This window comes from Rhea pennata, chromosome 1 (genome assembly GCF_028389875.1).
Source record: "Rhea pennata isolate bPtePen1 chromosome 1, bPtePen1.pri, whole genome shotgun sequence".
Classification (NCBI taxonomy): domain Eukaryota; kingdom Metazoa; phylum Chordata; class Aves; order Rheiformes; family Rheidae; genus Rhea; species Rhea pennata.
Window position 1 is genome coordinate 119072405 of NC_084663.1, and position 129287 is coordinate 119201691.

Here is a 129287-nt window from a genome sequence, read left to right on the forward strand (position 1 = left end):
AGTAGAGGATTACTAAGCAAGTGCACAAATGCATGAGAATTCAGTAATCTGTTTTAGTCAAAAAAAAGTGTAACTTGCTACCTGCTATATAACATACCCTAATATAGTAAATGCCACAATACATGTGCGCAAGCTTTGTAGTTACATTGGACAACAGAGCTAATTTTCCATTATTCCACTGCTGCATGTCACCATCCAGACAGAGCAGCAAGGAGATTTTTGCAAGGTTTACCAAATCCTGATGGGGACAGATCTCACTGCTGCCAAGGTATGATCTATCCTTCCTTACAGGTCAGTTAGACTGAGCATATACAAAACAGCTAGTTTTTTTCTAGATATTTTTCATTTCTTGTGCAACATACCATGCACGCAGATGTCTTAGAGCAAAATACGACAATATTAACTTGGGAATCTTTTGAGTAGAAGCAGGTCATTCTGTATGCCTATGTAACACTGCAGAATGTGCATGTTGGCTTTCCTCATCTTGGGGGAAGAATTGCATTCTGATCATACTCTTAAGGCAAAGAGAAGCGTTAAAAGCAGTTTAAAGTGGACTTTCCATCTTTACAAAGGTGAGAGGAATGAGAAATGACTGCTTAAACCCACCTGAACCATGCTCTTCCTGGAAAACACCTACCATGGCTTTAAGGTGCCATTTCATGGATGACTTAACCTAACCTAGCACCATGCTGTTACTCAATGGGGTGGTCCCATGCTTCCCTCTGCCATATGTTCCTGCTGTCCCCTTTGCATCAGCACTTATCCTTGCCGTACAAGATTTTTTTTTTTTTTTGGGGGGGGGGGGAGAGGGGCAGGCACAGAGTGTCAGTTACTCTGTGCTAGCACTCCTATTGCTGTAGAGAACAGACAGAGGGACTAAATACACTGCTGAAGATAGAGTGGGTGAGAACTGCTTTTTTTCAACAGCAACAAAATCTTAGCTCAGTTGCACTGCTTGTAAAACAACATTTGTACGGCCATGGTTAGGTAACAGGGGGACATACTACTTTGGCTGTTATTGCACCTACCTTTAATTGTTTATTTCCAGCTCTGAAATTCAGAGAGAAGTAAGGGAATAGAGAAAGAAAAAGTCATAGCACAAGTTATTAGTAATATGTCCCAATTTCTTCAAGGAGCAAGGCTGACTGTGAACTAAAACAACTAGGTTAAAAAAAATAAGGTATCAGAATTAAAATATTAGATGAAGGCCACATTCTACTCTTGGGATCTTTGTGAATATTCCTAGGGAAAAAATATATATACACACATATATTTACATCAGTGGCATGGGCTTCTAAACTGTGGTCCATAATAGAAAGGGGAATTAAGCTGCCACTCAGGAACCCAAGGCTCCCTTCCCCACCACATCGCCACAAGTGTGAGTGCCACATGAGGCAACACCTTAGCGTTTGTATTTAAAATTTATTAAAAAATAAAAACATGTATTTTTAAATACATCTTCTAGCACGGGATGGGAAGAAACCCTGTGCCCACCAAGCCCCAAGGACTCCCCACCCCTCTTCCAGCTCTGGCGAAGGACACTCGCGGCAACAACGGTGCGGGCTGCCGGAGCAGCGCCCGTTCCTAGCGGCCCTGCTCCCTCCAGAGGCCCCCGCCGCCGCCTCAGGGCTCGGCCCCTTCGCACCTGGGCGGGCGTCGCCGTCCCCTTCAGGCCGGGGAAGGCCCCCGCGTTCCCCGCGTCCGCCGAGGCGGCTCGGGCGGGGGAAGCACGGCCCAGCGTGAGGCAGCAACAGCAGCTGCGTATCGCTCCCTCTTCACCCCCCCCCCCCCCGAGGACCGTTACCGGCCTCGCGCCGCGGCGGGAAGGGAGCGGCCCCTCCCCCCCGCCTCCGAGGACTCAGAGCGCCGGGGCCATCCCGGCCCGCAGCGCCGCAGATATCGTCACACGGCGGCGAGGCGGGGGAGCCGCAGTTGCCCCGGCAACCAAGCCCCGCCCTCCACCCTTCGCTCTCTGCCCCACCCTCCCCACGTCAGCGGCCGTCTCCCGCCCGGCCGGGGTGGGGCGCTTGGGCGGTGTGATTGACAGTTGCCATAGTAACAGGCTCGCCCCGCCGCCATTTTGTCAGTTAGCTTTTTTTTTTTTTTTTTTTTTTTTTTTCAAAAAAAACCCCGTTCCCGCCCGAATTGTGGCAGTTTTTTTTTTTCTCCCTTTCCCACCTCCACTCTGTAAAAAAAATATCACGCAAGAAAACGGGTGGGGAGGGGGAAAATACCACCCTCAAAAAACTGTCTCGGCGGGTCCGGCGGCGGCACGCGAGAAGTTCGCCGCGCGCGAGCGGGCGGGTACGAGCGAGGACAGGCTCGGGGCGGCGGCGGCAACAGCAGCGGTGCGGTGAGCGGGGCCGGCGCAAAGCCCTGGCGAAGCCGGTTCTGGAGGGAGGGGGGAGAAGGAGGAGCGGGCCGGGAGGGAGGGAGGGCGGCAGGGGGAGGAGGTAGAGGCTGGCAGGCGGGGGAGGGAGGGAGGGGAGTGAGGAGTTCCCGGGGGCTCGGTACGGCGCTGCGCTTCCCCCCCCACCCCCACCCCCTCCTCCTCCACCTCCTCCTCCTCCTCCTCCTCCTCCCCCCGCCCGTCCGCGCCCGCCCGCCCGCCGCTGTCCCCGCGCTGCCTGGCCGGGGCTCAGGCCGCCGCCGCTGTGCCCAGCCGAGCCGAGCCGAGGCCGGGCCCTGCCGTTGCCGCCGCCGGGCGCTGCGCAGGTTTGGAACGCGCGCCATTTTGTGAGCGATAGAAAATCCAGCCCGGCCAGGAAGCGCCGCGGATCCGCCCGCCGGGCCGGGCCGGGCCGGGCCAGGCCGGGCCCCCGCTCCGCTCCGCTCCCCACCGCCCGGAGAGGAAGGCGCGCTGCGGGCAGCCCTCCGCGGCCGCTGCGCCCTGCACTCCGAGCGGCAGCGGCACCGCCGGCGGTCGCGCGGGCCCGAGCGCGGCGGGGCGGCCGGACTGCGGAGCGCGCAAGAGGGAGGCGCTGCCGCGCCGGGGCCCCTGGCCGAGGCCGGGAGAAGCGCCCGCTCCTCGCTCTGCGTGCGCCCGCCGCCTGAGAGAGGAGGAGGCCGCGGCCGGGCCGGAGCGCGGGGCCCGCCGCCCCCCACACGGGTAAGTGAGACGCCTCAGCCGGTGGCGGGGAGCTGCGCAGCGGGACGAGCTGGTGCCACCTCCCGGCCCGGCGCGGTCGAGGGGGGCGCAGCGCAGGGGCAGCCCCGCTGCCATCTTAGGGAGAGGAGGTGGGGAAAGCGCAGGGACCCGCCGAGCCGCTGGCCGGGGCCGGCAGGGCCCGGAGCCGCACCGGGCTTTGGACCCGGCCTTTCTCGCCGCCCTCCATACCGCCGCCCCCTTCTGGGGCTGGCCCGGCATGGCCGAGGGCAGCGGCAGCCGCCGCTCCGCAGCCTGGCGGCGGCGGCCTCTGCGGCCCCTTTTCCCCTCGGTGTCCGGGAGAGGCTGTCGCTGCCGGGTTGGGAAGCAGAGCGGCGAGGAGGGCTGCGGGACCGGAGATGGAGGAAGGGAGTTTGCCTGGATCCTCTCGCTCTTATGCGCAACGCCCTGCGGTGGGCGGGTGCGAGGTCTCGCCCCGGTCTGGGAGCAGGGAGAGGAGACGAGGAGGGTGTCAGGAGTTGAACAGTCAGCTGAGCAGGCACCTGTTGTGGTGGAGGCTTTAGGTGGCCCTGCCTGCACCCCTGCAAGAGACTCGCGATAGGTGGGGAACTTGGAGGCCGATGAAGAAGGAGTACCTGTGTAAGATTACTGTCATCTGGTCTGGAGGTGGGGTGAGGAAGAGGGGACAGAAGCATTTGGGCATATGTGCGCAGACATACAGGCGCTTCTATATTTTAGTGGTTAGCTGCAGTCTTTTAGGAATTTGGCTTTGTGTTGCTGAAGAAATTAGAGACAGCATCTGATATGCTGGGTGTGCTTTCTGTGGAGTGGCATTTCCTCTAGCCCCCACAAAATCAGAAAACACAATTAAAAGTACTGCAGTTTGAAATTTTGAGATGGGTGCATTTTTGAATCTCAGTCAGCTTTGAAGTTTTCAGTTTAGCCTATCCAAAGATTTTGTAGGGGTTCTTTGGTTATGTGTCTAGATTGCTGCTGTTACTTAGTTCTTCTATTACTCCACAGTCACTGGGGGAAATAAACATACATTGTTCTTTAAAATTATCAGAAAAAAAGTATCTGTCTATAAAATAAATCAACAAGCATGTTTTTGACAATGTGCCATTTTAATCCCAATGAGAGTTTTGCCAGTAGGTATATACAGTCACTTTTATGTGGATATAATATCCCAGGGATCTAGATAAGCAGAAGTTAACTTTTTGATATTATATTAATATTTCAGCTTCCTTTCCTTAAGAAAAGGAGTGTAAAGCTGAAGAACATTGACAATATCTCACGATAAATAAAGAAACATTTTGTTTATAGTAGTATTTAATTATCTGCCTGTAACTGTGTAATTTGACTTATGTCAATGGAATAGTCTGTAGCCTTAAGAAGTTTTGGAAAAAACTGATTCTCCTTTTCTTTCCCTTCTTCCTAACATCTGTAGGTTGTATATTTTTGAAAAATTATACTTAATAAATTTAGAATAATAACACCGAAGTTAATTTTGAGTATGAGCTGATACTTGTTTAATAATTAACCAGATATATTTAGTGAAATTTGGGGGGTGGGTGTATGGTTACATATATGTATATATATATAGAGAGAGAGAGAGAGAGAGAAACTACTTTTGTAGGATATGCTTAATGTTTTTGGCTCATATGAAATATTTAGAATTAGAACTTTTATTGGCTGTCTGAAGTAGACTATTGTATTAAATTTACATTTTCTCCTCTGAATTAAAAGTTTGGCAAAGTCTCTGAAACTTTTTGAGTTTAATTCATAGATTTTGAATATTTGAATAAAGTAAGTATCTTGTTCAAAATCGAATACAGAGCATAGTCTTAAATGAAGAGGACAACTCACAGTCTTAAATTATTGTGTACCTATTAGAATTGTTTTGAGGCTAATAAATAAGAAAGACGATTTGTTACATCAGTAGCAATGTTATAGTTACTGAATCAATTCAGAGGAAGATTTTGGACTTGTCATTGGAATCCCTCTCCTCCCATGTTGGACAGTTACCGAGAAGCAGCATGGATAATTTTACCAAATAGAAGCCAAGAGTTCTCTATTTCAGCTTCAAATTATGAGTAGTATTCTATTACTTGTGCAAAATAATGATGTAGTAGTAGTCAGGAATTTTATCATTTTTTAAAGTATGTGATTTTTGTTGAGACTGAATTTACACAATGCTCATAAATGACTTCTAACACTCACATTAATAGTTTACATAGAATAACATCACCACTGTCTAGTAAAAACTGTACCTTGTGTAAGCTTTTAAAGTTAAATTTAACTTAGGCATAGTTGCTGACATGTATGTCACGTTTTGGAATCTTAATTCTGATAAGGCCTTACAAAGAAACTTGTCTGGATTAACTTTATTATTACGCTTTGCCTTAATGGACTTATGATGAGATTGCTGAGTTTTTTCATCTTAGTTCAAATGAGTTAATCAACCACTTAACATGTAAAGTGAAAACCCCTCTTTTAGGTTTTGCTGTCGTGTTTGAAACTGGTCATATGCTGCAGGATAACCAATTAATATAACTTATAAGAATCAGAATTGAAATAGATGGCATTTTAAAATGTACTCTCACCAGAGAAGCAATTGTGTTGCTATAATTACATCTTCTCTTCAGTGTTCCTCTGACTACCTCTCTTTCAGGTCTTTTTAACCCTGATTACAGGATTGTAGGCAGAAAGTTTGTGTTACAGTTAACATTCTTAAGTAAGAACTGAAAACTGGTATATGTTTTGTTTTTCTGTAGTCATTTTTAATTCTGTTTGGAAAACTGTTCTGTAAAAGATATCAAAATCTTTCTGATATCTTTGTTTTATGAAAGCATGGGAGACTTGTGTAACTTCTGAAATCCTTTTTGTAAGTGGTTCATGTTGTAGAATAGGATTATTTTGAGAGAACTGCCATTTTTCTCTTTATGACTGACTACAATGGATTATTTGTTAAGTTACTTTACAATTTAATTTCTTTTTTAGTAAGAGTTCATTAACTTTTTTTTTATTTTTAATATGTCAAAATCTCCTTGTTAACCAGACATTTAGATGTCTAAAGGAGGACTTGATATGTGTAAGTAGTGAGATTTTTATTTTTTTTTTTTACTAAGACTATTTGAAATAGTAGAAGAGCCTTTTCCAAGGTAACATGTCTTTCTGGTAAACTTATTAGTGTTGGGGGGGAGTAAGCAAGACATTCTGAGAAGGGGAGTACTGTCTTCCTTCTCCACTCTGTATGGGTCCTTCAAGAAGAGAATTCTGGGAACTATAGTAGTCTCCTGATGATTTAAAAACACTGAAAAATTCTGATAATTAGAAACAACTGTTCCTTCCAGAAAGACATATTCAACATGTACAGTTATCTTATATTCTCTCTTGGAGGTGACACAACATACTCATAAAATTTCAGTGACCTAATCAACAGTTGCATGTAACAATTAATGTAACCATTTGTAATTGATCTCCATAAGTTATCTCCTTCCCTTTTTGGAAGGAAGATAAAATTCTGTTTTCAATTCTATTTTGTCCAAGAACAACTGAGGAAAAATTAACTGCTTTTGCTAGTTCAGATGAATTTAATTTCTTTAGGAAGGTCTTTGGTGTGTCCTTAGCCCTGACTTTATTTAGATTTTAGCTCCGTTTCTCCTCATACTCATACATACAAACTTTGTCCCATATCCACAGGTGCTTAAACATGGCTTACTTGACTGAGAATACAGATCAGAAAAGGAGCTTTGCTTTAACTTTGCCTGGAAAGCAGATAGTGGTGAGGCAGGTTAAGTCATTCAGCAGAGTGTCACTTTGGCTCCATAAGGTTCCCTTCCCCTCTCTTCCTTCCTTTTTTTCTCCTCCCCAAGAGAAAGGCTTTTTTTTGCCACAGTTGGTAAGGAAAGACATGGGATGATTCACTACAAAAGATACTGACATTATCATATCCTCAGTAATTCCAGACTGGTGTCCATATGATTTACAGGGAGAATACACACTGAAGGGCTGTGTAGATGAAGGAGATGGTCCCCAGTTACTCTTCTGAAGTCCATAATGTGTGAATACTTTGGAACCTCTATTTGAAGTCTAGATGGTAGCTATTTTAGTTATATTGTATGACAGATATAATTTGTTTAATTTCAGCTATGAATATAGCATTTCTTAAAATCAAGAGCAGCAAAAGTTTCTCTACAGTTAAAATAACATAAGCCAGCAGCTGTTTGTAAACATTCCTTTGCGAAGTTTCCAGGATCCAAATATTGTAGCATTAAATACTGAAAGTGAAACTGACAGAATGACAATGAAATTAACTCCATTAAATGTCACTGTTTTGCTCTAGCTGTGAGAAACCAAGCTTTCAGTTTGTGTGTTATATAAGTTCCAAAGCTTTTTATTTTATTTCTTTTCTCCCCAAAGCAAATTAAAAATAGTCTGACTTTTGGATCAGTTAAAGGAAAGATTAATAATGTATTAATACTTTAACATGTTGAAAAGTTTCCTCTTTCTTTTTAGTAACTGTTTGGGTGGTGAAATAAGAAAGGAATGGAAATGTATAAATTGATATCTGATGGTAGAATTACTCATGCAAAATGTATTTGAAAAGATTCGGGGTGAATTTTGATGAGCTTCTGAAAAAAATCAAACTAGTAGAATGCTAGTTGCCACAACTATAATTAACTAAATACATTTTAGTGATTAAAAGCAGCCTGCCAATTAAACTTCTAAGTCCTGTTGACTTAAAAACCTATTGTTGTTCATCCTGTTTTTGACTTCTTGGCTTCAAACATAGGTAGCTAACATTTTTGTTCATTAGAAATCCTGTTTACTTCTATATGCACAAATCTTCGCTTGTGTTACTGTGAACTGTGTAAATCACTAATAACTTCTCATTTACTTTGCTAGTGGGTATGTTGCTCAGGAGCCAATCAGAGTGCAGCATATTCACTCCCTTTGTAAGGGAAATAGTTTTGTGTCTCTGCTATGAGTTTACTATTTAAACTGAAGGAAGGAGTAAAAAGAAGAAAGATATTGTCAGGTAGGGAAGTGCAAGTATTAGTACTTTCCCAGTTCTTTATTTTTCTGAACACAATAAATTTCCTTGACCTCTGTTTGGTCCCTGCACTAATCACTATAGCTTTTGTTGCTACAAATGAATATGTAACCATATATATTCTTGTTTTTTTCATATGAGTTTTACAGAAATTAAAAATAAGATACACAAGGTGAATGTTTGATTCTAGCCAAAGTAGTTTTTAGTACATTTCTTTGAAAATCCAATTGATATTGAAAGCTCAGTGACTCTTTTGAATCATTTCTGATCCTAGTCTTTTTGTTGCTATTCTTTCTAATGGGTAAGCAGGCATTAATTTAAAGATATGCAAAAAATCGTAAGTTCATGTTTGAGATACATTGATGTCTGTCTTAATGCTGTAAGAAATGACTGATGCGTGTAAATCTTGGGAGTTTCCCTTTCTGTAGAAGTTACTCATTACAAATACTGGATTACAGTTCAGAGTAACATAGGCTAATGTACATTTTTCACTACAATCTGATGTTCATAAGCTTAGAATCCTGTGTTTTTGTACTTAGGGTGACTTTGCTGTCAAAGTCATTGTGTATCTTCAGAAGTTCAGATTTTTATGGTAGACCCTATGCAGTGAAATAAGTATTGCTGCAAGCAGTAGATATGTGCCTGATTGCACGTATCTTTGTCTTTCCACTGAAATCTGTGAGATTTTTGTTGAAGTAAAGTTTTGTATATGCAAACTGGAGCCCTTAGGCTACAAAGTTATACTTTCTTCCCTCCTCCCCCCCCCCCCCAACAGAATCACTAATAGATCCAGTTTGGGGAAGAGATCAGATGACTGTGCAGTTACTGCAGCTTCATGTTGAACAGCCCTTACACCTCCTCAAACTTGACTTGGAAGTTTATTATTTTTAATATACAGTGTGTTTTTCAGGCTTCGATTCCAAGTGAATTAATGTCTTCTGTGAACCATTGTCTACTAGAGACAGCATCATAAATGATGCAGCTATGTTGAGGGCTGAGTGGAAAATATATAGGATTCTGTATCAAAAACTGTAGTTGAAAGCTGTATTATAAAAGCATGCTTAAAAACTGTTTAGTTTTGCATTGTTATACTACTTAGAAACCTTAGCTGGAATCTGATTTCAATTTTATGTTATGCTGAACAACAAAAAATAAATATTATTTTTTCTCCATTTAATCAGTATTTCATGATTTTGAGATGCTTTTCCATTTATCTGTAGTGTTCTCCTGTGTAGAATTTTTGTTATGGCATTGTGTAAATGCATATGTGTTTATGGTTTGATTGGTTTTTGGTCAGGTAAATAAAAAGTGTTGTGAGTTATTGTAAGTTGATAGTCTCCTGTAGTACAAAAGTTTAATGATAAAAGGTCACAAATTTAATAATCTAAAGGTATGAGTAGAAATCATAAATGGTATCTCATGATCCTTAGAAGAGGATCTCTCTCCTGTCTTTGTAGGATTTGTACATTTTTTTATACAGTGAACAGTCATGATTTGCAGTTCACAGTGTTGATGAGAGTCTACCTTCAATCTTTTTACCCATCAAAACATTAATTTATGCATCTCTATGGAGTTAAATTAGCAACAATCATGCTTACTGCATGGGCATTTTTAAACTTTATGAGCTTGGTTTTAAAACCTCAAGAAAAACAGTTGCATGTGTGGAAACAGACTTGTTGGAGTAGGAGTTGCCTTAGTTTAGTGGTTAGTGATAATGTTGACAACTTTTGTTTTCACTTTTAAATTGATACTGGTTTTACTTTCTATGATGAAGGTTAGAAACTTTTCTAATGCTTCCATTAAATATAAGCAACCATTAAAATTGGAAACAATTCTTAAATGTGGATGTGAATACCTGGTACTCCATTGCGTAATTTGCATAGTACCAGACAGTAGCAACAAACTAAAATACTGTTTTTTGCAAATTTTTTTGTTAAAAAGAAAGTTAAGAAAACAAGGAGAGCGCTGCTTTCTGGGTATAGACCCATATTATGTGTGTTATCACTAGTCTTCTGCTTCTGTCCACAGAAGAAGCATTATTTAAAAAATCAAACAAACAAAATACCACTAAGTAGTTTAGCTGCATCTGGTGCAAGAAAAGAAGTACTAGACTGGAATATTCCCTGTCACGAAACTTTTTCCTAGCACTGAGAAGTTAATGATAGATTTACATTCTGCAGTTCAGGAGATATTTTCTTTTTTCATTCTGTCCAATGTAATATAATGTTCGCTTAATTGAAAGAAAAAAAAAAGGAGCATGTTCTAATTGAGTTCAGAAAATAAATGTTGTGTGAAAATTATTTCCCTGGCCCTAGTTTACATTTATTACCTTTTAGAATGTGTTTCCAAGCCCTGTTACGAAACAGGAGGACTGGATATTTTTAGTTGACCTTCCTTTTGTCATTCATCATTTAATATATCTTTATCACATCTCTCTATTCATTTTTTTCATCAAAAGGATCGTCTTAGGCCTGTATACTCGGATCAGTATTTTGCTGTACTATTGGTCCTCACTCTTTTTCCTTAAGATTTTGGAAGTCTTGTGGTTCCTACTTGACTTTATTGAGATGTGAAAATAAGCAGTTACTTATGTTCAAGAGAATATGCAGTTATTTCTGTACAATGTGATGAAAAGTTTGATTTTTAGATTTACAAATTTGAAAATTTTGCTCTTGATATTTCATGATAAAGAATTCTTTATACTATTTGTATCTTTTTCTGGGCTACTACTTTTGTTTTGCCTTTTTCTTTCTTTCTTTCTTTTTTTCAAAGTCTTTATATGTTAAAGCAAATTTCATTCTCATAAAAATAATTTTGGGATCTGTGGATTCAGGTGAGATGGAAGTTCACAATATATTCGTAGGAAGCATACAGTGGGCCCAGAATACTCTGTGTGTGTGTGTGTGTGTTTTTTTTAACATATAACCTCCCACCTTGACAATGCCAATTTATTTATGTATTTGAGGAAACAGGTATGCCTTACATATTGTATGTTGTAAGTGTGGGCTTTCTTATATTCTAGTCATGTGTATATCTGCGGAATTGCCTTTGATTCAGTTATTTCCATTAAATTTCCCACATTAAGTCAAGCACTCAAAGTATGGCAAAAATGGGAAAATTATATTTTGCTTTTACTGTCTGTTATTCTGTGCAGGTCTGAACTATCTTTAATCATACATTAAAAAGCAGTTTTATTTTCAACAAGAACTTTACTTCACTCACTGTATGGAATGGATAGTAGATAGGAAAGAAACAGATATAGACAATGTGTGTGTGAGAGAGAGAGAGAGAGAGTGTGTACATGTATCTTATGTATCTATATAAAAAAAGGTATAAGCTGTTAGTAGTTGCACACCATTCAGACCTTGCACTTTGTCTGAGGTTTGTGACTCTCCCTGGGCTTGGACATGGACATAATGTTGTAGTATCTGAATCTGGCAAATGTTAACAGATTCTTTTAGCATCTTGTTGAAGGGAAATATTTTTTTTGTGATTAGATTCTAATGCACAATAAAATTAAGGCCAAAAGTAATACCAAAAAATCTACTAATTTTGTGTGTCTTGCTTACTCATTGGCAGCACAAGCTGAAGCACTGAGTATCTCTTCCTCCCCCCTCCCCGTGAGTTCAGTTGTTTCATATAATGCTTTTTTTTTTTTTTTTTTTATTGTTTTCTGTACACAAAAACAGTTTTTGGCTTGCTAACAACAGATAAATACATTTTACTACCCTACTTTTTAGTAGGGGAAATGAAAACAAAAAAGGGAAAGTGACTTGTCCAAAGTTACTGAGGTACAAGGTGATTCAAAGGGCTGAAGGTAGAAGTTTAGGTCTTTTTTGTCTTAATAGCAGGATGCTGAGCATTTACAGTTACATTTGATTTGAGTTTATATTCCAAGAGTAGTAGTCTGTCTCTCTTAAGGTTGGAGAGTGACTCAGCATATCCAGATAGTAGTCTGCTCACAAAATTTAGGATTTGTTTGAAATTTTGGTGGAATTAGAGCTACAACTCACTTTTCCCAAAGGGAATTCACTTACCTTAGAAATGTGTTTGCTTGCAATCTTTTGTCCTGTTTGATACGCCTCCCTCAATTTCTGAAAGAACTGATGGGGTAATCCAGCAAATAGTGTAATTTACTGCGTAGTTCTGATTTTGTTTCTGTGTGTCATCCTGATGTACTTGATATGCACCTGTTCAATGAATAAAATAGCATTGGACTATGCGAGTAAAAAATGTGTTGCAAAAAGCATAGAAGAGGGAGAATTGATTATCAGGCCTACCTTAATTTAAACATTTCTTAATTTCTTGGTCTTTGATTTTTTATGACAGTTATAAAACTTCTTTTCCTGTGGAAGGAGAAAGAAGCATATATTCTATTCTCCCAGTTTCAACAAAACCTCACACCTCTTCTGCTTGATCTAACAGGTTAACTACAACATCTGTCAGAGTACTGATTTCTCAAATTTTTGTGTCAACCACTTGAGAGTGAACAGTTTAGAGAATGACGGGCTCCATACACAAGAGTATACCAGTTGCATAAACCACACTTTAGTATACCTTGGCTTGATTGGCTTTCGTGAGGTGACAGCGGCAAAGTGTCTTAACTTTGACTCTTGTACAGTAATAATCTGTGTTCTGGTTTCAGCTGATCAAACCTGTCACTGAGTTGTGAGACACTGCTCAGCAGTATGGCCAGTGAAGGGAAGCAAATTGACAAAACTGACCAGTAAAGACCGAATCTGTTGGTCTTCTATGGCTCGGCCTTTGCAATGGCCAAAATATTTTGAATGTGGGGAAATTTGGAAAGACTTTGTTATCTCTTATTCATTCAAGGCAATTCTGTCTTGCAGCATGAGATAAGATGGTAGGATGATATGTATATTCAGTGCTGAGTGAATGCTGAGGGTTTTTGGCACTGCAGCAAAGAACAGTGATATGGAGGAAAACACAAGCAACATTGATTCTCTCCCCCCGTTCCTCCTACGCCAACCCATTCTCTCCTTCCGCCCACCCAAATCTGTGTAGGTTTTCCTGGGCTAGTGAAAGTTTGTGTGTTCTCCCCCAAACTATATCTGTGCCAAATTTGAAATAGTAGATAACGAAGAAGCAAAACATTGTAAAGCGCGATTCTTTGTTTTCACGCATCATTTACAAAGGGACACTGGACATGAGCAGTGATTAATTTGGTGATGTTATGTGTGTGTATTTTACAACATTAGTTATCTAATTTGAAGTTCTTGCTGCAAGATATAGAGGCCCTGAAGTACTTTGAGGGAAATTGTTGAAAAAGTAGTTCTAAGGCGAAGTATTCAGCAAGGAGTTCTCTGAAGGCAATTAAGCGATTTCTCTTCCCTCCAGATTCTGGCTGCTTGTTCCCACCTGCTTTGTGTTGGCACAGCTGTTTGTAAGACCAACCAGTGAATCAGACTCTGAAACTTAGTTGACTGAAATACATAATTTTATATATATAACATTTGGGTGTATGGGGGTGGAGAATCAGGTTACTTTTCAGTCAGATCAGTTCCCAGACGTGGTACACTCTGCTGCTGCTCAGACATTTGACAAGATAATGGAATGGGTTGTGTGGGTGGACAGGAACAGGGTGCTTAGAAGAGGTAGGGGTTGGTTAACTGGCTCTGGTAGCACTGTTACTTAATGGAGCACATCACTCTGAGGAACTTTTGCCACCTCTCCTATAGTAAGTCGCTCCCGGGAGACATACGAACACTTGTTCCTTCCTCTCTTGACTCTCTCTCTAGCTGTGTTGGACTCTTGCTCGCTCTCTCTAACTTCCATGCTCTCGCCCTAAAGCTGTCTTGCTTGTGTGCACTCTAACATGGGCTAAGTCTCTCTCAACAGACTCTTCACTTGATGTAGCATCTTCTCTAACATCTTCTCTTTCTCCAGCTCCTAAATCTTGCTCGCACTTTGTCTCTAACTCTTCTGGTTGCTTCTCTTCATCTGTCTCTATTTTTGTCTTGAGCTCTTTTGATAGTGTTCTCCCTCTTGTCTTTCTTGTGTGTGCTGTCTCATGCTTGCTCTTTTTTGCTTGTTCTGGTGTTTTCTCCCCTCTTATAAGAACTACAGTTCTGAGAGGAAAAATGCTTCATATTTCAAAGAAAAAAAAACTTCTAAGAAACTAAAAGTTTTAGTTTTTTGTTTTTGTGAACGTTTTGACTAAATGGTACGTTATATAGATTTCACAGAGTAAGAAAATTCTTTTTTCTTATTTTTACTCTACAAACATGAAAAAATGTTTCTCTTTATGGTATCAACCTGATTATTCAAAAAACAAAATCACCCCCTCTGTCCCTCCCACCCCAAACCAACACCCTTTTGGAAAGTCCATGTTTGCTTGTCCTCTTAAATAAGTGGCCAGAGCTATTGGGACTATGCTATTGTTTCATTTCCAGGTATTCAGATACAAAATATTTTTCTTAAAGTTACTTAGATTTTATTGATAACTGTTTACCTGTTTGGGAAAGTAGCTTTCTTTAACTGAGAAGATAGGAATCAGCATTCCCATCTCAGCTGTGACTTTATCTATGTTTTAATTATCTAAAATTACCTCAAATAAAAACATGGAGGATTGGGCAATATACTTGCTCTTTGTAACAGGAAAAAACATCAGAATTTTTTCTCCTATCTCCTTTGCTTCTTTAAGTCTTCGGAGTGTAGAGGAGGGAAGAGTACCTGAAGTCTGCTGTGTGGAAGGCACGCTTTGCATACACAAAATCTGACAAATGACACCTTAACTTTTGTATTCTTGTGTGACAATGCACATAAAGATAGCACTCTGCAATCTTGCATGTTTTTGTTTCCTTAGGCCTGCTGCATTAGGTCAAGCTATGAAGCAGTGTGCCATCAGAAAGTACATGTTGATTGGCAGACACTGTTCTGAATTACAATAATTGCTTTTGGAAATGTTCAGTTACTCCCTTTTTGTTTAGTAAATAAAAGCATTACTTTAAAATGCTGTATCTTTTTAGTGACTTGTCTACTTTTTTTATTAGTCATTTCGATCTTCTCTTCTGCTTTGGGTCTTGTTGCAGTCTGCTTTTCATTAAATTTAATTCCTTGCACTTGTTTATGCTTTTTTTTATTGTTAATGACTTTTGACTTGTGCTAAACAACGTGGCATTGCTCAATTACTGGTGGTAGTTGAGGTTCCTTAGTCAAATAATGTTTTATGTATTCTGATGTTTAATGCCTGTCCTCTCCCTCCCCTTGTTTTCAGCAATCCATTGCACTTTTTGTAAAGCCTTGTTTCTCTTTTTCCCCAACTTCCTGTGGGTTCACTACTCCTTATTTCAAAACTTCCCGCTTTGGCTCTCTTTGCCTTTCAGGATGTCATCCATTTCCTTGACCCTTTCAGGAGAGGGAGAACTGTTCAGTGTTTTCAAGCAATGTATGTGTGGCAGACATAATCTCTACAGGTTAGGATGTCTCTTGCTTCTTCCTGAGCACAGAGGCACCCTGAAGAAGGTCTCTAAGCTAGTAATTCCTGTAAGGCCAATATGAAGCTAACATAAAACATTTTAAATAAAAATCTCTCTGAGCAAAAAAGGGAGAGCAGGCCTTGACTGCTCTGTGGGGACTCCCATGTGGGAGTCTGTCTTCCCTCAGACAGGTTCAGTGTAGCATCACCAAAATTCACCAAGGTGTCTTTTTCCTTAGGCTGTGAAGTTTTATGTTCCCTTATGCTCCTTTAAGTTCAATTCAAGTACTGAATTCTGGCTTATTTCCAGAGTTGGCACCTTCTTCTTCTTCTTCTTTTTTTTTTTTTTTTTTTTTTTTTTTAAGGGGAAAAAAAAAGTTGGGAAGTTCCGGTTCTGAAGCCGTCACCATCAGGTGGCTTTCTATCTCCTTACTTAGGTTGGAAAGGAAGATGTTAGTGGTGTATGTAGTGTTACAAATTGGGACAGAGCTCTGTTACGACCAGCTTAACAGCTGTACTGTTTAGTTTTTTGCTCTACACTGGAAACTGGTGGTACTGAAGGGCTGTAGAGATAGGCTGCAATCAGTCCTGTTGATGCACCTTGTGTGAGATTTGAACCTGCTGTTTTTTCTCATTGCTTTTGCTGTGCTCCTACAGTTTCATTTATTGCTCTGCTGCTAGGAAAATTGTATTCTTCGTAAGGACACTTTTGATGGCATCATCCACTGAGCATGTGAAATCAGTCATGATCCTTTTGTTGAGGTCTTCCACGGAGTGGAAGAAAACAGATCTGTGTCAAAAGTTACCTTTTTACAACAATACTTAAAAAACAAACAAAACAAACAAAACAAAAAAAAAAAAAAAAAAAAAAAAACAGCACATAGTTGCAGGAAGTTACTCCAGTAATATTAGTGGACAATTAACAAAAAAAAAAAAATCCTCTCCTTGAAAAGTGGCTTTGTTTTGGAGTCTTTCCATCTAGCAAGCTGTTCTTCATAGCCTGCAAGGACTTAAGTGGGAGAATAAAGGCTTTCTAGCCTTTATTTTTCTCGGGTACCTCAGGCATGTTGATGAGTATTGTTTGGAGGTCTGTAAGGTCAGGATTTCAAAGCCTTTCTGTTTTATTGTTATTATTGTGATAATTAGGTCCTTGTTTCCTTCCTGGAATATACCTTATTAAAGTGATATTAACAATTTTTTTATCTGGGGGAAAAAAATATTGCAGAAAACCAAACTCTTCTGGACAGAACCCTATCAGCTTATGAAGCTAGTAGAGCTATTGTTAAGTAATCAGAAAGGTGTATAATATTAGTATGTTTTTTAGAATTATAAATTGATAATTTTATTAAAATTTAGTGCTTTGCTTCTTGAACATAATACTTCTTGACTAATACGGACTAATAACTTGGAGGGCATTAGATCATTTTATAATGATCTAATCATAAGCATAAGGTGCTGGAAGTGGCGTTCAGATACTGTCCCAAAGTTTCAACTTTCTCCATTTGCCTTTGGGTTTCTTATTAGGCAAAGTTCACCTGAAAGGCCTCTGTTGGAGAGAATTTTCCTGGACCTTGAAATCTTAATAAAAGCTTCCACCTTGAAGAGAGATTTTTAGACTTTTGTCTTACTGTCAGAGAATATTTAAAAAGAAATTCTATATATGTTGCTTCATAGTGACTATACCCCAAAGGAGATACAAAGCACCATAAGCCCGAGTTGATAGACTAAACTTGGAATACATGTTCAGGAACATAATTTAACACAATTATTTTAGAAAAGAAGAATAGGTGGAATTCTTTGAGTACTCTTTAAAAACTAAAGGTTTTAAAATACCTCAAAAAGTGATACATTTATTCAGATAATTTGGCAGCATCCTTAGAATTTGGATATAGCATTTAAATCTTCTGCATTAAAGAAGTCTGAGAAACTTAGAGCTGGGATGATCCCATTCTTCAAGAGGGCCTTTAGTTGTTGCCATGTGCCAAGTAGATGGGTATTCAGTGTCACCTAAGGATCAGTCCATTTCAGCTTGTTATCTTCCTTCCCAGTCTGTGTTTGAACCGCAGTAAGCAAACCTGAAGAAAGATGTTTTTCTTTTGGGTCGGTGAGTGCTAGAGCCAAAGCAAGGCAGCGAATAGACTCTCACCATTCAAGAGTGAGGAATGGGAAAGGGAGAAATGCTGGCAGAAGAGACTTTCTTTTTTTTTTTTTTTTTTTTTTTTAAGTAGCAGCAGTCTATTAAGATTGACTTGGCAATCATGTGCAACTTCATCCCTGGTTTTAACCTTCCTTTACTGTTGTCTAAGTGAAAGCAAATTTCTCACATTTGCTGCGGGCTGAAGGCATCTGCATATGTGTGTAGTTGGTTACTGAGGATCAACTGACAAGGGATAACTTTTTATAAACTTGACTGTGAATTTGAAGCGTTAGCTGTCAGATTCAAATGGAGTTACCTTATAGATTGGTTTCTGCAACCTTTTGTTAGATTCATGAAACTTCCATGTTAAAACGTCCTTGTTTTGTATACTGATGGGCAGGAAATATAGTACACACATTTTAATGGTTATGGCAGTTGATTTGACTTGATGAAAGGATGTCATGGTGTCTTTGTCTTGAAGATTTCTAAATGATTAACTCTTTTCATGGGATATTTTGTACCTTGACTGGAAGATGAAGGCTTGGTGATGAATTACTGGATGAAATTTTGAGATACTTCTGTGGAAGGTCATATTAAATCATGATAAGTACTCTCTGGGTTTAATTTGTCCAGTTTCATTTTTATTTGTAACAGAGGTGGCACTAATTTTATTTGGTAGAAGAAGTGTTCTGGAGTATGTGATGAGTTACCTGTAACCATAATTTTTAGGGTCACCTGGCTACTGCATACATCAAGTGAAATTTCTGTTCTGTGTGATGAAAACTATACTAGGAAAGCTTTTTTTGGTTGCTGTGTATTTCTGCTGTACCATTGTCTGTACTGACTTTTGTGAGTGCATGCATGTGCCTATATGAGTTGAATAATTGTCTGAATTCTTCTTAATAGATTACAATATCATTTAAAATTCATCCAAACTTTGCAACCTGCGCAGTATGGGATGCAGCATCTTGGGATATTTACTTTAAGATTACTTCGTGGCATGGATACGAGCTAACAAAATAATAAAGAAGAAAAAATCTCAACATTTTAAATCTGAAAAAGAAGGTGTTTTGACTTCACTAAATTATGTGAAAAATGACTAAGTTGGTTAATTTATATGCTTCCTCTGTGAGGGTTTTCTGGGTCAGTGGTTCCCAAAGTGGTGAACAAGGCCATCATAAATTAACTACAGATGGAACTTTAAACCATATTGAATTATGGTAAGTTAAAATTGCGATAAGGATGATTGGTAGTTTCTTTAAAAATTTTGAAGTTGACAGTGGTCTATTCTGAAAAAAAAAATCAGTATTATAGATCTGGAGTGAATAATACAAGGTAAATGTAGAATCTTCATTTGTTTATTTAGTTATAACATAGGATCAAAGAAAGGGGAAAATCTTGCGAGTTTTTTGTTGATCTACTTTGGAGTTTACTATAGTTTTCCTTGTGAAATTATATGTGTTGGAGATTACCTCTGGAACATGATACAGGAGTTACAGTAATTTCGAACTTTAAAGATGGCTTATGGGACAGAGAGGAATTAAGCCAGATCTGCAGATGGACTTGTAGTCCTCATCATTGTAACACCTCTTTGGTGCCTGGGTGTTGCAGTGGAACCCACGATTGTACTTTAGGATAGGTTTTGTGATACAGCTGATTTGAAAGCAGCCTAAGTCAGATCAGAAGGGGATATCTTTGCTGTCTCCCCTGGTTGCGCATACTTCCAAGTTGTCTTTGTTGTCACTTTTCCTTGTCTTTTACGCATTGAGCCAGCTTAAGAAGCTAAGCACAAAAAGCCAACAGTGTAAGCGGGCGTAAAAACTCTACTGCCAATTTAACTACCTGAACTGTTTCATCTCAAGGCAGAGAAGGCCCAGGAAGAAGAGCCTAGCCTGTGTTTAGGATGTTTCTTCTAACTGTTAGTCCCGAGTTGGATCAGTTTGTGAAACCATATACTTAGACTGAAGTTGAGTAATGTGGTATTAAACTGAGCTGGCATCTTTAGGTACTGAAAGATGTGTTCCCTGTTCCTTTTTTATTCAAGCTGTAGGTTTTCTTAACTTGTAGTGAGCCTGTTCAGTTTGTTAAATTAGGAGAGGAACCTGACGAAGATGCGAAAGGTTTTCAGTTGAGTTAGTAAGTCGGTTTGTTTTGCTGTTTGTTCTGTTTGAATGCTGAAGCCTTTACAAGAAGGGGCGCAATTGTGTACCTGGGAAGGAGAGGGCCTGCCCTTCTTGGCAGTGGCAGCCTGATAGATTATGCCTTACAACTAAGAAAATTTCACTTTTAGATACGAAATTGCTCCATAAGCCCTCTGTTCTGAAAATCTGGAACGGTTTTCAGAATGGGGTTCCAACAGGTATTGTACTCTTAGGGAAAACTGTCCAGCTAATTCCTGGAGGACTTCTGAATTGAGAGTTATTTTGTAAATTCTGCTTTTGCATAAGGTGCCTATGACAGATTTAGAGTTCTGGATAATAACCTTATTCTGGAATTAGGCCTCTGAACTATTTTTAGAAATCTATGGCAATCATTTAAAACATAGGTAGAGAAGGAGTCAGTAGTTCCATCATTTATGACTTACCAGTCATTACAGTGTATGCATGGGCTATAAATGGACCTCAGTTTAGTGTGTTTTTCGGCCTGAGAGAATCCAAAATTGCATTTTTCACTTCTAGTGAGAACACTTGGCTTTTGAGATGTTTTTGGTGACTGTCCTTGAGGCCCATTTGATCTGTGGTATTGTACAAAAAAGGAAAGACTCATGGGACAGAGAGGGAGAAGATGGGACACGAGTCTCCAGTCCAGTGCCTAGTGTGCTTGCCTTAAAGGAAGAAGAAAAGGAAATTTCTAGGATTTAATCACTGCTTACGCATTTTGGAGGAACTGGCTCCTAGGAAATGCTTTTATTTTCTCAACACAAAGATATTACGTAAATTGTGTAAATGCAGCACAGCCACCAAGTTAGAATTGGTGAATGATATGCAAATAAGGTATAGAAAGTGTGGGAGAGTATAGATGGAACATAGAATACTTTGTGTCAGTACAATTATTTTCACCTTATTCTTCAGTTATTTGTAAAGGACCTCTAACACAAAGTAATTTATATGGTGAGATTAAGGGTTTTGAAGGACATAATCTGGTAAATTGTATATCCTTGCATTTGTGAATTCATATGATGAAATACAAGTGCTCTACAATAATTTCAGAAATGTATTTGACTATAGCATATGTATTAAGCGCAATCCATGAGAAATAGATTATATTGGGTTTATGTTAAGAAGTGTTTTGCTGAGAACAGTGCTTTTCCTTAGCTCCTCCTAAGATGATAGAAATGTTCCCTAGGTGATTGGCGCAGTACATCTGGAGCAGAGGAATTTTTACTTTAGAATTCAGCTTTCTCTCTTACAATTGCATTGGTCAAACTGAGCCTGAATTAGGACTTAAGGCATATTCTGAAAGCCTAAATATACCTAGACTGGGAGAATGAGAGGTAAATGGTAAAGATGCTGGATTTTACTGTGGTGAAAAGGCGTCTTATGTTTATTTTGAAATTCAGTTGTCAGAGAAGTTTGAGTTGCCATGCCTGATTAAATTTATTTCTTCAAATTCATTTATGTAGCCTATTACAATAGACACATACCACACATAGAAAAGACTGTAAAAATTTTGCTAGTGTACTTGAAGTAGAGGTAGTGTCTATTATGACTGATACCAAGCCAGCTGTTTAAGGAACTTTCTTAAGGACCTGGGAATTTTTGCTTTCAAAGGTCCAGAACATCACAGACTGCACAAAAATGCAAATAGAGTTCTCAGTGATCAAGTGGTATTATAGTGAATATAAATATACTAGCTGTTTTCACATGCTAAAGAACAGTTGGATTCTTATTTACTGTGTGGAGTTTTAAGCTGAAAGTTACACTCGGGCTCTGGCGCTCTGCAGAGTCAGCAGAAAACTGATCAAAAAAGGTGAATATTTTGCATCATGCTGAACTACAGAAGTGACTCAACAAAGACTGGGGCAGGTGCCAGGGGTGGTGCCGGAGAGGGGCTTGCACTGAATAACTGAGGGCAGGGCGGGGTGTGGGTGGGAACACAGCAGCCACATGGAGATCAGCGTTGGCTTTTGTGGAACTGCAGCCTGAGAATTCTTATTTTAATGAAATAACTCTGTTCATGAGCATATTTAAATACATCTCGTTGTCATGGAACCTGGACTTGACCACTGCTAGTTAATTTATTTTCAAAGCTGTTAAACTTTATATGAACTGCTGTTTGAAAGCATGTAGAACAAGATTTTTAAACATGATGTTTCTGTACTGACATGTCTCAGAATGCAAGAGCTTGATTTCTGGTTTCTAAGTTGCAAGGAGCTGGAAGAGTGGTTGTGGTATATGTAGTATCAGAAGTAAAGAGTTCTTTTTCTTTAAACAACTCTGACTTTTCCCTCTCTGAGCTTTGGATCCCAATTACTTTGTTTATATCCTAAAATCCTAAGAGTAATTGTAAAATGCCATTCAAGTTTCTTTTAATGTCAGCAGATCTAATTAAAAGGCAATGTGAGTTCTGTAAGCAAACTTAAGTTGTAGTCCTGTTGAAGTTTACTACACTTATAAGTTTACTACACTTATATCTTTTCATGAGTTAATTGGAGGGAGCAGCAAAATGGTTATTCCTTATTCTGTTATGGTAGTATACTTGGGATATGTAAAAAGAAACATAACACTCTGAGGTGTTGAGTTGTGCAAATAGAAGAAAGGAAATCCTTCTAATTTGAAGAACGTGTTTAGAATTCCTAAACTTAGAAATAGTTATTTGTGAGCCAAAACTGCTTTGGTTGCTGGAGTGACAGTTTATTAAATCAGTTCCCCTCCCCCATCCTTGCAGAAGGGGCAATGTCTGCTCTAGCTCTGAGGTACTGATTTTGACCATTTTGTATGAATGTGAAGCTCGTGAGCCTGCATTGCCTAAAAATCATCACTTGATGACGGGAGACTGTGTCCTGGTCCTCCCCCTGGCATGGAGGAGAAAAGAGGAGAGAGCTGGGACCATCCTCTTACGGCAGGCTTCTGAAGTGGTTGCTCTCTAGATATAGTCATTTTAATCTTTTTCTTTAGTCACTGATGAATTTACTATCAGAATGAAGCTATGGTTCAAGCCATGTTGGGAGGACTTAAGATTTGGCTTACTCAGTGATTTTAAGGTTAAGACTATTTATTTATTTATTTAGAAGCTGTATGTTGAGTTCTGTATGGTTTTTAGGATGAGAAAAATATGTAACTGTAACTAAAGAAATCTCTTCCTTATTCTGCTGCTTTTAGATTCAGTGGCTTAGAAATGTCTCTGTGCAGGCATCCCTAGCAAAACCTTTGAAGTGGGTGAAGTCTGTCAAATGCATTAAGGAAAACTTTGGTGCTTGGGAGCAAATATTTTCATTTAATTTCCTTGGATACAGATAGAAATAAGCAAGCTTCAGTTTTCCAGGGAAAATGGGGTTAAATCTGATTTATCATGGTAATTATCATTATTACCGTTATAATGTGGAAAGCTCAGGAGCACTTCTATATTATCACTTTTAATATCAGAAATATACATACTCTGGCAGAAGATTTAGGGATTCATGGGGTAAAACCTGGTGTAACTTGCAGGCATATGGTTAACATACGGCCAGAGACTATGTAGGTACAGCCTGAATCCTCCAGACAGTGAAAGGGAAAGGTAGATTGTGGTACTGCAGCTATCTATGGGACTTACCTTGTGTGGCTGAATTCAAACACACCATGGAATAATTGTTGCTTAAGAGATTAGAAAATATTAAAGAAAAAAGGGAGATAAGCCTTATCCCAGTTCTTACAAATGGTCACCATATATCTGTAGAGCTGAATAGCAGTTTGTGTTATTTTATACAAAAGGCTCTATAGGTGTGTGCATCTCCATAGAGTAAAATATTTTGGAAGCCTTCAAGGTGAGAGATACAACTCTGTCAGGGCAACTAACATCTAGGTGGTTGTAAATGCTCTTGAAGTAAGTAACTGTAGATTGTCTCCTGAAGCTAAGGTCACAAATTACCTGCTGCCAAAACTGAAATAAAAAAATAATCTTACTTCTTGTAGACATAGAGTAGCAGCTATACAGATTACTTTCTGGAGATCTATGGAAGTATATAAAATATTTTTATAACAGTTAGTTGTGGTCTGGGTAGGATTTTACATTAGTTATTCTAAAAGTTATTCTGTCTCTTTTTTTGATCAATTCTTTTAGAGTAATGTTTATTAAAACAAAATAATCATCTATGACTATTAATTTCCAGTTCCTGATACAAGTACCTCGCATCATGATCTGGAATTTGTCATGTTCCAAAAGCAGAATTAAAAAGGGGTTGGGGGGAGGGAAGGGATAAAAAATGAACAGTTAACCAGTGATTGTGTCAAGATCCAGTAACACCTGATTTTTGATAATGATGGGTCACTTAGAAAGCTGGAGTCTCTTGAATGTATCATGTTTCTTTGTTTTAAACCTTGGCAACTATCAAAATACTATACCATTCGGATATCTGTTTTGTTTTCTTCCATTTGTTGATACTCTCTTTTGCTTTTTTATAGCTGTTTAGGCAAACGTTTGGATAGAAACTGTTGTCTATACCTGTGGAGAAATAGAATTTTATCCACAACGTAAAGATGTTTCACGTAAAATATGCAGTCTGTGTTCACAGGGAAGAACACCTGCTGTTCCCTTGCATATATATGCACATGTATAGTGTGTGTGTGTGTATGTATATGTATAAAGTAGATCTCTTGCAGTTTTTGAGAGGTGGAAGCATTTCAGTAGATATTACTTGCCTGAAAAGCTTTACAAGTTCTTTCCCAACTCTGGTCTCAGATAGTAAGTTGAAGTAGCTGCGTTTGAGTACTCTTGCCAGCTCTCTGAAGGGTTGATAGTCTTGCTTCGTAAATAAAAGAACAAAAAAATAGATTTAGTAGTTAATGACCACTACATAGGAAGAATAGTAAGATATATATAAAATTATGAGAATTTAGTAAAGGCCTGTGAATTAGGTGATGTTTGGCCACTTTCTGTGGAAATTTAAGTTTTCTCTTAACTGTTTGTTGCTTTATGGCTATAAAGGTAAGGGAAAAGTAGGAAGTTCAGACTCTGCAGACTTTTTAGGTCTAAAGTTTTAAACTGATGGATGCAAATATATATAGGCATATGTTTTGTTTTGTGTTTTTAAAGTTCTTTTCTCAGTCAGAAAGATGAGAGAAAATTTCTGGAAAAAATGATTTTTTTGGGAGGGGGGAGGGGGCATCTATAGAAAAACCTCTGCTCTGAAAAGCATTTCACAGCTGTGGGACTGAATTGCACTAGATAAATTAGTTCACGGCCCTTCTAGATGCTGTGCTTTTTAACATGACTTTACTTGTACACTGCTTTGCTTTTTATTTAATGTTTAACATATAGACTAAAATGGCTCTATTTCATAAAAATAATTAAATCCTTGCATATCAGATGTCACCTGTTAAGGAAATCATAGTTAGGAAGCACATGTTAAACATGGAAGGGAATTAGATTGTTACACATGTCTGTTTTTGTAAGATGACATAAAACCCAGCTCCTAAAGCAAACTATCTGGATTTCAAAAATACCATTCTTTTTCCTGGGATTGTGTTCAGTGTAGGCATATCTTGATGCCTGTGTGAATATGAGTTGAAATTATTGTCAAGGATCGTGTAAAAGTGACTCCTTAGTAACCCATTTAAATTCAAGGTGACAATTAAATGTTACAAAAGGAAGTATTTGGTTATGTGTTCAGTCACCACAAACAGTTGTAATTGCTCTAGCTGATACTGCAGGGGATGGGCAGCTCCTGCTGTAGCATCTCTTTGCTTCTCTTGGATGAGGGAGGAGAATGTAAACAGAGTAGCATGACTTTGCTGTTCTAAAACAGTTTAACTCCACACTTTAAAACTTAACCACATCCGTTTTGCTGGACAGCATTAAATGACTGGAAAAAATAACAACTAATCCCTCCTATTTATGGTTCATCATATGGTCAGTGTACTGAAAAATACTGTAAGTTTATGTTTCTGAAAGTAACGTATTTTTAGTAAGTGTAGAGATATGCACAAATTATCTAAAACTTTATAAATATTTCAGCTTTCATAAGCACATGAGCTTTAGTGTGTTTTTTTTAGTTATATCAATTTAGTGCCCACTGAAAGTCTTTCACATGAACAAGTATTTTAAAAAATAAATCCTAGCATGACTGGCTGTACAGATCAAGTGCAAGTTTACTCTGTTTAATTTCTTGTTCTTTCCACTTGAAATACAAGAAAAATAGTGCTTTTAATAGAAGAATTAATTACATGTTCCTTTTTCATTGATAATCAAAGGGCAGAGTAGGTATAAAAATTGATTATTATAAATCAGACATTTGAGAGATTGAAATTGCACTCTCTGAAGTCTATGTGAATTAATACTGGTATGACACCATTCTAGGTCCTTCTATGATAAAATAAGATGCACTTTGATATTTAGTATTTTGATAGCAATGTTGGCTTAAGAAACACCTTTTCTCCCAGCTGTTTACCCTTGCTGCCAGGGTGGTGCTGTGCATCTGTAGTGAAACAGATCAGCAAACTGGTATGGGTTAAAAAATGATGGTCTTTTTTCTCCTGTTCTCTGTGTTTCCACCTGGATCAATTTCCCAGTCCAGTTCACCGGGTGACCCTGTAATTAAGTAGTGTTGCCTTGGCCAAGCAGCTCCTTGCAAAAAGGATACAGGCAGTTTAAGCAGCACTGCTTGAAAAGAAATCCTGGCTGAACTGCAGCTGTAGTTCTGTCTTAGCCAGGTTTGAAGTGGGGTGAGAAAGTTAGTGAGGTGAGAAAGTTACTTTGTGATTTCAGTAGAGCTGTTTGTGCATGCTTTCAGGCTTAAAGGATTGATGCTTGCATCATATGGTATAAACTTAGTGAAGCTAAGCATTCACATGTTTTTCTTTTTAAAGGAACTAGTGCTTTTTGAAGTGCTGAAAATAATGACTTTCCAGTATACAGGAATAATAATGGTAGGGTGTGTTTTATTTTGGATGCAACTGTTTCATAAGCTTCTCGCAAACTTTGGTTTAGAAGCTGTTTCACAAACAAAGTATTTTAGTTTAGTAGTGTGCATATACAACTCTTCAGGAGGAATATAATGCAAGCTCTCAGGCTTTTTTCTGGATGAATGATGTGTCAGTGACGTTTAGTATGAACTCAGAGAATTTTGATTGTTTTCTCCTTTTCACCCTAACTTGAAAGCTAGTTATATGCAGAGATGTCCTTCTTCCATAATTTTAAGACTCCTTTTCTTAACTATGGGGTAAACAGATACATGAAGGTAACTGTGTTCACAGTTCTGTTGAATACACAAAGTAAACTGAGGAGAGGTGTATTATTTTATCTTCATGGATTATTAACTTTGAAACCCAAAGATAGCCTTCAGATAGTTGCTGATTATTTCAGTGGAAACATTCAGCTAATAGGTTTTCCATAATGCCAAAGCACTTAAGTCAAAAGATGCTTGTCTTTAGGCCTATTTGAGAACATACTAAATGTGAGTCAGATCATCCGTTACTGCCTTTTGCTTACCACTCAGTATACTGGCATCAGGTTAGAAGCATTCATGTCATTATAAAAGTGGAGGGGTGCATTGAGTTTTCATTCTAAAACTATCAGCTTTTATGTATATGACTTTTCTGTGAACCTGAGATACTGTACTGTGTTCTGCTTTGTCCATTAGATAAATGAAGTAGTCTATTTTTTTTTCCCTTCCTTCAATTATATCTTACATCTAACGTTACATCTTTTGGTCCTAAGCAGAACAGAAGCAATAAATACTACCTTTTTTTTCCCCTCTTTCTTTTTAAAGCATTTTAAAGGTAATAGAAGTTAGTCTCTTAACAGAGGACCTTTCTTATCCATTTGTTCAATTTATATATATTTTAAAAACATAGGCCTGTATTGCTGTCTGGAGCACTAGCAAAAGCATTTAGACTATACTATACTTTAAAAATGCACAACTAAATTCTGTTACTGTAGCTTTCCTCCAAAAACTATAATTTGACTAGGCTTCATTTTTTGACTTGATGCATTTTAACTTGTGTATCTAAACACATAGGATTTTACACAGTAACAAAATACAATGTATATGCTAAGTATCGTAACAGTGATTTTGGAATTCCTCAGTTGTTTGTCTCTGGGAACAAGTCCTAGAAGCTGAGAACAACAGCTACCGCCCTATGGAATTTTTATTTTATTTTATTTTTAAATTCCAGTAGTATTGATTGTAATTCAAATTTTATTATGCCTTATTTTTTAAAAAAAATCCAGTATCTTATGTCAAGCAACATCATTTGTTGTCTGTGTGTAGTTTCAAGAGTAGTCTGTTGTGATGCAGAATATCAAGAGTATGAGAAATTGTTATTGTATAGTCTTATATGTATCTTGCTCCATTTAATCCAGTATGTTAAACATCTCAATTTAGTGTTATATAGTTCCGGATAATTTTCCTAATAGATAAATACGTATTTTTTTGCTTCTAAGTAAACATTTATATGTTATGTTACTAGCAACAGGCCTGCATTTACCAAAGGCCAGTGACCTGAATTATGTTCCTCTCTGACAGCAGTGTGTGTAGTCATGATATTGGCAGAGATTTTTCTGCTGTTTCCTGAGTATTGCTTTAGAAGTTGCAAAATAACTTTTCTGCAAAGGAAAAAGGATCTTCCAGAAGCTACGTGCTGTTAGTTTGCACAGTCTTTCTTTCTTTCTTTCTTTCTTCTTTTTTTTTTTTTTTTTTTTAACTAAAAGTGCCATATTGAATCTTGGAACATGATGATACTGAATAAAGAAAATTAGTCTATAACAAAGTGCTTTAATTAGTAAAAAGTAAAAAAAAAAATCAAAAAACGCTCCCCGGTAGATTTTTTTTTCCCAAACTTGAGTGTGCTACAGTTGATACTCTGAAAACTCTCCCTTAAATTTATCATGGATAGAGTGTTTGATACATAGAACAAAAACAAAATTGTGAAAGTGTGTTGTTTCTTCAAAGTTGTTAGTGATGCTTGTCCACACTTCGCACAGTTGCATTGGATTGAATGAGGAGCATCAGAAACAATCTTTTAACTCTAGATGCTTTAAATTAATATTTATTATATTATTATAATATTCAACATATTATTTGGCTTACCAACTTTTTTTAGTTTATGAAATAAAAAAAGTTTTACAAATTACTGTTTTACTGTCTCGAGATCCAGATGAACTGGCTTCCTGTTGTGTTCATATATAGTAAAATTGTCCCTATTTGCCAAAACTCATGATCTAATTTGATACCTAGACGTACACAAAAAAGAGAACAGAGGAAGATAATGAAACCTCTCCAGAGAGATCTCAGTGATCATTTTTTGCACTTCAATTTTTAAGTTTTAATAAATACGACTGCTCTGAAACCAACTCTGTTGATTTACAGCAAACCCTGTTGACAAATAGATATAAGTTGAGTATTGAGCCTTTTGAAGGAAGGCTTCTCTTCCTCCCTCAGCTTCCTTATTTCCAATTCCCTTCTGTTCTGTTCCAGTAAGTAGATCAAACTGGGTTCTTGAAGCGTGATAAACGTAACTACTAAGGGGATTCATTTGTCCTAATAATGATCTTGCAAATTGTGTGGTGTGAGAGATTTATTCTTGACTGCTGTGGTCATCAGTTTATTATCTAAAGCAGGAAGCCCTTGCGTGGGCTGTGGAGAAGGACTTTTGGCTATAAGAACTTGGCAATGCAGAGGCACAGTAGAAGAAACTCAGCTATCAAGTTTCATGTGCTGCCCTTGCAGCTATCACATGTGATTTGGTGGGGTCTATTTTAAAATGAAGAAAATAGTTCAAACCGTTAACATCTTTTCTAATCTATCATTGTATTTTTATGTTGAATGTCTGTGATACTGATGTCCTCACAGGAACTTGTTAACTTTGTTCCCTATTCACGTTTTAGATAACGTTTTATGTTGTGAATTGCTTAGAATACAGTCCTGCAGTAGACACCAGCCTCCCGACTCCTGACCTTAATTCCATGCTTTTATAGTAGTACTCTGGTTTTTCAGAATGTGAAAGTTGTTGGACAGTTTTAAGGAGCCTGGAGAAACGCATTGGTTTGTGATGGGTATTGGATAGCTATGAAGCTGGTGGATGTAATTGATTCCCTGTCTTTAGAGTTATATCAGGAACTCTTCCTTGGCTTCATGTAGCTCTAATTTAATCTTTTAAATTCTAAAATAATTCAGGTCTGTGTGTGATACCCTCTGGTTTGCTTTCTCCCTTGTATTTTTTTTTTCTTTGTGAATCCTTTGCAGAGTTAGTGTTGTAAATAATCTTTAAAAATGTTCTAGACTCGTTTTATGATCAGTAGAAAGCATAGGTGCACATATATAGAAAGTTGCTTTACTGCTATGACAAAATCAGCTGTGGGTGACTTGAAACTATTCTATAGCTATAGCCCAGAATTCTCTGTGTTTATTGGATAGTGCACTTTTGTCCAGAGATTTTCTTTCTCTTATAAATGAGAATAAAGAGATTTTGCACTCTGTTGCCTTGAAGACTATATTTTGCTAGAGTTGCACTCAGTTTGACAAAGCACTAGACTGTTGTAAAGCACCTGAGATGTGTTAATGTGCATCTTTTGGAGGTTACTCTTCCCATAGTGGAACTAGCAGAAGACAATATATAAAAATACTATAGTTCTGTTCTGGGTGAAAATCAGCCAGGTTTGCTCACACTGTATTGTTGATGGTTTGGACCAAGCTCACATAGTAATTGCAGCCCATGAAGCAAGTGAGGGGTGATCACATGATTCCTTGCTGTAGTTGACCTATTGTTGCAAAGTTGCAAAGACAGTGCAGTAATGTCTTCAGTCCCTGCAGCTACTGCTGGAAAAGACTTTGTATAATGTTATTGTCCATAGATGCTGCAGTTAAAAAGATCTAAGCCAGAGAGAGCTTTTAAGAGTGAGACTATAGTTCTGTAGCCTTAGGACTTAGGTTGGACACCCCTGGTGCTCCAGAACTTTTTAAAATTTATTTTAATCCAGTGACTATTTAGTACATCTCTTTTTTCTTTATTTTCCTTCTTCTCCACTTCTTGAATGAAAGTGCTTGTCCCTTCTGAGTTTAGCAGGATTAAGCCAGGCACAAGACACTGTATCTGTTTGTGTAGTATACACTTAGCATAAGTACTAGACTGAATCTTTTATCCAGATTCAAGTGATTTAGGCATGAAAACGCCTAGTTTGTAGATCCTGTATAGCTTTAGGCATTGCTCATCAGCCTTGCCAAGATCATTGCTATTGTGGTTATGGCAGTGAAATTCTAGGTCTACTGAACTTCACTAATGAAAACCAAGGCTTTTAATTCATGGTAGGGAACAGCCAGGTTTTGTTTGCCCCCCTCCCTCTCCTGGAGGCAAGAATTCACCTGATTGTAAAATAACAATTGAAGCACTGCAAAGTGTACTGATACATGTGTTGGAAAAGTAATTTCTTCTTCCTTGTTTTGCCTTTGAGTGTGTCATGTATCTATGGCACAAAGAAGAAGTCAGTATGGTGAGAGAAAAGGTAGCTGGGCTTAGGGTGTATGTAGTGCTCAAACAGTCATAGTTGATGAAGAAATGAATGTGAACTACAGTGTTTTCCATTCAGATTACAATGTCTAAGTGTTTTAGCCTAAAAACTTTCTTGGAGATGCTTCTATCTGGACGTGTTTAAATAGTAATTATCTAGACTCTACAATTTCAGTGAGCTGTTAGGCATTTGTGAAAGTTCTCTAAAATTCTCTAGTCATAATTGTTTTTGAACATTTTTGATATTTTGTCAAGTACCAATAGTATTTCTTTAGAGAGCACGTGAAAAGCAAATCATTGAAAAATACTTTGTCCAGTGGGGTTTTTTTTTTTTTTTAATATTGCAGATCTTTTTTTTTTTTTTTACCTTCTGTTAAAGATTTCTGTGTCTAAAAAAAAATCCTTCACCTCTTTCAATCTATTCCTCTTGTAGGAAGTTATAAATTTATTGTTCTGAGCATATTGTAATTTAGTGTATGCTGAACCTAAATTCAGTTTCATATGCGATACAGGAAAAATGGACGTTGTGGACTTATGTACATTTATGTTTCTGTACTTTGTTTGCTGATTCAGTATAATCCTACAGAAGTTTAGTCTTGTTTTATAAATATTGCTTTGAATTTCTGCAAAAATCCAGAGTTATTTAAGGGTTTTGCAAAGATGGTAAATATTAATAATTTCAAATTTGCAGGATTGAAAAAAACTTTTTCAGATGACCTAAATTTTCAGAAATGTTGAATGACAGGTAGAAAGTTAAATTAATCCCTGAATTTTTGACACTTAAATTATTTCTCCTAACAATAAATGAGAGTGCAAGGTAGTCTTTCTAATTTCTGTCCCTACTTTTACTGCTGGAAAACTTTATTTTTTGTTGGAACATCCTTATTCTTTTCCTAGGGATTTAGCTTTGTGGTCTTGCCTACTGAAAAGGTTGTGCTAAGCACTACATGAACCTTGTAGAACGGAGGTTTACAACCTTATTAATTTATATTTATACTAATACTTTTCTTTCTTCATTTTGCAGTGTGGTTTGCTGTTGGACTCCCCCCGCCCCCCACACCCCCACAGGATGATATGAGACTTGAAAGAAGACGATGCATACAGGTGATCCCGTTTTCAAATGTTTTTAGAAAGGAAGATCTCTAATGGAAAAAGTAAAGTGGGAAAAAGTAGATCAAAAACATTACTCTTTCTGTACCCCCAATATTGTATCATTCCAACCTTAGTTGAATATTTAAGAACCTGCAGAATTATGAAGTATTTCTTTGTCCTTGAAAGTGTTTTGCAGTTTACCAGGAAGAAAATGGCTTTTCTAAATGGAAATGTATTCTTTCCAAAGTTTTATGCAAAAAGTATTTTCTTTTATAGATGCTAAGTGCACTGTTTTTATGTTTTTCTTGTTTGTTATTACCCCTTTTTAACCTCAGCCTAATTAATAAGACATGTATGCCCCCTGTTTCATGGTACACTATTTCAGTCTTTCATTAACTTTCTTTGGAAAGAACTGTTAAAGTTCTGTAAAAGTGTATAACAAGAAATAGCTAGTAGTTCATTATATCTACTGACATCCTTGTGTCTAGCTATTGCACGGATTTCACAAGACCTGACGAGATCTGTGAGCTTCTTGAACTCACTGGTCATTCTTAAAATTGATGCTTTGGGAAGTTCTGCCATTTTTGCTAAAGAAAAATGCTGTAAGTAATATGTGTACTTGCCGATCAAGTAGTTTATTTTGAGTGATACTGTTGTGTTGAGAGTACGTTTATTAAATTATTAAATTTGACCTTGAAAAATCATGATCGACAGGAGTAGAATAGATGTTAGGTTGTAGATGAGAAATGAGGTAGTTCTTAAAACCCAAGTGCCCTTATTTCAGTGGTAGAACTATCCACTGCTTGTATTTTAAGGCATGTAACAGTGAAGTACACGTAATAAGACAGGTCTTTCATTTTCTTGTTCTGCTTTAAAACTCATGAATACTTGGGTCTGAAAAAAAGCTAGATGGATTTATGTATGCATGCAGATCATCTGATTGCCAGTCTTCAGTTGCATCAGCTGTTCATGTATAAACAGCTTTACAGGGTGTATTTACATGGAGCAGGTTGGATTAAGGCCAAGATGCTGTAAGTGGATACTTTATGCTGTAAAAGTAAGCATTTGTTCATTTACTGGAATGTTTAGAAAGTTGTATGTTGCTAGCTCAAATAAAACTGGACCTAATTGGTTATAAAATGAAGGAGGGGGAAGAAGTAAAGAAAGAAAAAAGTTTCCAAAGGGATGATATTTCATCTGTTTAAAAATACGTATCTGGAGGAATAGCATTTAAAGCCTTAAAATTGAATCTGTTATGCCCCATAATTTGTGTAGCTCTGTCTAGTAGGCATTCATAGCAATTGTTTGGATTGTAGGTCATATGTTAATTGTAGTGTTGATTAAAATATATCTCACCTTAAATACTGAGAAAATAGTTTGAAAGTTTTAAAAGTATTCACCCTGTAACTGAAAAGAGAGATAACGTTATCTAGAATATTACCTTATGTTCCTTATAGTGTTTGAGAGAATTTGGCTTAGTATTTCTATGTGTTAAAATGATTTAAAGTAAAACTTTAGCACTTTCAATTTTTGCTCAGTTTCTGATGATGATGATGAGCTTATAGAATTATGACTTTTAATAATGTATACAGGATTTTGGAACAAGGGATTTTTAAATAGTATTTTCTAAAGCCCAAACTCTCATTAGAAGTCCCATAATAAATACAGTGAAAAACAGCAATACTTTTACAGAGATTTTTGGACTTCTGACTTGTCATGTAAGTTGGAAATTAGACAGTTTCTTAAGAGTTTTCTGTTTATTAAAGAGCCAATATTAATATGCTGAGGTTCTGAAAATAAACATGATTTTTGGGCCTTAAAATGAAAAACGTGCTGTCTTTATTTTATAATATAAATATTCTGTAATTATTCTCTAATGCAGTAATAGCTCAGCAAGTGTAATATGACTCTGCTGATGCCTGTTTCAACTGCAGAGTAACTGGTTAGAGTTTAGTCCAGAAATTGAAAGGTTCTGTGTTGTTGAGAACGATCCTTTTGCATTCTGAACAAGGGCAGGTTTCTGTCTTGGCTTCTGCAGGTGACTGATCTAGAGTTTCAGACATGCTTGTCTAGGCTCCCTTGGTTAAAGACTATGAGCTTGTATAGTGTAAATAAATGGTATGTAATAATGGGCATCGGTTCATCTCAGTGGAAACTGACCTACTCTGAAGGCCTAAAATTAAGGACAGCATAACTGGGGAGAACTGGCTGTTGAAGAAGAGTTCCTTTCAACTGCTATCTTGGAATACTTAAATGTTAGAACACTTCTTAAGCTGAAAATAGAGAAGGGTATTAAGGTACACTGCTTAAAAAGTGAAAATACAAAGGAGTGATGGTACTGAATGTTACTCTCTGATCGTACTGAACAGGAAAACATGTTTGGAGAATGTCTGGCCTTTCTGTTTCTGGAATGGTTCAAGATAAAACTTCCATAGGCAGCAGTTTTTATGCATGGATGTGAATAGTATAATAATCATGGATCCTTTCTCAACCACCACTTTCAGTATCTTGATTCATTTATTTTAAATATGGTGATGTTTTCATTGCCATAGAAGAGAGAAAGATTGCTCTGTTCTGAGCACCTACAATGTATAAGGCACATATAGAGAAGGACTTTTTAAGATTATGTTTGGAGAACTGAAAGACTTTCAAGATTTGTTTTTGTCATTCTTAACTTACGGATTTTATGAGTTACAATACTTGACTGTGAAATAGCTTGCAAAAAAAACAAGGCTGAGGTTTAGTTCATTATAGGAAAAGCTGAATTGATATTTCAGACATGCTTTTGCATTACAAATGATTGTTATGATAACATTAATCCCTTAGAAGATGATTTGTGATAAAAATTTATTTTCAGAATGTGACTTCTTTTTATTTCCTTATATTTTGAAAATCAGTCTCTCTAGAACATTTCCTGAAAGGAAGGAACCGTAAGTGCTGATGCTATTATTACTGTTATGGTGATGGTTATTACTATGTTGATAATCATAATAGCTACTGTTTACTTTCTGTGGTGTAATAGCATCAAATTGGGATTGTGCTATGTACTTAAAAGCAAGGATTGAGCTTGTGGATGAAAGTTCATATTTTAAAAACAATTGCATCTTGTTCTGCACCTGTTAGGCAGAGCCGAACTGTGCATTTTCTGTTGTTGTTTTTATTTTCCTCTTTATGGAGGCTATATTATAAAAATGGATTAGTTTTACAATGAAAAACTTTCTGGTTTTGTCTTTGATTTTTCTGGTTAGCTGGCCTAGGAACATGTAACCAAGGATAATTAATTGTCTGATATTTAACCTTTTCAAGAGCTTATGGCTTTTGTCTTTTCTTGACCTTTGTAAGAAAAGGACTCGCATCTCATTTGAGTGTTCAGAAAGGGACTATTGTAGGTCTACTGATCCAAAAGTGCAAGTTCCAGAAGGATCCATTTCTTCACACCACACGCTGATCCTCTTAACTAGTAAGAATAATTGTTGGAGAAGTGTTCTTCTTAAAAGCAGAAGAGAAGGAGAAAAAGGCTACATGTCCTGACCTGCTATTTAATGATGATATACTTTACACTGAAGCACAACAAATATGACTTCCTGATTTAGATCTCCCACAAGACTATTGAACAACACTGTCTGGGATGTCTCCATATACTGAATGTTTTGAACACACCAGAGACGGAGACTGATGTTTAAACTGTTGAGAATTGAGCAAGTAACATAAAATGTGAAAAATATTTTCAAGTTTGAAGAATGTTTGAAGTGATGATATTGCTCTTAACTTTTAAAAAATACTGTTTTTGTTTGGGAGGGGAAAAAACATTCCAGTGCTACCTAAAAATATTCATACGAGAGCAACAATATAGTAAGCATTTCCATTGATGCTTGCTATTTCTTTTTTTCAGCTGCATTACTGACTAAGATTTAAGAAATGCAGAGCAAAGACATTTGGAAGGTTCTTGGATTGCATTGGATTTATACTGTCTTGCAAATATATAGGTGTTAGTTTTACATAAGAGCAGAACAAAAACTGAGAATTGGGCAGTCTTTCATGTCTCAAATAATCACGATATTTTATTTTGCTGATTCTTTTGAACCTAGAATGTTTTTATATATGACACTAGTTGCAAAAAGATTCTTTTTCTATAGCCTGAAAAAAATGTGGCCAGTATTGTTGCTCTGTGCTTTGAAATACATCTGTCTTACCTTACACCAGTTTTGCCTCTAAGGTAGTTTGTTTAAAGCTACTTCAACTTTTACCAGGGAATCCCAAAAACTTGCTGGGAAATCACCTTTTTATCACTTACCTGTAATTTTATGCTGTTGAAATGATGAGTATGGTATCTATAGTTCTACTTAAGTAATTGCATATGTGGAGTCTCGTTTGTGAGACATATGTGCTATTGGTATACAATCAGAACTCGTTAAAAAGGAGCAAATGTTTGGCCCATGTGCTGATTCCATATTGATGCATATAAGCTGGTTCTGTTTTTTCTGTTTGGTGGCTTTCGTTCCAATTGGGTTGATTCTGTCAGTAACTTTTTCACATCTTTGATCATGTAATTAAAAGCAGTTTTTGTTTGGTATTCAGGTCTTGACAGGGCAGATGTTTTCACTTCATCCCGCTAAAAAGGAGATGCGAAGAAAATAACTCACCTTAAGTGAATTAGTTTTAAATCTAATACTGCTCATTGGCTAATTGAGCAGTATTAGTTTTAAAAATAGATTGCTAGTGCGTACTTTGGGTGAATAAGAATGCTTTTAGGGTTAACTGCTGTTTTTTTACATAGGTACTCCCTTGCAGGAGTTGTTCCTGCTGTCCTTCTGGCTGTTAGTGTCTTGTCAGCCATGGCCAGAAAGCAGTCAGAAATGAGTTGAACATAGCTGCTTATTGAAGGGCAACAGTTATCGTATTGAAAGTAGAAGTTCTGCTTTTCAGAGATGGAGTCATTGACCTCAATGAGTGATAACCTTGAAGTCAAGAGACTAGATTAATGCTCTACTTTCTGTGTCTAAGATCAGAAATGTGAAAACCTGGACAGCTAAAGTTAGATTCCTGCATCCATATTTAAAAAGAAGTTGCCTATTTAAAAACAGAGTTTTTTTTTTTACCTCTCTTCCAAAACTGCTTAGAATCTGTGATACTGAGGATTTAGTTCTTTTGGCCTCAGTCCTCGTGTAAGGGGAGACAAGTGACAAAAAAAAAATCCTATTTCTGAGTTTTGGGATGGAAGTGTAGCCTGATAGAAAGTGCTGCTTTTCTTATTTGGGAACAAACTGTAGCATCTGAAACAGAAAATCTTTAGAGGCTTCTATTTTCCTTTAATTTGCTCCCTCTTAAGGGAGGGCAACTTTGAGAGGTTTGGATTCCCGTAGAAAGTAATGTTAGTAGTTGTCCAGCGTTTCTTCCTCTCTGAAAGTCCTCATTTGTGATAAGTAGTGAAATTAATAGAAATACTGTTTCTGAGGCAATGCCTTAGGAGCTGGAGTCCCAGGACAGCGTCATGAGGCTCACACAGGTGTCAGATGGCAGTAATGAAGGGCAGTTTGTTCCCTCAACAGGGAGGGGAGAGGGATGAGGAGTTCCTGCACCTGTGATTGATTCTCTCTCTCCTAAGTGTTAGCAGAACTGCAGTGACATTGGCACGGTGGAGGGAGCGCAGAGTTAGAGGAAATTTGCAGTTTTGAACATTACTTTGCTGAGTAATGCTTCAAATAAAAACATCTTAAAGGTACTCATGTGTCTAGTTTTAATGTACTGGAAAAGTAATTTCTGTTCTTTTTGTATCCTGATTTACCTGGTCCTCTTTTCTAAATATCTTTTTTGAGTAACTTTCAACAAAGTATTATGGACACCTTTTTTTCCCTGCTGCTTCAGCAGCAACATTGTGACAGTGGAATTGATTCCTCTTTCTGAGAGCAATAACTCATTTAGATGTAAGCAAAAATTCGATTCTGAACAAAAATCAAATTAAGATTAAGAATTATTATAAATACTTCTTAAATATCTAATAATTTTTATCTTTTTTGCAGAATTATTGGTTAGTCCATTGAGAAGGTCTGAGATCTCTAATGAACACATGATGCTACAGATATAAAGTCTTTCTATAGTCTTAAAGTCAAGTGAACAGCTGTAATGAAAAAGCACCTCTGGTGTCAAAGTACTCGGTGTGCGAATGAAAAGTAAAGATTCTCCAGGGTAACACTGTAATAGGATGGCTAGACTGCATTTAGAGCTGTTAATGTACTCTCCGCTTTGTCCTGTATCGTGTTCACTTACTGACTGAGGCATTTGCCAGTGTGAGCATTTCTGTCTTATGCAAGATACTGTATAACAGAGCTTTTCTGTCCTGTTGTGTGTGGTTGTAGTACCAGACTTCTTTCTCTGAGTGATCCTGTTTGCCTAGCTTGGGAGCTTTTGGGGTGAAGTTGGGGGGAGGGGATGGGCTCTAAAATGACTCTTAGTCATGTGCATAGGTTTATATGTAGAGGGAGCTTCTTTCTCAGAACTCAGCACTGGGCAACACTAATGCAGATGCTTGCCCTTTGCAGCTTTCTGAGAATCACATCTAAAGGTCCTGCATTCCTAAACCTCATCCTCGGGTGCAAATCTTTTATTAGTACCTGCACATGGCAATAGCTCTGTGTGGATTTGCTGTCTGTGGAGACAGAGTACCCTAAATTCATCAGCTTTACCTGCTTCACTTGGCCCTAGCACTGGACAAACTTAATAGTGGCTTAATTTAACCATGCACTTCTCTAATTCCTTAGCTTATCCTATGAAGAATCTGTAAGTATGGGAATAAAAATTTGTAGGGGACACAGTTTCGCAGTTGGCTGAACAGACACATTCTTTTGAAGTTAGATTTTAAGACACACCGAGGGAGAAGCCTTAAGATGGATCTCTTAAGAGCCAGTCTTTAGCACCTATTAGTGGTTAATAGAGATTCTTTTGATAGTACTTTATCAGGTGAGGTGCAAGAATATGTTTGTCAGCCTTGCTGAAACTGGACATTATGACATCTTAAAAACTGTTATTTCTTTGTTTCTAGTCAGTCTACTGTTTCCTGTTCGGTTCAATTTATCCCTTGGTATATGAAGCTATTAATGCCTTTATAGCCAGTGTTATTCCAGACAGTGGTGAAATTCCAAGCTGGTATAGGTTACTAGCTTGTCGAAACAACACAGGATATGCTGGCACTTGATTACGGAGTTTTTTGGCTAGGTATGTGTGAAGGAGCAAGTGTTCCTCTCACCAGGTTTTATTTTGATTCTCATGTCCTAATATGTAGCCAGCTATCCCATGCTTATTAGCTTGGATATTTCCATAAAACAACTTAAGGAAGCACTTGTCAGTCCTTTTATGTCATTAGATAAAATTCAATCATAGTCTTAAGTCGGTCTAGTTAAAATTTTCTGTGCTTAAAAAAAAAAAAAAGAAAAATAGTTACAGCTTGGAAAATACCTTAAAGCTGAGAAAGTTTTAGTTCTCAGATTTTCATTTTAACATTTTATTTTCAAAAATATGCGTTTGTTGATAAGCTGTCATGGACAACCATTAGATTAATGACTGGAAAAAACATAGCATCCTTATGTTAGGCAATCATTTGCTTTTATGAAACCATCAAATTTGCAGTTTTGATCTTTCATTTATCCTGTCAATGGCATTAGTGGATAGTTTACAGCAAAAAATACATTGATCAACCAAGGCAATATTCCTCAGCAATATTTTGGTGCCTGTGTTTCTTTAACAAATTAGTTACTAAGGGTCCTTTAATGCCATACTTGTATCCTCAGGTTCTTAAGATACGCTTGTACTGGTTATTTCTAGTTCTTTCAACTACATGCTTTCTCATGTATTCCCGATTAGCTTCTTTTTCATCCAGGTTTCCTTTGCTTGGTGGCTTATGATGTGACACTTTTTTGTAGTCTTATTTTGACTGTTTTCAGGAAATTCACCAGATTCTGAAGAAATTTTTATGAGCTGATACCTACTTTATTGTTTTATAGAATCCACTTTGTCTGTGAAGAGATAATCCAGCCTGAAGTTTGGTACACTATCTAACCGTATTGCCTTATCTCACAACATTTTTACTAATATCTCAGGGAATTTTAGTATTTGTGCATTTGCCTTTTTGAGGTCAGTATCTTGCAATGAACTTATTTCCACTGCCTCTGAAGTATACGTACTTTGCCATGATTCACACCAGAAAGGATAATGTTTGAAGAAGAAGCTCATTTAACAAGGTGAAGTTGATTTCATTCTCATCTGGTTTGTGGGCACAAGTGACATTTTATCTGGTTAAGCAGGCAGTAAAGCATTGAACAGAAAAGCATTATAATTCTGCGATTATTGTCCACAGCTTCAGGGCTTTCTCACCATTCCCAAGGAATAAGTAAATATTTCTGGCAATACATGAAGCTCCCTATACAGATAGCCATAATTACAGAAGGCCAAGAAGTGAAGTGAATGCAACCACACACATAGATAAGCTATATATATATATGTGTGTGTGTGTATGTATATGTATATGTGTGTATGTGTGTGTTTGTGTGTGTATATATATATATATATATGTATATATATATGTATCTTATCTATTTCGGAACTTTCTATCCATCTTATGTGCTCTTCCATGCTTAGATGGATTGAATTGAAATGGCAGGTTTTTATGTGTTAATAAAAGTATGTATGATTTTACCTACACCTGTCATATTAGAGTTCTGATTTGCTACTAATGGCTCTCAGAGGTTGATCAGATCCTCCCCTCCGAGACTGATCAGATAGAAAAACATATTTGAAACTCATAAATGATACCTTCATGTATTTATGGAATACTGACATGTATGAGATAAGCATAAAAAACCAAAAAGCAAAATTCTAAACATAAAATGTTTAGTTGTAGTTAGGCTTTATGCTAGCTTGGAATAAAAGAATGAGTTTGTTCTTCAGAATACTTCACTTGCTAAAGTCTATCACAATACCTGTGAAAAACAACAGATCTCCATTATACTTTCATTTATAATTTTATTTTAAATAGGATCACACATTTTTATGTTGATACGTTAAATAGGCTATTTATTAACTCTTTGAAGATCATTTCAAAAAAAGGATTACTCGTTTTACTCTTGCTTATTAAAAGTTATACATTTCTCTTGTATAATTAAGAGAGTAAACAGTTTGTAGTGGTGAGTTGGAGTTGGTTTATAAAAGGACATTTAACTGAATGAAGTTAAATACGATACAGTTTGAGTGTATTTCTACTGCTAAATTTCAGATGATGTATAAAAGCTAGTGTTTCTCTTAAGCTGAATGTTCATGTCATTAGAATTTTCTCCAAAATTTATTTTTTCAAAAATCAAATGGAATATTGAGATGTTGAAAGCAAACTTTGATTATAGTATTGAGATGATTTTGGTAAATTAAATATCTGAAAAAATATAAGGTGATCTTGTGTAATTTTGACTGGCCTGTGAAGATCTTTGCATATATGTTTTGCTCCTAGTGATTCTCAGCATTAACTAATTGCTCTGCCCTTTGATCTCACTGTGCAGTTGCTGGGTGAAAACACTAGCTTTACTAAAATTAGGTGTCTTGCAAAAAAACAAATTCACCAGGCCAAAATCTTCAAGAAAGTAGTGCAGTTTTTAGACGCTCAGATTTGACACTTCTTCACTCCCCAGAGTTTTACCAAAAAAAAAAATTAATTATTGAACCTTGTATGTTTGTTTTGCCATTTTCACTGTTTGCAAGGAGATTGTTTCTTACCTGTCCTGAGAAAATATTTGTGAAGTACACCGAAAGAGCCGCAAGAGTAGATGTAATCAGAGGAGATTTAAGCATAAAATTTCACAGACCAAAAGGCTGCTTCTGTTAGTAAATTGAACGTTCCCAGTCACTGAAGCTGATGACACGGAACAGCACACATTGGTGCTAGTTAACTGTCTTAGTCTGCAAAATTGGGTGGCTGCCTGACAGTGGCCTGTTAGGAAGAATTCCTGGAACATGGTGACTGCCCAGTGTTCCCAGGGGGTACTGTGGAAGAACGCTGGTTGGAATGGGTGCGCTAACGTTCTGCCAACAGAGCGGATCATGGCCTTGTGCTGGGGAGCCTTCACAAGCATGATTGTGTTTACTAGTACAAACATACACAAATGCTTCAGGTCCATGTTTACCAAGCTGTTCAGTCCACTCTTCCCTGCTATGTCTTTAAAGCAGGGCTGGTAGAATTCCTTTTTCTTTCCCCTTGGACATCGCTGCTGTTGCTAGAGAATATTGTTTTTTTTTTTTTTTTTTTTTTTTTTTTTTTTTTTTTTTTTTTTTTTTCCTTCTTGATCAAAACAAAGAAAATCCTGCTCTTTTAAATCTGTTATGTATAAATGCTTTATATAATTCTTTTTGCCTGACCTGGAATATTCCCTCACTTCTTTCTCACTTGTAAAGCTTGAGAGAACTTTGTGTTACTTTCCTTTAGGATTTCTACTAAGTTCTCTTTCTTCTATCTTCTGAAAACTTTTTTCTATAAAATTGTTCTCCTTCTGTGGCTTGGGCTGAGCTAATGGACCTTATGGGTCTTCCTGACTTTTCTGAAGAAAAGAGATGTTCCTCAGAAAAAGCAGCTGTTTCACACCCAAATTAAATAGGCAATTTTCAAATGAGGATTCTGCAACTTAAGCTTAGAATGCTGTGTTCAGCTTTGTATTCCTACAGAAATATTGGTAGCAAAAGGCCTGAGGCAACAACTGTTTGAATCTTGAGAAAGGCAAAAATTAGTTGTGTTTTCTGTTTGTTTGTTTTTCTTCTGTATGTCTGGAGGCATGTGGAGCTCCAGGGGAAGACAAGAAGCAAAACTTCATTCTTTCTTGGGAGAGATCCAGACTTTATAGGCTGCCATCCAATTGCAAAATTTCCGATACACTGTGTTCAGAAAAAGTACCGCCAAAATGAGTTAGCTGAATATTCCACTTTTTCAATAGAAGGCAGTTTATTTAAATAGCATTTGGGAGCTAACTTCATCTGGAGCAATGATTTGGGTTAAAAACATTGCCAGATTTACAGTGACATCTTTTTACTTGAAATCTTATTCTGGCTACAAGTATTCAGCTTGGACACGTGTAAACACTCAATGTTTGTTAAGACAACTTGGGAACAATATGATGTTTATGTGTTACAACTCTGATCTACAGTCAATATGACACTATTGAAAAATCTCCTTTTTGGAGGAGGAGTGGAAGGGAGACTGATGAGGAAAAGAACGGAATTCTTGCTTTGCACAAATATACTTATGATTTACAGCTTGGTTATGTTTTAAGGATATTTTAATAAAATATTTTATTGTTTTATTTTGTATCACTCTTCTTTCAAAGATCTGAGTTTAGTAGCAGTATCTTTTTGCCATCCAAAATCCATATTTTCCTTGATAAGAGATAGCAATAGCTTCATCTTTCCAAGAGCTGCAGTAAACTCTTAGGAACATGGTTAATCTCCCTCTTATCTAAGGTTTTTGATCAATTTAGGGAGAAGTGAATTGGTGTCTTATGAGCAAGTCTATCTAGCAGGCTACTTAGACAAAGTGATTTGTTTTCCTCTTTCAAGATCTAACTTCACAGTTACTTATCTAATGAATCGGCTAAATTTCATCAAAGACCAAGTAATTAGACAGGTATTGCACCTTCTTGGATTAACGAGACCTCTGATAGATCTTTTCTTTCTTTCCGTATCAAAGTCCATTCAAAGATACTAACTATCTGCAAGAATTGATCAGTTTCTGAAAAGAGGAAATGTCTTAGAAAATTATTTGAAGCATCTGTATAAGATGCTTCACAGAGAAGCATGAGTATGCTAATTTTGAAGAGCTCTTTTCTCTAGCTCATTCTGGGGTCCTTAGTGAAGTTACAAGGGAAAGGACAGGCATGTTAACCTCTAAGTATTAAACTGTATGCCTAACATGCTTTTGGCCTTTAGTAATTAAATCTTATCTGTTTAGTTTCTCATTGAAGTAGATGGAATGACTGTAGTATCTAATCTGTCTGGTAACAGAAGAGGTTTTTGTGCTTATGCTGAGTTATTGATCTTTTTTGCAAGGTATACTTATTGATTCTCAAGTTTATTATTTGAGACTCTGATCATTCCTTCAAAATTTAGGAATAAATTAGACCTCCACTAAAAAAGAGTTTATTCTAGATGGTGCAAATTTCCCATTCTGCTGATGAATTAGAGTAGAGATTAGAATTAGAGTAGAGAAGATGCTTTGGATTAGGTGTCCCCAGTGGATCACCTGACCTCAGATAACAATCTTTTTGGATATATAGAAGCTGAAGAAGGATGAAGAGTCTTAATGTTCCTCAGAAAGCTACTTCTCATCCTTACTTTGTTTAAACAGAATAGAGTATGAAGCAGCAGCATTAAGGAACAATTGTTGACTGCTCTGTTAAAAGAAACTCCTAGCTGAATGGTAATATCAGTTTCTTGTTTTGTTTTGAAGAGTATCTTTCCTACATCTTACTGAGAAAACTCAAGCTAATATATAGAAAGAGAGAAGGTGGGGCTGTTTTCTTTTGCTTTTTTAGTTTTGGAATTGAGTCTAGATTTTAGAGTAGCTCCTCAAGCTATATACATTTATGTAGATAGATATTAAAAATACTTCATAGCAGTAAACAGATTAATTCTTGGCAGCATTTTCAGTCACATTAAAGGCAAGTAGAAACAGATTGGGACATACATACATGTTTGTATATTCTTATTTAAGAGTTTTCAAAAGCCTTGCTTGCACAGCTATGCATCCATCTGTGTTAACCAAATGATAAAACTCCGTATTATCTTGGTAGGAGTTTGGGCAGTGTTGCAGACTTCTGAAAGCTCTGTTCCATATGTGTAGAAACATATTTTCTTGGCTCTCTCTAAAAATGACAGTAATTATATTGTCCTTGGTAGAAGGAACATAAGAGAACGTCCAGTGAAAGATAAGAGTGGATGGAGAGAAGTGGGAGAGTGACCATTTCTTTCTATTTGTAGGACTTCAGTTGACCTGAAGTTTTTTCCTCCTCCCATAGTAGAATTTAATAGAAAAATGATATTTTTGTTTGGCACACATAAGTCTAGACAAATTTGTTTATTTTGTTATTTCTTTTATATGCTAGGATTATGTATTTGAGCATTTTTCCTTTATGCCGTCATTAAAATCATGATCATCCCACAATGAATTTCTTTCTTATTCCATCTTCAAGTAGAATATTGGAAACTTTGCAATTTTAAGAGAAAAGCTGGCACATAGAATAGACTAGAAAAGGATGCAGGAGCCTAGAAAGTCACATTCCAGCGTGGAAAGCTGCCCCCCACAATAGGAACATGTGCTGCCCCCTTTTGAATGATGAGCACAATCTAGCCAAATATTCTGTTTGTTGGAACTTTAAATCCTCGGCAAGACAAAAGCACCAGTGATGGTTTCAAGAAGCTTTCCACAGATCACTTTTCTTGGCCTCAGAACGAAGCAGACGGACCACTCTCTTGAATCCTGTGCGTTTTGTGGGGAAAGAGTAGTTGGCTCCTGAAGGTCAGTTTGCAGTGAGCCCCCGGAATGTATCTCTGCTCTGACCACACTTTTGTGGTCCAAAGACTAATCTCACGTTCTCCTGCAAGGTGCCTCCCAAGTTTTTCGGGCTTACAGAGGATGCAAGAGATACTTACTTTAGCGTCATACCCATGACAGTAAAGATGGACCATTAGGAAAAGTTCTAAGAAAAAGAGATCATATGCAACAAACCCCTCAAAGTTTCTACAGTGAAATTTTAGGCCATACTCATGGCAGTTCCTGTGTCTGTTAAACGACACCATTCTGTGGCCAAATGTAAATGGGTTCAGTGGCTCTCTACTGAGGTACTCGCTAGTGAAACCATAGGGATTATAGTGACCGTAGAGGTCAAAATGGAGCTGATGGGGAGCTTCATTGCTATGACAACCTTGTGTTTCAAGCACAGGAAGATGGCTAAGCTTTCTTTCTCTAATCAATGCCATAGGCCTGTTGGAGAAGTCCCTCCATGGCCTTGGCGACATGCTTGTGTACAAAGACAGATCAGGTTACATTGTTCTCCATCTTCTCTACACTGTGGAGCCCACAGCGAACTAATTATCAGCGTATAAAGAATGCTATTTCAGTAGATACTTGAGTTCTCTTAATGTTTTTTCCTCATCAATAGTTTGTGCAGCTCCACCTTTCCATGATTTCCATTTTGAAGTATAAAGCTTAATGTTGCTGGCATTTTGAAATATCAGATTATTTACTAATGTCAGCTCAACCAGTACCACTACTGTCTCAAGAGACAGTGTTTCCTTCTCACAAATAAGGGCAGAGGCAATTGTGCCATTTCTGTCCTTCCTCTAGTTTCTAGGGATGTTTTGAATAGAAAGTCTCCACTTATATTTTGGTGAAAGAGGAAGAAAAAGAAGGGAAAGTCTTCTATCTTGTCTTGTGGTTGAAGGTGCAGGTAGAGCTTTCTGAAATTATTAGGAATTGTGGCATTTCTACAGATTCCTACAGGAGTCTTCAAGAGCCTGTCTGAGACTGACTGACATTTTGAAACAGTTTTGTGCTAGCTTGTATAGCAATGCCAGTGAATAACACCATATTGCTTTCAAACCAGATGCTTTGGCAAATATCAGCTTCATGTGTTGCCACTGCTTGGCATAGTGACTGATGCTACAGAGCAGTAGCAGGTGGTTTGGATTTTTATGCTCATTCTGCACCAACTCCATTTTTTCTGCAGTGGTTTGGAGCACGATAAACAATCTTGCTCTGTGATTTTTTTTTTCATTTTTTAGTAAGGATTTTAAACACTTAGATGCACTTGCTAAAAAGTTGTGCTCAGTGGCAGCCTACTGGATGAGGATAGTAAATTACCTCACTCTTCTTTTATGAACATAAGTGACTGTGCTTTGAGTATATTTCACCCTTCCCCCTCCCCCCCCAAAAACAATATCACTGTGATGACAGAAGGCTTTTTTACATTGAGGATTGCCTTATAATCCATCCTGGATGTAGGAGAGACTGGTAGTGTTGGCCATTGCCTTTTTAGAAGGCGAGAGAGTCATTCTAATTAAATTTGATACAATCTTTAAAAGACAAAAGCGTTTCAAGAGCACTCTTGCAGCTTATCTACATTTTTTTTTGAACGAGATCTTCAATGACAGTTCCATCCATCCCTTGCCAGACCCACAAGCCAGACTTGTATCCTATGTCTGGATACTTGGAGAAGGCAGAGGTATTGCTTGGGCAGACCTTTTGCCTGCTTTTTATCCTGTCCTCAGTCTTCAGTTCAACATTTTCATAAGAGTAATAGAAAAGATTAACTTACATTTTTCCTTCCTCTACTATTCGTTTGTTCCCCCTGTTTTCTCTTTAGAAACTAGTCTTTCAAGCCTGGAATTTTGTGAACTTAGTCACAGATTGTGCTGGACACCACGATTATGGCTTCAGGTTTATGCCCCTGCTGTCAGCAGCGTTCCTGCTGTACCCCTTTTCAAGCATCTTTTCCCACAAAAGCTTAATTCAATGGTTCCCTCTTACCTTAGTAGCTACTTTCTAGTGCAGACTCATGCTGTTCAAACACATCACGTCTCCAGGAGTGCATTTGCCAAAGTCCTGACTGTGGCAGCTGCCAGCCATACATGAAGCAGAGTGAGTCTTCAGCGATTGGCTTGGGAAGGACAGATCTCCCGAACAATTACCGAATTGCTGTCTGTGATTCAACTCATTTGGACTGAGGATGAATATCCAGATATATATCCTTACTGAGATGCCAGAATTCCTGGTTTTGCTGAGTTGCCTGCTCAGCTTTCTTTTCCTGTGACTGGCGCTTTGTGTTGCGAGAGCTCCTCCAAGATGTGGGGAATCACCTTGTCCTTAAACTCAAAGTTTGCATGATAGCGCTAGACTGTATCTGCTTACATGGTCACTTCTACTAGACCTTACGTGTTTCAGTATGTGAGAATGGTTTTGTCCTGTGTTACAGAAGTTGTGTAGCCGTGTTGTATTGCTGTGTACAGTGGTTACGTGACATCGCCACCACTGTGTGCCACATAAAGCTGTAGGAGAATCCCCTCTGTGTTGTGAACCGATCAGTCTTTAGCGTTAGTACATCTAAGAATCCCTGAATATCTTAGTGGATGTTTTGAATGGCATTGGGCTACTTGACTTTGAGTGAAAAAATTCAGGACAGTGTTTTAAGATTCATCTGTTAGGACTAAAGAATATTAGGGTTATCTTTTCTCCTCAGAAAGTGCCTGTGGCCTATACCCATGGTATCTTATAGACGTATTTCTTCTCTTTTGGCTGAGTCATGGCTTTCTTACAGCTTCCTGGAAATTCGGATACATTTTGGTCCACCTGGCTTCCATCCTCTCCTTCCCTATTTTTTCCTTCTTCACTTAGTCTTTTTCAAGGATTATTTTCCCAGCGTCACTTCGTGTTACTTTTATAGTTATGTCATGTATTTAAAGCTGGAAATTATTTCAGAATCTGCACATTAGACCATGCTTTTATCTTGTAAGACCTTGTTTTGGATCAGGAGTGCAATTTTGGAACAAACTCTTGACAATCCTCACTTGCCATGTTTAGACTTGTGGTGCAGAGCAGTCTTGGGGAGAACAAATTGTTTTTCTCTTGGCTGCAGCTAAGCTAAAAGGTGCATTTCAGGAGTACCTATGAAGTAAATCAACCATTAATATACATTTATTGAATTGGAAGGGAGCAGAATGGAACTAGTCTGAAATAACTCTCCTCGCCTTCTGCCACAACACTTGTGGGTATCAGTTTCTCAGCACCAGTGGCTTTCACTATACAGATCTACTCCTGTTGTGTCAGTCTGCTTGCTAATGTTAGATACAGAGAGGGAGTGTCTTTTGTATAATACTTGCTTGTGGAGGGGGGTGCAGCCCACTCTCTTTCTGTGACAGCAGTGCTGTATGAGGGCTCATTCCACAGTATGTGATATGCATGGCTGAAGAGATAACACGTCTTATTACAATACTGCTAGGATTAGGAAGTTTCCTGTTCTGTATATACACTTTCTTTTATTCCCCCCCCCCAAAAAAAAAGGGGGGGGGGAGAGGGTTGTTTTTCTGAATCAGTTAAAATTATGTTTCACTTTCTTGCCTTACTGAGAGCACACTGAAATTCTCCATAATGTTGAAGCTTTAAGATGCATTGGTACATAACCTGTTAGGTAAAGAAATTCTGTGATAACTGTTCCACCTTCCTTCAGTTGCAGTGCCTAGATCCGAGATAAAATGATCTGGTAGGAGATCACGGTTCCTTTGCACTACATTAGAATTGTGTCTGATGCCTGTAAATGTAATGTTCAGCAGATGCTCATGAAGTGGAAGTATATTCTGACTAGACCACTGGCACAGTTGTGTCAGGAACTCCTTAAGAACTAACGCCTGCAGGGCTAGGGCTTCTTTGGCAATTACACTATGAATTGAACTTCACAGAGCTAAGAGTTAAGCTGAACCGCGAAGAACTATTTATTTTAGAGTTTAGGTCCCATTAGTATATTCCCTTAAAAATATTCAAGTCTCTTTCCTTACATTGAATGTTCTTTTCCCTCTGCATGTCTGTAGAGGCTAAAGACCCAAACCCCAAACCTTGCCTAAACATCCAGTCTCGTTTTCCTTGGTGTAGTTCTTATGTCCTTTAGGAATAATAGAATGGTTATTTTTACTATTTCTGCTCTCCCTTTGCAGTAAAGGTAGAATGTAGCTTTCTGCCTTTGTTTTTCTTCCCATATTGATGTTGCAGATGCAGCTGACAGGCTGTTGCTGTCTTAGTAACTTGTTGTGAGAGTTGGTATGTAATACAAACCAGAGACGGAGTTTGGAAAGAGAGGCTGCGTGTTACAATATAAGCAGGGTAGTAAGGACACGTTGTCTTTTGCTTGTATTTCTTCCATAATATCTCTAGAGGAGGAAGGTGGAGTTTTCTGAGAAGGAGGGGCCATATCATGGCAAACATGAACTTCAGTCTCTGTTTGCAGAGATTTTGTAACCATGGAATAAGATTTACAGAGATGTTTAGTTTAAAATGTAGACAATTTAAAGTTTCATCAATTTACACAACTCTGATATTTAAATACTAGTGTTCTCACCATCACTGGTGTGAAAAAAGGAATTTTAATAGTTATTGTAATTTATTTTAGTATGTACTGCTTAGTTTATACTAAAAGTATTAAAACCTATGAAGAAAGAAACATGAATTATACTTCAAAAATATTTTTCATAGATCACAGTATTAGCCTAAAGAAATAGTGATTTTTTTTTTAATTTCTTTTCTTTTAAAATTTGTGCTACTTGAGACAAGTGAACACAATTTACAGTGAACCCCAAGCACTTTGGGGACATATTGTTGCTTGGATTAATGAGCCCTAGCATCACTGCCTTTTGCGGATTGCTTGTATTGCTTGTAAAACTTGCAGTTGCAAGTATGTATTTAAACATACATAAGCTTTTTTTCACTAAAAATGAGTACTTTGAAATGTGACAAATCAAAAGATGTAATTACTTAAAAGATGTGTCTACTAAATACAGAAATTATTACAGAGGCAGGAAATCAGTCTGAAATGTGTGTTCTGGAATTGTGAGGTTTCACTGTGCTTCTAAAAGCAGAGTATAATTTCTGATTTTAGTTGGAGTGCTCTAATCAGCAGTAAGTAGATATGGAAATGTTATAGCTTGGTAGTAGGCAATATGTTGTTTAGTGACTTTACGAAATCTAAATGCTGTTCCTTGGGAAGGAAGGAGAGTGCCTTGAGACAGCTATTGTTAAGTACTGGTCAGAATATAAGTTATTAAATGATTGCGAAGAACAGAAAGATAATTTAGTTTCAACTTGAAACTTGTGAATATTTTATAAAAGAAGATAGTTCTGGTGCTTTCAGTTTACTTCGGAGTGAGGAAAAAAAGCTTTTTGAATTTTATTACTTTTATGAAGTAGAATATGGATTAAGTATGGGTGTATACCTAAGAGTTTTTTCTAAAAAGAGAATAGTTACACCCATCCCAAATTCTATTATTAATGAGGTGCACATATACAGTATACAGTCTCCAAATACAAAATAACAGCTCCATTAGTTACCAAGCTATGTACTATAAACTTCTGCGTGAGGGAAATAAACATTTTTAAAGATTGTCTATAAAGTCAGCCATTGAAGGTACTCTCTGCAATAATTACACCAGCAGATTCCCCATAATAGAGGTGTAATTTATAGTGGTATTCTTTTTTCTGATTCAGTTTGTCTTTCAAAAACCCTTCTATCTGTGTATCTCAGTCTACAAAAGGCTTTTGTTGTACATCATCAATTAAGTCTGTGTATGTTAATTTTTTGCCAACATAGCAATCCCAAATAAAGTGTTGGATAGCCAGTTTGAAAGCAGTAAAGATGACTTGAAATATCCATAGGGCTTTGCATTATCCAAATTCTGCAAGGAGAAGGAGGGGACATAGCATAAATTCAAAAATAATTACAATTTATTTTATTTTAAATCGTTTCTAACACTGTATAAGGTGAAATCTACCTTTATGGTAAACATCAGAATGCAAGTTGAATTCATGTAATGTAGTGAAGTAGTTTGAATATAAATGTGGTTATTTAACTGTGCTGTAGAGTTAGAATTTTTTTGTTACAAAATAAAAAGATATTCTACATCAATTTATAATCTTGCATTTATTTAAACTACAAAAGTACTTTCAGATCCTCCCTCTCTCTTCTGAAAGCTGTTTTCTTTGGTCAGGTATTGAATAATTTATATCATGTGAGACTATTGCACATGATGTATTCATCCCTTGTTTAGCTCTTACATTAATGGTTTGGCATGCTGGCTGTACATTGATATGGTAGATGCTTGCCATTTTTTCTGTACCAACTGTTTAAATATATCTTGTGCTTCAGTAACTACAAATGGGAAATGACTTGAATTATTCTATTTCCCTTTATGTTTTTTTATGAGCAGGAAAAGATTCCCTTTTAATATATTTGTATTTGTATTATGGATTAAAGGAGAGCTTTAAAAATGATTCACATGCTAACCTTACATTATGTTCAGCTGAAAATGCATGTTGTATCTAAAAAGTGAAGTTTAGGTGTTAGACAACTGTACCTGTCTCTCTCCCTGTTAGCTATAGGCGTTGTTCAGGCACAAAATTTTTGTTGCTTTTCACCTGTTGTGCAGATCATGTGGTTTGATGTAGTTTGTCACCAGTCGTAAATTAGTTTTGCACTGTAAACTTACAATGGTAAGTAATGTATTTATATTCTCTTCGGAGGTGGAGAAAAGAGGAGACATTGCAATACCAGAAACATTTACTTAACTGTTGATAAAAGTATTCCTCTGAGAGGACAGTTGAGCAGACCAGCAGAAGGATTGCTGCTGTAAAGTATTAGCCCAGGATGGATTGCTTGGAAAATCTTGTAAGCCTGTGGTCACATAACGCTCTTCTTTTGCTTATTGCTGTTGCACTGTTACAGGGTATGCTAGATCAGCATAAATCAAAAGGCAGTAATGTAGTTTAAATAGCTAAAATGAAGTAAATATTAGATTGAACTGATTTTTGTGTGTGTCAGAGGGGTGGGTGCATGTACTAAGACAATTTTATATGTTTTAGGACATACAAGGAAATATTTTTAGTACATTTACCGTTGATCAAATTCTCAAACTAAAGTCGTTAAATTTTCTAAATGAGGCAGCCAATAAAACTTTCATTTCTCTTAGACTCTAGCTGTGGAACATAAATTATTGGCACTGTTTATTGGTTTTGGGTGCCGTAGAGATTGCTAAAGAAATACATGCTCTCACCTCTTTAGAAATGATCCAGGTTTGCAACTGTCAGAAAGTCATAACTGGGGGGCAAAACAGAGTAATGATCCTTGGACAGGTTTGAGAAACATGGGTTGCTGCAGCTGTTGCTTCATATCCAGTACTTGGTCTCTACCTGGATCCATGTCAGGTGCCAATGTTGGGGACAGTTCTCACAAGCTCTTGAGAAAAAAAAATTAAAAAGCAAAAAAACCCAACAAATTTCTCAGATTAGTGAATTGCAGTAACACTTTCACCTCACCCTCAGTCTGTAGAAAATGAGGTAAAACATGTGCAGAATCACTTTCATCTAGCATCGCATAGAGTGAAGCTGCACAGCTGCATTCTTCTTTTAAAGAGAGGCAGTTGCTTCCAGAATAAGTCTGTTAGTCTCTGTATTTAGATGCTTCATTTTAAGTGGTCCAAATGATGGCAAATTTTAAAATACACGTGTGTGTGTGTGTGTGTGTGTGTGTGTGTGTGCAGACTCTTTAAAGCATTGATGGTCAGTATCTAGTGTATTTCTATATCTAGTCACACTGTCATGTATAAAAACACTGAAAAAATTTAGATAAGTTTAATTTTTGTAATTGATGGGAGAAATTAGCTGAATCATACTTAAGTTTCTTATGTTCCGTCTTTACTGTAGGCTCAGTTTGGTTAAAGGTACTGAAACTCATTTATCTGAATTCTGTCAGTTGAGTAAATAATAAAATAGATTTTTCAGTCTTTTTCCTCTTGTTTTAAAAACAGAAATTTTGTGCCTGTGAAAAAGGGGTTCTTGCATTAAAAGTAGCATGCACTGATACCATATAGCAGCCCACATAATTTTATAAGGTGATCTAACTACACCACTGAAGGAAAACTTTCCTCTTTTTAAGAATAATTGTTGTATAAAACACTCTGCAGAATTTTAACGGAAAATCTCGTGCTTTAGAGCATTTGAGTACTTTCTTCTTTGGATATTTTAACACCTCAGAACTTAAGAATATATTCTGCAAACCTTCGTGGAGCAGAGCTATTTTGTGGAAAGAGAAGTTTAAATCCTAATGCAGTACTTAGCTGTAATCCCTGTGTATCATTACTGCATTGCCCTGCCCTTTCTTTGGGGGCGAAATGTAGAACATGATTCTAATCCTTTGTAGATGTAGCTAATTTTGCTTTAAACTTGAAAGTGTTAACAGCAACTCGAAAATGTGACAAAGCTCAATTTCATTTCTTGTTTATTGCTTGTTTTCCTATTGGACAATAGAAAGCAGCTCTACCCTGGCAACTAAAGCATGCTATTTGCATAGCCCCCTTTGATTGGCCGGCTTGCTGACTAACTCTTCCAATCAGATGGTGTCGTTTTAGTGGTAGGCTATGCTAATTATCTGCTGTTGCTGGGGTTCAGGGTGGTTTCTGCGTGCAGTTCTGCTGCATTGTGTTGCCTGGTGAGAGGCATTGATAAATGAGTATTTAATGATCTGCAGCAGTTCCCACTTACTGCGGACAGACACAGATTTTAGAACAGAAGCGGAAATAAGGATTTAATTGCTGTTAAATCTCTGTGTGTGTAGCGTGTATGTGTGAATATATATATATGTGTGTGTGTATCTGTATATATGTTTGTGCGTGTATATATATGTGTGTGTGTGTATATGAGAACCAGATTAGTTAAAAAAATTAATTGGAATAGTTTATAACAGAAAGGGGTGCTGTGTGCATAGAAGAGAACTATTCTCTTTAAATTTTCTATTTTATTTTTATTTAATTTTTAATTTAATTTAATTTATTTTCTAATTAAAGTGCCATATACTGAAATAATCAGATTTAGGCAGCAAACCTAGCTTTAGGAACACCAGTGAAATCAATTTTGATACCAGTACTTCCCAAAATGCAGTAACCTCTGTTTCTGAAATAACCATCTGTAGATGGTGTGACTATATAATAATCTATTTCTAGAACACACTCGCCTTAAAAAAGGTGCATTCACATGTCCTTTTTCTTTCTTTCTTTTTTTTTCAACTCAGCTGTAACTGTTGAGTCTGGATTTTTTCTGTTCTATATTTCATTTCTGCCTAAGAATATTGGGAAATCTGGTCTTAAAATACTTTTGTTGCTTAAATCTGCCTCTGTTTCCTTTTTGGTACTTTCCAAACCAGCTTTTTCTCCTGTTCAATCATGGATTAGTTTACCTTCTTCAAACCTCTTCTTCCCCCATCCCTCCCTCTGTCGTCTTTAGTTGTCCAAACTGTGGGCTTACCTCACATAAATACTCACGTTCTTTCTGTCCAACTAAGTAAAACTGACTGTAGGGTTAATGAATTATTTAACTGAGTAAATGTTTTATTTTCTCTCCCCCCCTCCCCTTTCTTATAGGTAATAATATATGTCTGCGGTTTGATACCACCTAGCATTTACTAATAATGGTGGAAATTACTTTTAGGAGCATAGTTTTGGCGAAATATAACCCTGGTGTTAACAGGTTTGGAATCCTTTGAGTTCAGTTGGAATTGAAATTCTGGTAAATGGTTAAATTTTATCACTATTTGTTGCCAAATGTTTGGAAAATATCACACAAACTGGTTTTGCTTCTCAATTTTTAAAGTCAGGTTAATTGGTACCTTAAATCCGGAAGAACAGATACTATGCTGATATTTTAACACTTACTCTTAGGACTTAACCAATTGTGAGACCATTGGGTCAGATGAGTGATAGTTGACAACCGTTTATCCAGTTGGGCTCACTGTAAAGTCCAAAGCATACTGCTAAGTGTAGCATGTGATACATCTGATTTTTACTTCGGTGTTTTATTTTTTCAGCTGTTTTGTTAACCCTTATATCAGAAACCTGATAGCAGAGATAAATCTGATTGCTTTTGAATAAAACAAGCATTTTCCTTTAATGGGGAAACTTGATGATTTCCACTGTGTTTCAGAAGCTAAAAAACTAAAATAAATCATAATTTGTGTGTACTTGAAGAGGAGTTTGCACAAAGCCTTCTGGAATAGAAGCGCAGTGTTTCTTTTATAGCACGTTTAATGGAATGACTCCATAAAATCATGTCATTTTAAATTTTATGTCACTGTATTTCTGTTGTCTATATTACGATGTTACTATGACTGATAAGATAAAAAATATTTTTCTCATTTTCACTTTTGTACTTAATGAATTTGACAGAGCTTTCTGCAGAAACAGTGTTTCCTGTTCATACTTGTTTTTTTCACAGGTTGCAATGGGAATTAAAGGACAGGTGTGAGTTTTAAACCTAGATTAAATATGCTTCTCTAGCTGAACTTAAGCACTTGATTTTAAAATCTTGTTTATGATAATATTCACACTTAATTCTTTGCCTCTCTCTATTATAAGAGCTGTTCTGAACTTTCACCTTCATTATAAAATAGTAGATACCTTTTTCCCCTATCTTTATGTTCACGCTTTTTAAATGGCAGGATTTAAATTGAGAAACTTATAAACTGCATAATCTTAGACATAATTGCATAAAATAGTAAAATAAACACAACCATTAAGGAAGAAAGAAAAAAAATCAGCATACTCATCTTGGTACATTTTCACCAGCACTGATTTCCTCAGAAAAGGAGTAACTTTGTTCTATTCTCTAATCTTCAGTTTATATTCTCCCCTTCTAGTCCAACAAATACTATTAATCTTTATACAATGGTCTTTTGAAGTATTTAATAAACATTTCAAATGTTTTCAGTTTGTAAGAAAATGTTAATACTCCTTTTAAAATAATGTTTATTAAATATTTAATAATTAAGTATTGATTGCTCAGCTATTCTGTTTCACTTATTTCATTTGACATAACATAAATATTATGTTGGGCTGAATCATCAACCAAATTACTTGAATTAAAGCGGTGTTTATCATGCTACAGGTTTATGACTAAGATTTGGAGGGTATTAAAAGTGGCAGGAAAACTTCAGAAGAATATTAAATATATATTCTAAAAAGATAAAGTTTAAATAAAAAGTACATTGATGAATATGCAGTTAAGCAGTGGAGAATGTTTCTTCTCTAAATATTAGAAAATCATTTCTTGGAAGATCACATGAAGTCAGTGTGTCAAAAGGGAGCTTATAAAAACAAACTAACCCCCCAACAGTAGAATAAACAAAATCATTGATGTGAAGCTTCTCATTGATTCCATCATGTCAGTATCATTGCCTCTTTGCAGGAGGGCAGTCTTAGTTTTTATTACTATTCAGCAGAGCTCACCTAATAAAAACGGCAGGTTTGTAACAAAGGAGGTGGTGCTTAATGCAGCCTGTGAATAAGCTGCAGAGCCCTTTGCCATGGCATGTTGTAGACGCTGAAAGCTGACGTGCAAAAAGTGATTCAGCAAATCCATAGAATAAGAGGATGCATCAAATACATTACATTAATCACAAAGACTCTGCTGCTTGTAACTCCTGGACTAGAGACTAGAAGACTATGACTGGCATGTACTGCTATAGGCTTGCCCTGTTCTCTTCCCAAGGTATCTGCTGTTGGCCAGTTTCAGAGAAAGGATACTGATTTGGATGGATCTTTGCTTTGATTTACAAAATAATTCCTCTGTTAGTGCCCAATTGCTTGAAAGAGCTGTGCTACTTTTTAATAAATTCTTAGTCCAGTAAGAATCAAGTCCCCTTTCTTCTTTGGTTTTGCCTGTGAGCAGGAATGAACTTAGCTTTCAGACCTCTCTAATTCAGTTTACTTCTCATAAATACTTGAACCTTAACATCCTATAAAGCTTTTCCTCTGTGGAGCTCTGTAAACCAGAGATCTACTAGCATGTGTCTAGCACGTGTTCCTAGTCTTTGCTGTAGTCTTTCAAATGCTTTATATACAAACTCAAAAATTTAAAATCACGGTACCCTTTGTCCTTATTATGCGTGTCTCTGTTTTTCTGCAGAATGGAAATAAAATCCAGTCTCCTAAGAATATTGCACAAAAATCCGTGTTTTTGAATTACACAGTTACAACCACAATGACTACCATATAGAATATGCATGTCGCTATTAATAATTTTATTTGGAACATAGTCTGAGGAAGTATCAAGGGATATTATGTTGAATACAATGCAAATAATAAGATTTATTATATAGTTACCTATTTAGTGAGTGCTACTTCCATTCTGTGTTTTAAAATAAATAGGGTATTCATGTAACTAGAATGTATCATTATTTATTTACATAGAGGCATTGAATTAAAACTGCGTAAATATTCTGATGTTTCCTAACTGCTATGCGCTGTATTCTTCAATTTTAATGCTCTTTCAGCCCCGTGTATACCTAGGTGGAAGTTTCTGGTCTACATGAAGGCCTGTTCACAAGTTCACTTCTCACTGCTTTGTATAATTGTAGATTTTTGTAGACTTGCTCTTAGAAGGCCTGCTTCTCACGAATAGAAATTTGGAAACACTGTTTTTACGGAGCTTAGAATTTTGACTTTGAAAATTAGAGTAGGTTTCTTGTGGATGTTAGCTATACAGCTGAGAGTTTTAGTATTTTGGCCTTCATTTATAACAAAGTAATTTCACTTTTACGGAATTTTCTTAATTCCAAGATTCTCAAGACTAATGTTTGTATGTTAATGAAATTTAGATTTGTGTAGTGTTGCCGGTGGATTAAATCATAACTTGCTCTGCTGTTTTCCATTTGAAGAGGTTTTATACGTATGAATTTTAGAGATGTCCTTCTCACTTGTTGTAGGAGGCTTATAGTAAACAGTGGTAGTCTGTCTTTGTAATTGGGATGTATCAGCCAGCTCCTCTGAGATGGCTGAGGAGAGGTACGTACACACTCTCTCCCTGTCATATGATGTGCCCACTGCATTTCCACAGTGACATGAAAGTACAGACCTCGCCACACAAAAGTTATAGAGTGCATACATGTAATTCCTGTCCATAGGCCACTTCATGCTGCGTTTCATCCAGGAGAAAGGGTAGCCACAACAGACATGATGCTTTCAGAGTGATTGATGACACCTACTTTTGGCCTGTCTTTCTCAAGGTTTCTGGCTTTTTTCTCTGCCACCAATGCCATCATGACCAATGATGTGACAGACTTCATATGTCATGATGTGAAGGCCTGCAAGCTGTCAGGAAAGATGGCACCCAGAGGTGATCTTTTCTCACCTGAGCACTTCATCTTCTCCTAGCTTACTCAATTAGGAAAGTGCACAAGCACGACTCTGGGGGCTAGGTGAATTGCCCTGGTGAACAGAACTTGACAATATGGTTGTTTTTAAGATTAGGATTTACTTTTACTTTGAGAGAATTTAATATTTTACAATTGTGTACAGGGAAGTTGACTGAATAGTTATTGTAGAATAACTTCTGAAGTAGCTATTCTTAATAATAAAATACGTGCACAGGAGGAACTACTGTGGGATATTTATAACGGAGCTGTTTGTTCTGCAGTAGCTGTTGCAGGTAATTTCCCTTTGTTCACTAGTTCTCTCACAGCTTTCCTCATTCCAGAGCAAGCTGAGTGAAGTCCATGCACCTCCAAATTCTAGCGCAGTCCTCTTAAATATAGCGCACAAGGACAATAGGCAAAACAGTATTTCAGTAGAGCAGTAGTTCACTTAGAGGTCAGGTTGGCATTTGCTTGTTGCTTAAAAGGTGATCGTTTTCAACTCTAAAATACAGCTGCTTGACATTTATTATGCTTAGGCAGATCTAGAGTAGGTCTAACTTCTCTTAAATGTGGGCTCATTTGAATAGAGAGTTTCCAAGACACAGCTGTTGGCCTCTATTGCTCACTGTTCACTGTCTGTTTTAAGATACATTGAAGCAATGCAGAGGTGATTGGGTATTAAAACAGTGCAGAGCTGAGTCCTCTTCTTTTTCCAGACTTGCTTCTTAGAGCTATACTCAACACTCATCATAGCAGCTGAGGTGTCATAATGCTTGTTAGTACTGAGAACGTTTCCAAAAGTGGATTTTGAAAACTAAGGTTGACTAGGACTCTGAAGAAGGATCAAATTTAAAAAAACAAACAAACAAAAAAAAAAACAGAAAAAAAAAAAGAATCTTACATGAAGGAAGAGGGGCTGTACAGTTCCTCAACTAATACAGGATTTTCTTTGAAGAAGCCTTTTGCTGTTTCAACATTCAGTAATTTGAATACATAAAAATAGTGAGAAAGTGGGTGCCTTCTTTTGCAGTGGCACTGAGAGGATTGGAAATAGTCTTGAAGCAAGAACCAGCCATATACACAACTAAGAACTGCCATGTTTGGTCTGTAGTATAGGCCCACAAGCTCTTGAACTTTGAGAGTGGGAATGAGAAGAGCTGCTGTGGTGAATGATATTGGTCACACTTCTATTTTCTGGCTGAATTTTCCTGTGTGTTCTCATTCAATGGCAAATGTATCACTGACATGAAATATCTTTGTACTTTGCTGCATACCTTAAAGAGTGGGTAGGAGAAGGAGAATGGGGAAGGAGAGAATAGGCAGAAAGGAGAGGAGGAGAAGACACGCTCAAAATATTTAGGGTGTAGACGTGGTCAGATCAATGATCTTTATGGGGAAGATGTTGAAGAATAAGAAGTATTAGCATGCAGAGATAAAAGGAGTTGTGCAGAGGAAAGCATTGGTAAGGTTTACACTTCAACACCAGGTAGTGTGACGGAAAAACCCTAAGCAGTGCTGCCACTAATTCTAATATAGTCCTGCATTGTTTCTGTCACTTAGATGGCATTATGCCATAGTTTTCCCAGCACTTCAATCTATCCAACTACTACGAAATTCTGCCTCTTCTCTAAGATGAGTCAAACAAATTGGTAGGAAACTGGGGACGATGAGATTATTAGAAAACAGCCAAAACATTCAATGGAAATAGTTACTGCCTGGAAACCAAATGCAGAAGACCTGAATATAGGGGGACCTTAGAAGTTATTTTAAAGGAAATCAGTTATTCAGTAGGTGAGCAGTGAGTTCTCAAACATAGGTCATGACTGCTTCTACTCTGAAAAGTAGAAAATAGAATGCTGGTGTGACTTTCACCATTTTCTCTGCTTCATCTTGCAGAACAGTCAATAGTGAAGCGGTTTTTGTAAGGGCTTTGCAAAGATTGTGTTACTGGATAGAGTATTCTCCATCTCTTGGTGTCCTGAAATCATGATCAGCTGCTGCACTGGAAGATGCTTTTGTCAATTATGAAGTGCTAAGTTTAGTGTAGTAGCAAGCCTGTATAATTCAGATGGTCAGAAAAAATGTCACAGTCACCCTTTCCTTGCTTTTAATTGTTAAATGTGGACAAGTTGCTATGAAGAAATATTAAGGAAATGTCACTTCTTTTTATAGTCTTGTGATTTCAATGTCTGAATTCATCTTCTTTTTCATCCTTCAATATAGGTATACTTAAATAGAATACTTTGGTAGAACTATGACAGTGGCACAAAGAGAGTCACGTACATATCTTGAGAAGTAGATTGTATATTTAATAAGTTGAGGGAACAGAAATGCAAAGAAAGTATCTTATTGCCATGGGAATTTTCAGGTACAGTCCCAAAAGACAGGAGCTAATCTAACAATTCACAGATTCAAAGACAGAAATCCTGTGACTTGCTTTATGCTGACATTTATGATAATTTTTTTTGGTGAACCAATCATCTTGCTGATCTAGAAGGAAAAAAAAATCTTGGGGTTAGGGTGCCTACTGTTAGTTTATTTTTTTCTCTCTGGGGTGGTGGGCTGAATTGGGTCATAGAAAGCTGAAATAAGTTCTGGAATTGGCACAGGAGAGGTACAGAAATATGCATGTGGATAAGGGTATGAAGGCACCCTGTTTTCTGGCAGTAAGGTGTTAGCTCCCTTCAGCTCTTTATGTAGCCTCTCTCTATCTGATGGTAACTGTCAGAGAAGGCTGCAGATTTTATGGAAGACACCTGGGAAAGAATCATTTTGGTAAAGATGAAATAATGACATGTAGCAAGTCTGAGTATATTTATGGAATAGTCTCACTGTGTAAGTGCAGAAGAGAAGTTAGTTTCTTTTTGCTGTTCCTGACCTTTTTGATGCTGCTTATTTGTTGTTTGGCATCTATGGGACTATAGATCTAACATGTTTGTTGTGCTTGGAGTCCAGAGTTGACTGTGGTTCATATTTATTTGCATCTAGCATTGAATGTAGTACCTCTTACAGGTTTATGGTTTGTCACACTCCATGTTTGGAAAAGGAAGATGAAATGCTGTGAATTAGTGTAATCTTTTATTAATAAGCGAATTTGATTTGTAATATTTAGGGTTATTTTTTACTCTGTGTAAAGTATGTATCATATGTTCTATGGGTAGCCAAAGAAGTGACTGTGGGAAAGGCTATAGCATGACTTCCAATTTTGTTAGACGTCAGACAGTCAACCTGGAAAATAGACCTTACAGTGTTTCAGCTACAGGGAAAACTTTAGTTGAAGTTTTCACCTTCTTAGATACGAAAGTTAAAAGACCACAACACACAGAGTTTAGAAGAGAGGTTTAAATTCCAGTGCTTACTGAACTACTTTGTATAGTTTGTTTTGGAGGTAGTGGTCTATTCTTGGGGTGGCACGCACAGACACCTTGGCTCTTTACGGTCTATTATTGAATATTTGTGCCTTGTTTTGTGTTGAAAGGTGCTCCACTTGATTACGTTATGATACTTTTCGTGGAGGAGGTTCTGTTTAATTGAGTTGTGTAGACTGATGTCAAGATGGAGAGAACTGAATCTAAAATGGCATGAGGTAAAGAGTTGAATTTTGAAACTGCATTGGATTTTTTAAAATTATGCAAAATTGTGTCAGTATTTTTCTTACATTAAAATAACTATACTTCATGTTTAGACTGTCCGATAACTACAAGTATTAGTACTTTTCAAGTATTTTTTCCACTTTGAGTTATTAATTTACTTCAGTTGAAGTACTTCAAATTTAATTGATGCTTCCAAAAAATCATTTAAAACAAACCTGTGTTTCCCATACTTCCCAGAAGTATTTCCCATCCTCACTGAATAAAGAGATGTGTCCTTGAACTTACCCTCCTGCACTATATTCAGGTACTTCTTTAAAGAATTAAACACCACCTTCTTTCTTATGATAGGTTGATCCATTTTTACAGTGTCTATATTTTCAGATAGTTTTGGATTATAAGCCTCTTTTGAGGTTATAGTTTTTTCTCAGTTATCGTATTTATGCTATTGGTCCACTTTTAAATGTTTTTCTGGTTATGGTTGCAGTGGTTACCTCATACAATCGCTTAACATTTTCTTAAGGCCTTTTTTGCTGTTACTTTCTGGAGATAGTAAATTTACAAAAAATGAAAAGTAGCTATTCTTATATTTTTTGTTTTCCTAGTATTGTGATGAATTCTAATGGATTATAATGAATTCTGAACAGCTTCACTTCCAAAGAGCTGTAACATTCATGACTATAGGAGAAAATGGTACACCTCTCAAGGCTGAAATGTGCAGTGCCTTCTGTAGCTGCCTTAGGATGAGGTCTGATTTAGTCTTGTCACGAGCAGATACATATTTTTGGCTCTTCAAGTGTATATTGTTATCCCATTCCCTGAACTAACACTTCAGGTAAGCCACATTCTTATGGTAGTTATTCCCACTCCTAATCTGTAATCCCTTCTCGTAATTTACTTGATGCGTAGTAATCTTGGCATACTTTTTTTCCTATTACTTTGTTTCCTTCCCTTGCTGCTTCAGAATGTGTAATCATTTCAGCATAGAGTGATTAGCGAGGAAGACTGATGATTGACTAGACCTTGTTTCTTAGATTTTTCTCTCCTGTAGAAGTTCAGGATGAGGCCTGTGATGACTTCTGTGGATTCTAGAACCCTCACTTTGGTTAGTAGATCAGTTAGTTTTCTGAATGTCTGAGCTCTCCAAATGAATTCTTTGGTCACCAGGGGCTTTAGGAACATTCTTCTTTTCTGCAATTTATGGATGTATGCAAGAGTTCGTATTATCATAGCTGACTGGCTCCTAAAACTGAATGAGTGTTGTTCTATCCAGTTCTTCCCCTCTCTACTTTTTCTAACAGGTTAGTAGATGTTTCTTGGCTCATACCAACAGACCACTCATAATATACTGTTATCAGCTGAACCAGGGTAAGATTGCAGGTATCATGGGCAAAGTCTGAAATGTGGACAAGGTCAGATATTTCATCAAGGATCATATCCTGGACATTATTTTTGTTGATAGGTACGACTGCTTTCAGCAACGGAAGTCTATGAACTCTTGTGTTTCCATTTCACTGACAGTAAGAAATGATAAAGATGGAAATCATTTGGATACTGATCTTTTAGACACAGACTCCAAACAGATAGGAAACTGCTTGTGAGTCACAGGTATTGACACTCTAACAAAGTTGACTTGAATAATGGAAGTTATTTGTCTAAGTGCAATGCTAAGAGAAGTTTTCTTTGTGATTCCACAATCCAATCTGCTTATTTTAAGTCATGCAGGTCTCTTCTCTAGGATTGTGATGCTAAAATTAAATTGAGTGAGTTGGTCCAGGTGGGCTGCCTCCAGTTTGGAAGACCAAGAAATTTTGCAGCCTCAGCATCTTGCTAGTGGATTCTTCTTAAGAGAGAAAAAATGTGCATGCACCAGAAGTTTAAAGCTGATGCAGAACATCTGCATTACAAGTGTTTTTTTGCGCCTAATTGTATCTCTATTATTTTTTTTTTTTACTCTGATTTACTTAGGTACTGTTAGCTCTGACCTTTTTTATTTACTTTTACTTTTTTGTCTACTGCATTATTCAGTTTATCACAGGTTTGTTGTGATCTTTTGAGCTGAGTGTCGGAAGATATTATGGAATCAAAATAAAAACTATAACAACATGTTATTGGATTTTTTATATGTATGTGAATTTTCAAGTTTTAAGCAACATAAGAAAACACAGATTATTGTAGTGAAGTTTATTAAAATACCTAATTTGCTAGATATTTAGTATGCTGTTGGGGAACTGTGGCCGAGGTGTAAAATAAATAAATAAATAAAGGAAATACCTTTTAAAGTAATAGACTCTAAAATTTATAATAATAATGTATATTTTTAAACTATCTGATATAAATATTGTTTTAACTTTGAATCCAGTCACCATGTTATTATTAAATTAGATTTTTTTCAGGCCAAATAGAAAATTTGCAGAAATTAAGAGTAGAAAGTTGATGTACCAAATCACTTCCTATATACATTGAATTCTTGTTATAGGAGTGTTCAATATGTCTTTAAAAGTAGATTTACACTAAAGATACGTCCTTCATAATTTTTTCTGTGCTTTATACAGGACCAGCCAAACCAAAAACAGATGTGATGCTTAATTATTCTATTTTCAAAATTATGTAGATGGAAGATTAACTCTGATTCTCTAGCAGAAATGGAGTTTAGGCATTAAGAAAATACACTAGTGAGAAAAAAATATATAGTTTATGCGTGTTTTTTCAGCTGTAGAAATACATAAAGGAACCATGGTACCTCTGAGACAGATCAACTGATAGAATTTCTGAATATATTTTCCCCTGTATTTAATGTTAACCTGTAAAGTTTATAATAGATAATTTTTAATTTAAAAACAAAGACCACCATCTGTTGCCCATATCATGGGCGGACATAAGATGTTTCTTGGATTGAAAACAGAAAAAGATGCCAATATTTTTAAAAGTTTACACTCAAATATTTAAATAATACTTTCACTGGATCTTTAAGTTTGGAGGACAGTTTCACTTTCAGAACTTACTAGGACTGAGTTTGGTTTAAAAGAAACAAAGTGTTTTATTATGGACCTTTTACAGAACAATTAGGAGTAATTTTCTGTACAATATCAAGTCCACTGAGATTATAATGTTTTTAGATCAGGGAATTCTTCATTTCATTTGTATTTGTACTCTGTAGGATCATCTTAATTCCTGGTTGTGTTACCAGGGCATCACAGTGCACATAAAGAAGAAGTTGCATGTATCATAGTTCTTTGAGGACTGGTATTTTTTTTTCTTTTTTTGTTTAAGTCAAATGTTATTTACAACAGTTAGTTGTTCTGCTTGGCCCCGTTGTTGGAAATTTTGTTTGAGGATTTAATGAATCGTTGTGAAAATAGAGAGATTCTTATAGTCAACTGTTTTTTTTTCTTTTTGAGCAGTTTGTTCTGTTAGTTTTCTAGCAGTAGTGAATTGTAACACTTGAGAAAAATACTAGTGGCCTGTCAGTGGATATTTCACTCTATAATTTTATTTCACCCCTTTTAAAGTCTTCTTAAAGCAAGCTCTTTATCAAACATATATTTTACAAATTATCTGAATTTAAAATTGTGCTTGATTTCACCCCATGCAGTTCTTTGTATCGTACTGTCCTAATAAGTGCCGAGTCAATGAGACAGTAGAATTTTCAGCATCATTTCAGTTTTTAGTATCATTTCAGTTTTGTTTTTTTCATAATATAGGTAGAGAATTGAGCAGTCATTTATTTTTATGGAAATCAAATTGATGCGTGGTATTTATCTAAAAAACAATTCAAATACTTATCTGTTTTCTACTGATTATATTTCCTTGCAAAGTTTTGTTTGTAAAGGAAGTGGGAATTTCCATTTCTGTTTAAGGTGGTTTGATTATTTCACATTTTGTTTCCAAATTTAATCTTACCCAATAATTGTGCTTCCATATTTCAGCTTGTGATTCCACATGTATTTCTTCAGTGGCAATGTTGGCTTCAGTACTTCTGGCTGCTTGTCCCATCCTGTTCTGTCTGTTATATTGTGCCAACATTGCATCCATTTAGAGAATTTCCCCCCTCTGGCATAATCAGCAAAAAGCAGAAGGCAAGAGGACGGATGTTAAATGTGGAACATCCTAAACTTTCATTTGCAAACAAAGAAAACCAATCTGTTTTTTAATTCTGTCCTCCACTGTTAGCTGTGAAGGTACAGGCAGACTGTGAACCAAGCAAATGTCATATGGCAGAGGGCTCAAACAACAGCTCAGAGAGGTGTGGGAACTGGCCCACTTAGAGGCAGAATTCTCTCTGCCTGTGGAATTTGGCATTTTCCAAGAAGTTATGGAATATAGGACTTTGGTCATATAATTTGCCATTCTCCTGCAACTTGCCACCAAGCATTTTGTTTCTCTCTTGCCTTGCAGTTGTTTCTTGCAGTGTAACTTCTCCTTCCCAAAAGGAACTAATTCAAGTTACAGTGCTTGCTACCTATGCGTTGATGAAGTTCAACAGTAGGAGTCAGGAAGCTGAGTTGAAGTACAGTGTGCATCGGAGGAAGGATGAAAGTTTAAAATGTAGGCTGGTGAGCTAAGCAGTTTGTAGGGAGCATAACTGTTGAGTTGAGGCTGGGAAAGATGAAGCCCCTCCCCCTTTTCTTCTGGCATAAATCAGTCCTTAAAGTCTTAAAGTTGCTGTGAACAGCCTTGAAAGAACAGGTCCTGAGCTGAGGATAAATATGAATCAACACTTAATGGATAGTTTGCCACAAATGAAATTGGAAGAGTTGCTTCAGCTAGGTAGCCTTATCTTTATATGAGGATGATTTCTGTGTTAATAGTTACAGAAGCTATTGCAAATGCTAAAGCAGTGAACCTGTGAATGCTTACATGCTCTGTAAGCTAGGAGATGAAGGCTAGCTGAAGTAAATACTCTGAAGACATTAATTTCACATTAATATCTTGTATTATCTTTGTAGGAGGAGAGACTTCAGCATGCAAACCTTCATCTGTTCGGCTTGCACCATCGTTTTCATTCCATGCTGCTGGCCTTCAGATGGCTGGACAGATGTCCCATTCGCATCAGCAGTACAGTGATCGTCGGCAGCAGAACATAAATGACCAACAGGTTTCTGCCTTATCATACACAGACCAGATTCAGCAACCTCTAACAAACCAGGTATGTGATACCAAAAAAGTCATTTTAGTATGCAGATGTTATTCTTTCTGTAAATATTTTTGTAAGCTATAAATACATTTTTATAACCCATATATTTTACAAATTGATTACAGGATCATGATTTATATATTATTTTTAACTAATTAACTCCTGACTTTTCAAAGATGGGTGGAAGAATTAAGTTTTTGGAAGTTGTTTTTAAACATTGATAAATATTTATTGTGATTGCTCTACTTCTAACATTTTTGAAATGAGAGGGAAGAAGGATTATTCAGTTAGGGAGCTAGAATTGATAATGGTTGATTTTTCAGTGCTGTTTTATGTTAAAACATGATTGCTTTATTTTTTTAATGAGCATTTTGATGGAGAGTGTCTGGTTAGTATTTTTGAAATGTAGAGGTTTGCACAAAACACAGTTTTTGTTAATCAAGATACACATTTGTTAAAGAAAATAAACGATAAAGCTGTGGTATCACTAGGATTCTACTACTGTTTCTTTAGCCTTTTAAAATTAGCATTCTCTGTATGGTACTTCCTATCAGGTATGAATATAGTAAGCATAGTTAGGAATAAGGATGTTTTTGGCTATAAAGATCAGTGCTTCTTCCTTATTGCCTTTGGCAGCTGAACTAGCTTCCTAGCCAGCTGTTTTACTAGCCGGAAAAGCATTCCTCCTATGTGGAAGATCATTTGGTTGCTTTCTAAGGCGGACATGGCCTAGTATTGGAGATCTGAACACAGACTTAAAAAATCCAGAAGTCAGTAAGTCAAAGTTTGAAAATCTCATGCAGGTTAGTGAGACATGTTCCACATAGGGAGAGTGCTGCTTTCAGATTCGGGTATGCTTCTGTATTCAAGGTGGCTTCAACAGAGTAATCTGCAGTACCATCAAGAGATGCTCTACTGATACTGCACTGTAGAAACACTGTAGAGGTTCTGCAGAAAGAGGGAAAGATTAGAGAGAATGAGTATGTGGAAACTAAGTGCCAAGATACCTGATACTAAAATTTGGAGCTGCATCATGTCTGGGACTCTGCGAAGAACAACAGAATTAATGAATGGAGCTGACAAAGGATGTTTTCACTTTCAGGAGAGCCACTCAAGAAGAAGAAATAATCTGTGTATATAATAGTATTTAGCTCAGGAAATCTCCAAAGCTATTTTGTGTGACTTTTTTACATTAAAGGTCCCCAGAAGACCCACAATAAAGTTAGTGAATCGGTTCTGCAATTCAGAAAAGTTGCTGTGTTCCTTAAACCTTTCATGGTACTTAGAGGAACCTTATGCATTTGTGAGCTGAGTGCTTAGTCATTCATGTTTGCAACACAAAAAGCAGGATCAAGGAACTCTAGGATGTGTCACCATCACTTCCTGCTTGTGGTCATACTGGCTTTAAAATGGCAGCTGAATGTTAGAAAGCCAAAAAATGGCATTTGGAGAATAGCCAAGAATTGCTGAACAAAGAATGCAGCCCACTAGGATGAGGATATAAATGTAAGGGAAAGGCTGTGATTGGCCCCGGGAAGTTTTCCACATGAAGAAATGAGCAGCTGGCCGTCTCTAGATAGGGGTAATAAAACTATCTTTGCACCACTAATACTGAGTTAGAATCAGTGTTTTTGTTTTCCTGATTCCAGTTCCATCCTGGTTTTTCTGCCTTACTGTTTTACCATAATTTTATGTCGAAGTCTATACAGTCCTCTCCCTACCCATCTCAGAACTGCTGCTCCTTTATCCTCTTTGTCTGCTCCTTTAAGGACCATTGATTGTGAACGTGGGCATCTTCTTGAAATCTTACGCTTTCTTGTGTTTCATAACTCATTTTTCTTTTGAGTTCTTTTGTTTCTCCCATCAACGTCACACAGAGTTCTCCTTATCAGATTCCAGGTTTATGTAGTAGTTCCATACGGATCTGTGAGCGGGTCTTGGTGTCTTTTGCCTTTCCACTGTCTTTTTGATCAGTCTCATCTGCAAAAACAAGTTCAGTTAACATCTTTAGGCTAGTGACTCCCTTCAGTGGCTCTGCACCTTGTCTTTGTACAAACAGAATTCTCATTCTTTCTCTTTCTTAGTTCTTTTGTGGATGTCTTGCTGTCAGTTCAAGTTCATCTTGATTAAAACATAGCTATTACTCTTTTCGTCTTATAAAAGCCATTACCCTCCACTATTAAAGAGTTGGTGCTATCTTTCTTTTGTTTCTTGCTATGGACAACGCCACCATCTTGCTTTTCCCTGAGGATATAATTGCATACCATCCAGATTTTCACGTCTAAGCAGTAGATACATCTTACAGATTATTTCTTTATGAATTTTCTACAGGAACCCTTTTTATCCAAGGAATTGCCTTGAATGTGCGGCAGCTTGTTTCTTTCTGTCCTTGATAAAAGCAAGTCTGTCCTGTATATGTCAATTCAGGAAAACTCCTACAAAGATCATGTCTGAACCAGCACTGTGTGACTGTAATACATACTGTTTTCCTCAGTTGGAATCCCACTATTAATTTCTGTTATGATTTGCTTGCCTGTTGTTAAAGCTTGTGACAGCAGACTAACCTTGTAGTATTGGCAAACTGTAAAGTCAGATAAAGTGACTATACACATACATGTTTTCAGATAGATACAGTTAAGATGATCATATTTTTAATTTGGGCAGAAAAAAGAATTTAAAGAATGTGACTTACAGGTGCACAAAGCAAAAATAGACATGACACTGTGTTGAATGAGGAACAGGGGTTATCAATAAGAATCCTGTACAGAAAGGCTGAATTTCTGTTATAGAAGGCTCAGTAGAGCGATCTAATAGCCATAAAAAGCATTAGGAAGAAACAAGTGACTTCAGGCAGATATGGAAAGCAAAATTCTTAAAGAGTAAGTATTTTGTTCTTTTAATGTACTCTCTTGCATCCATTCAGACAGACAAGAAGTTAGGTCTCTGAGCTTCAGTTTCCCAGAAGTGCCTAATGCAGTAGTGGTCATCAGCTGACGAGGCGGGTGATTGGATCATCTTTTGGTGGTACCAGTCCCACCAGGCTAAATATAGCCTATTTGGGTGTGATGTCAGAGTCCCACAGTGTATCGCTACTTGCCAGCCCTTTTACTCCCAGGAATGTTCCATTGCCTTGTTAATTCAGTAGCCATATTTGTAAGTGGAGCCGGACTCTCCCAAGGAATGTGCTGATTGCGCTGGGACTGCCCGCAAAATCCTTTTCTGAGGTCCAGCCCCCATCTACTGGCCACACTGCAGCACTGCATTGCCGGCATTGCTTCGCCGTCATGCTACTGCTCGTAACATTTTCTTTTGCCAGGAAAGTCTCCTCTCTGATCCCCAAAATATTCTGTTGTTTGAATAAGCAGAGTTCTTACTAATTAAAAATTTGCTAAATCTGATGTAGAGTAGCCACGTATCTTGGAGTGATTCTTTAACTGAACGGATCCAAAATGCAAATGTTAAAAGGGAACTTAGGCAATTGCATTTGCTGAACTGTGTAAAGCGAGTAATTTGTCCAAGTCTGGACAAAATAGGCTAGCTGAAAATAAAACTCAGGAAGATGTCTCTGGTTTTGGTGTCCTGATTTTTTTTTTTTTTAAGGAAAAATAAATATCGAGTAATTTTTCTCTGAAAAATAAGTGTCTTCCTAATAGTTCTTCAAGCTGAAACAAGGAAAGGATATTCCTAGTCAGTTGCAGTTTACTTTCAGTATTTAGAATAGCAGTGTCCTCTATTAACTAATCTTAATAAATGGAAAAGACGATCTCCCTTGTTTTTTTTTTTTTTTTTATTGTCTGTCTTTATAGTGAGGACTGCCGCCTCCTTTAGAGGAGTATTTTCTTTATCCAGTTCCTATAATGATTTTCATTCATAACCAGATAATGAGGAGGCTAGGACATCCATGTTAATTGATTATTTCTACTCCATGCTGACTGTTTTTTGATTTGTAATTTTTTGCAGACTGTATTTAGATATTTCATCAGTCTCGGATTACAGGTTAGGAAACAGTAATGTTAAATTAAATTAATGTAAGTTATATATAGTCACATTGTACTAATGTACAATTACCCTTAAAGGTCTTTACATGCCTTCTGTTGCCCCTATAGCCCCTATAGGTGATGGTGACCAATAGTTAACTCACCTCACCATTGGCAAGAAACAGCTGACAGGAAGATACTTCAAAGCCAACAAGGTTGATTTGTTTTTCACTTATGAGGCTTTAAATTACACTTAAAAATTACCAGCTCTATACTTTTTTGTTCAGTAGTCAGGCTTAAGGCTCTTATTTCTGGAAAACTGCTGAATTCTATACTCTTAAGCTGTCATTCTCCAAGTGCGTGACTGCTGGCCTGATGGGGTCCTGCTCTTGGCTGTTGGTCTAACCTCTCTGACAAGTGCTGGAGCCAGTATGATGAAATCAGTAAGAACATGTGGTTTAGTGTGAACAGAAGCGTGAGATTTGTGGGACTTTTCTCCCTTAGGAGTAACAAGCAATAATATTTCTTCGTCCTGCCTCAACTGGTTGCATCCTGTGAATTCAGCTTAGCCTGATGTTAATGTAAGATAAGATCACATCTTCAAACAAGCATTTCTTCTGTGCTGTGTTAGTGTGGTTTTATCTTCATCATGGATACTCAGATTGTCTGAGACTTCTGTCAGTAAAGTACAAAAGAGTAGAAAATTGATTTACCTGATAAGGAAATTGAGGTGAGATTCCTGGGCAGATTTTGATAACAAATTCCAACAGTTCAGGTTTCACAAAGCACCTGTGATTCAAAGGCCAGACTTCATGCTTTGGGATTGTTAAACATCTCTCTCTCTCTCTATGTATCTAAGCTCAGTTATCACCTGCAAAATTCAGAGTTTTGCTGGTGTTGGCCAGAGATGTAATTGATTGCAGCCAGATCATTGAAATGTAATGTGTTCTAGCAGGCAGTAGCAAATCCTTAGTCCAGTTACTCAGCTGCCTAATAATGATTAACATTATAATGTTATTATAAAAGTGATTATAATTAAAGCGATGGCCAGGTTTCTCTAGACTCTGTCATGAATATGAACATGTATATTTATTCACACACACACACATGCATATATATATTTTATTAAAAACATTTCCCTCATTTTCCTTCTATCTCAGACATTTTTAAGAAAAATATGTTTATGCTCTGGCAACATGAATTTAAGAAGGTGGATTTTTCCTTCCCTTTCTCTTACCCACCACTACTACTCACTGCCTTTCTCTTTTGAAAATGATTGGGCAAGATCAGGCAGGATAAGTTTTTGGAAGATAATTACTTGTTTGCGTGTTGGATTTTTTTTTTTCATTTAACTTTATTTTACTTAAAGTTTGTCTGGTCCTTACTATTACTTTTATTCAAGAACCATATGTACTTGAGAAGGGAAGCCAAGAGAAAAGGTAAATAACTCACAGAACATGACTCAATGATTAAAGTAATTGGACTGAAATTCTGTCCCTACCTACATGTAGTTTTGGCTCTGAGTACAGTCAGTCTGAAGAAGATTCCTGGATTTCTCGTGTCCTGTTTTCTGGCACATATGTTTTTTTCTCCAGTCTTTCTGATAAAAAGCTGGAGTTTGCAGTAGTTTATGGAGAAGAGTTACTGTAGCTAGTGGTTTTATCAATTAAACAGCTGTTTTATTGACCTTAGGCACCATCTATTGTGTGGCTTCCTGCTATTGCAAGGGGACAGGATTGACATCCTGTATTGTTGTGATACAGGAAGAGTTTTAATTAGCAAGGCATGGGAGATGAGACTGCTCTATTCTGATGGGTCCGTTAAATAGGTTGTTACAATTGGAATTATTGCTAAGAGGTATTCTCAAAATATAAAATCTTCATTATTTCTTTGGTTTGTAAAATGAAATTTGTACTATATGCAGCCAGGTTTTTTTTTTTTAGTGAGTTTAGATGGTGATGGATTTTTTTAAAATATCTGGATTAAAGCATTCCATTAACTGAACGTATATGTTTGCTCATAAAATTTCCCTTAATGAAAATAAAATACAGTTGGTGAGGAACAGTGCCATCTGTTTTCTAGGTAACAAAGCATATGGCCAAAGAAAAGAGAGATTATATATGTAGATGGAGGAAGAGAGGAAGGGAAAGAGTGAGTTATCTGTTCCTATGTTCACTAAATCTCAAAGTCTGTACTAGCTAAAATAGCATACCTGAGTTAAAAAGCACAAATATATTTTTTTAAACTGGTTTGACCCAAATGAATTTAATACACATCTGGGGCTTTTGGTTGCTTTTTTGGTATTTGCTTGATTCTTCCTTAGTCTGACTACTTATTAGTTGCTTCTCAGGAGTAGCTCATGTGCCTTGGTTAATGGACAAGAAAATCAGATTTCAATTCCTTATGTGTAATTTAACTTCATCGTGCTACCGTCTGGGGTAGGTGTACTGATTTCATGATGGCATTAGTGCGATCCAGTCAGAATGTAGAGGTTATTTACTGATGTACATAACTGTAATGAAAGTAGTTTCTTGTTTCTCTGCCCTAAAACGTAGTGTATCTTTTGATTTGCATTGTATCTGTGGGAAGATCAGAGGTTGCAGTGTTACTGTCTGACCACCAGATAGAGACCAGAGCTTGCAAAGTAGGTTATCTTGGCATTTTTTGTGGTAGAGCATCCTTTGAAGCCAAGAAGGAAATCAGTATTACTGCAGTGACAAAGAATTTAAAAGTGCTATTATATGAAATAATGACCACTTTGTTCCATAATCTTTTGTCATCAGAGGAAGAAGGGAGCGACCTCCTCCTCAAAAATGATCTTGGAAGAAGGGAATGTTAACATTTTTTGAAATATAATGAGGGGAGGAAGAAGAGACGGTCAGCTTCTCCTCCTCTCCCACACAAAACTTCCAAATAGCCCGAGATAGCAAATTATTACCTGTTAAAAAGTTCATACAGGTTAAAGTATGTCTTCAGAAATGCATGATTATATAAAAGCATGACTAAAAGCATGGTTTTTAGGTATGTAACTAGCTGCAAAAATTTCGGAGATGGGCTTCAGAATTTTAAGTATTTATGAGTAGGAGACAACAACAAATTAGATTCTTTTCCTCCAGGCTGCTTTTTTCAGAGCCAAAATAGAATATTTTTTTCTTTTTAGTAAGAAAATTTGAGTTGCAAGTAAACAGGAACACTTGTGCTACAACTTTGTGTTTCAAATCAGAGCAATCATATGTCTGAATAGTTGATCTGAACTACGAAGTTCTTCTGTAGATGGGAAATTTCCTCCAAAGTCTAACCTTCAGCAATAGATGTGCTGTGGTGGCCGTGTCAGCCTGGGACAGAGAGTAGTCTTTGCATGTATCCAGGCACCACAGCATGGTTTCTCCTAGCAGCAAAATGCAGCAGTGTTACCATGCTTCTGTAATCTCTCTAAATCTGATTTAGAAATTTAAAGGAAATGCTTGCATTTGTACAGTCTGTGTAGTATGGCCTGTACAGTGAAAGTTGTGATTTAGGGTAGATGCTGTTCAGCTGTCTAACAGTATAAGACAATTGAAAATAACCATATTTAGGTGTCATTTAGTTAATAGTGAACATGTTTTACAGAGGAACAGAAAACAACAGAAATGCTTTGGAAACATCAAATTGTTTAGAAAATTTTGAAATGAACTTTTTCTGATACTACAAAGCATTTGTGGTCATGTGTTTGTAAGAAGAAAACAATTGAAGGATTAATTTGATAAAACTACTTGAAGAAAATTACTGGTCGTGGCATTGTCCAAAAGTGAATTGATTGAAACAGTCGCCCTGGGACATGACTTGTGTTAAAAAGCCTTGAGGCAAGTTAACCCGTATTACATTAGTTCAGAGAAGCATTCTCAAATCCAGAAGGCCAGATGTCAGCAGTCTTGCATGGGTGTAAAAATGTTCTGTGGGCTTATTTTGACTGATGTCCATCAGAGCTTTGAATTACAGTTTCTTGGGAGCGTTCAGCTTTGCTGAGTTTCATATTTTGGGAGTCACAGCCTTATAGAAATTTAGTAAGATTGGGACAGTTTCCTGGTGTGGGGTTTTTCCCCTCTCTGCTCTCTTTCTCCCCTTTTGTAAATTTACCAGCACACTTAAGCTCTGCAGTGGAAAAGAAAAGTACAGCGGTTGGGGAAAGCGATATTCTAATGTGGTGTTCTCTGTCTGTCCTTTGTTGGTGCCATTTTTGTTTTCATGGGTTGTTTTTGTGTCTGTCTTAGTATGGTGACTTGGGTACATGAAATCAGATCCAAATTCAGATGTTTGCTTTTCTCTCCAAACTGCTTTTTATCAGTTTTGTTTGTGAGAAATTTTTTGAGTCATATATATATATATATATATATATATATATATATATATATGTATGTATATTTAATTTGGTCACTGAGCATGGAAAACAACGCTATCTGTACAGCCACCTTCACAGGTAGCAACACCATGAAAGATAGAGGAACAGTTGCTCTCTTCCAGTTCATTTATTAGTTCAACAGTACTTTTATTTAAATGTTTCATTATTTTTGTTGATGACTTATGCTGTTCCCTCAGCTCTGCAGGAGGCTGAGCATCAGTTTATTTGTAATTGGAGGTGGTGGATCAGGTTAAAAACTTAGAGGAAAGTTGTGAGCCTTAGTGTATTTGATGGTGTGAGATGAGAGTTGTGAGGCTGAGCATGGTGGCGCACTGTTGCCTATCTTAGTAATGAGGAAGGAAGTAGAAGAAGCTTTAATATGTATGAAACAAGCTTTTCATCAAGTAATAGAATTGCTTAAAATGGCCTTTGGATTTATGTCATTTGGAAGAGAGGGAACAGGGAGAGGCAGATTGGAGACCAGCCACCCTAACCTCATCACTGTCTCTCCTAACTCCCCATTAACACCTTTGCTGGATGAGAAGAAGCAGCTGGAGCTTGTCTAGTGGTATGTTTGTGCTGTTAAGTAAGCATATGCTGGATAACTAGTCAGCTGTTGCCAAATGAAATGGATAAGGACTTAATTTTTTCTGCCTTCTCTTCAGTGGTGATACTAATTTGGATCATCTCTAGCTTGTGACTTATTTTGAGGAAGTCTTATAGGAACTTTATCTTTTGAGATTTCAACCAAATCTTCAGGGGGAGTAGAAGTTGATCAATAGATCTGGAAATCTTTTGGGCCATGTGCAGGAGAAACAAGAGATGGACAAAATTTTATCACACAAGTCTTGTTTATTTAGAAAAAAATACAAAAAAAATCGGTCTGCTGTTGAAGGTTGTTCTAAAAGCTGTTGGTTTTAGGAAGAACAAATGATGAAACATTTCAAAACTTTAAAGCTAGATGCGGTATTCTTGAGCGCGCTTCAGATTTCTTCTCAGGCCTAGTTTTTTTTGTGCAAAGCACAATAGACCTGATTTTCTTGATTTTGAATTTAATGCAGATTAATGTGGCAAGCTGCTGTTCCATAGTTATACTTGACAAAGCTTAGTTTTCCAGTAGCTGTTAACTTCTATTTGTGGTTTTAATGCAGCTATAAACTAAATACAATTACAGTTCATGTATTAGTCATGAGGTAAAGGAGTGATGTCAGCAAGAATTTATATTGTCAAAGGAGCTGAATTTTTAGCTTGGGAAAAAGACTGTTTATAGGAATTAAGCCTGATTGGTATGTTGGGAGAGTGGCTGGAATTTTGGGTTTTGAGTTTTTGTTTGATGGATTAAATCATTGCTTTCTTTCAGACCTGTTTTTTTTTTCTTTTTTTATGTCATCTTAAAGAAAAAGATGGTAGAATTAAATAGCTCACCTCTGTGAGAGACAGGGCAGGGTATGGCTTTTTTCTGTCTAAGTTGTGATGTTGTCATATTACAGAGGCGAATGCCCCAAACTTTCCGTGATCCAGCTACTGCTCCTTTGAGGAAACTCTCCGTAGATTTGATCAAAACATACAAACATATTAATGAGGTAATGGCTCCAATTATCTTTTTAATGTGTGTTACTGTGATGCATTTGCTTAGAAGACATTATTAAATATGTTTTCCATGAATCGTACTGCATCTAAATGCATTTCTTTTGATGGCATTAATTAGGGATTTTGTCTTATTCTGGAAAATCCTTTGACCATAGATAAAGAAATTATGCATTATTTTAATAAAAGATAAAGCAACTGGAAAGGACAGAAGTGTTTTTGTCCACCCTTGAATTATGTCTGAAGAAAACAGTTTGTTCCTGTGCCTGGAGAAGAGTAAAAAGAGAGACAACCAAGCTTGCTTTCTTTTCTTGAGTAATACTAGAAAAATTTAGAATTTCTTCTTTTGTTATTGAATTTTTTTTGGAGGGGGAAGACTCTATTATGAAATCGATAATCGATTTTTGCAGTAGATGTGGCTGAATGCTAAAAGCATAGCTTTAAATTTTCAAATGCAATTAAGTTCTTGGGTGTTGTTATTTCTAGGCCTGATTCTTCATAAGTTCTGAATCTCTGCTTTCTGTATGCTAAATCTTTCCAAAAGTCTTAGGAATCCTCCTCAATTACTAGTCACCAAGAAAATACTGGCTTTTTTTTCCTTATGCTTATTGAGCATTCAGGTTTTGAAAGTCTTATGAAGAGTTAAGAAAAATGAAGTTTCCTCTGTTGTCCACATCTTATTTGAGATCACTGATGTCACAGTCCTGCTTGCTGACCAGCACACACACAATTTTTAATGCTGGAGTGGATGTTGTTTCTGTTGTTTTATAAACAAATTCTGAGCTTTTTTGGTGTATGATACGGAAATAAGTATGGCACAAACACTGTTTTGGATCATCCTATAAAACTTTATGAATATGTTTAAACTTATAAGGAAAATAGTTAAGACCTGTTTTCTCTTATTTGTCTAATTTATTATTAGTAGCCAATGTAAGATACGAAACTGATGTATTTAACATGCGAAAGCATCAGTTAGTTTCTAACTCTTAGGCAGTTGTAGGGAATGTGAAATAATTCCTGCAGTGATCACAGACTGCCCTGGAAAACTATTTTTCTTTCTTTCTTTTTTCTTTCTTTCTTTCTTTCTTTCTTTCTTTCTTTCTTTTTTTTTTTTTTTTTTTTTTTTTTTTTTAAACTTGTGGAAAGAGCGACTGGTAACTGCTTTTCACAGTCTGTTTAAAAACATTATCTCTCTACTGGTCTGTTCCTGGGACTAGAAGCTGGGAACTTTTTTGTCACTGGCTTGTTGAGTGGTCAAACTAAGATGCTATACTTCTTGTTTTCTTTTTTTTCCTTTTCTTTTTTCTTTCTTTTTTTTTTCTGAATGCGGGTTAGTTTTCCTTTCAGCAGCATTTTTAAAAAGTGATAGATATGTGTAATTGTTTCCATGCTTAGTCATTATGCTTGTATGCAGTATTGTTATGCAACATTTACATGAATTTTTTGTTAAATATAGTAATTAGTAATTAAAAGGAGTTTTTTGGTGTTAGAATTTTAATTTTTTCTAGTTGCATTTTAACCTTTCAAACCAGGCTATTTCAAAGTTTTGATTGTAATTTTACTGTATGTATAGTTTACTGCAATGCATCTTTTCTTTTTGCTCCTACAAGCGCAAAGAATTAATGTTATCTGTGCATTTATTTAGATCTGCTTACAAATTTATTTGTAATTATTCATTAAGATCGTGCTTTTGGTGTAATTAAATAGAGTGATGAGAAGAGAGAATTATTTTTCAGTAGTAAAAGTTGTGTTTTAAAATCACAGAGTTAGGTACGTGGGTACAGTATGATTATAAAAGCTTTGCTAAATTGATGCTCTAAAAACTGTTCTTCTAAACAATGTATTCTTCACCTATAGGTTTACTATGCAAAAAAAAAACGGCGGCATCAACAGGGCCAAGGAGATGATTCCAGTCATAAGAAGGAGCGAAAAGTTTACAATGATGGCTATGATGATGACAACTATGACTACATTGTGAAAAATGGGGAGAAGTGGATGGATCGTTATGAAATTGACTCTCTAATAGGCAAAGGATCGTTTGGACAGGTAATACAAACTGAGAAGCCTGTAATTCATGTGAATTGTAATACAGCATTCATATGAGTAGGTATTCCCTTTTCATTTTGAAATCATTCTTAAGTCTATCAACCTGACTGTCTATTCAAGATTCTTAAATCTGTGGTCTTTCTTATTATTACAAATAACATCTCGATAGCCTTCACTATATACTTTTGGTAACGCATTTTGCAAATGAGCAGATCCTTAAACTTTTGTTGTCAGTCCACCTTTTTAACTTCTTGTTTTGTGTTTTTAAATTAAAACGTAAACATAAACATAGTCTTGGTACTAGGGATTGTATATTCTCTACACTAATAATGTTTTCACTACTAGTAGCAAATCAAAGCTTGATAAAAATGCTGGAAGGTTTCTTTTGTTGTTTTTGTTAGTTTTTCTCTTATTCTGCCAGTCATTTTCAATATTGTGCTGTTGATTTACTACTTGCACTTGAATACAATACATGCCGTAGTGCAGCTCCATGAAGCCCCAGTTCTATTTTGAAACATCACTGTGATAAACTTCATGTGATCGGTTGTGGCTTCAGTGTAGTATCAAGTAAGAAAAGAAATATAATTAGAAAGAATGACAACTCTAAAAATATTTTTTTCGTTTAAATTTGGGTATGTTTAGAAAATGTGTTTTACTGTATTTTGAAAACTTGAATCAAGAGAGTTTGCTTATATATGTGACTTTTTCTCTTTCAGGTTGTAAAGGCTTATGACAGAGTGGAACAGGAATGGGTGGCTATTAAAATTATAAAAAACAAGAAGGCTTTCTTAAACCAAGCCCAGATTGAAGTACGGTTGCTTGAGCTTATGAACAAACATGACACAGAGATGAAATACTATATAGGTACTCAAATAGTTATTCTTACCTTTTATGTAATCATTAAGAATATTTTAGATCCTGCTGTAGAGTGTAGGATGCTGCAACTAACTGTTTTGGTGCTTAAGAAGTAAAAAAGTTATGTAACTTTTTGCATTTCTAATATAATTTAGTTTAAATAATTTGGCATAAAAGCAACAGTTTGCTTTATATATAGGATCAGATCCAGAAGAAATTATAGGAAACATTGTGGGATAACAGAATTGTTATTCTGTAGCATTCAGATCTTCTGAAAAAATTTGTTTTCCAGTTGATGAAATGGTCACCTGAACAAGTTGCCATGGATCAGTTGTTCCACAAGCTGTGGTCTGTGATAGTTCACACCTCTTTCACTACTTTGAATGTATCTTAACTTAGAATTGTCATGAATACGAGCCAGGTAGTTAATTTGGAACAACATCACACAATAGTTCATGGCTAGCTTAATCATTACTTTCTTGATCATGTATTAAAAAAGCTCAAAATACTACATAACAGACCTGAGAGAAGTCCTGTGTAAATGTTAAGGCTTGGCCTTTAAATCTTGCAGAACATTTCTAAAACTTATAAATCTGGCTGTTCTTGAAATTGGCATTCTATCCCTTGAATTATTATTCTAGTGTCACTTGAGCAAGCTCATATGAAAAGTTTATTAAATACTGTCTGATCTTCAGAGTAGACACTTGGGCAAAAATGGTGATGGAAGGAACGGAGCAGAATTCTGAAAAAAAAAGATGGAGAAGTTTGAGAATGAAAGATTAAGGAAAATAAAACTCCATTTTTAAGCGTCCTTTATTTTAGTCTGTAACAGGTGAAACACTTAATAGCTATGTTGTTTGGATTTTCATGTATATATTGGATTACTAATTTTTCTTTCTGTGGTTTGGAAAGGAAACTTTGAAATAATGTTAAGGTATGTTGGTTTTAAATTATCTAGTGTACCGAATAGGTTGTATTTTGACTTGTTTTATTAATATGTTATCTTTCCCTTTTTAGTATGTGTTTTATCAGATTAGAAGTTTTTAAGGTATTTTTAACCTAGGTTCATTGGGAACATGCTAATGTAAAGTTAGCAGAACTCTACAGCATACTGTATCAAAAAGAGATTTCAAAAACCTTAAAGCTCTGACCAAGTTTTAGGTTAATGCACAACAAATAAAAGCACTATTGCCATTATCAAGAAAAGTCTTGGAATTTTAGCTTTATAGAGTCACAGAATCACAGAATCGCTGAGGTTGGAAGGGACCTCTGGAGATCATCTAGTCCAACCCCCCTGCTCAAGCAGGGTAACGTAGAGCGTGTTAGACAGGGTTGCATCCAGACGAGCCTTGAATATCTCCAGAGAAGGAGACTCCAGAGCCTCTCTGGGCAACCTGTGCCAGTGCTCTGTCACTCTCACAGGGAAGAAATTCCCCCTCACATTCAGGCAGAACTTCCTGTGCTTCAATTTCTGCCCATTGCCTCTTGTCCTGTCACATGGGACAACTGAGAAGAGTTTGTCCCCGTCCCCTTGACACCCTCCCTTCAGGTACTTATACACATTGATAAGATCCCCCTTCAGTCCTCTCTTCCCCAGGCTGAAGAGGCCCAGCTCTCGCTGCCGTTCCTCATAGGGCAGGTGCTCCAGCCCTCTGATCATCGTCATAGCCCTACACTGGACTCTCTCCAGTAGCTCCATGTCTCTCTTGTGCTGGGGAGCCCAGAACTGGACACAGGACTTGAGACGAGGCCTCCCCAGGGCTGAGTAGAGGGGCAGGATCACCTCCCTCCACCTGCTGGCAACCTAGGAGGACCTAATGCACCCCAGGAGACCATCGGCTTTCTTGGCCAGAAGGGCACATTGCTGGCTCATGGTCAATCTGTCATCTACCAGCACTCCCAGGTCTTTTTCTACAGAGCTGCTCTGCAGAAGGTCAGCCCCCAGCTTGTACTGGTGCCTAGGGTTATTTCTCCCTAGGTGCAGGACTCCGCACTTGCCCTTGTTGAACCTCAGGAGGTTCCTCTCCGCCCAGCTCTCCAGCCTGGCCAGGTCTCTCTGAATGGCAGCACAGCCCTCTGGTGTATCAGCCACTCCTCCCAGCTTGGGATCATCAGCCAACTTGCTGAGGAGGCACTCCGTCCCCTCATCCAGGTCATTGATGAAAAAGTTGAACAGGATGGGACTCAGTACTGATCCCTGGGGGACTCCACTAGCCACAGGCCTCCAATTAGGCTCCATGCCACTGATGACGACCCTCTGAGCTCTGCCTTTCAGCCACTTCTCAATCTACCTCACTGTCCACTCGTCTAACCCACACTTGCTGAGCTTATGTAGGAGGATGTTATGGGAGACAGTGTCAAAAGCCTTGCTGAAGTCAGGGTATTCAATGTCCACTGCTCTCCCCTCATCTACCCAGCCAGTCACTCCATCAGAGAAGGCTATCGCATTGGTTAAGCAGGATTTCCCGTTAGTGAATCCATGCTGGCTACTCCTGATCACCTTCTTTTCCTCCATATGTCTGGAGATGACATCCAGAATGAGTTGTTCGATCCCCTTTCCAGGGATGGAGGTGAGGCTGACCAGTCTGTAGTTGCCTGAGTCGTCCTTCTTGCCCTTTTTGAAGACTGGAGTGACATTGGTTTTCTTCCAGTCCTCGGGCACCTCTCCAGTTCTCCAGGACCTTTCAAAGATGATGGAGAGCAGCCTGGCAACAACATCTGCCAGTTCCCCTCAGTACCCGTGGGTGCATCCCATCCGGGCCCATGGATTTGTGGATGTCAAGCTTGCCCAGCAGGTCTCTAACCCTATCCTCCTCAACCAAAGGAAAGCCTTCCCTTCTCCAGACTTTCTCCCTCACATCCAGGCTCTGGGATTCCTGGGGGCTGCCCTTAGCAGTGCAAACTGAAGCAAAGGCAGCATTCAGTAATTCTGCCTTCTCTGTATCCCTTGTCACCAGGGCCCCCATCCCATTCAGTAGCAGGCCCACATTTTCCCTAGTCCTCCTCTTGCTGCTGCTGTATCTGAAGAAGCCCTTCCTGTTGTCCTTGACATCCCTTGCCAGACTTAATTCCAGCTGGGCCTTAGCCTTCCTTGCAGCATCTCTACATACTCTGACTGCATTCCTATAATCCTTCCAAGTAGCCTGTCCCCTCTTCCACAGTCTGTGTACTTTCTTCTTCTGTCTGAGTTTGGCCAAGAGCTCTCTTGCTCACCCATGCAGGTCTCCTGCCCCCTTTGCTGGACTTCTTTCCCCTTGAAATGGAAAAAGTCTCTTTGTAACATTACATAAAATGAGATTGACCAAAACTTCGTGTCTCACTGAGAGACTTTAACAAGAGATGACTGCATAAATAGAGCAGGGTTTAAAAAAAAAGTTCTGATAAATCTGAATAGTGGAGAGGTATCATGTACTGCTTTTGTTTAGGCAGGCACAGCTGGTTATAATAGTTTTACATTTGTTTCAGACTAATCTCTTGTTCTGTTAGGGTATATTTGAATAGTTGCTCCTTGACTACAGCATTTAATGAATTTATCAGCTTAGTAAAGGGCAAAAAACGCAAACAAGTAATGTTTTGAATGAATATCTTGTATTGCGGGCTGTGCAAAAACAGTCCTTGAAAAAGATCTCTCTAGGCACTTCTCTGAAAAATATTTATCAGTGTTGCTGAAAATAATTCAACAACTTTTTTTTTTTTTTTTTTTTTTTTTTTTTTTTTTTTAGCAAATTATGTGTATTGCAATATAGTGTATACTGTAAAGTGTAGAGTTTGGGAGAAGCATGATTTAATTAAGAGACTGGGTTGTGGGTATATATATTATAGCCTGGTTGCTTAAGGACATAAAATTTAAGCGTTTAAGCTGTCAGGTTAGCCTCCTCCAGTAGCTTCAAACCTGTCTGAGCTCCAAATCTAATAGAGGTATCAGAATGCATCATGGCCTTCAAGTTTTGTGGAAAATGGTTGGCCAAGTAGGGCAAAAATGTTCAAATGTAATGCCTTCATTGAAGGGAAGGTGTGGAGAGTTTAACCCTTATCCAATATATTTGCAGTGTGTGGCAGTTGCAGGTGGTACTAGGTGGCCAGGAGCAGGCTGGTAGTTGCAAATCAGCTGGAGTAAGTGGTAGTTCTGGCCAAGCTGGCAGGATCAGCAAGCTTGGGTGGCCTGGGGAGGAACTGTGGTCAACTGGAGGCAGACCACAGGGACATGAAGGTTACTGGTGCTTTCATGGTGGGGAAATACTGGAATAAAGTGAAGATGAGAAAGTGCAGACAGTCTAGAAGTATTGTAGGAACTGGCATCAGGGAGGAAGCCGGTGGCCTTGTTGCAGGAAAGCTGTGAGGGACACATGAAGAACTGGCTTATAATAATGGAGAAGATAAAATTCCGTGGGACACCAAGTAATTACCTTAATTGAAAATTTGAATTATGATTGGGCTGCTTGGAGACTTTATTATGAAAAAGAAGGGACCATATTACTTTCTATTTGAGGACTGAAGTATTTTGCCTATTTCAGTTTTCTTTTACTTGTGACAACTAACCTGAATGTTTAAGAGCCTGGTAAACCCTGCTCGCTTCTAACAGATTATTGTGGCAAAATTTTCACCTATTCCATGAATGAAATTAATTAGATTTGGACTGGATTGATTGCTTTCATAAGTTAAGATTATGCCTCATTAATACAAATATAGTGCCTTTGGAATTTTGGTTAGTTTTATTAATTGAAATCATCAAGGGAAGACTATTTGGTTTTTAAGTCTTGTACTGCAGTGTCTCATATCTATGTAGGTTTATACTTTGATACTCCTTCCTCTTCTCACTTCATTCTCCTCTTGAATTTCTGAAGCACTTTCCTTTGTTTTTTTCTTCTCTTTTTTAGTTACATGAGTATTTTATGAAAAGTGGAAAGGTGTTAATTCAGGGTTAATGTATACTTCAGTATACTCGTGGGTTTTCAGATACTTTTCTATGTATATTTAAGGGAAATTTCTAAAATACATAATTTAAACTAAAGTGTGATACGTGTTTTTGTTATGGATGTTGGTGCATGTGTACCTATGTCCGGTCTGCTTGGACTTTGAATACAGTTTTATCGTTATGAGAGGGAAGGACTAAAGTCTCCCCTGAAAAAGATTGAGTGTGTTGTGGAAAAGGTTGCATTATGTGCAATTTGTACTTCTGGTCTCTTTTGCTTATATTTTTACTTAGATAGGGCTATTGATCATTTATTGGGGACAAAGATTAGTTGTGAATGTTGTTGGATTTCTCCTTCAGTATGCATGAATTAATTAAATTAAATTAAAATTCTTTTGAAATGCCATACTGCTTCTCTTTATTTATCCAGAGGTTTTTTACCTCACTTAGTAGTAGATATGTTTATTTTGAAAATACAATTTAAAAGACAGAAAAGTTATTTCTGGTTAATACAGCTTCACTGACGTACACCTGAGGATACTTCCTGTGTGCAAAATATCCCCGCCTACCCTACACATGGCAACAATATTTTGTAAATAACATCTAGGAAAAACATTAACTATGTGTTATCTTATTCACAGGTCAGCTTCCTACGGACTGATTAAAATATTTAAGCACTGTGTTGTAATGTGCATTTAATAGTCATTTCACAGCATCTATGTTAATTATTTTCTTCCCTTTTTTAAAGTGCATTTGAAGCGCCATTTTATGTTCCGAAACCATCTCTGCTTAGTCTTCGAAATGCTGTCCTACAATCTGTATGACCTGTTGCGCAACACCAACTTCCGAGGGGTCTCACTGAACCTGACACGAAAGTTTGCACAGCAGATGTGCACTGCACTGCTTTTCCTGGCGACTCCTGAACTTAGTATCATTCACTGTGACCTAAAACCTGAGAATATCCTACTCTGTAACCCCAAACGAAGTGCTATCAAGATTGTTGATTTTGGCAGTTCTTGTCAACTTGGACAGAGGGTGAGTGTGAGCAAAAGTGCTATTCACACTATTATTGAATATGTATGAGAAACTTTTTATTTTTAAGTCGTAGTAGCTGAATAGCTAGTTTAAACTTCACAGATGATGATTTAAATGAAATAGTAAATTTTCAATTATGGTGTTAAGGATCAACACTCTGTAGGAGATTGGAATTTGAATTTTAGTACCATTGATAAACTTCCCATCTTTTTTTTTTTTTTTTCTTTTTTTCCTTTTGGTTATGTTTTTATGCAATGTAATATAGAATACATCAGCACTTAAATCTGCTGCGGTGAAATGCTGTTAGATAAAATACTTATTCCTTTATTATTTTCTTATTCTATAATGTATTTCCTTCTACTTCAAAGTGTTATCTATTTAGTATGCCTTGAAGATAAGAAGGTATTTGGGCATCAAAACGTTGCAGTAATTGGCTCTTAAAGATACTGCTTATTAATAAACCCATTTTTACAAACACTTTAGCAGCTGTAGATTACCTGAATTTTGTAATGTGGCATTATTACTCTGAGTTACATACATGCAAAGCATTTCCAGGGCAAAGGGCTAAATTGCTTTCTGTCCTTAGTTCTTCAGATTAAGCGAGAGCCATGCAATTAAGTCAGTGTCAAAATAATTTGTTATTGTGTCCTGTTGGTCATTTGCTTTGGAGGCAAGCAATTGCATTTTTGATTTGAGAAATGTTAAATTGATACTTAAGAACCTAAAAAATATTGCTTGGATGCCAAAACCTGTTTGCATTAGGGAGAATAATCATCTTCCTCAGTAGTTCAATTTGTACTGATAATTTGCTCCTTAGAAATTTGATCAGGGTGTGCTGTTCAATGTGTGCCTTGTATTCTAGTAGGTTCTTTCTGGTTGAATGAGTTACCCTGGGCTGTGTGAGTGACCACCTGCATTCAGGGTGCCTTTGCGTTAGTTGTTTGTGCTGAAAATGCATTGTTAGCTAGAGGAATAAGGAAGACTTCTGTAGGTAGAAGTCTAACTTCTAAAAGGCTTTGAAAAGATGGTATTAAACCTTCCAGGTGCTACGTACCTGTGATGGTTCTGTGTATAAAGAGTATGAATGCTTTGAAGATGGATGCTAAAAAAACAAAACCAGACCTGCCTTACATATCCAACATCTGCAAGAGATGAAGTTTCAGAAGTGTAAACAGTAATAATGAAGATGAGATCATTATACGAGAGGAATTAAGAAACATCAGTGACTAACTGTTGGCAAGCAGTGGTGAGGCATATATTTAGGATTAAGAAAAGGAATTTTTGCTCTGAACTAGAAACTTTTCCATTGTGAGCAAAGGAACGCACCTAAGACCTAGATTGTATAGGTCAACAGTAAGATAACATTGAGATGTTAAGAAGCACAGTTGCAAAAACCTAGTGTAATTCTATATTAAAGTTAATTTAAGTAGAAGTATGGAAACATCAATTACATTGGAAAGCACTGGGCAGAATTGCATACAGCTTTGAATATAAAGTACGCTTCTGTTTGGGTTTTTCTGTTTGTTTGTTTGTGGTGTATGTTTTTGATAAACCTATGTTTAAGCCAGTCTCCAGATTAAGAGTCAAGATAGAATTTTCTGCTATGTGAAAAGAGCAGGACAGTTTAGGAGGTTTTGTTGCCTTTTTTCATGAACTGTTTCCTGGTTCCTGGCATCAACTGGTAATTTCATCCAACAGACTTGCCATTTCTGAATGGGCTTGGGATATTGGCAGGGACCTGGCAATGTCTTTATTCTGTCCTTTTCATTTCCTGGGTCACATCGTAGTTGTGGCTTTTCATCTTTTTCTATAATATTTGTCTGAACTGTTGTGTAATTCTGGTATGGCTTGTGGAATAGACATTCTTAGGGTGATGCAACACTTAAATAGTTGCATGATTCCCTGTAATTGCCTGGGATTACACTAATCAACCCTACAGTGTAAAATACCATCATCATGAGTGAATCTGTACTTTTTTTTTGAGAGAAAATGCTATTATTTTCCTAAGAATTAACATTTAAATATTTTTATCAATTTAATATGTAGGTCCTTTTTAGTATCACAGATAGCTTTTTTTTGGCTTTACCTACATACAGGATACTTTTTATGGTAATTCTGTTTTGTGATTTAAAAAAAAATTGTAATAGTGCTTTTGGATGTTGTGTATTGTTACCTTTAAATGCTTTTATTTCAGATATACCAATATATCCAGAGTCGTTTTTATCGATCACCAGAGGTGCTACTGGGAATGCCTTATGATCTTGCCATTGACATGTGGTCCCTTGGGTGTATTTTAGTTGAGATGCACACTGGCGAGCCTCTTTTCAGTGGGGCAAATGAGGTATGCTGTTATTAAATGATAAAAGTAATTTGATTCTTCTTTTCATTCTCATGGCTTTGGTCTGCTTTATTTAATTATAATGCATAAATTAGGGAAGTCTAGTAATCCTGAAACAAATAAACATCAGCATTGTGGTAACAGTGTCTTTTGCCAGTAGTCTAAATTGCCTGGTTGTAATTTTCTGTTTCTGGGTTTCCCCCTTATTCCTTATTCACTTTTTTTTCCCTATATATTAGATTTTTCTTAAATTCACAATTAATTTACAGTTTAACTTGTGTGGGTAGTTAACATTGCCTTTCCATGCGACTCTATAGAATATTGGACTCCATCAGACTGCTCAGTTCCTGTCACATGCTGTTTACAAATATCCTTTGTTTGGAACAGGTGGATCAAATGAATAAAATAGTGGAAGTTTTGGGGATACCGCCTGCTCACATTCTTGACCAAGCACCAAAAGCAAGAAAGTTCTTTGAGAAGTTGCCAGATGGCACTTGGAACTTGAAGAAGACCAAAGATGGAAAAAGGGTAGGTTACATAATGAGGCTAAGAATATGGACCGGTCCTTAAAAAATAAAAATACAATGAGATGTTTCTTTGACTGCTTTATATTTTGCATTGCTGAAAGTGTAGCTTTATTGTCTTTTATTATTTTCAGTGTGATAAGAGAGGTTGATTAAATAAGATTTTCAGTACTGTTGAATGGTTTCTTACTTTGATTTATTTCCTTTTATGGCTTATTTAAACTATGCAGATCCAATACTTAACATTTAACTTGATTTCAAGCAATTTCTAACTTGTCAACAGGAATACAAACCACCCGGAACTCGTAAGCTTCACAATATACTAGGAGTTGAAACAGGAGGACCAGGTGGACGTCGTGCTGGGGAATCGGGTCATACTGTAGCTGACTACTTGAAGTTCAAAGACCTCATCTTAAGGATGCTTGATTATGACCCTAAGACCCGAATTCAACCTTACTATGCCCTACAGCATAGTTTCTTTAAGAAAACAGCAGACGAAGGTACAAATACAAGTAACAGTGTGTCCACGAGTCCTGCCATGGAGCAGTCGCAGTCTTCAGGAACCACCTCTAGTACATCTTCAAGCTCAGGCAAGTTTCTCACTAACAGATAATAATTTTGTTTCCTAATTATATTAAAAGAGTCTTTCCCAGATGATTGTCGTCTTATTTTTTGTTAAAAAGCAAATATGTTAATTATAAACATTGAAACTATTTTTTATCAGTTGCAGTAGGTAACTACTACAACAAAAAAATTAAAATAGATTTAAAAAATGTTATTATCAGAAGTCTGGTATTTTGACCTTGAAGCAGTTTAAATACCTTTATGCTGCATCATTTTACAGGTTACTGAGATTTTGTCGTCCAACTCTGTTGTTGTGCATGTTATGATTTTATAGGTGGATCTTCTGGAACAAGTAACAGTGGAAGGGCACGGTCAGACCCCACACACCAGCATCGACATAGTGGTGGACACTTCACTGCTGCTGTTCAGGCTATGGACTGTGAAACACACAGCCCACAGGTATACTCTTGAGTAGAGCTCTCTCTGCTTAATTTATACAAATTTTAAGTATTCGTATTCTGATTATATTAAATCCTTGAAATTAATTAACACTTTCATGTAAGGAATAGAGTCATTTAGACATGGATCTAGCCATCAACTTGATTTCTTTTTTTGCTGGTTCTTTTTCTACATAGTTCTTTGTATGTTAGATCAGACACACAGGCAAAAATACTGGCTGTAGCTCTAACAGTTTCCCATGATTTTGCAGAGGTGAAAGTTTTGTGTGTTAGTGGAGCTGTCAGTGCTTCACCTTATACAGGGCTTCAGAGTATGCAAAACTCTCTGTCTTTGAACCCAGTGAGGAACTAATTGATACTTACATGCACTCCTGTTGGAGTTCTGTCATACAGTGTTTATGTACTTCACAAACATCATCACAGACTGAGATAGTGTTTATACATTATCTCCTCTTGGAAAGAAGTAACAGCTGAACTAATAAACTACAAATAGTTTAGCAATTTTTTAATTTCACTATAGAACAGATAAAAAGTATAAATTAGTATATATTAGCTTGGAAGAATTCCTGGAAGAATGAAACTGAAGTGTGATATTGATTGGTCATTTCTGTTCATCATTTTTCCAGATGTGGAATTACAGTTGTAAAGCAATAGTTTCCAAGCATTACATTTACAAAAAAAAAAAAAAAAAAAAAAAAGTAAATCTTATTTACTGCTTTGCAGTTGAAGGAAAAAATGCAGTTACTTACTTTTCTCCCAATTAGACAATTTAGTATGTAGCTAGACCTTGCTATTTTAATAATCTTGAATCAGCTGCATTATTCCAGTACTGTGAGTAGTACTCTTCTAATGTTACTGACTCTGTTCAAGATTCTCTGTTTAACTGCAACATATTGGTATTGTATTCAGACATCAGGGCCTCGTTGTTCTAGACGCTTTACAAATGCTAAGTTGTTTATCACTAATACTATGTAAAGCTGCTTCTGTAATTTTGGCAGTAGAGTCACATGTTGGACTTACTTAAACTGTTAGTTTTTTAAAAAATCCAGAATGTGAGTTTGTTTTTCTTAAGGTATGTTTAGAGAAGTATATTAGAAATACTTTTTAAGTTCATACTTATATTTCTTTAATAATTTTGCAACTGCATGGTTTGGTTAACTTTTTAATAGTTAGAGGAGATATTAATAGCTTAATCTCTCTCATCTATTGTAAATGGATAGATTTAATTAAGAATTTTAAATCTTACCTTGCCTATTACCGTAGGTTCGACAACAGTTTCCTCCACCACTTGGTTGGACAGCCACTGAAGCTCCTACACAGGTCACTGTTGAAAACCATCCAGTTCAAGAAACCACCTTCCACGTAACCCCTCAACAACAGAATGCATTACATCATCATCATGGAAATAGCTCTCACCACCACCACCACCACCACCACCACCACCATCATCATGGACAGCAAGCCTTGGGTAGCCGGACCAGGCCAAGGGTCTACAATTCTCCAACAAACAGCTCCTCCACCCAGGATTCTATGGAGGTGGGCCACAGTCACCACTCCATGACATCCCTGTCTTCCTCAACTACTTCTTCCTCTACATCTTCCTCCTCTACTGGTAACCAAGGCAATCAAGCCTATCAGAACCGCCCAGTGGCTGCTAATACCTTGGACTTTGGACAAAATGGAGCTATGGACGTGAATTTAACAGTCTACTCTAATCCGCGCCAAGAGACTGGCATAGCTGGACATCCGACGTACCAGTTTTCTGCTAATACAGGTCCTACTCATTACATGACTGAAGGACACCTTGCAAGAAGGCAAGGAATTGATAGAGAAGAGTCTCCCATGACAGGAGTTTGTGTTCAGCAAAGTCCTGTGGCTAGCTCGTGACTAAACTGAAACTAAGTTTGTTTCTTGTGTGTTTTTATAGAAGTGGTGTTTTTCCAAAAACAAAGTGCAAAGCTGCTTGAATCAGAAGGAGATAAACTCACTGAACCGCTACAGGAGGGCAAAGCTGACTATTTTTTTAAACTTGAAAAGATTGCAAAGGGACAATGAAGTTTTTGTTTTGGTTTGTTTTTTTTTTTTGTTTTTTTTTTTTTTTGTTTTTGTTTTTAAGAGCCATGTCCGAACCCAGCTTAACGGATAGCTTAGTGGTGTTCAACTTTTGCTTCCCCCATTTTAACTTGCCACAACCTAGTCATAGCTTTTTTTGGGAGGGGTTTTTCTTTGGTCTCATTCAAGAAGGGTTATTGTTCAAATGTTAGTTGTAGTTGCAAACTAGTTTCTTTTTAAAGGCATTGCACATGACTTTTATATAAAGGCCCTTTGAAGCTTTTGGGTGGGAGGGGAGTAATATATATTTTTTTTAAGTTCCCCAAACAAACATGGGCACAGAAATGCAGTACTGTAAGAAAGAGGGACCTTCAGATTACACAAATATATATTCTTCAGCTGTAAAAAGGGACGGTTGTTATGGAGTTTGTAAGGCACATTAAGCATGCTAAGTGGCGGTGATCAGAACTCTCCTTATCTGAATCTACTGAGGATCAAAGCAGCAATTGTAATGGGATTCCGTGTGTCTCATATTTTGGAGACCACAGTCAGTTAGTATTGAAATATGACTGGTTTCATAACTAAGATGCACTGAGAAGCAATCAACGGGTCGGTCCTGGCCAGTCCTGGGGAGGTCTGAGTGGTGGTCTTTGGGATAACCTTTGGCCTTATGGATTTGGACTCTTAAGTTAGAAGAGCCTACCATTTCAGATGCAATCACTTTTGGACATGCTTTTGCAGACGGTCCTTAATGCTGAAAACATAGAGAATGGGTAATTCAAGAGGCCTTTCTTTTAAAATAGACTTTTGTGACCCACTTATTGTAAGGTATTGCAAGGTCACTTTGCGTGTGTCATAGAGTTGACTTCCTTATTGGTTGAAGGTCACAGGAGTAGTGGTTTGCGTTTGATGGAAATAGCTACAACTGTGTCCCTTCCTGCTTTTTACTTTTTTCTTTTGCTTTTTCTCGGCACGTGGTTTCTCCACCATTACTTCTGCACAAAGACGTCTTCTGTTCATCCTGAACATTTTTAAAAATGCAGAATTTTATGTGACTGCTTTTTTGCCTCACAATTATGCTGTGAATTTTACAAAAATTTATTTTCTTTTTTGATAATTTATTGTACCAAAGCTGTTTTTATAGCACATAGATGTCTGTAACCAATAATGTAGCAGTTCTGCACTTTGACACAAGGTGTAACTAGACCATTTTTAAATGTCAGTTAAAATTATGGCTGTACTATTGCTTAAACAAAACTGGAACTGTTGTTGAATTCATAGCCAATACATTTACAGCAATCTGTGTACTGAGCATAATAGATTGACATCTACTTCAAGACTATAACATCTGTTATATTATAAATGTGTTCAGGCTTCTGAAAGTAAAAGGGACACTAGATCCAGAAGCTATGAAACCAGCAGTTGATTCTTGTATTCCTTATTAACATAATTGTAAACTTGAAGGCAAGACCATGATTGCATGAACAGGTCCAAAATAATAGTCTGAGTAAAGCAAAACACTCACATGAGACCTGAGGTTAGCAGGCTGTATTTAACAGGTGCCTAATTTTGGGGTAATGCTGCCTTAATGTAACACAGTCAACTTGGCAGTTGCAAAATTTATGGGCCCATTCAAACATTTATTTCTCTTAGGAGTAAAAACTCAGTGAAAAGCGTTTGAAAAAATAAGAGTAACTCACTTATTGCCCATCCCAGATTAACATTGTTTGCCCATTATATATTACAGAAGCAGTGATCTACCTCTGCCAGTAAGCCCTTTTAAAAATTAATGCAGCAGAAAAATAGCTAAGTTCATACTGGTTAATTCCATGTGGCTAAATCATTTTTTTGACTAAAAGGTGGAATTTTTTTATACTTACAGTGACAACACAGCAGCTACCATGTAAATGCGAGTGAATACTTGGGATTACCATTTTTTTGTAAATCACAACTTTTTTATCAAGTGATCCATATTTCTTTTGTATTGAAACATCAACCCTGTGGATGAAAGTGCTTTTTTTTTTTTTTTTTTTTTTTTTTAATTCAGTAATTCAGAAAAGTTCACAGCAGTTGAAAGGCTGTCACCTTAGAAACAGGATACTGAGTTTAGCAATATAAAAAGGAATCCAGTACTTACTGCTGTCTAGGAATATAAGGGTAATATGAAATCTGGGTAATTTTTGTGTGCACTGGTTGCCACACCTTAGCAAGCATCAAAAAATAAAGCAATTTTAAAATATTTACATAAAGAAGAACTCATCCAGTGCTTCTGCATACTGTGTTATGTTACAGTCCAGTTTTGTGTGCTTTACTACACAGTTTGGTTACAGGACTTCTGTGCATTGTAAACATAAACAGCATGGAAAGGTTGAATACCTGTGTTCAGATTGTAAGATCTAGTCCGGACTTGCTGTGTATATTGTAACGTTAAATGAAAAAGATAAGCCCTTTGTATTATAGTCATGCAGTCTTATGTATGATAAACAGTTGAATAATTTGTCCTCAGACTCTTTACTGTGCTTTTTAAAAAAAGAATAATTTAAGAAAAAATGTAAACATAGTAAATCTTCCTATGCAATTAACCTACTCCAAGCCATGGTATGGTAGGTATAATTATAGTATAATATGTAAATATCAGATACATTGAAACAGACTTAAAAATATGAAAGTAAAAGTTGGAGGCATAACGTAATTTTGAGTTTTTAATTGAAACAGCAAGGTATACAAATCATTGATGTATGAACATAGCTCTGCTTGATTCTGATTGACTGTATTTTTAGTTTTGAGTTGTTTATATTATTATTTGTTAATTTGAATGTTCTTATATACAGTTCAGCTTTCCATCTATTACAGACACTGATTTTGAGGCCAGGAGTGACCATGATAATGAAATAATCTGACTGGCATGCCGTTATCCTTAGAATTGAATCCAAGTATTTCTGCATCATGAAGTCTGTATCTTTTGGGTGCACTAGAACCTACTTTCTAAAAAAGAAACCCAGTTTTGATACAGATTCTTTGAATTTGAGGATTTCACCATGTCTCTTGAATGATTCAGCTAGTTTACTTTCCATACTCTTAGTTGTCCTTCAGTTCTAGAACTGTTTAGCTACAGCTGCTGGCCATCCGATAACTAGCTGCCTATTAGAATAACTAATAACTACTTAATTTTAACTTTCTCACTTTATGCACATTAAAAATATGCTAACTTTACCTTTAGCAACTTATACAGGTGGACTTCCTTTATTCCCCTGCTGTAAGACCTTTATGGCTCTTCTGAAATTTCGAATGTTTTAGAACACGTTCTAAAGCATGGACGTAAGAACTGCATACAGCATTCTGGTAGTAGTTGCAGCATCGCTGTGTGCATATAACGTGTGCAGGTACATTCTTGAATCTTTCAGTTTATATCTTTGCTTGTTTGTTTATACCTCCGAGAATTGCATTTTTAAGCCTTTCAGTCTCAGTATTTGCATTAAAAGATTGTGAATTTAGATGATTATCCATCATGATTCCTAAGTCCTTTTCAGAACTGCTGCTCTCCAGGATATAGTCTTCCATCCTGTAAGTATAATGATGTCTGAATTGGACTGGTTTACGGTATGATTTAGATTGACCTATAGATGTGAATTGTCTTCATTATTTATCACTGATATTATTTTTGTTAAACCATCAATAAGCTTATATTTTATTCTTGGTAACGGAAAGATCTTAAAATACCTTTGAAGATAATTCCTGTGGGAACCCATCATAAGCATCCTTATATAACAAGGAAGTAATCTGTAACCATTACATGCTGAGATTGAGTGTTTAATATGTTCGGTGTTGATTTATAGAGTAAATATATTTCAGTAAGATTGTTATACAGAACTTCTAATAGTATGGAAGTATCTTTTTGGCTGAAATAACATGAGTAACTGATTACAAAGTAGAATTATTGCTGAGCATTGAGGTTGTGAGGATAAATTGTATGTGATCCAGCATGACTGTGGCAAGTGATGTACTTTTATTTAAAGAGTGGAACAGAATATTAAAATTGTGGAATAGCCTATGGTTTTCAAGCAGAGGAAGACAGATGTTTTGTCAAATTGTAGTTTCCTCTGTTGTATCTCTGGATCTTTTTTTTTTAAGGTTCTGTAGAAGCAATCTCACATTGGAAAGTTTGAAATTGGGTTTTATTTTGCTCAGTGACCATCTAATTTTTTCTCCCCTATTGATTAAGAGTCTTTATTTTATTTCAGCAATTCCCCATGCTAGCACTATCAGATATACATGGTCCTCTTATTTTTACGGTTTTATGGTAGATGTTAGAGTTAGAGCATCACAGAGTTGTTCAGTCCCAGAACAGTCACTGTGACATGTCTAAAGATCTGAATAACAAGCCCAGAGAGAGGTGCCTCATAAGCCCAGAGAGAGGTGGTAGTTAAAACATCAAGCTCCTCTCCTGAATCACATCGAGAGAATTAATTTTAATCAGTATGTGATGGCTATACAGGGAAAGTGAGTCTTTAGCAGGGGTTTGAATGAGAATTGGATAAGGGTTGGAATTGATAGGAATTCCTGTGGGTAAGAAAATCTAAACAAAAAGAATAATAGCATAAGGAGGGGAAAAATGTGCTTAAAAGAGAGTGGAATTGTGCAGACCTTCCTCAACTGAAAGCAAGATTGACAAAATTTTTATGTGGCTCAGGCCCTAGGGGAGCATGTGAAGGAGCCAAAAAGAACTTCTTCATGGCCATGTTGAGTGAAGATTAACAGTTGTATTTTGGATGGAAAAACATCTTTTTCACCATGTTTCCTGGGTTGGGTTCCAATTGGATTCCAGTAATTAAAGTGAGAGATGTCTAGTATGTAGCTGTATATTTTGTTTCAAGGTAGGTTGAAATCCAACCTGTTTATGAAATGGCAAGACATGGGTGAAATCTGGAAGTTTGCAAGAGAGTAGAAATAGAAGATGAGATGGTTTTGTTGCAATTGAGAAAGGTTAAATTGAAGAAGGAAGAATGGAAGGTTTTATTTTCTGACTGTGAACTGAATGAGGATACGTTGGAGAGAGTGGACTGGCAGAAGCAACAGTATGGCTGAAGCCAAAGGCCTTCTCATTTGTTAGCTAGGGCTGAGATGTGGAAGTTTAAAAAGGATTGAAAGCAGAGCCTAGCGAAACCTTAAAGGAGCAAACCACAGTAGATCTTGGAGAAAGTTTTAGAATGATTGGAAAAAAAGTCAAATGTGCAGTGTATGTTGTCAGGTGAATGATTCTGCATTGAAACTTGTTTATACACTTAGAAAGATGAGAAAGGAATTGAGATTTACCAAAGACATGTTTAAAAAATATGTTGCCTTGGCTTATAAAGGGCACAGGATCTTTTGATATTTTTGCATATATCCTAACAGATATTTTCTTGTGGGATCCAGCATAGGTCCTCATTCCTAAGGCAGGACCTCTGTTTAATGCGAAGCAATTTTTCCTCAGTGAAGAACGGTGAAAAGCATCCTAGCTAAATAATGATGAACAGTGTCATAGTGGAAAGCTGCCAGGCTCAAATAGAAAACCTGTCTGTCGCGAAAGCAGCTCTAATGTTTTCAGTCTAAATAACAAAAAGTGTTAGCTATTTTTTGATAATTAGGGCTAATATTATCCTCATTGGTAAGACAGTAAGAGTTACCACCATTGTAAAAATGTCGTAAGTACTGTCAAAAGGATCATATTAATTGAACAAATTCATCTTCTTAAACAAAATTCTAGGAATCCTAGAGAGCAAATGCATCCTGAGGCAGTTTGCATTTCAGTAGAGCTAGTGCCAGGAAACCCACATACAGATTATGCTTTTTGGACAATGGAATGTAGTGTGGCTTTAGGTAAACCAAGGCAATTCAGTTAAACTTCTTGTATAGTACACTGGAATTTTCTTATATTCTTTGCAAGAGGCATTTCCCATCTCTGGTAAGTAGGCCAGGCCAGCTTGTACTCTAAGCAGATCACTGGAGCAACTTCAACAGACTTTTCTGCTTTCCACTGATGCAAACTCCAGCACTGTGGAATACAACTGTCACGATGTCTTGGCATGTGTTTCTGTTACATGGGCATTATATTTTCTAGAACATTGCATCTTACATGACAAATTGAGTTTAATGCTGTTCCATTAACAAAAAGCAAAAATATTTTGTCATTTTGCTTCCATAGACATTGCTTTGCTAGTGGAGCAATAGATTTCTGTTCCTTCTAGAAAAAACATTTATTGAGTCTAAAGGATTGATTCAATGTTTTTACCATGTATGCATTGCTGTGATTCTGAGTTTTATATCATTAGGGTTTATTCAGATAGCAACATTTTAATTCAAAGCATTTCTTTGTGAAAGGGTGTTGAAAGTCTGTTTGACTGCGAGACACACTTAATGTCTTTACGTGTTTGCATCACATTTTTCCTTGAGTTTTTCTGCACAGTGTTAATCAGTTCTCACTGTTCAAAGCAATGGGATGGCAGTAGCTTGTAGCTTTGAGGATCTGGCTTGATAGCTTGCTTTGGGAGATTGGAAAAGAAGTCTGGTTTTGCTGATGCAGTGCTGACATTTTGTAGTGTATATAAAGAAAATTGACTTATCTTCAAGACATTAGGCTCCCCAAAAGTAACTATACCTGTGGGGTGAGGAAAGGGTTTATAACATTGCTTCTAAAATCCGGTTGTTTTAAGTATAAAACTGATTGTCACAGAGATGAATCTTACAGAGCATTACTCCATGAATCTTTTGCAGAATCCCATGGGTTTTAAGAATTCCTTTAAATGTCACATCTTCTGGGTATTCCATACATTCTTGAGTAATAAAATATACCATACATAAGGCAATAGAAATTAAAAACCAAGTCCACCTCCTGTAGATCTCTGCATGAGAAGTAGGAGAAAAGGAGAATGGTGTGACAGATAATAGAATCATAGAATCAGTAAGGTTGGAAGGGACCTCTGGAGATCATCTAGTCCAACCTCCCTGCTCAGCAGGGTCACCTAGAGCGTGTTAGACAGGGTTGCATCCAGGCGGGCCTTGAATATCTCCAGAGAAGGAGACTCAGAGCCTCTCTGGGCAACCTGTGCCAGTGCCCCGTCACTCTCACAGGGAAGAAATTCCCCCTCACATTCAGGCAGAACTTCCTGTGCTTCAATTTCTGCCCATTGCCTCTTGTCCTTGTCAGATGTTGACTGTTGAAAGATAATTAGTTGGATAGTGATTGGAAAAAATACACAAAACCCCCTAAATTTATTTATTTTAAAACAACTAATAGGTCTAAAACAGATAAGCCTCCCTATGCAGACTACCGCCTTCTGGATATCTGCTCCCTCTCCCCAGTAGAAAGGGTCCCTTGCATATTACTTTCCACGGTGTCCCAAACCCTCTCTTTTCTTTGAGATTTTCTGGCCAACCTGTTGGTAATTCAGGATTCCCATCACTATTTTTTCCCAGTATAAAATACCAGCTGTTAAGAGAACAAGTTTTCAGGTTGTCTTTGCCCTCCCTGCTTTTACCTTCCATTCCCTGCTTGGACATTTTTTCCATTTTTCCTCCCCTGTTTTTCAAGTCACCTGCATCCCCTCTATTTCCTACTTTTCACCTTTTTTCCCTGATTATTACTGCTTGGAATTATTGTCTCTGCTTTCCTCGTCTTACCCCTTTAACTCCTCTTTTTCATTGCTTTTCTGTGCTTTGATTTCTTTTTACTACTTTTGAGATCTTTTCTCTTATGCTTCTTTTCTGTGCTTTCCCTTTTGCTGATTTTTGCTTTTCTTTCCCTTCTTTCTTTTCTTTCCCTTTTTGTTCTTTCCTCCTATTCTCTGCTTTTCTTTTCCTGGTCTTTCTGTTCCTGGTTTTCCTTCTCTTTTCCCTTGTTGCTTTTCTCTCTATGTCATGGTATTTTCCTGCTTTTTCTGTTTCTGTCTTCACTGTTTTCCCCCATATTTCACTGCCTGTCTTTTCTACTTCTATTTTCCTGTCATTTCTGCTTTAACTTTTCCTGCTTTGTTGTCCTATTTTGCTTTTACATTCTTTCCAATGCTTTTCAGGTCTTTTATTTCTCCTTTTTAGTACTTTCTATATTTTCTCCTCCTCCCTTCTTTTTAATGCTTCCAGGGCACTCTTTTTCCCCTCACCGAACGTCTTTCAATACTTTTGAGATTTTTTTTCTCTCTTTTTTCCCATTCTTATTCCCTTCTCCTTTTGTCCCTTTCTTCTTTGCTTCTCTTTCCCCTGCTTTTTGGGTCATTTCCCCCCCCCCTTCCTGCCGTGCTTGTTGCCTGTCAATCTTTGATTTGGCTCAGTTGGTTGGAGCATGGTGCTAATCATGGTTCGTTCCCTGTACGGGCCACTTGTTTGGGGGTTGGACTAGATGGTCTCCAGAGGTCCCTTCTGACCTTACCTTTGCCTTGCTTTTCTGATCTCTTTCTGGTCTTTTTGCTTCTTTGGCTTTTCAGTCCTTTGACATTTTTTAACTGCTTTCTAGGTCTTTTCTCCCCCAGTCTCACTTCTGTTCCCAGTTTTTGCTGTCATTTCCCTGCTTTGACCATTTTCCTGCTTTTCCTTTTGTTGCTTTTTGCTTTCCTTTGCCTGTTTTATTTTTTCTTTTTTTTTTGCTTTTCCCTCCTTTTCCCCTTGTTTCTTTCCCCTCCTTTTCCTGTCTTTCTGCTTCTTGCCTCTCTTCATTACTTTTCTTTCCCTTTTACTCTACCTGTCTTTTCCCTCCTTATCTCTTGTTGCTTTTTCCTCCTTTTCCCTCCTCTTTCCCTTTTTGATGCTTTTCTCTTATTGTCACTCATTTTTTCTTTCCCTGATTTTCTGTTCCCATCTTTTGTCTGTTTTTTTTTTTTTTTCTTATTCCTTTTCCTTCCTTTTCCCATCTTTCTGCTTTTTGGTTCTTTGCAGAGTATTCTTTTCTTTTCCTGCCTTTTCTGTTCCTGTCTTTTCACTGCTTTTCCAATTTTTCACTGCTGTTACCAACCTGTTCTTGGCTGTCTGTTCTGCCATTCCGTCATTTTCCTTTCAATATTTCTACGTCTATTTTCTTGTCAGTCTTTTCCACTTTTTCCTGTCTTGTCTTTCCCACTTTTCCTTTCTTTGTGTTGCTTTTCCCCTTCGCTTTGCTTTTCCTTCACTGGTTTTCACTGATTTTTCGGTGCTTTTCAGGTTTTTTCCATTCCTCTCCCTGCTTTGACTTTTCTTCACTGCTTTTGAGGATTTATAATTCCCTTTCTCTTGTTTTCTCTGCTTTTTCCTCTTTATTTCTCCCTGTTGTGATTTCTTTACACTGCTTTTCTGGCCTTTTCCCATCTTTTCCCTTATTTTTGGTTCTTTTTCCTACTTCTGTCGTCCTTTCTCTCCTCTACACCCTGCCCTTTCTGATCTGTTCCCTGCTTTTCACTGCTTTGACTTTTTCCCTGCCCGTCCATGCTTTTAACTTTTTAACCTAGCTTTTCTGGACTTTCCTCTTCACTTTTCCATTGCTTTTCACTGCTTTGACTTCTTTTCAGTTCTCAAACCGTTGTCCCCTGCTTTGCTTCCCTCCCCTACTTTTCCCATCACTGCTTTCACTGTGCTGACTTCTTTTCATTGCTTTTCAGGTCTTTTTCCTTTTCCCTTTTCTTCTTTTCATTACTTGTCACTGCTTTGACTACTTTCCACTGCTTTTCAGGCCTTTCCTGCCCTCCCCCACCCCATCTTTTCCATGCTTTTCCCTTCAATACTTTGTCTGCTTTTCACTTCCCTTCAGTGCACTGACTTTTTTGCTCCTTTTCAGGTCCCGTCTGCCTCTGCTCTTCCCTTCCCTTCTCTTCATTTCTTTTTGCTGCTTTTCAGGTCTTTTTCTGCTCTCCAGCTTCCCTTCTTTCCTTTTCCTTGCTTGTCACTACTTGACATTTTTCCCATTTCCAGCTACTTCATTGCCTTTCTCTGCTTTGACTTCCTTCCTGTTCTCCCTGCTTTGACTTCTTTTCAGTGTTTTTTTTCTTTTTTTTCCTCCCATCTCTTCTTTTTCTCTTCTTTTCCTCTTTTTGCTGCTTTTCAGGTCTCTCTCTCTCTCTCTCTTTTTCTACTTCCTTCTCCTCCCTTCTTTGCCTCTTTTCTTGTCTTTCTCCCCCCCCCCAAGGCCTTTCTCCCTTCTAGACTTTTTTCCTCCCTTTTCCTTTTCTTTCCCTCATTCCTCCTTCCACTCCCCTTTTCTTTCTTTTCTTGCTTATCTTTCATGTCTTTCCTGTACTATCATGTCTTGCAGTTTATTCACTTTTGTTCATTTCTTTTCATTCACTTTTTGTTAACTTCCTTGTTCACTTTTTCTCATTTTCTTTCACCTTTTATTTTTGCTGTTTTCACTTCCCTTCAATTTTTGTTTTCAAGTATTTTCACCACTGCTTTTTTCACCTTTTTTTTTCACTCCTTTCACTTTTCACTTTTTCTCATTTCTCTTTTGTTTCTTCCTTTCTGTTTTCTTCCTTTCCTTTGTCCACTTTTCCTTCATCCACTTTTCCTTTACACGTCCCCTCGCTCCCTTTCTCACTTAACTTTCCGTTTTCTCTCCTCTCTTGTCATAAAATGTTTTTCCCTTTTCTTCTTTCCCTTTCTTTTTCCCCTTCTCATTCCCCTTTTCTTTTCCTCTTTCCTTCTCTTCTTTTCACTTCTTTTGCTCTCTTTCCCTTCTTCATTTTTCCTGCTCTTTCCTTTTCCTCTTATTTCACTACTTTTCTTTCTCTACCCTGCTTTCACTTTTTTCTTTTCACTTCTTCCACTTTTCTTTCTCTTCACTTGTTTTCTTTCTCTTTTCATCTTTTTCCTTCTGTTCACATCATTCTCTTTTGTCCTGTCTTTTTTTTTCTGTTTTCTTCCTGTCTTCTTTCACATCTTTCCCCCATGTTTTTTCTTTATTTGCATGTCCTTTCTTTTCACTTTTTTCACTACTACTTTTGCTTTTTTCGGCTGCTGCTTCCACTCTTTTCACTCTCTTGATTTTCTTTGTTTTCATTTCTTTTCACTTTCTCCTTTTTCACTTTTTTATTGCGCCTTTTCTGTTTCTGCTTTTTCTTGTCATTTTTCACTTTCCCCATGTTTTTTCGTGACTTTCAGTTCACTACTTTCTTTTCACTTTTCTTTACTTCCTTTTCACCTCCTTTCTTTCTATTTCATGTCTTGCACTTCTTTCCTTTCTCTTTCACGTCTTTCACTTCTTTCCCTTTTATCTCACTTTTTTACTTTCTTTCACTTCCTTTAATGTCTGTAACTTCTCATAATTTCTTTCACTTTTTTTTTGAGTTTTCTCTGGCTTTCTCTGTTTTTACCTCCTTTTCATTCCCCTTTCACCCTCTTCTTAAACTTATGGAACAGCAAAACAGGACCCTTTTTCTCTCATTTCCAGCTGGGATTATCTAAATCATAGAGAAATTTCCTTTAAATAAGTATGTTAACTATTTTTTTTATATCTACTATGTAGAATAAGTTCTTGTCAATACAGATTTTGGTCTCATTAACCAAAAAGATTTTTTTTGTTTTAGGATGAATTTTGTTATTTTTACTCTAAATAAGAAGCTGGAAAAAACCACTATTAATCTCTGAAGCACTTTATTAGAAATCACTTTCTGCTCTTTGCCAAAATAACAATTATGAGAAAACAAAACCAACAAAAATCCCCCTCCATGTTTTATAGTACTTTTAGTGCACAGGGCCATTGTTAGTATGGTTAGTTTTCCCTCTAGATATTCAGCCTCTTGCAATATTTGTCTAATGCTACATTTTGGCATATCTTATCACAAATTGTTATATATAATTGCTCATCTCTAGATAGCAGTGGACCTTGCAAGATTTTGTGTGATCCTCTGCTGGATTCTGTGACATTTCTTGTTTTGTCAGTTCTCTCCCCCTTCACGGTGATGCGGTTCTCAGGCACGTCAACTGACATCTACTTGTCCCAGCTGTTGCTCTCTTTTCTGCCTTATTGGGATTCCCTGCCAAATACATACCATAGGTAGCTTAGATAGTGAGTAGAGTATGAAACCAGTTGCCTTTGACTTTTACTTAAATTTTTAGAGGACATCACTTGGTTTTCATAGAATCACAGAATCATAGAATCAGTAAGGTTGGAAGGGACCTCTGGAGATCATCTAGTCCAACCTCCCCGCTCAGCAGGGGCACCTAGAGCATGTTAGACAGGGTTGCATCCTATTTAATTTTAGCAAATATTTGCATTTTATTTTAGATATGTGTGCATTTGTGTTTATATTCATTCATTTTCTCTCTCCCTCTGCATGCATGCTGTCTCCCTGACACACATACACTACATGCACAATACATACAAAATATGTTTTCATGTATAGGAATTACTGCACTGATACTAGTTGTGTCTACGGAAGATGGGATATACCCTGGATGTTGAGGCTTGTTACACAAACTTAAATGTCTGTGTGGATTTTTTCCTTCCAACTGTTCCTCTCTTCCTACCCCACATTTTTTTTTTTTAATGCATTGGTTGCAATCAAACTAATAGGTAGAATTACTGAGTTTACTGATGAAGATTTAAAAAGATATTTTATTAAAATAATATAGTTTAATATCTGACATAATTTGAGCTACAGTAATCTTAAAATTATTTTATAATTTATAAGATAGTTTATATTCCCATCTGCCATCTAATGTCTGATCCAACTGGCACAGAATTTGGTAGATATTTAAGGAAATAAGCTCCCAAATTCGTAGAGGAGTTGGGTGCAAGGAGGAGGAGAGGGGAGAAGGTAGTTTGTTGTGGACACTTTCTCACTAATTTAGAAGGAAGAATCTTTCTGAATCACCAAGTCCACTTAAAATTTCGAGACCTCATATAACTTTGCTGCCCTCTTTTGGAAATTAAGGTTGTGTACTTTTGTTACTGGTGTTACAATTCATGCAGAAGTTTCCTCAGCTATCTCAGTGTGCAAACCTTCCAAACAAATTCAGTGCAAGACACCAAGACAGGAAATTCATAGCTCACACCGAATAATGCATCAAGTATTAAGTGTTTTTGTTTGTCTGTGACAATGATTTATCGCAAGCAAAGAAAATGTGAATGCAGGCATAACTTCCTTCCTTAAAAAAAAAAAAAAAAAAAAAAAAAAGACTTAGGAGGCATGTTGGAAACTTTCTTATTTCTGATGTCAAACAAAAAGACTAACCAACACTCCCCCCCAACTATCTTGTTGAAAGTAAAATGGGGGAAATTAATGTATCAAATTATTCCCTTGCACATTTGACTGTGGATAGACTTTGTCTCATGTAACTGAAGTCTGAAGTATATGCCCAGTAACCTCATCAAAAACATCCATTGGATCCATGTATCAAAGTCCATTTCAACAACTGGATTGTAATAAGGGGTTGATTCTGCAAGGGTCAGAATGCATATCGTAGTTTGCTGTATGGCGGCAGTGTTTATAATTACAGATTTGGCAGAATGTGATGCAGAGGGAGTACAGGTCCCATATAGTTACTGAGCCATTTCATCCTCCAGTAAAGTATTCACCTGAGATCTCAGAGATGTGGGGCTCTAATCTGTCCTGTCCATTTCATAAATGCTTACCAGCAACTTGCATTTTGCTGCTGTTTCTATAATTGGAGTAGGAATGTGATTATTAGCTGAAGAATAAAATAATACCTTGGTAGGCAAAAATATTTGGACACACTGAAAAATTAATCTCATGCTAGTTGAATATCATCAAAATATCATCAACTCTGATTGCTAGGCTTTTACAGGGACCATGTTACCATGGTATTTGAGCATCACACAGTATCTACAATCCCCCGATGTCCTGTTCTCAGATTTATAATTTCTTCATGGGAAAGTAAGGACAAAAGTATTAAGCCAGTATTAATATACCTGACTTCCAGGTATATTTTAGGACAAATTGCAAAAACTAGACAGCAATGAAATAGCTGTATTTGTTTATACATTATATACACACACACACACACACACGTATATACACATATATACATATGTATGTATATGCAAACACACAGGAATCAATGGATCAATATAAACATGATATAGGTCTTGAATGTTATTAATGTCAGCTTCAGAGTAAATACTTGAATCTGAACCATAAATTGAATGGAAGAAGCATGAGAGAGAGGAGATGAGGAAAACAGAAAGAAATACAAAGAAGTAAAGAGGCAAACTGAAATGAAGAAAAATTGCAAAACAGCACACAGAACTACAACGAAATGAAAACATTTGAGACAGAACAGGGTAGAAAAACAGGCAAAGACTCCAAAAGAGAGTATTGATACGTGAAGGAAGATCAGTGGGAAAGTACAAGGGAGAAGGAGCTCTGTGAGACCCTGTCTGCACCCTGATGCTTGTCATAAGGACCATGTGTTTAAAATAGAAGATTTTCAACCTTTGGAAGCATGGGACCTGTGAGCTGCTTGAAGGTTTGTAAAGTTAACTATTGTCAGTAAGTCAAAATTCACTTTTTCTAGTCTGCAAAAGGTACAGGGGTTTGGGGCAAAAGATGATATGATCTAGTTCCAGCAAAAACCTAAATTCAGGACCTCATTCCCACAGCTTTTTGAAACATGAGATGGAAATGTTAGATGATTTTGAGAGCTTCAGCTGTAGTTTTTGAACTAATACCATTTTTTGGATTACATTTTGTTATATTTGGTTTATCTGGAAGACAGCACTGCTTGAGTGGTGGTTGAATTATTACTCTAGCTTTCTGCTCTTAAAGTTTAGTTTTATAATCTGAATTACTGATAGAATACACTGGAGCATCCTGCTGTATGTCCAGTGAATATTTACCTGTCTTACAATATTGTTCTGCAATTTTTCTGTGATGAGATATCTACCAAAGAAGTGTAATGACCTTGAGAAAGTCCATGATTTAGGTATATTGATAGAATAAAGGTAATTTTGATGTATGCATTGTGAATTGACAGGGCAAGGCTGTATTTGTTCAGATTGTGGTTTGTGGCCTGTGTATTGTTAGTGCTTTGTGCCTTCTGCCATCCTCCCTCTGTGTCAATCTTTCAAGGAAAAGCACAGCTTTCAGCAGTGTGTGCTGCCACAAAAAAGGGAGATACTGAGATCCCGTAGAGTTTTGTGCCCACCACCAGCACAGAGACGTCACCACAGCTTGCTTAACCTTGAAGATCCGTGGGAGCCTGTGAATTCGGAAGGGATTTGAAGCAGTGTTACTCCTCCCCGCGTCATGCCTACCTTCTCTGCGTCAGCATGGGATTTCGCTCTTTGCCTCCGCTTGAGGTGCGTGAAGTCATCTGTCCTGCCTCTGCAACCATGGCCCTGATGAGCAATGGGATGTTGCCTCTGATAAGGTGAGTATTCACGCACCTTGTGTGAATACTTGAGCACGTGATCATAAAACTTGCTTTCTAGGAGCACCCTTGGGAAGCAATTTGGTTGCTCAGTTGTTCATGAGCAGCGGACACAAAAGTGGCCTCAAAACAGGCGGAACGAATTCTCTGCTCCATTCTAACAAATCGCTGGTGAGAAGTGTCAGTGAGATGTACGCAGTTCTCATTATTCTGACTGATTTAAATGTGCTGTATCTCATCAAAGGCTTTTGGCATCTATGGTAAATCTGTTTTATCTCTGTTAGATTTTTTTTCCTCTCTCATCTTTCTGTACCCTCAGGAAGTGAACATATCTTGCCTGTCTTTCTGAAGATGAATCTGCCTATTCACTATTTCTTCTTGTTGATGTTTCTGAAAATAAGTGGTTTTAGTGGTTTTTCTTGGTAACGGTGAAAGGCTGCTGGTGCCAAGGTTCTTTACTCTAGCTGCTTTATACCACATGCAAAGCCGCTGTAAAACCAAAGTATCCAGAAATGGGATCATACAGTTTTAGAGATCAACCTCCCAAAGGGGTGCCTGCATATTGCTCTCATCCAAATGCTAGTTGGGTATTTAATGGTTAAATCTTATAAGTAGTTTCAGAAATGTTTCTATAAACAGAAGTTATTAATTTAGAAGAACCAAATCAAATACAATAAATTTTAGCACATATTGCTAATATGACTGTAATTGATAACTGTATAGTCGCAATTTACCATTTAGCACTTGAAGAGATTTTTTTTAAAAACAACCTTGCTTTTCTTTTCTAATAGCTATTCTAATCTTCTCCAATGTGCCAATGTGTTGCTTTGGTGAAACAGTCCAGAATACTTTGGGGCAGGGAGTAAAGTAATAATTCCTATGAGCACAAAGTAGTATTTGACTCTTACTTTCTTTGAGCTGTACAGTGAAAGACCTGGTTGAGAAACAAGAAAATAAAAATATGTTTTGTTTGGACTATAATGCAAAATCCCCCCTCACCCCCCCATGTAGCTGCTTATAAACACAAAAATCCTCTTGGATTAAGAATGGTAACAAAGATGGTTACACAGAAAAGAAAATGTGATGCACTGTAGTGTGATCCTTCCCCCAAAACTTGCTCTCTACCGCGATGGTATTTCTGCATTCTCATCTTCTTCCTTGTTACTCTAATCCTGGGAAGTCTTTCTAGTCTCTCTGTCCAGTACTTCGTTCCCTCTCTGCAAAGGATTCCTCTGCTCGGGATTTTCTAGTTCTGGCAGAAGAGGGGAAGATGGGGACAGTGAGCCCGTTCATCTGAGTGCTCTGTGTCCCTTTCTAAGGACCAGCCACCGTGGAACCAAAGCCCTGAGGACAGCCCAGGAAGGGAGGAGGGAAACAAGTAGTCGATCGTTTATTGCATTAGAGCTTAGCTATCTAGCGGCCTCTTTCTCACGTTACTGCGATAACAGGTTTGTGCCACACTGCCTGTGTCCGCGGTTATGAACTCGCTGCGGTAAAGAGTGTTGAACCATCCTGTAAACCATCTTTACGGAAGGAGAGGTCAGGCAGATACCTGGTCCTCAGGGCCCTTCCCAACCGGCAGACACTGCTAAGAATCTCTGCAGCCCCCTGGGCTCTAACTTTGCCCCTTTCATAGCCCGGAGGTCCCTCCTCTCCCACGTTCAGCTCCCAAAAGGTTTTCTGAAAACCTTGGTGTGGCAGCTGCCTGCAACGTCTGCGCTGGGGGAATCTTCTCTCCAGGACAAGGCGCGCTTGGCCCCCTCGCGTCCGCTGCAGACATGAGCCTAAGGGCTCCGAGCAGAGGCTGCTGGTGAGTCTTGTCTCAGCGAGGTAAAGACGGTGCCGCCTCCGCTGCTGACCGGGTCTATCTGGCAGGTGTTGAGCCCATAACAGCCCACTGTGTTATCTAGGACCACATGTGGAAGGGAGTCTAAAATAAGTCTAAAATAATAGCTTCTTTCCTGCTAAAGGTAACCGTAACAGTTCGAGCCATTCAGTATCTTTACAAAGTCATTTATTTTGAAAAGTAAAAGTCCTTTCCAGGCTTAAAAACATTTACTGCAAGCAAGAAGTTGATTTACATTTCTTCACTGGCCTTTCTCATGGCTGCTGTCACCAGCAACCTCACTTTTTGACAAGATCATTGCCAGCAAATATAATAAAATAAGAACTCTGGAGTAAATTTTGAATCCTTCAAATGGTACAAAGTACTTCCAGCCGAACAGTCTTTAGAAAAATTGGATTATTAAGCAAAACAAATAGTTTTTTAAATTCTTTTGTAATTTCCAATAATAATTACAATCATTTATCCACTTCTTAAGAATCTTAAACAGACAGAGGTGAGACAGGTTGAGAAATAATAGGAGGGCAACAGAGGAACAAGTATGTCATGATTCAAATTTTAAAGCTGGAGAAATAGGCATGAGCATAGTCGCATGTTCCATTTGTTATCCATTCTTTTGAGGTAACATTTTATTTTATTAAGTAAATAAAAATGACCACTGTGAGTTTTTATAACATGCATGTTTTCCTTTTTTTTTTTTTTTTTTTTTGCCATTGATTGATGGACAGAGAAGTTATTGCACAGGGGTATCTGGCTGGGAAGTCTCCCCTGTCTTGATCAGCGTGTTTCATTGCTTTTTTATTTATTTTATTTCATTTTTCTGAAAAGGAATTGTGGATGTCAGGATGGAAGCTGAGTCTTTGAATATGTAGCAAGCAGCTTTGCAAGGGACTGAGAGAAGTTCTGGCTGTGACTTGTTAAAAATATTGAATCTTAGTTCATAGTGCAGCCACTTGGGTTAGTGTCACCACTTACTCTAAAATAAGAATTCATTCTAAATTCAAAAGTCGTGTTGTGCATTATCTCCTATCTACAGATTATTTTGGGATTATGAATTATTTTGTGATCATAATTATGCCAAAAATAAAAGATATGATCCTTTATGGAATAAAGGCAGCAGCTGCTCCTCTCTTAAGCAAAAATATCAGCCAATCACGAGAAATGAAGAGCAGTCTAACATTGCCTCGTCTTCCATCTCTAGCTTCAAGTCAAGTCCATCGCAGCAGTCTGACAGATCTTGATACGGCCCGCTCAGTCCAGCCAGATCAGCTTCTGAAAGTGTAGGTCGTGCTATTCTTGCCAGCCGCGGGCGGGATAATACATTCTGATCTTACTCTCCATAAGGTTTTTGTTAGTGGATTTGTTGCTTTGAGCGCAGTCCCAGCGTGCTTACAGGTCTCCAAAGCCCCTACGAGATCCCAAGCCATTTGGCTTGGTGGTGGTTGTTTTTTTGTTTGTTTTCTGCTGTTTCTTTACCTGGTACGTGGGGACCACAACCAGCACTGTTGTGTTACGGCTACGGAGCAAAGCTGAGAGCACGTGTCCACTGTAAGCGACATGGCTTGGCACAGCAAACGCAAAGCAGCTTGCGGTGAGGCAGGCGGTAACGTGCGTCCGTGACCTGGTGCGTGTGCGGGGCTGATCAGGTTTACGGCGTTCGCGCAGGTTGTTTCCGCTTTCACGTGTCTCTGGTGCAGCACTTGCTCGCGTGCACCGGCTTCCCCGGGCACGCGCTGCTCTCTGCGTACACCTGCCGTTTCTGTCAGATTTCTAGAAATTCCGTAGGTTACCGCTAAAAGCGGTCGTCTGTCACCCAAAGCTGTAGAGTTAGAGGCTAAGCGACAGCAAAAGCGATTCCCGGAAAGTAGTTTCTGCACTGATAACAATCACTCCGTTTCATCGCAGTGAGAAATAAAGATAACTGCTAATTACTTATGCACTAATTGTTATCATGAAGCTATTCAAAGATCACTGTCAGGAATTCTGGCAATCTTGTTTCTAACAGAATTGTCAGGGGAAAACAGGTTTTGACACCCAGCCAAGTACACTTGCCTTAATTCTCATTTCTTCCGAGAAAGAAGCAAACGCCCCCTTCCCTCGGCGCCCGGGCACTTACACCCTCCCCTGACCCTGCCTATCTCTTTTCTGCTCGCTAGTTTTCGGTGCAGAGTATCAGAAGAGTAGCTGATGCTAGGCTGCAGTTAGTTAAAGAAAGGAAACGGAGTGCGGTACCAGTTAAAAAAGCAAAAACCCAAACTGATGGGAAGAGGAGGCAAGCGGGGAAACCAAACTGAAGCGTCTGGTAACAGAGCAAACAATAACGGAAGCGCTTTGAGCTTCTCGGGTTGGTACAAAGTTGGGCCACAAGCACCACGTTTTTGTCAAAATGAAAACAAGCAGCATTTGTGACCGAGAAGCGTAGGGTTTCTGCTCTGCCCCACGTCCAGGAAGCCAAGGGAGGCGTGCGAACGGTTAGCACCTACAGTCCCGCCGGAGGTTTGGAAGCAAGGTGAGAAACCCGGCGGGAAATTCCGCAGACGACGCGCCGCGGGATGGCAAAGCCTGGCAAAGCTCCCGGCAGCTGCGCGACGCTGGGGCGGGAGGGCGCTCAGCGAGCCGGGGGGCTCAGCGGGGGGCTGCCGGGTGCAGCTGCCTCTCTGCCGCCCGGGAAGGCGAGCCGGGGGAAGGATTCGGAGAGGAGCGAGGCGGAGGGTTTGGGGAATTAAAAAGCCCTCGTGGGGGGAGACTGGAAAGACTCAGGCTGTTGGGTTAATGCGAAGGGCAAATAAGCAGGTAGATGAATAAAAACATGCCCCAGCGTGGCCCAGTGAACCTTCTCTTTACCTTTTTATTCATAAGGTGAAATAGCAGGAAATTGTTTTGCTTGGTTAAATCGAGAGTGGCAAAGTCAAAGCTTTTCTGCTAAGCCAATGTAGCTCTTGACTCTGACTTTCATTGGAACCGAGGACTGAAAAGAAAACGTTGGATGATGATTAATTGAAATGAGTAATAGGTACTTAAAAGGAAGAACCTTCAACTTTAGAGGCATAAACCCATCCTAAGTATAGAAAATTAGGGAAAAAAAATTCCTACTACTTCTCAGTAGGGAAAGCTGCCCCTATTGCTTTAGCTGCTGTAGCTGCTCTCTTTAAAACACGAGGCCTTGCCATAGCCAGGACAAGATGCGGAAGATCCCTGACCATGTATGGGCTTTATCAGCGCTGCCTGTCCTGCAAGAGCTTCTCCTTCGTTCACCGAATCCTTCTGCTTCGCTTGTATTACATAAAAAGCTCCTTGTCCCATTTTTGAACGTTGGCCAAACTCGCACAGCTGTGAGTTCAAGACGGCACGCTTCAAAATCCAAATGAGAAAGAGAAGGATTTAGAGGGAGTAATAGGAGAACCAGGAAAAAGTAGATCTAAGCATGCACGTTTCTACTGGATTTTTTTTTCCCAGTTCAGGGGAAAATTAAAAAAAAAAAAAAAAAAAAAAAGAAAAGGCAACAAACTCCTACCAGTTCTCTGAAACAGCTTGCAGTGAAACTCAGTAAAACAGCTCACCTCAACCTAAGAAATATTTGATTTAAGGCAGGCTCTTAGCACACCTGAAGCGGTTTGCTCGCGTCTGATTGCGGCTGCTGCGCTGGGAGCGTTTGATTTTGCAGCGGGAGCGCGGCAGCCCTTTCACCTGGCAGTACGTGCTTGCCGGCCTCTAACCCGCTCCCCTTCCTCTTCCTCCTCCTCCTCCTCCTCCTCCTGCGCCGCGTTTTAACCCGCCACGCGGTTCCCAGGTGGCGGCAAGCTTTGCAGGCTGCAGAAGTCAAAAGCCGCTGTCACCGACCGCCTCGGCGCGCCACCCCGCAGGTTGAAAGTGGCGTTGCTCGCCCCCCGAGCGCGGCAGCCCGGCGTCCCCCGGCCGCCGGGGCGGAGAGGGGGGCAGGCGGGCAGCGGGGCGCCGAGCGGTGCCGCGCGCGGTAGGGGCGGACCGCGAGCGAAGAGCTCGGCAGAAGCTCTTCGCTCGAGAAGACGGCGCGGCTATTTTGACACCGGTTAAGGAACTTTTAAAAGCCTTTCGCTGGAAAGCGGCGAAGGCGACGAGCGTGCCGCGTTTCTAGGAGGGGGGACAGGTGCTCTCAGCCGCGCGGGGCGATAAAATGCAGAAGGCTGCAACTGTCAGCGCAGAAATAACCGAGAGTGGGTTTGAGGTAAGGGAGACGAAGGATGAGCAGCTATTAATAACAGCGGGACAGCGCAATAACCCCACGGCAGTCGACGGGAGAAACCCGAGAGCGTAATGCTACGAGGAGGATTTGTAAAAATAGCAAGGTATGCTTGCAGCGGACGTTCCTGAGCCCCGTTGGTGGAGTGATGGAATGTAAAATGAAAGTTTCTAGAGCTGAGGTGTCAGCGATCTGCAAGCGAGTTAGAATTCTGGAATTAACCAAAATCTAGGCCAGAGGAAAATCATCACGGAAATAGCCGAACTGCTGTATCGAATGACTGCGGGACGCTGCCGTCTGGTACAGTGCGGAGAGCAGAAACACTTGTCATGTCAGTCAGGGCTGGAATGTGCAAAGAAGAAAGTAGAGTGGATAAAGCTTAAAGAAAGTAAAGATTTAGGCTAGCTTAAAAAAAAAAAAAAAAAGAAAAGAGAAGAAAAGCTTTCAAGCAAAGCAAAACCTAGAGAGGTTTTGGCCAGCTGTGCTGATGGCCACCGGTCCTGGTGGGCGGCGGGGCGCTCTCGCAGCTGGGCTCCTCAGCACCATGCGGGGACGTACAGCCGGGGGCTAAGTGCCTCTCTGGATGCTTGTAATAACTTGCATGCCCAAGTTATTATTGTTCAGTGAGGAGCAAATATAGCAGCTTTACAGCCTGCCATGCTAAATGGAATTCAGCAATCTGTCGTTTCCAAGACCAAATGGTTTGAAGATGATCCTACGACGTGCTGAGGGGCTCCTGTAACGTCCGTAGGTTCTAAATTGGGAAAGATATGTGTGCGCACCCATGGCCCGAAGTGCACAGCTCCATTCCTTTGCTTTGAGGTAAAAGATTATCCCAAACTGGTGTCACGATACCTTCAGTTTTCATTTACAGGTTTCACAAAATTAACACCCGAGATGAAAATGTTACCCTCTTGCTCTTCTTCCTCTGGCACGTTTTGCCAAAGCACAAACAGCATGATCAGTGCACGTTGCACTAGTAAAATACGCACGCTCTTTGGAGGGTGTATTCTTGGGGTTGGTTGGTGTAACAGCAACTGTTTTCTTTGTTTTGTGCCAGGTAATAATTTTATGTGAAGATATAACACATGTTTTTATGTTATCCTTGGTTCTTTTTACACAAGTTATCTAACATAATGTGAAAGTTGTCTATTAGCATCATACAAAACTATATATGAATATATTCAGCTCTTTATTGCCAGCATCGGATTGAGTTATGGATAATGCTGTTTTTCCTCCTCTTTGTTTCCGTAATGAAATAAAACCATAGGAACTGTTTTTCATTTATTTGCCAACCTAAGAAAAACCTATATATTAGAAGTCAGCTGTGGGACTTGATAATGAGTCACATTCCCAAGATTATTTTTTGCATCTCCATTTGTTTTAGTACTTTTAATTTGCTTAAATTCTTACCTATTTTTTTCATGATTTATGTAAAAAATTTGAATCCAGTCATTCAGTCTGAATATTTGATTTAGAAGGGATATTAACCTTGGAGTCCGCTCCTCTGTCATATGGTAAGGAAATATGAGCTAAAAATTTGCAAAAAGATGAAAAAAGACAGAACTTTGGGGAACAGAAGCAACAGTGTATGGCCATAATGGAAAGACCTTTGCTCTTGCTCTCTTCCTCCCTTGCCCCAGCAAAGGCTCCTGTCCCTGCTCTTAGGCACATTTCTGTTCTATCTTCCCTCCTATTCTTCTTAACCATTGTTTTTTGATATACATACATATATATATATATTTTGTCACAGCGTGAGTGTTCTCTCCCATCTTCCTTCTGTTCACCTCTAACCTCGATGAATGCACTGTTTACGGTCATGAATTTTTCTCTTTCTGTCCTGTTCATCTTCTGACCCTCCTGCTCTGGCAGAACCACCCTTACTGAGACTTTGGGAGAGCCCAGAAGCTGTTACCCCGTCTGCATGTGGCCTTTGCAGCCCCTCATCACGGCCTTCGAAACTCCCACCCATGATCTTTTTGAATTCTCCCTTCCATTGGATTTCTTCCCTAGGGGCTCCTGCCATCTCTGGAGTATCTGGAAATGCATCTTCAGCACTTCTATAAAGTTACCTCAGTCCCTCTAGGATTTCTGTGGGAGTCTAATGGCCTTTGCTCTTGGACCCACGCTCTTGTCCATGTTCGTTTTTTTTATTTCTGTCTCATCTCTAAGACAAAAATTCAGCAATCGTCTATATGCAAAGCTCAGTCATCTACTTCTCTGTTCCAGTGCTGCCACGTCTGTCCCGAGGGTCATTCTCAACTTCATTAAAGTGGAGATTTAAGGCCTCTAAATGTAATTCAAACGTATATTTAAAGGCATTTTTCCTGTATTATAAATTTAAGGTTAAATTTTCAAAAGTTGTCTGACCTTTTCTATACTTCTTTGCATTTGAGAATAACTCCCCATACTCCTTTGTAGCACAAAGGTCCTGTGCCTAGCTTTAATTTCCTCTTTGCAGCTTCTACTTTTTGTGATAGTTACAAAAACCTCAGTACTGATTAGCCTACATGTGCCTGGATATTGAAGCCTTACCTCACTTAACTGTAATGTTGCCTTTTTTTTTTTCTATTCATACTACTTCGTTGTCTCTAGTTTTCTAGCTGGGGCTAGAAGTTAATCTAAATTAGCTAAAAGCATTATTTAAAGTAGATTAGTTTGATAGCATTGAATCACTTTATAGCCCTTGCTCAAAATTTAGATGGCTCTAATTGGATTCAGTTTGTTTCACTCTCTAAGCAGTGATCAAAGAAGGCTGAGGTGGAGCGAATGTGCATGTGATTTTTTCTAATGTTTTTCTAAAGAACTTGAGCAGTGAGAAGCAAGATCTGCTGCAGGACGTGATGCGAGGGGAGTTCAGAGTTTGGTCTAGCAAAATAACTTACGAGACAAGGGACAGGGTACAGAATAGAAAGCTCAGCTGTCACTGAGGAAACTGAATTCTGTTAAGTTAAAATGTGCTTAAATATAAAACATTTAAAAATATATCTGTTAATTTGAAATCTGATTATACTTTGCTACATGATAATCCAGTGTCACAATGTTTAGATGAAGTACGAAGGAACATGTTTTGGGAGAATGTGAAAAAGTGTCACATGAAACTGAAAATATTGAAAAAGAACTTCAAAATACTCAGAGACCCAGATCATTGCTTAGGAAAATCTGTTATTTAAAATTCTGCATTTTTGCAATTTACTAGCTACTTCTCCCATGTAAATTAGAGCACAAGTCCACAGATACGTAAGCTGTAGTAAATATCTTTATTCTTCTGTCCTATAAGCTAATGGATCATTGTTTAATTTCAAGTATCCTAGTGATACTAATGAAGCTTGCAGATAAGAAGATGATTGGAGCTGTTCTTTTGTAACCCTCTTGCTCATTTAGGAGCATAAGAGCTATTGAAGGGTGTCTTATCATTTTACATCTTATAGTTTATAAATCCTCTACTTTATAAATACTACATTTGTCATTATAAATCTTAAAAGTCGTAATTTTTTGTGCCTTTGAACATGAGTTTTGTAATGCTGGATAATCCAAAAAACACCTTTAGAGACTGTGTTTTGCCTACCAGAAAGTTACTGCGCTCTTAAGTATTAGAAGGAGTGTCAGGTTTTATTATTTTCTTTTTACTTTTAAAACTTCTTTACATTCTTAAGTATTAGAGGGAGAGTGACATTTTTTTTTTCTTTTCCCTTAAGTCAGCAGATGATCCGCGTTCACCTGAAACGGCAGGACCCCAACAGCTAGCGAGAAAGAGCTGCATTTGGCGGAGGAAGGCTCCGAGGAAGCACAAGACGCAAACGGCATCAGCTCGGACCGTCTGGAGATTCCTGGCGGATAATTTCTGTGGCCGAGCGTCGGCATCTTCAGTTTTCAGGCTAAATTTTTTTTTTTGCGTGCCAGGTTAAGGGGAGATAACAGGCAATTCGGGCATGTTCATTCAGGTAGCATTTTGCCAGCTTGCCGGTAGAACAAGTGCCAAGTAAAGCAAGAGTTAACACAGCCCACGGGCAAGGAATTTCGCTTGCCCTTTGCCGAGATGAGTCGTACGTGGCCACACTGAAGCAGCCGGCTACAGCCCGCTTTAAAACTTGAGGCTGAAATGAGACCCGCGGTCGCCCGCACCTGCCTAGACATCCATCATTTTTTAAAACGCGGCGCACGGCGGGTACACCACCTGCAGGCGAAGGCTTGCGGAGTGGCTGGCTGATCTGCGAGAGGAAAGGGGAGAAAAGCCAGGTCCAGGCGCGCTCGGGCCAACTACGATTAACACTGCAAAGAGTCAAAGTCCAGTGAAAAGAGCATTCAAAACGCGCGAGCGTATTTCCGCCCCCCACCTTGGGTCCTGGAACCGTATAAAAATATTCTGGAAAACCAAAGATATGAAAATCGCGGTTTGAATTCTTGGGCATGAACTAAGGAAAATAGATCTTAATTCTAAATCAGTATCAGTGGCCCCTGTAGTAGTCCATTCTGTTAATAGCACGTGAGTATTTAGTGGGTTACATGCAGGCAAATTAAAACAAGATAATGTCTAAAGTTGTTCATTGTTTCTGAAGAAAGAACGTATTTATTACTCAAATAAGGAATTCTCTCTTTTTTTTTTTAAAGTAGATAAACAATTTTCCTGGAACAACTTTCATATATTTTTAATTAAGAATTAAGTTGTCTAAATATATGGGGGTTTGTGCCTTTTTAATAATACTTTTACCATTACCCATTCACAGGTATATTGAAGTTTTTTCTAGGGAAATACAAAAGCCTTGAGAAGTAGGTTTGTGAGACAAACTATTACTTTTGCACACCTACCTTGTATTTTCTCCTCTTATCTGATGGAGTAATGATATAGACACTGCTATGAGAGCAAGAGGGTAATTGCACCTTCCACAGAAGTTTTTTGCTGATTCCTTCTTATTTACCGAGATGATTCATGTGTGTGTATGTGCAGTTCTACTAAATTATTCATAAACTTCAGGGTAAATTCAATTTCCTAATTGTATAATAAATCGGCTTCTGAGACCTGTGTAGTAATGCAGACAAAATTTATCTGATATTTGAACAGAACGGTAGAGAACTGCATCTTGCAGTGATTTGGAAAAAGGATCTTTACCAGTTCTACTGATGAGCAAAAAGCTTTGGAGGGTTACAAATATGTCTTAAAGTGAGTAAGTGTGGGAAAATTTTCACTTTTAACTGAACGAAATTTCCACCAACACCATGAGACCAAAATCCTGATTGTGATTATTATTTCTTACTCGTTGGGAATGATGGAGCACACTTGAATCTTTGAAAAAATAAAAGATATTTGTTACTACTGATAAAGCAGTTTCTAAATTAAGGTCAAAAGTGTTCAATCATCTTGATGTCAACCTAGTTGCTTTAATTTATAGTTGCCCGTTTGCTGAATTAAATGAAAAAAAAGGGAGAAGTGGTTGTCTTTCAGGCTCTCATTCCAGCCACTAGTGATACCAAAATGCAAAGTTACTTACAGGAAACTGCACAAACCTTCAAAACATTGTCAGTTGGTGGTTGGATTAGCAGTTAAATCACTTACTATCTTGAGATTCAAAATTAAGTTTTAGTTAATTTTTGAAAAATGTGCATACTAAATAAAAGAAAGGTGATTACTGTGTCAAGTAGACATTGTTGATTAGTACTGTGAAGATTTTTTGGCATAACATTTTGAAAATGTTTGCTTTTGTCCTTACTGTAATCATTTAAAGTTCATTTTGTGTCATGTGTAAAACTTAACAGTAAGGCAACTTTGAGGGCTTGCTGGCCAGCTGTGTGCCTTACTGAAGGCCCAGCAAGCCTTTTTTCTCCAAGAAGAGTTTTGATTATTTGATATTAGTTAGTTAAAATGTAAAAAAAAAAAAAAAAAAAAGAGAGAGAGAGAGAGAGAGAGAGATAAAAGAAAAAGAAAAATCTGAACAAGGAATGTTTAACTATTGCTGAGGCTTCTAGAAGCTTTCTGCAAGGTGCACTAAGGTTACAGCATTCCCAGTCAACAGGGTGCTTGTTCTGTGGGAAAAAGATGACTTCTCACATTGCTTATCAAGAGCAATATAACGCAGTTACCAGGTTGAGGTGGTTGAAAAAACAAACAAACAAAAACAGCAAAGTATGCTGGTTTGCTGGATATTCAAAAGGTCATTTGGAGAAAAGAGGTCAAGCTTGCTTATTTATTTGTGAAATGCACGTTCACAAATGCTGCTGGAAAAGAGCAGTAACAGCGGAGACTGAAATTCTTTCATCCCAGGACCACCAGAACACAAAAAGGCAATACCTTGGGGCTTCCTCAGTATTTCAGCTGTGGCTCCGAAAAGCCATTGGTAGAAGGTGCAAGTCCGTCCATCTCTGTGCTCACGCAAACCTTCTGCTTTCTCCCGCTGCTCACAAGCTGTCAGCTATGGTGATGTTTCTATCATTCCTTGCTTTGACTGCTCTCCACTCATTCCAGGCAGAAAGATTGCCTTTCAGTCCTTATTGGCATGACTCCAGCTCTAAACAGTGATTAGAGCAAGTCTTTGCATATCATTATGAATCCTTTGGTAGATCTACTCAAAATCTTTCAACTTAACTTGAATAAAGAGATTTTTTTAGGGCAGCTCTTCAGAGATAGCAACAGATTGACTGATAATTTATAACCTGGTGGGTAGAAAGCTGCCAGAAGTGGCAGGAGATCTGGCTTGAGCATTTGCAGTTCCTTATTTAAGGATGAACTGAGATTAAAAATTTGGGTCTGAATCAGTTACAGAAGGAACTTCAGTCTACATTTCCCAAATCCCAAGTGGGTCCTTGACATTTTGTTTCAAATCCTTCACAAGACCATTTTTGTGAAAATGCTCAGCATGTCATTTTAAAAATGCTTTAATTTTAGCTGTAATCAGAGTTGTGACAATAACTGACTCATTCTAAGGGTGAGTTTGGTGGCAGATTCCTGCAGTATTAGACATCTTCTGCAGTGTGTTTTTTAAAAAAATTAATACCTATTAATTTTTACTGCAAGTAAATTGACACTAATTTAATGGTGTGAATTTGTTCATTATCTGCAAAGATGAGCAGCAATAGATATTTCAACATCCTTTAAGGAAGACTCTAGTAAAACTGAACATTTTGTTGTAACATCAAAATGCTTCATTATGCTATTTTGGAAACGTTCCCTTCAGATTTGTCAAGTGATGTATTTTAATTCTGTGTATTTTTTCTCTGAAGTGGTTCACTATATTGATGTAATAGTAATTATCAGTACTAACCCACAGATTTCTCAGTAATTAATAATGAAACAACAAGCTAAATTCTTTTTTTACAAAACTCGAGTTCTTTTTGAAATGTTGTGTTTTTATGGCCATGCAACTATTCAGCAAAACAGAGTGCTGCAAAGAGCAAATGCTGTCACTGAAAAAGAAAATTCTTATATAAGTTAATGAGAGAAAGCCAGGTTTTCCTCTGTGATTTCTCAGGAAAAAAAATCTATGTTTTTCTTTCTTCTGTCATTTTCTCCTTTTTGATTTACGTGAGAGAGTTTCTTCTGTTTTTCTCTGGGAAATAAGGCTAAGCAGAAGTTGAGTTTTTTACATTTATTAGTGATGATGATAGGTGATCTTGCTGAGATTTTTTATCAAGTTCATTTTGAATTCATGTAATTTGTATCTCTCAAGAGATAAAAAATTTTGTGTGATCAGTGGTGTAGGGAGTGGTACACATCTAATTTCTTGCTTGCCGTTAGGGGAAAAAGGCCCTAAACTGAAGGTGCGCAGTGATATTTTAACAGGAGCGTTTTCCTCCTTTCTTTCAAATTCAGTCCATTTATAAGCAATACCATCTCCTGTTAGTACGACTTTAACACATCTTTCATTGAAAAAAAAGTGCTAAAATGTGATTTAAAAGCTAAATTTTTCAGCAATGATTTGATTATGCTTTGCTTTATTATATTTATTGATAATAAATTTCTGCATGTCAAGAAAATGAAACGTATAAAATTTTTTAAAAAATGGCTAGCAGCAGCTGCTTAGCTTTGAAGTCTTGATTTCAGTGGTCCTGCCCTTTGGCCAAGACCTTTGTTTGGTTTCATCTATATGATTATATACTTATTTGAATTCCTCTCTTTTCCTTTCCAGGGATCTTGTGCATTTGTTATGAACTGTTTTACCTCTTGATGAGGAAGTGGGTTATCTTGCTTTCCTGTGTTTGAGGTAACGAGCTTAGTATCAGTGAGGATTGCAGGCTTGTCTGCGGAGTGAAGCATTGCTTTTTTTCCCCTGGAGAAGACGCAGCATTAGTGCAGCTGCAGCAAGCTGTGCAAGTTCCTTTTCTTGCCCCACTGCTGTGCCTTAACCCCGTTTCATATAAATTGCCCTTGAGGGAGTCAAATCCACTTTCTCTCTCCTTTGATAAGGTTTTTGGCACATTTGGCTTTCACTAGTGCCTGCGGATGCAAAAAATGTGCCTAAAACCTGCTGCAGTACTCAAGTGTGTAAAATACTCTGCCTTTGGCTTCTTTAAGACTTTAGCGTGCGTTTGACGCTGATGGCATTTTGGTGAGTGGAGGCCTGATTCCCTCATCTCTCTAAGAGAAATCAAGAACTGGAGAAAAAGGAGCATGAAGTTCTTCTGTGTTTTGCTCAGCAGATGGTCTCTTTTGTGGAGAATGCCTGCTAATTCCCACTGACTTTAGTAAGAGCTCTTACATGTTCAGCAGTTCTGAAAATCGCAAATATAGAGACTTAGATTAGCTCCAGTGTCCCGTCCATATAAGCCAACTGTTGCTGTCAAAGGGAAGTAACTTTCATCGTGGCCTGAACAAGATTCATTCCAATGATTTAAAAGTCTAACAGTTTCAGTTCCCCACCCCTAGGCTTACTGGTATTTTCAGATTAGAAATTTCACATTAAGAGATCATCTTATTTTTAGAAAAGGGTATTGTTGACTCTAATTTGATTAGAGTTACATTCTTGGGAAGATTTCTCATGTTTCTGAAGAGCTCTGCCTATGGTGCAATATTCCCACTCGTTTCTTCACCTCAGCAGAAGGGCTGGCTGTGATGTGCTGCACGTGCCAGGTGGATCAAACATCACATTGCTGTCCTTCCTGAGCTAGAACATGACCGTCTCCAGCACCACATCACATCTCCTCTAATACGGATGTATCAGTGAGGAACTTGGGTCTTCATGGCCCTGATGGTGGGGAAGAGGCAAGGGAGGGTAGATGTGAGGATTGCTGTCTCCATGCCATGTACTCTCCTTTCCATAAACTGGAAGAAGTCCATGAAGACTCCAGTGCAGCAGGCTGTGAAAAGTGTATGGTTTAAGTGTGGTGGAGTAACAGTTCTCCATCAGTTTGTCTGGTTGAAACCATCCAGAAACATTGGTGTGAATGATTGCTAATGAAGACTACCATCATTTGAGGGGAAAGAGCTCTATGAGTTAGAAGCCCATCTGATAAACACTTCAAAGAAGGCTTTTAGCAGGATGGTACTCTCAGCTCTCTCAGCTTGCAGAGGATTGCCCCTGAGCTGCAACTGTGAGTTTGGGGCTTCTGGCTGCCTCCTTTGATTAAAAAAAAAAAAAAAATGGAAAGGTCTTTCCCCAGCCCTGCCCAAATTCAAAGCATTTGGTACAACTTGAAACTCCTGGGTTTTTTTATTCTGTGCAGGTAATACACAGGTTAGGGAGCATGAGGATAGAAATGTGGTTTATGCTTGTGAATTTGCTTAAAATAGGAAACAGATTTCACACGAGATGATATAGCAAGATATTTTAGAGCATTATCTCTGGATAGGATGTCTGTAGTCTATCAACATGAGAGTGTATTAGAGTATCAATGTATAATAAATAAATGGAAGAATGTCAAGTGGCAGAATAAATACTCTGTAACACTGAAATTACCATTGTGTTATGATTTCTAGAAATCCAGGGGAGCTGAAAAGATGGAAAACTGAGTGATCTTGAACTAAATACATAGAATAAAATGTGTTCTAGAACATCTAATAGCTTCCTTCCCTGCTCCCCACCGCCAAAACCAAATATGAGAAGTTTAAAATTCACTCAGGAAGCATACAAAAGCATAATTTAATATGAATAATAAATAATAGCTTTCAGACCTTTTCTTTAAGAATTATTTACAGCACAAAGCCCAAATCCGTGTGTGCTTCACAAGTGAATGCTGTAAAAGAAAAGAGTGTAAGGGAAGCCAACTTTTGTTGTTTTATTGTGCCTGATTTATAGCCTAAATAGTATCTTAGTGAGGTAAAGTCGTTCTGAAGGTGGCTGATATTTTGTAAACAAAGTTATTTTGATAGATGGAAAATACAGTAATAGTAAAAGGTTGATATTGTTTCTCATTCAGAACCTCTGCCTTTAGCTACTAATTAATGTCCGACCGTGGGGTGGTTGATTCTCCCATCACCATATGGGGAAGTTATGCTCTGATTCACATCTATATTAAATATCTGAAGCAGGTGGCGTAAGTTTTGCTTCAATTCAAATCCACAGAAGATGCAAGTCCCTGAAACCCCTTACATCTGCCAGGAAAGGTTTCTAGGTGCAAACAGAAGATATCATCCATCCTGTCATGGCTGAGGAGCTCTGCAGCTATCTCACAGTGAAGCTGGAGTGAGAGAAAACGACTTGGTGTTGCTCCACCCATACATCCCAAGAAGGTTGCTTTGGCAGATGTGTTCAGAGCATACCAAGCCCAAACCGTGCAGGATTTAGTCCCCTAGGAGACACAGTAGCTGCTTCCATTCAGAAACATAAGCAGCAGACATGGTGATGCAACTTTGCAGCTGACTGCTAATAATGCTCATCCAGGATGTGATAAATTTGAAATCTGTGCCTTTCTCAGCCTCAGAGGTTTTGCACCAATACCTGCTGTGTAGCAAAGGAGTGCCCCAATCAATAGGATATGAGATATTATGGATGGAAAGAATGAGGAATTTTCCATTCTTCTGTTAAAAATGCCTCACTTCTAAGGAAAGGATTTAAAGTTTCTTTGGGCTGTTGGGAGAATTTAAGAGCTCATCTGTCTTTGGGATAATGGTTGAGGCCTTTTTTTGTTGTTATTGTTGGGTTAATATCTTGGGAGAAGCTTTAAAGCTCCCTGGGCTGAAGAGAGCACTGAATACAAGATCTCCCGTCTCATCCTAAGTAGTGTAAATACTGTGAAATTGAGGGAAATGGGAATTTCTGTCCTGTGGTTGAAGAGAGAAGAGAGATTCCCTCCTGGCTTTTGAAAGGTGTGAATGTAGTCTTTAATTCCAGTGCAGAAATATGAAGGATGCCAGACTAATCAGGAGCCTCTGTGTACCGGAGCTAGATATGTAAAGCTGGAACCCGTCTTGAAGTTACCTTCAAACCATCCATCTTACGTTTTTGCAAGACTATTAGTCCACCTACTTCATCAACATCTCACTGAGATCCCTTCTCTGACACCCCTCCTGCTTCCTCCATGTGGTAGAAGATGCTCAGACCTCTAATGCAGGGCTGTGCAGTTCGCCCCATGGAGGGACAGGCGTAGATACCTTCAACTTGCACAAAGTATGTGTAAAACCTTTGTATAAAACCAAGTATGTGACGGTGATCACAGAAGTTAAATTTATTGGGATGGCTTACATCAATGCCAAAGGCTACGGATTTGGAGGCCAAAGTTCTAGATCAGAACTCTCATATACTTCTAATAGAATTTTTATGTTTTTGTGATGTTGAATTTTATAAATTATTTCAGAATAATTTTAATGCTATTAAGATGGGTTTTATTGCTGAATAGTCAGAAGCTGAAGCATTTGCAGAAGGTCACACTCTCACCTGCTACAAATTTGGGCTGCTCCATTAACAGCAATATGTCTCTGTCTGCTATCACCAACTGGAAGATGTGGTTTGGAAACTGTAGAGGAAGAAACTTCAAGTATGCTGTTTGCAAAAAAAAAAAAAAAAAAAAAAAAAAAAAAAAAAAAAAGATTGGGAGGGAGAGGATTGCATAACAGTGTGCATGAAAGTATCTCTGTGACATTTCCATCCATTGAAGAAGAATGAAATGAGCACTGCAAGGGATTACCGCAAGCTGTCATTTATCTCTAAAAATTCTTTTGCTCCTGAAAATCTCAAGATACTCTGAGAAAAAGACCTCAAAATACATTAGTGGAATATATAGAGATGTAATGGATCTTGATTAGTTATGTAGTCAATTATATAGAACTATTACATTATTCGTGTTCCTTAAATGTGATTTGCCAACAATATGCCTGCAGAGTCCTAATATTTCAAAGCATATTGTTTAGGACTAGGAGATGAAGTTTCCAGGGTAAGCTATTTACTCTAATAATGAACACACCACTCGGTATATGCGGCTTGAAAATCCATTGTTAATTAACAGCATTCAACTCGTAATTGTCTTTTTGCCAGTTCAGTTGAAATCATTTGACACAAAATACATTGTTAAACTGCTTAATCAATCAGAGTAGAAAAATAGAGGTGTTTGATAGGGACATTCTAGTACAAAGTTTATGTGAAGCTTCCTATTGAAAGCTCTGGAGGCTTCTATATATATATTTTTAAGCTTATGTTACAAAAATGAGATTTCATAAACTTTACAGTCCGTACTACATTAATACTAAAGACAACAAAATACAGGGTGGGAGAGAGAAAGGAAGAGACAAACACACGCACCTGAAGCTTTAAGTGCCCTATTCACAAAAATATAGCTTACACATGCACATGCCCCAGTGGCGTCAGATAGACTTATCTTTTTGTGCTAAAGGACGCAAGAAAAGTTTAGTTAGGGCCCTGAGCTGCTGTTTTCATTAACACCAACTTTTGTTAAACTGCAGCAATGGATTGTAGAGCGGCCCAGGAAATGACAAGGGCAAAAAGCACATTTATCCTTAGAGGAACGTTTTGCTTTCAGCTCCTGCACTTTTTGCTGGGACGACAGCCCAGCACACGTGGGCCACTCTGCTCCAGACTGAGCGTTGCTTGTGGGCTCTCTGACATAAGGCTCTGTCAGCCCAAGGAGCTCTGGAGCGACCCTTCCCTTAAAAAGTGCTCCTCACCCCTTTGGGTCTTGCGAGTAGCCTCGGGGATGCGTTGCGGAGCGTGAACCTTGATGTCCTCGGCCGCCTCTGACGCTGCAGCAGAAGACCAAGAACGCCAGGCTAATTTCAGAGGTCTGCAGCCAAACGAGCTTCATTTCACAAAAGTTAAGGGCAGGTAACCTTTAGCTGATTGCTAAAATCAGCCATCCAGGTGGAGGGAACCCAAATCCACATTCTGCACTGTTACTTACAGCATGCTGCTTTGAGAAAGCCTTTTGGAAAAGTGTGCGGAGCTGGAGCAGAAGACACCCTTCAGCCAGTTCGATCTGTCAGACCCTGGCATGCAACCCTTTCCCCCCACACCCTATGCTTCCCACCTTGATGTTCAGCACAGCTAGAGGACCTGCAAAAACCCCACGGATTAGCCACGCTCGGTGAAAATTAGCAAGGGGCTGTTGTTTCAGCAAAAAATAGAAAATAGGTGTGAAATCCATGTGAAAGCTATATCACAGTGCAAAACTTCCCCCTGCCCCCTAAGTGTCTCCTGAGGGTTTTTTTTCCTCTCTTCTATTTTAATGTAAATGTTTCTGCTCAAAAATACATCAGACTCTCTTCAGTGTATTCTTCCTTTCCAGAATAGGCAGGCGTAAAACAAAATTAAGGCTGCAGCTTGTTTTCCTTTGCTGACGGAAACGTCGTTCCTGTGAAAAGCCCATGGTGAGCAATGCAATCTCTTTTGAGCAGGTAGCACTTGATGCGCGCGGGGCCGGTCGGAGCAGTCCTTGGCACTGGGCGATGCTGGGCTGCGTGAGCAGCCCCCGCGGAGCACGGCCGTGAAATTAGTACAACACAAATCCGCTCCCCTACTAACGTTAGTTTTGCAGCGTGAACTAGGGAAACTATCGCCATCCTGTTAATTTTAAAGTTGTTAGGTCAGGCTTACAGGATTTACAAGGATTTACAACAGCCAAGGAGCTAACCTAAGGTAAAGAAAACAGTTAGGGAACCGCTCTCCTGAGTAAAGATGGCAGGAAAACCATGTGTTTAGCTGAGAAACCCGGCTGGTGCGTGCCCATGGAGGACACGTGTTTGGTGACTCTTCAGGGCCAGCAAAGTACCAGAGCTGCTAACCAATGAATGTCACTGATTACAGCTTCGGGTGAAATTCTGCTATTTCTTTCCCAGCAGAGTAGATAAAGTCTACTTACCGTGATACAAACATTCAGTTTTTTCAATGGCTTGTGTTGTTTAGGTAGCAAACTACACACTTGTAACCCAACGGTTTGAGTGGGGAGAAGGGAGAAGTTTCCCCAGATATTGCACGTAAAGGATAAAACCTCAACATGAAACATGCTTATTAGGTTCAGAGTGCACAGGACATTCTTGCTTGCCTTGAGTTTGCCGCAGTCTAAATTTAGGTTGAACTGCCAAAGAAATAACCAGGAATGGTTTACCTTATTTGTAAACAATTTCACAGTATATCAGTAATTATGTTACAGTTTCTCTACCCTGCCCTCTCCCAGACTTATGGCTTTTTAGAGTCAGTAAAATGATCTGCTTGGGGAACAGTGAGGTACTCTAAATAGCTGCCAGTCTGGTACACTGAAGAAAATGTCATGCACTAGAAGAGCCGTAGAGATAAGGGGGGGGGAAAATCAATATACACTGCAAATATTAGAACAGAAATACCTACTTAATGGGTAGTTTGTTTTTGCATCCCAATATTTCTAGAATTCTGTTTCTAAACCTACTTTAATTACAGATCTATGTACATTATTTAGAAGTTCTTTACTACAGTACTTTTGTACATGCTGTCTTTATTACTAAATGTAAAGAGAAAGTAATTACATAAGGCATATGTACAGGATCTTGTGGGGTTGCAGGACCCTCTGCTCACCTTTGCCTTAAAGCTGCAATGTCCATTTTATGGAGGCTTGTCCTCCAGTTCATGAAACTGTCTTGAAATTTATGAAAGCTGGA

The 129287-nt window shown here is 37.9% G+C and overlaps 1 protein-coding gene across 2 annotated transcripts; it reads left to right on the forward strand.

The window, feature by feature from the left end:
- Positions 1-2194: 2194 nt before the first annotated feature.
- On the forward strand, positions 2195-95390 carry DYRK1A (dual specificity tyrosine phosphorylation regulated kinase 1A). Of its 2 annotated transcripts, none has more exons than XM_062598920.1 (12): positions 2195-2348; positions 32405-32484; positions 67972-68171; positions 78005-78097; positions 79959-80147; positions 80864-81011; positions 86663-86949; positions 89144-89290; positions 89675-89815; positions 90095-90401; positions 90710-90834; positions 92097-95390. In XM_062598920.1, exons 2-12 carry the CDS (start codon positions 32475-32477, stop codon positions 92718-92720), a joined length of 2271 nt encoding a protein of 756 aa, XP_062454904.1. In that variant the 5' UTR covers positions 2195-2348; positions 32405-32474; the 3' UTR covers positions 92721-95390. The 2 variants fall into 2 exon arrangements, with proteins under 2 accessions (XP_062454904.1, XP_062454895.1); XM_062598911.1 differs by lacking the exon at positions 2195-2348 and adding an exon at positions 2960-3109.
- The last annotated feature ends 33897 nt before the right edge of the window (positions 95391-129287 follow it).

Excerpts from the sequence above, each read along its gene's own strand:
- DYRK1A (XM_062598920.1), top strand. Across the intron at positions 68,172-78,004 it reads AGCAACCTCTAACAAACCAG|AGGCGAATGCCCCAAACTTT; the intron begins GTATGTGATACC and ends GTCATATTACAG. Across the intron at positions 90,835-92,096 it reads GTGAAACACACAGCCCACAG|GTTCGACAACAGTTTCCTCC; the intron begins GTATACTCTTGA and ends CTATTACCGTAG.